A 144179-nucleotide genomic window follows, 5' to 3' on the forward strand; every position below is an offset into this window, starting at 1 on the left:
GTAATCTGCAAATTATTTTCTCAATGGTACGACACCCAAGAAATATATTTTACTTAAGTTTACTTAACAAAAAAAAGAGAAAAACAAACTGAAATGATTAATATATTACCAATAAATCTTCCAACATACATACGGGCATGTCAGTATTAAATCAAGATTTAAAAAAGGCTTTTCCTTTAATTAATTTTCAATCAAGTAAGAATGTCGTAAACATAACCAGTGAAATCAATCAGTCCTCTCCCCTGAAACATCTCCCGCTGCAGTTTAACGGGGCCGTAGGTTTATATTTGCCCAGATGCCATCAGATCACTCGGGCATGACAAGTGGTCGCTCCGTTGCTTGAAAGTCAATCTCCGTTAAACAAAGCAGCATCGTGCCCCTCGCGCCCGTCCGGGCCCGATTGGCTGGCTTCCCTCTCCATCATGAGGCTGCTGATTGGACGGCTCCTCTCCTCCGCCGGCTGCCACCTCCCCCTCCACGAGCGTGCCGCGCGAGACACCGAGCAGACGAGGAATCCGCGCGGTGTGGAGCGGACGGTGCTCGGCTGCTGGGACAAGTTGTAACGCCGGGACACGGAGAACAGCACCGGTAGGTGTTCAGAAATGCTAAAAATGTTGCGTTTATCCGGTGTGCGGTAAGCAGCATGCTTTCTAGGCACGCTCCAGGCGCTCTCCCGCCACTGAAAGGATGCTGTTTTTGGGAAGTGAAATTGAGTTAAAGGCTCGCTAAATCCATCATGTGCTGTTTTGTTTATGACGGCGCTATTTCACATTTGCTTTGGCAGTTAATGTGTCCTCACCTCTGCTGTGTGGCTGGTTTTGGCTGAACTCTCCGGTGGTAACGGGGTTTTAAACTTGCTTTTTACTTGAAAACATTTCAGTTGGTCTTTTCGCCAGCGGCTATAGCGGTGTTTGGAGTTTGTGTGAGGTAACACAGCTCATTAAACCTGGAATCATCCCTGGACCTAATCTGCGTTTGTTTAGTCATCATGTCATCATTTAAATACAAACTTGGTTCGATTGTGTCTGATTTATTGACATTTACGTGATGTGAGAGAAGAAGAGAGCAGAGGGAATACATCCAGATAAGTAGATGAGAGTATTGTGCATGTCATAATGCTGTGCACTTCATAGCCTAATATTAAGTACAATGATTTATCTGGCTGTTAATCCCTGTCACTTAACATGAACCAGTGAAATCCATCAGCCCTCTGTTTCATAGCATAAAGAGATGAGTGTCACCATGCTGTGCTCCATCACTCCATCACATATTGCTTCTCCAAGGAAGTGAAAGGGAGCGTAAAAAGGGAAAGCCAGGGATATAGCCTAACCCTCTGTGGCAAGCTGCTCAAAGGGATTTTACCTTGCAGTCGAGGGGTCATAACAACAATTCACGGCCAGTGTCTCCGCTCGCTGTGAGCAGTATGCCTAAGCCTGTAAAAAACCATTTGTAAAGATTTCTTTTGACAGTTGAAACATGAATGCCACAGATCTCCCTGCTCCAGCACTGATCCTCTTTTTGGAATTACACTGCTCCTTGAAGTGGTCACATCAATACCCCTTCACACTTTTTTTGTCGTGGAGAAGCAAGCTCTTTTGTGCCTTTCAACCCTACACCGCCGCCATGGGTCGTTAATACCGGCAGCCCTGCCAAATTCTCTCATTTAAGCCTGTGTGCTGGCGCGTGACCAGATACTGATATTGTGAGGGGCGAAAATAAATTTCATTTAATTTCAAAAATGTCCCACAGTCCCCCATTCATCTCCTGTGACATGAAATACAGTGGTTTAATCTCAATTAGGAAATGACATCAACACATGGATGAGTGCACATGACAGTGATGAACATTGGTTTGAGGTCTAGTTTGGGGAACTGAGGTTGATAGAAGAAATGTATTTCTAAAAAAGATTTTAATTGATCTCAGCGTGTCTTCATCTCACAATTTTCTCTTGGCAGACTGCGGCTGTAAAGCCTCTCTTTTGACACAGCCCAATCTTGATAGAAGTCATTTTCTGTCACTAAAGCTCCAACAGATTTAGGAGCTATTTACAGAACTATGGCTTAGAAAACAGCTAATAAGTTCCTAAAACAGCTGTAAGTCTTTTAAAAATGATTATGATAATGATTGTGGGTGAATCAGAACGCCTCAGAATGTGCTCTTTATGGCGCCTGTATGTTCCCAAAAATGAATGATTTCTTACCCTTTTTTGAGAACAATCGCACTAGTAAATCACTTAAACACTTCTTATCACAGCCCTAACATCTATAAATAGGCTGTTTACGACTGCTGTGTTGTGAACTACATCGTATTGACATCCTGTGCGAGGAAGCAAGCCCCCGGGCGTGCATCTAACAGGCCGGTTTTAACTCATTTAACCCCCATGTGGGGCTTTTATATGTGAAAGCATCCTGCCTGTCACAGTTATTGGGTGAATGTGACACACAATTGATCCTTTGAAATGTCCCACATTAAATAAATGGATGCTATTCTCACTTGTGGTGATGAATAGGAAGTATAAGATTTTTTTTGGCTGAAATGAATCTGGAAGAAGCCCTCAGGCATGACCAGATTCTCCTAATTACATCATATTTTTGTCCTGGAAGTGATTGGAACTCGATTTATGGTGCGCCAATGTGCTCCCAGAGGAGATAAAGTGAATGTGACAGTGATGAATGACATAGTAAAGAGCGCAATAGAAAAATGTATTACAAACCAGCTTATTAACTCGTTCCAAATTTCAATGCACTGACGCTTGTGCTGCTGCTTTTCTTGTCAACACAATTTAAAAGGAAAATCTGTCAGTTTGTGGGTTGCTGTTTGTTACTGTGTGCAGGGGCATTTTGGTGCCCGCGGGGAACATGCGTTGTTTTGTCAGAATCTCTTTGGGCTTTATTAAGACCTTTTAGTTTATGTTGAATTTAGCTTTTTTCCCCCAGTTACCACCATCACTTTAATTTTGCTCTGCCATTCATCATGAGGATTTAGTGTCTGTCACTCAAAGCCTTTTTGCATCAACATTCAACCGTCATACAGGGAGGAATCCATCAAAAGAAAGAGATACCAATTTCTCCGCTGAGTAAGGAGCATGGCTGCAATCATAGATGTATGATTGAGGATTAGTTGTCAGGCAGGCATCGTGTACCCACATGACCACCTGTGATTGACATCAGGTTTAGACACATTCTGCTGTTGTGAGAAATATCAGAAATCACAAAGTAAAGGAAATAACAATGCTTCCTGTAGGATGGCGACTTTCAAGGCTGAATTTTCCTTAAATACATGCAACTGTACAATATTTCAATACTCAATACTGAGAACATTGTTTCACCGCATTTCTATGCAGCCAGGAGGCTGCTGTGCTGCTTAAGTGACAGAGTGGCAGTAACACAATGCTAAATATACATAGAGGGAAATGTGTTCTCTACCGTGAGCCAAACATTTCAGCCAATATGTACATACTTCACACCTGTTTGGTTCGGTTAAAACTCGGGTCAGTTTTCCCAGTTAATATGTTTAATTTGGGGTTTGTTTATGGTGTGAAATCAAACAAACCAGAAAACAGAATATTATGATAGCAGATCGTGTGATTTTAGCATGATTTTAAAGCTAAACTACTAATAAATCCATCTGCCATAAGCGCAGCGAGCACCTAACTCACGGCCCCTGGAAGTGGCGAGGTCTGGGCAAGGGTGCTATAGAGCTCATGGCCGGAGCTCTTAAACCATCTTCCCCTCCGAGCCTTTCCAAGCTGACCTACAGCCGGTTGCGGGCTGCGCACCTTCCACAAAGGAAATGAGCCAGACGAGGGCCAGCCAGCTGTGCTTGTACCCGACTCAGTTTATTAAGTCCATTAAATAGTGTGTAACTGCGATCCCGCTTTAATTATCACTACCGTCTACCTGTTAGTCATTATTCAAAATATGCGGTCGATTTGCAGTCTAATAATGCTCATAATCTGTTCTTCGTGAGCTCTTTGTGACACCAAGAACATAAACATACATATCAGAAGCATTAAAGTGCTGCAGAAACTTCTGTCAGTTACCAGAATTTGATTTCCCCACATAAGTCCTGATGATGCAGGATGTTCATCCAAAAACTTTAATACATTTTTTCAACACTGATTCTACCTTTTGTTCAGTGTGTTTGGTATTCAGGCTTCACTCATGCAGTTTTTCTTCCACTTTTAATATGTTCACTTATCTTATTTTCAAAGAAGTACAACTTTCAAATGGCAAGAGCATCATTTTAATTATAACTTCCATAATTAAGAGTGTTTTAACAAGCTGTAGCAAGAGAAACTTTAAGATGGCAGCTGTGGATTTCACAGGCTGTAAAGACAACAGATGCATTTACTCAGCCAACCTTAATTCTGCGAGTTGGAAAAACAGCAAAAAAAATAATCTGTTGGCTGTTGTCCAGTTAATGAGCGCTCTGCATGCCAGTGTCTATTCATTTAAGCTTGGCCAAAGACAGGTCTCGATAGAGGGTTTAATTTTTGATTTTGTTCCATGGTTGGCACCTGGATTTGTGTAAAGCTCTAACGCAAACTAATCTCTTACATTTTATACCTCTCACTTCTTTGTGTTGGAAAAGAGCGATGGAGAACATTTATTTATTATCTTTATCCTAAAAGTATCTAACTGATCACCTCACAGTTTTCATATCATAGCAACATCTGTAATGAAACCAGCATCATAGTTCTGAAGCTTCAGTATGGATACATTTAATGAATCTGGGATTCAGAGTTGTGAAGAAGCTCATCCCGTCAGTCTGTAAAGCTGACGTTAATGTTAGCTTATGGAGCTTAAGTGCAGACTGAGCTGTTAAGAGTAGCATTAGGGGTCATCAGGCAGATATCAAAACATTGTCAGATGAGATTTACCAAGAAAATAAATAACGTTATCTGGCACTCAGGGTTTCCCCGTCTAAGAAGTCTTGCTGTCTGATCATCAAATGATATATTTTATTTTATGTATCTTCAGAAAACAACTAAATTATTGGCCGAGATACATGTGACATGTGTGTTTCAGAACCATGGACAGCTCTGTTTGGTGCTGTCCATGGCACTGAAACATACATGTGACATGTGTGTTTCAGAACCATGGACAGCTCTGTTTGGTGCTGTCCATGGCACTGAAACATACATGTGACATGTGTGTTTCAGAACCACGGACAGCACCAAACAGAGCAGTCCATGGCACTGAAACGGAGCCAAGGAGATCTATGTCTATCTGATATTTTACATGAAATCCTCAACGAAATTATTGATAATTTATTATTTTAGGGCTTCAACTATTATTTGAATGTGTCGATTTATCTGCAAAATTAATCGTTTGGTCTTTAAAATGTCAGAAAATCATGGAAACTGTCAGATTCTAAAAGTCCAAGGTGATGTCTTTAAATGTCTCTTTTGTTGATCCAAAACCCAAAGAGATTTATTATGATATAAAACAGAGAAAAGCAGGAAATCTCAGAGGCTGAAAATAGGAAAGTGAATAGAATAAAGTGATTATCAAATAGTTTCAGATTTCTGTTGATAGACTAATTGAATATTTGGGTAATAGTTACATCTGCACATAATGTCCCTCTCATCCTAGAAATGGAATTGTTGAACCTGTCCTCTTCCTGAGTCGGGCAAACAAAAAGACTTCAGGAGATCACTAAAGTATCGCATTATTGTTATTCACTTAGTCTTCTCTCTGAATAATTAAAACCAAATTGTTCAATTTATTCGCAACTAGGGGAAGCAAACCAAGGTAGGAGAGCGCTGCCCAGTTGCCCGTTTTCATGCAGAATTAATGGTTTCTGTGCAACACCTCATAATTTACAATGCATTAGATTTTATGACTGCCTGGCTACACTGTAATTACTGATAGGAGGAGGCTGTAACTTGCAAGGCTGTCATCTTTTATAAGGTCTTGAGTTTTGTGCCGCTGTGGCTGTAGGATTTCTGTCTGCTTCTTTTCTTTCTCCAAGGGTGTTCACTGGTTTCACATTGATGTGCTCTGACCTATTCTGTTCCTCCATTCTGGCTCCCTCTGTCTCAGTGCCGCTCTCTGTGGAGAAGGACTTTGGAGAGCTGCACAGAGAGCTATGTGCTTCATCTGTCGAGCTTAGCTAGTTGTCATCATGTCTGACTGCTGTCCAAACTTTATTGGATCATTTTGATAATCTTGTTGGCCGGAGATGAACCACGTGTGTCCCCAGCTCTGCGTATAACTTCGTAGTCACAGATGAAAGATTCCAATCCAACAACACCAAACTGGGATCATACTGATTTTTCCCACCAGTCCTTTCAACAAAATGGCACATAACAATAAATAGTCTGCTTGTTGTTGTCATTATATCTGGCAATCTGTGCTGGATTTAGTAATAGCATGAGAAACTATGTGTTGTCATCCATTTTTCAGTTTTTGTTTACAAAAATGACAAATAACAAGGAGTCATTTTGGTGTTATTATGCTCAGCCGGTCTAGTCTTGTTTACTGAAGACACAAAAACCAGCACAATGTGAGAACGCTGACCCAAACTGACACGTCGCTGGTGCATTTCAGGTTGATGAGGTGAGTTACTTCCTGCTGCAGCCAGGCCTGATAAAACAGCTAGGTGATTACATTGTTCGATAATGCTGTGTGTGTTGGGGGAATCTCTGTTAAGTGTTGAATTGCGTTTTATTCCCTTTGTGCACATCTCAATGGGAAATTTTTACGACTGTAGTCGTACCACAGAGGCGGTCAGAGGGAGGGAGAGCAGGGCTGTGCTAGCTTCAACCCGCTCCCCCGCATCCTGTTATCTCATACGCTACCAGCTGCGCTTGCATATTGGCTGCCGTTGCCTTCCCACTTCCACACGCGAGGCTCTGCTGCAAAGCTGAGCTTCCTCCGCCACCACACTTGGCATGGGATGAGTGCAGAGCGGAATCTCCTAGCCCTGTTTTTTTCTAATTGGGTTCTGATGACGGGACTTTGCTGGTTTGCCAAGCTGGTCGCTGTGATGTCTCCCAGTTCCCCCCTCGGTCAAGTAGATGATTGGATTTTCATCGGAGTGGTCAAAAAGCGGGGGGGATGTAAGGGTGAGGACCCTATCAGCCTCCGCCCTGTGTAACTCTGAAGGCTGTTTGGCCTCGGAGAACATTGAATTTATAATACGAGGAAGCCCAATTTGTGTTAGGGCATGCTTCCGCCTTATCTCTGCCACCGCATGGATACCTTGTCACTCTAATTTGGAGGTTGTGAATGGAAAGTTTATGTTGTGTATGTGTGCCTTTCCATTTTGAAGGCAGATGCTAGTGTGTAAAGTAAAAAAAACACCAAACATTATAATTGTTTTTAGTGTGATTCCCCCCTCCTCACTCTAATCCTCTTTATGGAAAGCCAACATGGTTCCATACGGATATTTACATGCAGCAGGGTGCGGGGGGGAATGGGAAGAGGAGTTAAAGTCATGCTGTTTTTACTTCTTCAGCTAAATTAATTAAATACAGAGCTCGCCCTTCAGTCGCCACAGAGGAAGATATTTACTTTTATTTTCAGAGGCTGTTTGTATAACAGTTTGTACTGCTTTCGGCGTAATTTGGGTAGGTGATATTAATATCTTGCTGAACGCACGGTTGATTTCAATCGGCATCTGCTCTCAACGAGCACACATTCCTCGGTGGACACGACTAACCCATTTGATTATTTGCGTGTTTGACTCCTAGTTCTAATTTTAGCGAATGCACTATAATATGTGCAGAAACATCCTACTGAACATCATTAATGTTGGAAACACTAGATGCAGCACCAATTACTCCATGTATGTTTGATACAGTTGATGCGTGTTTAAGCATCTTCATCCTTCGAGGCCTGTATGTAAATCTGACATTTGCCTCTCAAACTTCTTTCCACCAAATTCATTTTGAAGGAAGGCAGATTTAGTGTGGAGCAATCTTATCCCAGTGGTCTTGTTAACTGCCTGCCAAAAATATATTTACATGAGACTGACAGAGCTAGATAATAGAGTTTCAGTGCTGACCTTCTGGACCGAACAGATGGTTGCTATCAACAGTTGAGAGGTTAATCTTGATCTGCTTCGCTCTGGCTGATGAAAAGAAAGCTGCTGCAGGTTACTGTAAACACAGAATGTCGAGTAATACAGGTGCTTTTCTGTAACTCTCGATTTCACAAGTTCATATTCCACTTTAGATTCGTACAGGTGAAGCTTTTGATCTTTTTGAAACACTTTGTAGGAACATGTCATAGAAGTTTAGGTTTAGTCAATACCTTCAGGGATTCACTGCCACTGCTCGCACTAAAGATATTTTCTTCAGCTCTCATTATTGATGATAATACAACGGAGGAAAAGTTAGAATGGCTCAGAAAGCAAGCCCAAAAGTAATTGGGTATTATGTTCTTTCTATATAGGGCTCCACTTGCATTAATTAATCTTCCAATTATTTTTGTTTGCTCTATAATGTCAGAGAACAGTAAGGTTCAAATCACAGTTTGGTTTGGTTTGACTGAAAAAAAACAATATAATTTACTATCACATATTTAAACTGTGCTGCAGAAGTAAAAACCACACAACATTAATTGTACTTATTAAACACATTATCAAAGTGTTCCTACTGTTACATGATGGACTCTAGATACATATGGTGAGCTGTGTTGCTTGTGTCTGTTTACGTCACCTGTTCAGATTTTCTAACATATGCCTGTAGTGTCAGGAAGAGGCAAACGAGACTATTCAAGAGAGATTGTAAATGAGAGTTATGATAAGGGATTCGTCGGCCTCAGCGCTTAACAAACCTGGGTGTTTTACCAACTGGGAACCAGATCTAAAATGGAAATCCAAAATTTAGATTTAGATTTAATCATCCTTTTAGCCATAATAGAGTAAATTAGTATTGTAGTAGTAATGTCTTTTCATGCGTTTTTCATGCGTTTGTGGAAATGTCTCTATTGTACATGTGCACAGTTAAAGTAAATTGTATACATGTGTATTCTTTGCACTTACAGATCCCTACATACTCTCTAAGCATAGAATTCAGTGCAGTAAGTTCAGGATCTATAATGTCTGTTATGTGTTCAGAGTTTTCTCTCATTTATTCCTTTTCTTGCCCGGGAACAGCTGTGAGGAAGCCTCACAAGGTCATTTAACGCTAAGTTAAACTGCCTGCATGATAACAGGAGAAGACCTATATTCAGCACATATTCTCGCTGTCGTTCCATTTTATGTATTTTTTTCATTTTTATATCGCTAGTTCTCGGTCAGTGTTTGAAGAAAAGTGGAGATCATGCACTTGTTCAGCTGCTACCAATACAAAATGTAAACATTTGTGGATATTGTGACCGCTGTGGCCTTTATGAAGACAGGAAATATGAATATGAATATAAGTGAATATTTTCTGGTTTTCTTTGATATTCATTAAATATATTTGACTTTTTGTCAAGCCATAATCACCATTGGGCTTTGTGAAACTGTAACATAATTACTCTCTATTTTCTGACATTTTTTAGACCAAAGGATTGATTGAGAAATGATCGGCAGCCCTCGTTGTACATGACAAAGTCAAAACAAGTAGATGTGTGTTATTACCACGAGGACCACAAAGGCCCATGTGGTTGAAACACTGACAAATGAAAAACAATATTGGGAGTATATGTGTGCACTTTATTTTTCCTTTTTATTTATTGCACCAGACATAGTTTATTTGTTGTTTGCCTGTGCTCTCATAGTGGCACAGGGGTAAAAAATAAAAACAATTCTTCCCCTTGAGCACCCAAAAAGACACGAGGATAGAGGCAAAACACATTTGGGGTTTGCTTGGTATAATCTTTTCTTGGAGCGTGTTTATTCTCAGGCCTTCGGGGCACTTTTCTGTTATATTTGTAGAGGCAAGCAATGCACATTTGTCTTTCCTGAAACGCCTGTTGTGCATTGATTTGAATACTGTACGTTGCACTCCATTAGCCACTGAGTTTTGACTGCACGCGTGCTTTGTAACATGAATGCTATGATCTGAAAATGATAAAAGACTTGTGTGACGCTCCACTTCTAAAGCTCCTTTTATCTGCTTAGATTACTTCAGGAATGTCTGTCTTATCTGGTTGCCTTCACAGAAAAACTAATGTAACAGGCCCAGGCTAATGTTTGTTATGGTTAGATGCACATTGTGTCCTCCAATCTGTTCGCCCGTGTATTTTTAAAGATGAGGTTGATTGCATTCTCTGGATGATTTTTCATATTTAATCAGCTCCAGGCGCTATGAGTTTTACTTACACAAGAGTGGCCGTTAATATTCAATGTATACACATTAAAGACATGCATTCACTTTGTTTGGATTCACAGCTTTGCTTTTGTTTTGTGGATTTATAGAGTTTTTTTTTTGTTTTTTTACTAAGCTTTTGGTGATATTACCCCGAAATCTGTTTTGAGAGATTATTGTTCAGCCTTGTATAGCTGTTGCATTTCCATCCGCTGTAATGAATTTGAATGTATATCTAGTCAGTGATTCATCTTCAAATAACACTGATTTTATCCCATTTTGTGTTGAAGGTTCTCAGGAAAGTAGTGCAAGCTGGAATGATAATGAAGATCATAATTGCACCTGAACACAACAAAACAAGGATATTGAAATATTGTGGAACAGAAGCTGTCAGCTGGAATGAAAAATACTTTCAGTTAATTTGCCTGATTTATGCAGAAACACAAATAGAGGCATCTTCTTCATGTGGTGATTGGATGTTTGCCCGCTCAGAAGGTAGTCTTGATATTGGGAACATTTTTCATTCATTCATCCCTGTCACCATCCATCTTTGCCCGATGGGGAAAACAACGTTGGCTCAATCGTGGACACCTGGGGACTTTTCCGGCATGACTGTGGGGAAAATTTGTTGCAAAGTCATTTGAGTTATCAGCGATGCGTCCCAACCGGGGAATTGTTGCTGCGTCACCCCTGTTCCATCATGTCACAGAGAGCAAAACACAAAATTCACATTAACCTGATATTACGCCGGATAGCCTTTCACCATATGCTGCTGCCATGACAGTTCTCCTTTTCACATTGACATATAAACAGCCGTGTGTAATGAACCAGGGGATAATGGTCGCTGCAGTTTGTAGGATTGCAGCTCTGACTCCCCACTGCATTGAGATGTGTTTGATGTGCTGTGACGTCTAAAGATGCCACGATAGTCCTGCAGGTTCAAATCAGAGCACACAGCTTTTCCTGTGCATGCCAGAAAGAAGTCACTCTGTTCACTGATGATGAAAAGCTTGGCTGCTAATCTATCATCAAATGAAAATGTGTCGAGTGTCGAGGCATTATCTACAGCCACACAGAGAAACAGCACGGCGGGCTGTGAACTGTTGTGTAACTGGGCACGGGTTTACGGCTGCGTGCCCCGTGCCATGAACCCTGTACCGTGATGGGTTGACACGAATACACGCACCGTTAAATCACTACCATATTCACCATCTCAGTTTAGCGTGTTAGCACCTTGAAGTATACATTTTAAAAAAGCATGACAGAATCGATTTACAGCATGAAAATGTGGCACAGACAAAAACAAATAATCTATAAAGTTTCATGTGCATGCTCCACCTTTTGTCTCATCAGGTAAAACTGTGAGCATATGCCATTTATTAGATTGTTACTCCTTAATTTAGTGTTTCCATGATGACAGTGTGTAATGTCGGGCCCGCACCATGGTGGAAAGGTCCCATGATTTAGAGTTATTGCTCCCTTCCATCACAGCATCTGTGGAAGTAGGTCTGCCATTTCCTGTGCATTCATCACCATTAAGGAAGCAATCGGGGGTGCTGGAGATCAGCCTGGGCTATAGGATTCATGCAATATAGATGGCAGGTCCCGATTCACCCCTCCTCCCCAATCACCCCAAACCCCCTCCATCACTTTATCGAGCACTATGATCTATTGAGGGAGAAAGCAGAAGCCGTCTTCAAGTAAAAGCAATAACTCTGTGCCTGTGGAGAAGGAAATCAGGAGGCGGGTGTGTCTTAGCAAGCCAGACAGACCTCCTTCCCCAACTCACACGTGTGTATGGACATGCGTTTCTCCTCTCCCTCCTACCGCCCCCCACCTTCCTCATGTTGCTGTCGTCTCACTCAAGTTTATCATCAGCTGCTCCCCGTAGACGGCTTATTGCCTTTTCCACCCTCATCTGTCCGCATGGTTGAAAAGGCCTCCCAGTAAGAGATTAGCAATCCAATAACCCGTAGAGCATCCACCTCGGCAGCAGGTGCTCCCCGGAGTGAATGCTGATGAGAGCAGCCAGGACTCTATAATAACAGGCCGGGCAGTATTTGCTAACAGTGAGCAGCAGGGAAGCCTCGACCTGCTGCTGATCCTCACTTGTTGTTAACTTATAGCAAGTTTCAATGACATTCTGTTTACTGTTTCACACTATTCAGAGGAATTCTGCTCAACTGCTCTGCAGTTCTCTGAATTGTCTGGAATTGCTGTGTTGTCTTATTGAACTATATTCCTAGTCCTATTACTGAACCCAATTAAAGTCGCAAGTATTTTTAGCATGTCATGGGAAATGTGTCATCGGCTGAAATGCCATGTACAAATCCTTCCAATGTGAATGCACATTATGCTACCAGTGTAATATGCTAATGCTTGATCATTTCTGATTACCAAGCACTTCCATCATGATGATAATTAATTTGTGACAATTAGACAAATGAAATGTTTGACCCATGACATCCAGCCTGCAGTATAATGAAATGTGAACATGAGAAACCCTTTGGATGCTTCCTTGATGTGATCTAAAGCAGGCTCCTAAAGAGACGCTTTCTCAAATGATGGCCTCACATTCTCTCCATTGTTGGAAAAATAAATATAAATCTAAGAATAGAATTTTAAGGATTGGATTAATAATCTCCGGTTTAACGTTAATTCGAGGAACTGTTAGATTGTTATTGGCCTAGATCATCTGAGTTTGGTGTTTGACACTAAAACATTGACTAAACCCTCTTCACAGATCATTCCCTGTTGCAGCTGGTCAGACTGTCTGCCTTCTTTTTAGGCTTTATTTACTTGTGGCGTTCTTCAGGGGTCAATACTAGGCCCAATAATCTTCTCATCTACAAGATACTGTCATATATGCGACGACATGTAGAATGTTCCCAACTGTACATCAGACCAGATGAACCTTCAGCTCAGTCCTGAGGTGCTTTTACACTTTAAGATCCTCAGCTATGGATCTACCTGAACCTGAACCTGAACCCCGCCGGACGTGTGGAGTTTGTTTTTCCTGTTAATTAATGCAAACGCTTCATGATCCCTTTTTACTCTCACTTTTAGATTTTATTGACTTTTGTTTTATTATCTAAACTTTTACATTCTTTTATGCTCCACATTTGTTTTTGTTCATTGTGTGTTGTTTAGTCTTTCTTACCTCACTCTTTGGCTCAGTGGTTATCTGTCACCTGCGGTTTTATGGAGCTGTACAACACTTTTTACTGTGGTGTTTTGTTGCTCATTATAATAGCCCATGGGTATACGCTAAAACACTTGTGGAACTGTCTTTTAAAGCTCGGTAAAAAGCCAGGACTTACTTATGAACTGAGCAGTTAATCATGCATTACACAGAGAAAATAAGGACCCTCTTAAACCTTTATTTTACACATAAAGTCATCAATAAATGATGCAGATTTTTTACCGTCTTTCAAAAATCTACCAGTAGGAAATCTCTATGGAGTAAGTGACTAAATAAAAGTGTCAGTTAAATGATATATGTTACTAGTTATTATTATTATTCAGCTACTATGCAAACATTTCTTATAATATGTACACACTTGTGTGTCTATCTGCAGCTCCACAGCTTTTCTCTTTCTTTATTCTACATGCTTCTGATATCAATCCTCCAACAAAAGACTGCACAAACACAAACTCAGCACAAAACAAACTGGGGGAGGGGGGGTGTATTTTCTTTTTATGGGTAGCACAAAGGACTTAAACACTCTATAGCGTAGCTGCAAGTCATCTCCCTTGTCCATAAATCCCCTCTGGCTTCCTGCTGCAGGCTGTGTAGTGAATTTACGCGCTCTGCTTGTGTTATCTGTAGTTTGTGTTTTCTTCAATTTCACGGCGACTTGTGTTTCATGATCAAGAGTCAGTCAGAGTATGTTCCTCAAGACCGACTGGATGTGATGTGTGTGACTCACAGACCCGCTCAACTCTCAGCAGTCAGACTGTCAACTGTAATGCAGAAAAGGCCTCTTTTCAAACACTGATTGAAGGGGTCAATGGGGATTATTTTTAGGATGGAAATATAAAAATGAAAAAAGGATCGGCAGTCAATTTCAATTGAAGTAAGTTTCCTCCTTATCGTTTTCACAGCTTTCAACCCAGTCACCTGTCGTAGCTTCACATAAAATGGCAAGCTGAGAGTTTGTGTTTTCCCAGACGATGCAAGACTCATTCAAAGTATCTATTTTTGATATCTGTTTGCAGTCTAAATATCTGAGCGGTAGGGAGAAAGAGAAACAGACCTCGAGGCAGATAGCGAGAGATAAAAACACAGATGATGATAAAAGGGGTGTCTTTGCTATGCTGTTGGATGTTTGCCATCGTCTGGAAGATAAAGGTCACACAGACTGGTGAATGGGACGTACAGGTGCAATAAAGGATCTTCACTAATTGAGTGTACAGGAGCCCAGGACGGACAGGCCAGGTGCACAGATACTAGCCGGGGTTAGCTAAGGTCCACAACAAACGGAGAGAATCATCCCCTTCACTGTTTCCCTGTAATTGCGGTTAGCCTAATCTGTCCCCTGGCTTCCTGTCTGAAAAAGAATATGTGGAACGCTGAGCAGTCATCTGGCATGATTCTCAACAGAGATTGCTACGTCGTCTTGGCATTCAGCAGCCTGCAAGATGAGGAACAAATGAAAACTGAATTGCTAGGCTGGGATATTAATGAAGAAAAATGGATGGATTGGACTGTACAGAGACGGCAGTGTTACAGGTGTCAGGGGAGCAAAGATGGATGCCAGGTTTCAGACTTTGGCAACCAGAGGAGCCTCGTGTTCCAGCAAATGATAGGCCTATGCCATAATAAAATAGGCTGATGAAAAGTAGCGTGATATTAATTGTGACAGGCGTCTCCTCCTCCTTCATCTGCAGCTATTGAAAGCATGTCTTCCTAACAAGGAGAATGAATCCTAGAAGAGCTCGCATTTAATTTTTCTTGCATTTAAACATGAATAAATATCTGTTTAAAGCGAGAAAAATGAGAATCATTGTGTTTTATCCTTTTTTTGAGAGAAGACAGATTCCACAGCTGCTCTGTGAGAGTGATCGGCTCCTATTTAATCTTTTCATATCTAAATGAGCTATATTTGAATGTAGATTAACAGTTACGATGCAGTAAAATATTGTACTTTTCTTTATAAATGCCCTTGGATGTCATTACTTTCCCTATTGAGTTGGTTCTTTAGTTCATTATTAATGAGTGATTTCTCTGCTGATCTTCCTCCCTTTTTAAAATGTCTAAAGCCTAGGTCGTGTCCTGGGCATTAGAAGGGCGTGTAGACGTGTGGAACGGAAAAGTAAAAGTTATGGTGCAATTGTAATGCCATGAGTTGCTATTTAGGACCACTAACTCTCTAATCCACTGCTCTCCCGTTTCCAATGAAGTCACTTCTATTGAGAGATGCGAGACTTGAGACGTACCTCAAGGGTCTATTCTCGGCCCTTTACACTTCTGCATCTAAATTCTAATTCTTAATTGCACTGTGTATTTTCTGTTCATCATTACAGTTACTTTATCTTTCATGGCACTAATACTGAATTGAATTTAAATGTCATAGTTATGACATTTGACTCACATACAGGAGTTATTTTTCATTCTAATCAATATAAATAAATATTGTGAAGGCTGAAGTGCAACCACACTGATGTTTCCATAAACCCTGAGGCATTTTGTAAATGTCACTTAATACTGTAGATATAGACTTTATTGGAGGATGGGATTAGAGGCTTTCTGCTGTTTATTGCAACACATTACTGAGCTATATTCTACTAATATGCACATTTGTCTACATCACAAACTTGTTATCAACCACCCCAGCTTGTCATGCTTTGTATCAAGACCCCTGAACATGGATGAATGAATGCAGATGCTTCTCAGCAGCGAGGCATCCCCTCTGTGTGCTTCTGGATTATAGATTGGGCCTTTAATAATCAATGACAGTGTGGTTGTCGAAACAGATTAGTGGCATAATCTCCAGTCTATGCCTATAATACTCTTTACACTGTTACTCTCAGAAGCAATAAAAAGCCCCGGCTTAACGCAGCTGCAGCTAATGTCTGTCATCATATTGGTTTCCATCTGACAGCATTGTTGAGTTCATTTCTAACCCCTCTGCGTCGCAGCCGCTTGCTTAGAGGATTTCATTTGAGGTTATTTTTGTAGTGACATTTTCGAAGGAACTTGACATTTTGATCAAATTGATAAAAAAGATTATCTGACAGACGAGTTCCCAAATAAAGCTGACATCGGGCTCAAGCAAAGTAAATGTAATGCACCAAGTCTATACAAGTTTTGTGATGCAGGAGGTCACCGTGTGTTGTTATCACGCCAGAGCAATGCCCTCTCCATTTACATCTTCCCGTGCTTATTGATGTGTGAGACACTGGCACGCAAACGCCATTACTCTCCCTCTCCCTGGCTGATTTCCCAGCACTGTCGGCTAATAGAGGTGAGCCAACAACAGCCCCGATGGAAGACGAGCCACGCTCTGTGGGCAACAAGTGTAACACCGTAATTATGAGAAACGGACAGCAATCAAGCCTGGACATAAATCTTCCGCTTGCACACTGTGTGACATCACAGTTTAATTTCAGTAAATTGGTGGGAACGGCTCTTTTCTGTGAAAAGCTCTGTGTGAGAGGGATTGTAGCTGGATTTGAAGCTAGGATTTAGAGGCTGGGGTTCACAGAAAAAAATATTTTGGGCTTTTTTCTGGGGAAGGGATGACGAAGCCAGTTGGAAAAAGCTAGTTTGACTCAGCTGGGTGCTCAAAAGCATTTCAGGATTCAGAGATGAAGTTCATATTCTGCTGCGAGGAGAACAAAGTGAAAGTCAACATTTTTACAAAATGAAGCAGATCCATAATATCTCATTCCCTTTCCGTTAGTTTCCTTCTTTGGTTGCATGTGCTGACCTCTACCCATAGTCATGATTGTTGATCCCTGTGAGGCAGAGAGAATGAGTGTGTGACTGGTTATCCAGTGGTAGGTAGAGTCAAAATGGAAAGCTTTCTTTTCCAGAAAGCGCTTTTCATCACACGTCAGCATTCACCCCTTCACACACATTCATACAGAGTCAGAGGCCATACAAGGGGCCACATGCAGGAGAGCTAAACATTCACATCATTCATTTATATCTTGCCCAAGGACAAGAGGGAATAGTTGCTGGTGTTATTTATTAGTAATTATATTTTCCAAACCATTCACATTCTAGTTTTTCCTCCATCGAACACAATGAAGCTTGAACAGTGATATGTGTTAGACTTGGTGTTGGTGCATTAATGTTTGCCTGTTTAATGTATCGGTTATGAGCTTGTTGTAAGGCCATTGTTGCCGTGAGTAACACCACAAACCTCCGCACACTTCCCGTATAGTGTGCGCATTAGGGCTGCAACCAAGTATTATTTTAATATCCATTTAATCTGCCGGTCTATAAAATGTCAGAAAATAGTGAAAAATATCCATCCTTGTTTTGTCAGCCCAAAACCTAAAAATATTCAGTTTAATATGACAGAGAAAAGCAGGAAGTCTGCATATTTGAGAGGCTGAAAACAGCATTTTCTGACAATTTATGCATGGGAAATTATTTAAACAAATAATTCACGATCAAAATAGTTAGTGAATATTTTTTCTGTTGAATAATAGTCTAATATTTTTTTTTTACAGTTTTTGTGCATCTTTTGTCAGGATGAAATGACAGGTTTTATGAATAGCACCCCGACAACAGTGCAGCACAGTAGCAACCTTTAAAAACAGCTAACATGCTCCGTCAGGAGTAGGTTCTCTCTGACTAAACTCCCTGCTTTGACTGAGGTGGATTTATTTACTTTCAAGGCATTATCAAACTTAATGACATTTCAGTCAGTGTAAGGCTAAATGACAAAAGCTGTAGTGTGTAAGTACTCCATTAGTTTTTGAGGACTGAGCCTACAAGTTTCATTTGTTGCCTGTCTGAATGTTGTGTTTTTAGGTTAACTGACCACACAGGCCGGGACTCAGGGGGATAGCTTGTTTGTTGTTCTCTGTTGTATAAGAGCAGTGGAGCTGAAATCCTGTTGTGTCACAAGCTCTTTGCATAACAAACCCTCTCTACTGCAGTGGAAGCACAAGCTTGGAAATTATAGAATTGAACTAATCTTGGTTTTTGCTGCATGTATTATGAGATCCAATTGCTCATCAGTCCACCGAATAACTATTTCTGGACCTTCACTCACATGCACAATTAGAGTTCAAGATCTCATACATGCCCGGGCAAAGAATAGCACAATCATGCCGCACACGGGCGTCTGGAATTAAATCCATTTTTGGCATTTTAATGAAATTCAAGTGTCTCTCGTCCCAATTATAAATGACAAACTGTGAACACAAGAGTAGGAAATTATTAAAAGAACAGTTGTGTGGAAGTGGAAAATACAGAACGCCCTCTTTCCTCGCTCCCCTTTGAGAAGTGAATGTCAATGGAAGTTTGTTGGCAAAGGTTAACACGGCCATTAGAATTCAGCCCGCAGCACGTCTAATTTATTCTCAAAGTGGTGTCGTTCATTTATGGATCTGTTCCATATTTAGGGTGAAGGCGGTGGCAAGATTTCCATCGCAGAATGTCATTTAGAACAACGCCGTGACTAATACGAGACACTTAGCTCACAGTCTTTGTCTTTGACTCGCAGGTCAGGGATTTACACTGGCAGAGCGTCGCCTGCTGTCACCCCCAACCTGAAACTAAATCTATAACATTTGAATAAAACGCAGTGTGAAGACATTCAAGTCGAGTAAGTCAATTCAGATGTCTGGGCTTTAAAAACATATGGCCTTGACAACACACTAGGTCTTCATTGTCTGTCGTCATCCCCCCCCCCCCCGAGTAAACAACAACACTTGTCAGCCTGATGCTCTTCTCAGCTCAGGAAAATGCAAAGGCATTTTGTGGCGCCTACGTCTCCCACTGATTAATGGCTAGAGGTGGAGGACCCATGTTGTGGCTTTGATGAGGCAATTTGTACAGTTCTGCAAGAAAACAATGGCTGTTCGTTTTATTGCAATACCGTCTCCAGGGATACATTGGCTCGGCTGCTGCGTCGTACAGTGAGGAGTTGAAGTCATTAATAAATCCTGATGCTGGTGTGCCAGGGACGGGTGGCGTTACAGCTCCCTCTTTAACGGCGCGTGTGCTGTTTGTAGCTCCATTTAGATGCAGAGTTTGAAGACGGAATCTTATTGTATTCAGTTATGACTACAAAGCCGGGGACTGTTAACACTGTTGCTTTCGATGCTTCCCTCCGACTGTGAGGAGAGCCAGCAGACGATCATTTAGCCAGTATGTTTTCTACAAAACCATATAAGCCTGGGAGTTACCAGTCCAACAGTACAGGCTTACTGCGTGATGGTCATCAATAACAGAAGGTTTTCAATAAACTACTATTCTGTGGATTCCATCATTCGTTACGCTACATGAGCTGTCTGCCTGAGGACAATCAGTAACATATTTTACGGATTTTCTGCTGACAGACTACAGCTAACCAGCACACGCTGTGTACATGTGTGACGTCCTCTGTCATACGTACTGTGTACACACGTTACTGATGCACACTGTGCAACTGGCTTCTTAGGATGATCCACAAGAAGCAAAAAATCACTAGTATCTCCAGCTTCTCAAATGTGAATATCTGGTTTTGTTAGTCATCTACGATAGTAAAATGAGTTTCTGTGGGTTTTGAGCTGTTTGATGGACAAAACAAGAATTTTTAAGAAGTCACAACGGGCTCTGTGATTGGTACTTTTGGCTATTTTCTGATATAATAAAATGCCAAATTTAATAGACTAATCCAAAACAAAAATTGGTAGATGAAAACACTTTTCTGCTTGATAAACCAAATTTTCCTGATGATTGACTAATCGATTAATTCACTTCAGAAACTGGATCGTTTCATCCATCCATCACTATTAGTATCTTTTTGCTGAGTTGTTCGAGTGCATATCCTCAACAAATAACCTTGTGCTGTACTGGAAGCAGCTCATGTGTTACTGTGAAAAAACCACATAAAGTGTGACCCTCTGTGTTCTGTATGGAAATAACTGCTGTCCTTGTTTCTGCTCACTTTCATTCAGCTGTTTCCTTTAATCGGTCACCTGTCTGTATCCATTCAGCTCAGTTTTACATTTACTGTCATTACTGTCATCATCATTTAGTTGGTTAATGAGAGCAATGGGAGACTTGGCGTACCTCTTTGAACCAGACACATTTTTCTAAGCTGCTGCTTCACTGAGGCAGGCGAGTGAATTAACTCCAGCAGCATTAGCAGCTACTGTGGAGCCAGGAGTTCAGACTTGAGGTGTTGGTTTTCCCTTTCACACGTCTGTCAATTTGCAAATGTGCATCATCTGCACTCGCGTGCTTTTTTAGGATTGTGCCGGCGTAGAAATGCTCAAACCGGACCCGACCTGTGTAACGATTTAACTCGCGGCACTTTTTTACCCGTTGCCTCGTCTGCTTTGATGTGATGATCCAAGATGGTGCCAGTTTCAGTTTTCTCATGCCATGTCTCATCTCATCCCACCCCAAAAATAAAATTCATGCACAAAACACACAAACTTTCTAGTAAACGCGCATCTTCCCCCCTCACACCTCGACTGAAATTTGATCTCCTTCATTATGCCGGCAGTAAATTGTGAGCGGCCTGTCAAACACTAGCTGCTTCGTTAATCTGTTTAAAAACGAACATAATATTATTTTAATCACGTTGTCATACTACTTATTACTAATGGATTTAGTGCCGTCGGCGCAGGTCGCTGGTGTAGGCTTCATTTAGTTATAATGACAAATGCCGGTTTAGCCAGTTTGCATCAAATGAAACTGGTACATCGGACCGGACAGGCAGAAAACAGCAATCGACCCAGAACTAAATGTAATATAGGTGCCAGATTACCAGCATGTTCAGTATGATGAATGTTGATGAAGTAAATGTTGATAATGAGAAGTAATATTTCATTCTGGAGTGTTTCTCGCCTGCAGGTGTTTCCATTAAATCTGGTATTTTATTAGATATTTGCTTTCATATCACCAGAAGTGAAATAGTAATCCTGTTAATATCTTTGAAATATATTTATCGCTTTGAGTTTGTAAAGTCACTAAGGTGTCTCCACTGTGCATACAGCTGCTGCATCTGTGTTGTGTTATGCTGAGTTTGCATCGTGTGTTAGTTACTATCATTCATTGACAGATTCAGATGCTGATGTTTCCATGTTAACAAATGTAGCAGTGAGCAAAGCATTAAGGTTTGTGCCAGGTCCATCCTCACTGTGTTAGTGCAGGATATATGGGCAGCAGCACCACAGCTATACAGTGGAGGTGAGCAGCTCCACTTGATCAACTACGTGTGGGCTTTCATCTGTGGGCTGGAAGCCAAAAAATAAAGCCTTGAGAAAAGGTGTCACAGCTGCACAAAGGTTAATATGCTTATAGGCATTTTTAACATTATACATTTTGACAGGGAAAGCAAAAGTAGGGCGATCACGATCATATATTTAGGATTAATTGTCATACAAATACTTGCTGAAAATGATTGTGGTCAGCTCAAATAATCGCCTAAACACTTTGTAAATATTACAATGAACAATGGCTGAATTCCATTTAGCTGCTTCAGTTCAAGGTCCTGGTGTAATGCATGCTGGTTCACTGTCAAGGATGTCATTATACCAGAGATGTAGTAGTCGATACCAATACCAGTGAAATCCCCCGATTCTTGATACACATTTGGATACCGCGATAAAAAACTAAACAATAAATCCCATGTACTTCAACATACACTCCTTTATTACCGTTTGCATACTTTTGTTGCTCTGTAATATCTATTTTTTGTATCGATGTGAACGCATCTCTTTTAAACGGCTGTATTTATTCAAGTTTCTCGCCCAAAACTACATTTAACAAGATTAAGTTTGAACACATCACGATAATGTTATAATTGACCTAATATAATAATATAACATAACTGATTCTGCCACTGGTCCACTGATATGAGGACAGTCACATATTCAGATTTTGCAATCGACAAAGTATTGGTATTGGTATCATGACATCCCTATTCACTGTCACAGTATACTAGGAACCATGAATAGCTCATGTTATAAGCAACAACAGTGCCATGACAAATGTCTGCTCTAACAGACCTGAAGGCATGTTCACACATGTCCTCGTTTTCTTTTTTTCCTTTTCCAACCCAACATGAAAAATAGGCCACGTAATTGAGAGTGGAGAAAATGTCTGAAAGCCTGATGATCATGTGTGATGCGCAGCAGTGATGCGCAGCAGTGTGCTTTCACTCCGAGATGCTGTGCTCTCCTCGACTCATTTAGTTAGTATTCATAGTGAGACTGTTCCGAACAGAGGGTGGCTGCATGGCAGCATTAAAAATCCAAAAACAACAATGTACTGCTTTTTAGTCTGGAATCCTGCACAAAAGGTTGACAAAATGAAAATCTTTAAATGTTATTTCTCACAATATTGAAGTCAAACAGCAAAGAGAACGATGACTTTGGAGACAGAAGAGATAGCAACAGTGAGGGGTGAATACTGAGAGAGACCCTGTGAAGTATAATATTCTGTTTTGCACACCACTCATCCTCCACGCTCGCTCCATGCATAAATGAATACAGATAGCTGGGTGAAATCACAAATGATAACTGTAGCTTGGCAAAAGATGTTGCTGCTAATCAGTCCCCTCAGCAACTGTCCAAACCTGCATACAAAAGCACCTCAGACACACACACACACACACACACACACACACACACACACACACACACACACACACACACACACACACACACACACACACACACACACACACACACACACACCTAAACAACCACCCTGCCTGGTATTAACTTTCACAATTGGTTTTATCTATCCATTCAACACCCATATAATTCCAGTGGAAATATGTACTCTGCAGCTTATTACAGAACACAGAGATTGGGTGTTGTTTTGCATATTGACAGCTTTGGCTCGGTATTGTTCTCTCCAGGAATACATAATCATTAAATCACTTATTTTGAGAATTAACACACACACTTTACCGTTCTACGAGGATCCAGTCGGTGTATATTTGAGCCTCTCTCTCCGTCATTTCATCAAAATGAAAAATCTGTGACTCCAGTGACTCCTAAGAGAATACATTAGGAAGAATAATAAAGGCGACAGAGAGCACCCACTAGGATTTCCTAGTGTATTTTCTGCTTCATACATTCTAATGCTACCATCTAATGACACAGGTTTAGGAATGTATGTGTGCATAAAAAAAGCCTATATAAATAAATTACTTCATATATGCAGAAATAGAAAATAAATAGCCCTTTTCAAAGCCATGTTATTGCCTGACCAATCTCTAAATGAGCTTGGATGGTAAAAAAAAAAGAAGTAATTAAAAAACAGCACTCGATACAACAGTGTGTTTCTGCTCAGAGATGTATTCTATTAAAAACCTATTTCAGACTCGTGTTGGAAGTGTAGAAGAAAACTCAACTCGTCTGGCATCTTGTCGTTTCCGTCCTTAATTGGAAACCAAAAGTGCTGACACGCAGCAGACCTGAAACATGATCCATGAAGAAATACCTCATTTTCACTTTTGCCCGAGTCCGTCTCCTCTCTCGGTCCTGTCAGTGGTTGAGTCGAGCTCGGCTCACCGTTCACTGTGATGACAAACAAAAGAGCAACAAGCTGCTTTTCAAACTACACAGAGAAGGAACTCGAGGTGTTTCTGAATACCACCACTGAGATAATCTGCAGAGCATGAAAAGAGAGAACTGCAGTGCTTGCTTCCACTCAATAAGTAAAAATGATTTTTCTTTTTAAAAGTCACACTCGATGCACTTTGGAATCACAACAAATGTTCTAGACTTTAATATGGCGTGGCTGACAACTGCACACGGCAAGATAATGTGCAAACTTTTCCTTCTGAGTTGTTGCAGGAACAACATAAATATTGTAGTTATATGTGCAACGTTTACATTTCACACCTACTGTTAACAGCTCTAATGGCAGTTCTTAGTCGTGCTTGTTGGCTCCAGGAATGTTAATGTCAGTGTTTTGATTGGTCAGACTGAAATATGTCTCAATTTCTCTCATTGACACGTGTTACAGAAGTGTTAATTAAGTTTTAGTCACAATTAAGTCATGACATTTTAGTTATTACTAGTCAAAATGTTTTCTCTCAAATGCCATTTTTCAGTCTTCAGATTATATATACATAAGCTACATCTATTTGACGTATTTAATCTTATCATTATCTGAAGAAAAACACAGGTTGAATGATTATGACAGTCATGGAGTGCGCAGACGAACATATTACGTCATCCTTTTTGAACTCTGTGAAACAAAACTTAATGATGCCCTCTTCAGCCTCAGCTGCACTTTGTGTTTGGTGCTCAGTAAATGTTGAATGCTAACCTTTAAAATAAGATGGGGGCACGGTAACACAGTATCATTGATGCTTTTTAAGTTACTTTTTCATTTAAGAACATAGCAGAATAATGCAGAAGTGATGTAGCAGACGGCTAAGAAGTCAAATTCTTTGACTGACTGATCTGCATGTTGAAGATCTCAGTCATGAGATAAAAAATCTTGAAATAGAATTTGTAACCAGAGTAACATACGGCACCAAGTGTGATCCACATCTTCACTTAGTATCTGAAAAGTTTGCGCTCCAAATAATCCCAACGGTATCCAAAGTTTATGTTTTAGCAGTGGAAGTGTACAAAAATAAACTACACCCTAACAGAATACTTAATTAAACACTAAATTCAAATCTGAACCCAGTGGCATATATGATCATAGACATTTTGAAAGCCTTGCATGAATGCTCGCTGCCTGTTTTTATCAATGTTGTGAAACTCTTTTCACTTTAGTAGACACAGAGCACAACGGAGCTAATGAGTTGATGCTCAATGTTTCTGATCAGCACACAGACTCAACACAATATTATTCCACTCCAGCCCACTCACCTCAGGGTTTTTTATTTTGTAATCTTTTTATGTATTCGGGACTGCATTACATTTTCAAATGATGTTGTATCCCAAACAAGCACCTCCTCTTGAAATCCTGTGCTATAAATATGGAACAGTCCTTAAAAGTTGCTAGTTTTGAATAACAACAGAGTTTATTACCTCTGCATCATTCTGTCGCACAACTTTTTTCACTGTTTGCAGAAACTACTGAATTTACAGTGATTATGCACAAGCGACTAAAACAAATGTTTTCCCGTTTTGTTTTCGATGAGCTCTCTGTACTGTTTGTGATGAGATTCTGTCAGCGAGTCAGAGTTACAAGAACCGTGCTCGTACTACGATCACTACCTGTGTGTAATCATCTCAAAGCTCCAAAGCCAGGGCACCCATGCATAATACGGAGGAGTGTTTGCTTGAATGTTGAACATGTTATTCTGACACCATGGGTATTAATCTGTCGCTATAATAGCCTCCTCTCTTCATTCGTGTTGTCCTTCCTCTTTCCTGCTTTTCTCTCTGACAGTTCCATGTCCCAACTTAGGACAAATGACCACCGTGTTTATTCTGGTGTGTCTGGCCTCCACCCGTCCAGCTTTTGCTGCGGGGCCTCAATATCTGCGCGCTTGATCTGCCCTTTAGCTCTGTTTTGCAGAGGACAAATCTCTTCTGGGTCTGTTCTGAATTGTAGCACGTCTAGTGACGCACAAGCATCGTCTAGTGACGCACAAGCATCGTCTACAGCAGGGGTCAGGAACCTACGGCTCTTTCGATGACACCATTTGGCTCGCAGACAATTTTGAGCTCTGTTTCGCAAGGGCGGGGCTTCGCTCCCGACACACAAACACACGTGCGCACACACTTACAGTCAGAGACAGAGTGGAGGAAAGGAGAGGAGTGAACCCACGCGGACCTGGGACAGTATGGCTCACAAGGACATACATTTACAAATATTTGGCTTTTTTGGCTCTCCCAGCCAAAAAGGTTCCCGACCCCTGGTCTACAGTGACTACGATCAGCTCCTAGCTACGCCGTGTGGATTTATTGTTGCGTGAGCTTGAAGGTGTGTGTACATGTAGAGGTGTTGCCTCCAGATGCTGCCATCTGCAGATTACGTCTTTAACATTATCAGGTTTCGTATTAGCTTTGGAGTTAAATCGGAAATGTTGCCAAATAGGAGCTTCATCTTTTCGCTTCGATATCAAATCCTCTTGTTGGTAAACTTCCCTCTCATCCTGTGATCAGTGAAATTGGACTCCTGTTACTCTGCTGCTGCTGCTTTATGGAGCAGACACTTTCACTTTATAATTCTAGCGTCTCTCGTCCGACTGAGTACTGACAACACGCTTTTACAGTTTTTTATTTTAAGAATGTTGGCCCTAATACGCAAAAATGAACTAAACTGGTTTTACTTCTGTGAAAAAAAAGAAAACAACATTAGAGGTAGTGTTATCGGCGTATGTCCGAACATCGTGTGACACCCACTACTGACGCATGGTTCACTGTCTGTAAAACAGTTTGTGTTTTGAAAGGTGCTCTACAAAAACCCCTGCTTTGCCTTCCTTTATGAACGTAGATTAAAACACATCATAGATGATTTGTGACGATCAAACAGCTCAGAGTGACGGTAAAAAGGGGGGAGGAGACAGGATGACACATTTTGACTCATTCACACCCCTTATTAGCTGCTCTGTACGCATCAAATCAGTTTACAGACGGAGAGACATAAGGAGAAAGAAGGGAATCATTCACACTCGAGTGCACTCGTTCTTGTGTGCTCGTTTTGCGTAATGTTGGATATGTGTGTGTATTATTTGGCCTCCATCTGCACACCACCCCCCACTCCCGCTCCCTCATCAGCCATCAGTCTCATGAACACATGTATAGTTTTCATTGCAGCAACGCATCAACCACCTGGAGGGGGAAATGCCTGGGTGGCTTTCTGACATGCTGTTTGCAGCTGACAGGTTCAGGATAATCACTTCACAACTCCCATGAAATTTCTTAATAAGCTGTTCGCTGAATGTCAGACCGGCTTTACCTGAGCGAGGTGTGACTGTGAATTCACAGGGATTTCTTCTTTGCTCCTCTTCCTCCTTCCTCTTTTTCTCCTGCTCGCTTCGCTGACTGATTTGACAGCTGTTGTTCTTAATTTTCTCCCTGGCTGTTTCGCTAGGATCCATCTGGTGGTGCTGCTGAGAGTGAAGGGGCTGATGTGGGAGCAGTGCGCAGCGAGTCAGACTCTCACACACACACACACACACACACACACACACACACACACACACACACACACACACACACACACGTGCGCAAATCAAATACTTGCACACCTGGGCAAAAGTTCTGTTTCTCCATTAGTTTGAGAAAAGCTTACACATGCAGAACATTTTTGATACTTTCAGTGTACACACACACACACACACACACACACACACACACACACACACACACACACACACACACACACACACACACACACACACACACACACACAGCGAAAATACACACTCAAGTCAACGTGCTGAAACAAGAAGCATCTCATAATAATAAATAGAGATGTTGGTCCCGAGTCCCCCAGTAGCTACTGCACCTTCGGCACTGTACGAAAACAAGCACCGATACTTTGGTACCAAAGTCTCTATTATTGTGACATCCTTTATAATAAATAATAGCCACTGGCTTTCTTCTTCTGCATTCACTTACAACAAATAGAGGTTGTTGCGGAGTGCACACTGCTCTTTGATTTACCTGCAAGCTGCACGTTTTAAACATCCACAGTGGATGCAATGGGCTGAAAGCAGCTCAAAGTGGATTTGATGGCAGGTATTGACTGGTGTATGTGCCCTGCAATGTAGTCAATTATTGTGCGAGTTCAGAAGACACGGCTCTCTGTGCACATATTCAAACAAGTTCCTCTTCCTCTCTAGAGGTAGGCTACATATAGAAGAAAGGCAGGCCAATTACAGTGAGTGATTTTTCCATTTGGTCCCTTCGAACAATAAGATCTTTCTTTTCTAGCGTGCTTTTGTGAACGTTGTGCCGTGGGCAGTTTGGTTTTTGTCTGCTTCCAAGTACAGATTATTCCTGCTTAGAATAACTGTTTGTTTTTGGTGTGCTAAGTACTGGCAGAGCAGTCCTCCTTCCACGCTGCAACAGACTTCTTTATTTGTACAACCCCTTGTTTCCTCTGTAGGTTGCGATTCTTTCATCTCAGAGGGGTTAACGACAGCTATAATCCTATTGATCCAGAAAACTGATCCCTCCTAATCCTGTAACATGAAAGTTGGGCTTTGTGATGTGCAGCGCTGTACAGTAGAGTCGGTAGCAACTGCTTTAGAAATTCTTAGCCTGCCGTCAGTGTTTGTCTTAAAGCTTCTTCAGAGACTGTCCGAGACTGTACCTCAACTGAAAAGAGGCAGTTCTTTATGAATCTGTTGTTTGTTTCTTCTGCGGAGGATGGAGTGTCTTTTGGACACGCTGTTATTGTGGACTCTGCAAACAGAGAACAGTAGACGAAAGAGCATTTTCAGATGATCCTCGGGGAATGAGTCAGCCTGACTTTACTCGCTCTCCTTCTGCTTCCCACTCTTTCTCTCACTCTCACCTTGTTACTCTCTGTTTCTCTGGCGTTTTGCTCCTGGTATGCCCTTGCACTTCTTCCTCCTTTAAAAATAAAAAATAAAAGCTGCTTTCATCTCTTCTGTCTTCCTCCTCTATGTCTCTCTGTCTTTACCTCCTGTCTCTCCCCTGAGTACAGCCGTGTGTGTGACGGCAAAAGCATGTGGCACTGCCCCGCCACGACCAACACTCGTCCATGCCTGTTAATGACACTTGGAGGCATCAGGCGTTGCACGTCACCATGGTTTCCAGGCTGAGTGCAGGCTGAATCAGCGGTAAAAAGTTACACTTTGGCAGCGCTCCCAGTGGAAGGTACAGTGGAGGTGAGATCAGCGACTCTGCACGACACTGCGCTGGCAGCCTCTGCCTCCCACGCTCTGTCACTATCATCGATTTACACTGTACGCTGTGAGAGACGGAGAGGGAGACTGAGGATTGAGAAAAATTGGGAGATAAGCTTGGTTATACTTGCAGTGCAGTCAAAGTAGTCAAGAATGAAGGGGAGGAAAAACTGTCTTGAAGTGTCAATTCATAAAAGCACTGCTTTTTTAATTGTGGCTGCACATTGAGTTTGGTGACAACATGATTAGTTCAAAGTCCTTTATTAAGCAACCCTTGACGGTCTTTCCCTGCTAAAGCTGTTTATTTCTATTCAATTCATGGCTCTAATAATGTGTCGACCTTTTGAAGAAGACCTATAAAGAAGACGAATTCAAGTACAAGCCACATTAAGGCTAAATATGCAGAATTCTACCTTTTTTATGAAGCAGCAAGTATAACACCTGACTGTGGTCTCATACAGTAGGATCATCAGAGAGTGAGATGACGATGCCCAAAGGCAAAAAGAAAATGTTAAAAGTCCGATTTAAGATTTTATTACATCAGTAACCTCTATAAAGACTGTCGGATTGTTCTTGCGTTTCTCTGGAAATGTGTCTGAGTCATGTACGACTCTACAAAGTGCTTGAATCACTAAATTGGTAAACCTCACCTTGTGAGTATCCCACTTTGAATCAATAGACTCCATCTTCATCCCGTGGTTGCTTTCACTTTCACTCCCAGTGTTAGTCCAAAGGAGAAAAGGTGTCTTTTCACAGGCTGACGGTACTCTCTGTGCAAAGAGTCCTCGCAAGTGTTGATTCAGCTTCTGTAGACAAAAGATGTGCTCATACCCAGCACAAGTTTACTTATACAACAACAGGTCCGCACTCTTATCTATCGCCACACTGGGGAAGCTCATCTGTGTTTGTTAGTTGCTCACAACTTTAGTTATTTACACATATTTGAAACCATCGATTCCTCAGAACTCATAATGGCTTTGACGAAAGAAGAGCGATAACTTCGGAGGAGGAGTGAACAAATCCCTTTCATGTAGAGTGAGAGGTTCCTAAGGCAACCATCCCTTTTGTTATGCAAGGTGTAAGTCACTGTTCAGAGGATGCATTCAGACGCTAATAACGACGGCTAATTGTACGTTAATGGAGGGTTCTTTGTGCGCGTTGAACAAATTAAACATATTTGAGATCATGTCACCTGACAGACTGGATTTTACAAACCTGATGGTATCTTTGGACCTCTGCACATTACGTCTTTAAACTACAAGCTGCCCTTGAAACTTACTGGAGCACCAAACATGCATTTTATGTGAATCACGATTTGAATTTGACTGCTTTCTAACCTTCACTCAGGAATATCATTTATTTGAGTTATTTAAGATTGTTTCCAGTGAGATATATATAAAATAGTGTATATAGGGACTGTTGCATTTAAAATGTTCAATTCTGGTTCTGGTTAAAGACAATCAGGGGACATAGGAAGTGTAAAGCTAACATGCACACTTTAATATTTGTTATTTCTTATCGCAAGACATATCATCTTTGAAATATTGAACAGTTATTCCTCACAGGCCTCGTCACAGCTCTGCACTGACTAATATGTTCTGGTTTTCTAATATGACGACTGACACTTCTACAACTGTAATGTTTTCATCTGCAGCACAACTTTGAAGCTCCATGATGTGAAATTCGTCTTTTTTTTACTCTGGGAACATTTTCTTAAATGAAACTTTGCAACCTGCAAACAGAGAGGTACAGGCAGGTTGATGACACGAAGCATCACATCTCATGAACCTGTACGTCCTCCTACACAGGTGGCTTTTAACAAGTTCAAATGAGTCATTTATATCAAGGCTGTGCAGTAGAGAGAGGTGGGACACTGGTATGAGCAAACCTCAAGGAAAACAGTAAGAGGTTTAGTATCAGAATACAGAAATGTTCCTGAATGAGGCCCACTGGTGGTGCTGCACACGGCACTTTCTCTTTGTGAATGCTTTTCCAAACTGTAACGTAAAGCGTCTTTCTCTGTGAGCCGTGTCCGCGATGCACAGTGCACCACTTCCACCGACACTTAGAAACGTCTCATTCAGAACACATCGTCCTTGCTTGCAACATTAACCTCCGCCAGTTTACCCTGCGGCAACGAGGGATCCAATCAACTGCCACGCTTTGTCAACCTCCAATGTCTCGGTCTTTTGAGACTGTGACACAAAGAAATTAACGCCCTGCATATTCATCACTATTACTGGCTACAAGACTACGATTTTAATTGAATATGTAAAGCACAAGGGTTCGGCTCATTGCGTCGTTGAAGCATGGGCCAGTCACTGTTTCTCTTCACGGGAAGATAACAAATGCCGGGCTGGAGAGATGACACGCAAACCCCACAGCGGGAGCTACAAGTCCAACTTGTAAAGTGAAATATTGCTTTGAGATACGTGGAGTCATGATAAACATGGAGTCTAGCACATGGTGTAAATAATCAGGTTAAATCAAAAGGCTGAACTATGATTGAAACGCTTCCCTCTGGGCCTGAATTGATTGGCCATTTCAGCCAGTTTCATAAATAAACAGAGAAGAAGAGAAATGATGTGTAAACCTATTTGTTACTTTTAATGCGTGCACCTGATCAAGGCTGCAGGATCGCGCATGGCCCCTTGTTGTGCTTAGCACTCATACATGCGCTGCTGGGCCTTCAGTGGAGTGATTGCAACAATTAGCTGTTAACAGTGAGGAATGAGCCCTCAATTCTCATTAATGGCTGCGCTTTTACTGAAATAAAAAGCCAGCTCTGATTGAGCTTGGCGGATGCTAGACTTTGGGTGGCGACGGGGTCCTTCTGGGACTCCAGCCGCTTCCTTGAAGCACTCGGCATGATGAAAGAGCCCAGAGACACGGTCGTGTAGGATGAGGGAGCAGAGCGGACAGGCCCTGCCTTCAGAAGTCTGACAGCTCCCCAGCAGAGAGGACAGGGAGGATGATGGGAGAAAGAGAGGAGGAGGAGCAGAGGTGTCTGAGAGAGATCAAAGGTGCACTCATCAAGGGCTTGTCTCTCCTCTTCTTTGACAGGGGCAAAGAGGTGGGGAAGGGGGGGAGCTTCAATGAAAAGTCAATGACAATGAGTACTGCAGGCTGAGGCTGCAGAGCTATAACAACACCAAAGAGCAGAGAGTAATCCTTTTTACCTGTAGCTCTATCGCTCGATAGTCCTCTTAACAGTCTGCCGCAGCAGTCTCCATATCATTTATTTTCTTTGCACTCGCCCTGAAAGCTTTGTGCATTTGTAATGTTACAAGCTAATGTACGCTATACATACACTTAGCACTTGGATTCATTATTTGTTCATGTGTTCGTTATGGTAGTTCAGTTGAGATCCAGCATGTGCTTGCAAACCACAAATTAAATGAAAGATGAAAACGAGGTGCTGCATCTATTTGTCACAATATAAAGCAAGTTACTATTTCTGTTGAGCTTACAGAGTCCCTCAACCTTAACATTCCCAAGAATGGTATGATCTGTTTAACCCCGAGCAGTTTCAGAGTGTTTTATTCTCCTGTTTACTCACTGAGTCCTGCTCCTCTATAGAAACAGCACAATGAAGAAAACTATGGCGTCCATATGGCATTATAACTGTATAAGCTGCACAATGATTGTGCTGTTTCCATTGAGGTGCAGGACTTACAGTATATATTGCAGTGAAAAATGAGGCCACTGTTTTCAAAGTTCCCACAAGTGTAACCAATATTTAGGGAAACAAATGGGCTTCACATGATATACATATTGAACTGTGTACATCTGTACAACCTCTGCTCTGTTCAGAACCTGCAGTTCAGTGAACGTTTCACTGCATTGCTGTTGTTTGTCTCGGCCGAGTCGTTCATGGCTTCCCAGTTTCGCTGAGCAGAATTGATTTTATTTTTTAAATCTAGTAAATGCAACAAACAAAATCCATGTAGAATAAAGTTATTTTGATAAAATATCACTATTTTAAGCTTAGATTTGGTTATTTTTCCTAACGGAAGCGTTCTTGGCACACGATTCATTCAGTGACCGTAGGAAATTTGAAAATCCCAGGTTAACTTCTGTTTATACAGTTTCTGGCTATGATGGCTGATGTCATTTTGAAGATAAAAAAATAAAGAAAACATGACTTTCAAACCCAATCTGCAGATTTTGGGGTTCAGTGGATAAATTATACAAATAAAATGAGGGGATTTGTCCAATTACTGGTGTGTGAGACTGTTGGATGGCGATGCTTCAGGTGATGAATGTGTTTTTGCTGACACATGTGTTGGTGTTTATAAGACGCATCACATCAGAAATTCATTAGTTCTAATTTATCTGTTTGACTTTTCTGAAACTTGAGGGAGCGCTTCACTACTTTATTACCACGTAGTATTTTCATAATTAATACTCATCAGCCCAGGTTTGAAGGAGGGACATCATTTGTTTGCTCATTCATGTGTCGCATGCAATATGTCAGACTCCGCTGATCTCGCTTTGACAAAATCTGAGGAAAAGATGCATCTCACAGCTGCACCCAGCCTTCAAAAATTGCTTTGAACAGCCCCAGGTAGAATTATAACTCAAATCAAGGTGTCGTAGACGGGAACATATTAGTGAAAGGAAATGTACGCAGCCCAATAAACATAACGCACTTCCGTGCTGCAGATTGCCTGGAGAGTGTCTCGCTCATTAAACATGATCATGATGAACTGAAAGGTTATAGAGGCCATCATGGAGATATGACCTATTTCTCCCTCCTGAGTGCAGCTGCTCCCTCAGCACTGAGGCACGAGCAAATACAGCCGGGAAGTTCCTTTTCTTGATTTGCTATGCATCATCAGCTATGCAAAGAATAAAGAGAGATGTCTTTACTGGATATAAGATGTATAGGATGTGAGTTTTGTGAGCAGTGTGGATGGATGTAAATCTCTCTCGGGAATATAAGGAGAAGGAGAGAAGAATGTTCCTCCGAGCTTACATTCCCACTGGCCTCCAGCACAGGACTGTTTTTAACATCTTAACACGACTCACTAATTGACACTACTCGGACTAGACATCGAGAAAGAATGTATAGTGTCAGTCAGAAGTTTCTAAAACCCTCTACAGCAGAAAGGTCGAGCTCTTTCTCTGTAAGACAATCGTCCTGCAATAACAGCTGCGCTTTTCCCTTCCATGAGAGTTTTAGAGAGAACTACATCTTTGTGTTGAAGGACTTAATTGACAGGATCTCGGATTCTAATGGGACTCTTTATTAGGGCTCTAATAACGCTGTGTGAATCGAAAAGGTCAACCAATAAGCCCATGGTTATGTACGAAAACGGCCTCTTAGCATGCTGACGGCACATGCAAATCTGTTTAATTTGTTGCCTGTTGATTGCCTGCTTAAAGAGCTTCTCAGGTCCACTCAAACATATTGCACAGACCTGAAACCCATATCAATTCAAAAACTTACAATTACACGTATAACTCTATGTATTGATCCATGTTTGGTGTGTTAATTGCAAGAGAAGTTTTTTTTCCAGAGAAAATTCTGTCCTCTAGACAACAAACATCTATGAAGTACCCTGACACACTCCGCCTCCAAAATACAAGGCTACGTCACTTTCACCGCGCACACACCCGTCCTCTCGGTAGATAAAGAAATAAATCAACTGTCAGCAGTAGGACAAGATTGTGAGTCTGCTACTGGCAGTAGCAATAGCAGTAATACTACATGTACTACTTGTAAGCTAGTAGTATTGATCAGTGTTGTTCTGTTTGTGGCAAAGCAAACAGAGATGTTGTGCGTAGAGAAAAAGCAGGTGTTTGTGTAAAGCTGCAGTTCTTTGAAGCCGCAGAGCAGTTCTTTGGTTTGACAACAAAGACCAATGTGTTCAGGATATGTGTTGGAATTTAAATGTGAACAGAATCCAGAGAGCAGGAGAGTGAAATGTGACCTTGCATTTCGTGTCCCGCTGCGTGCGTGTGCGTGTGCGTGTGCGTGTGCGTGTGTGTGTTGATTTTAGGCTCAGGATGTCTGCAGTGCGTGAATCACCTGCAAAACGGTTGTAAAAAAGAAATCTAAAACGTCATTTCCGTGTCTGTCGCCGGAGACTTTGTCAAATAATGCTAACAGCTGACAGGAAGTCATCAGGACGCCTTCAAGCTGAAAGTTAATTATCTCATTGGGCCCGGCGGGTATCTCAGGATCTGACGGTATCTGTTTCAAGCTTTCAGACCACACAGAGACACGCTTTGATTGTGACATCCCCCCCCCCCCCCCCCCCCCCCCTCGGTTAGCAGCAATGATCAGCAATCAGGATTGTTGGACTTTCAAAAGGAAGTCGAGGCGGATGAATGCCAGTGTTGACGTGTCCGTTAGCCATTAGATCATTAATAGAGAGAAACTGTAATCCATGAAAATCCCAATGAAATTATTACTGTATTTTCTCTATTATGTGGGACTGATGTCTCCTAAAACATAATTACTCTTTTGTTACTTCATTTTCTTTTGAAGGGCAGCGGTTTATAGCTCTCAATCATGTCCACTGTAATCACCGTGTCTGCGTTAAGACGGACTGAAATTTGATTGGCAACTCGTTCTGAAAGGTCGGAGGAACCCTGCAGTACTGGCGGATTTGTGGATTCAGCTAAAGCCCTTTTCTCTCAAAGAAAAGTCTACTATAATGAGTTTGGCCCCGCCGACATGGGATTATGATACCCTGATGTCATTTATGTTTGAATTTAATAGTACAAGTATACATTACACATTCTTCTATCCTTTTGAAACAAGAAATTGAAACAGGCTTACATAATAATACTTAATTTATACGGCACCTTACAAAGTGCTTTACAATTAAAGCATTTAAAAAAACAAAGGGAAGAAGCCAGAAACTAAACACGTAATTAAACACGGACAGTGAAACAAACACATGTCATAAAACATCAATTAAAAGTGATTTAAAAGACCGATCAGAGTTGTCCGCCCTGCTCTCTTCAGGCACTTTGTTCCAGAGTCCGGGAGCCCCGACTGCAGACGCTCCATCACCGCTGTGTGTGTACCGCGACCTCGGAACGACCAAGAGCGCCACGTCTGAGGACCTCAGGCTGCGGGACGTAGGGAAATAAGAGGTCTGATAAATAACTTGGGATGAGGCCTCTCGGGGCTTTGCAAGTAATTAATAAATATAAAAGCAGCAGGTGTAAAGTCAGAGTTCAGTTTCTCAGCTGTACTTTGTTCTAATTAGCGAATGTTTGCTAACATGCTAAACTAAGGTGGTGATAAACATTACACCTGCTAAACATTTAGTTTAAATCACCTCACTTTAAAGGGACATCAACACAACAACATTCTGTTTATTCAACTCAACTTTATTTATATTGCACCTTTCATACAAAAGTGCTTCACAGAACAAAAACAACACATAATATAAGACTTGAAATGATCAAAACCTTTTTTTCCAGAAAAAAACATCAATAAAACAAAAGCAGCAGGGATAAAATATTGTAAAAAACAATGATTAAAGCTTGAAAAGTAAGGCAATAACTTTGATCCAAATGAAGTCTTAAACTTCCTGTTACACACATTGAGTTGCACATTATAGGGGCATAAAAAGAGAAGGCGTTTATGGGACACATTAGGAACATTTGCAAAGATAAGCAGAGTAGGAGGAGCCAGGCCATTTATAGCTTAATAAACAATAACATCCATTCTAAAATATCTCCATCACCAATATACAGCACGATACAGACACCAACGTTTACCGACTTGTTTTAGTAACAAGTTATATGTTCATGATGATCAAGTATCCAGATAAATAAGGTTTTAATGCTTAACTTCAATCTTGGACCAAACCATGACTTGAAATGGAACTTCGGCGACATTACCCTCCCTATCACCGCTTTAATGGCACGCACAAACAATAACAATTACACGCTAGAAATTATAACTCGGGGAGAAATTGTTTTTTGCAATCATCTTTATTGGGCTCTTATGGTAATTTCCGCAGTGAGCTCTCGCAGACAAACAACACAAGGAGTATATTCAGGCCGAGAAACAAGCTCATCACTCATCTTAGAAAGAGTTTCCACAGCACAGCTTTGGAGCCTTTTTTTGCTCCCAGGGAGAAAGATACAAAGTCTAACGACTGTTGGCAACTCGACTAAAGGTGCATTTGCTTTCCTTTTATTATTTCTCGTTGTTGAATAATTAAGACCAATTGTTATTTTCTGTAATGAGAGCAATAATTCATATAATGCCGATTAGTGCGACGACAGGGGAGGCGTAATGCTTCCAAATGGCACCTTCTTTCCCGGCGTCAGAAAGATGTTAATGGCGAGCAGCGGCCATGCTTCCACAATGAGATGAAATGTGTGAGTTAGCTTCTATAAGGCAGCACTGTGAGAGGGCCACGAAGACATGTGTGTGATGCACCAATAAGTGTTTCTCTGCATCTGTATAGTAAGCCAATTTGCAAGGTGATTGCTCATCAGCTGCCTCCTCCGAGTGGCTGCGTGTGGGCTCGTGAGTGTGTATTACACGCGTGTGTGGTTGTGTTTTTTTTGTTCTCCCTCTCCGAGAGACATTTTGGTGCGTGAGTGGCTTGTTAATGGAGGGCTGCGATTACTCCGGAGCTGAGCTGACAGCTCGGTGTAGCTAAGCTCCAAACAGGTAACTGACTTCACGCCACGGCCGAGACACGCCACTCAAGTCGGAGGACAGGAAGCCCTTGCCAATTACCCAGCTCGCACTGCTCTTTTGCTGTTAGCGGGAGCCGTGACGAGGCTCCATCCTGACCTTGACGCGGACCTTCCTGTGATTGACACACCATCACGGTCTATACTTTTATTTCTCTTTCTCTTTCCATCCGTGGTTTTTAGGCTTCTCGATTGATTAATCTCAGAAACTGCATCTTTGATTATTGATGAATCAACACAAAATCAATACAAATAATAATAAATTGTATTTATAAAGCGCCTCTCAAAGCTAAAAGCAATCTCAAGGCGCAACTGTCATGATTATCTTATCATCTTTTGAGGTTGTTTCCTCTTCACATTCCCCTTCCAATGTGAGGATTTGTTGCTTCTGCCTGCTTCATATCATTCTCAACTGAATATCTTCGGGTCGTACGAAGCAAGACATGAAGTTTCAGTGTCTTGTTTCAGTTTCTGTCATTTTTCAAGCCAAAATGGCAAATATTTTCTTCTCAAATATGACCATTTGTTCTATATGATCGTACGTAAAATATCTTTGAGGTGGCAGACTGTTGGTCGGACAAACGAGGAATTTGGATGTTGCTTTTTTGATGATGGTTTTGATGACCATTTTTATTGTTATTAGTGCTGGGCCATATGGAGAAAATCAAATATATATCGATATTGCGACGATGTTGTAGAGTTGACTATTGGTGCTTCAACAAAATATTTACACACTGAAAATATTGTTAAATAATCATCAGTAATGTGAATATAATGACTAAGTGGGTAAAGACAAATAACAGAAGACCTACAACAGGCTGGTACATTCAGAAGATGACATCACTTTGCTGTAATGCAGCCTTTAAAGCCAGGAAAAGGTCCATCTAGCATTACAGGGTATCAATATAATGTCGATGTATCGCACAGCCCTACATTTCAAAGAACAGAATTAATTAATGGTTTATTAATGAATTAAATGTGATAATAAAAACCTTAGTTGCTCCCTGTTCACTATGGAGTCTGGTGTCTGAACTCTAAGTGAAATGTGTCCGCTGTTTAGTGCTCTGAGTCATTTGCACTGAATGGAAGGAGTAGTGCACATGTTCTGCTAACAATGCCACAATGCGATGACGATGACTCGTGAGTCTGAAATCTCACAGACGAGTGTTCTCACCAGACAGCAAGACATCCTGCTCACAATGCTCTCCGAGTATAGACATGTAGTGCGGGCACGTTCATTGTGTAATTGAAACATTTTATTTTGAAAAATAATTAGTCTTGTTTTATCAATGCCACCCTGAAGGAAAATGAAAACCTGGGAATGTTTTGAGTTTGGTCACGTGTGTTTCGGCGCGGCAGCATCTGCCACGGAAGCTTATTAATCAAGTGCAAAACTCAATTTGATGTGAGAGAATTTCATTTGACCTTTTCTGGCCGTGAGTGGGTCTTGAATGATAAGTTCTCATAAAAGAGCATACATCGATAGATCCCTCCACCTTCTCTGTCTGTTTGTTGCCATAGTTAGATAGCGGCAGTGGCTGCAGCATACTAATGAGCCGGGGGCTGATTACACTTTAAAGTTCCCTCGTGGTTTGTGTCAAGATACATTTGAGTCGAGCCTTCATGCAGTTTGTATGAAGGAAGGCATATCTGCTACTAGAAAACGTACGACGCTTATCTATTTTTTAATTCTCTGACGGAATGGGTTCAACTTTCAACTGACTTACATTTATTTATTCATGTTAAAGAAATGCTTTTTACAGAATCACAATGACGTTTTAGCCTCAGTGAAACATGTTTATTTGAAAATTAAAATAGCGTTTTTTTTTAGGTTGACCACAGCCTTGAAGCCACACATACCTCCCGCATCATCTAATCTCTTTTCCTTTTCCAATATCCTTTCTTTCTTTCTTTCTCATATCAGTTTACCTGACCTGGCTCTGTCTTTTTTTCTTCCAGGGATGGTATGAGAGAGCCCATATTGGCTTGGACGAGAGCCAGCTGTGTCAGGTACGGTATGCTACACTGACCTCAGCTTCCTGTCCGTTTGTCAAAGCGCTGCTCAATCAAGGATGTAGCCAATTTCTGCTTTAAAAGGCCTTTCATAATAGGTAGACACAGAGGTCAGAGCTTTCTCTGCTGGAAAGAAGGAGATTGAGAACTGAAAACAGAAACGTCGAATAAAAGTTATTGTTGCCTCCGAGCTTCACTGCTTCAATCTCGCTGTTTAATGAAGCAGAGGCTGTGTCACACTTGCATGCATTTAAGTCTCCTGGGTTCATCAAAGGGAATTACTAAATTGAAGAGAAAATGCGGTGCAAGGTGCATCCCAGTGCTTCATGTCAGTTCCTTTCTCTCGTCTGTGCTGCCTTCACATTCCATTCAAGGAGAAGGAGGTTGTTGAAGGCTTTTCTTTTTTCATGTCTACAGTAGAAAATGTATGAATTGATAGACTTACTTGTAATTGAGTCAAGATGCATATAGATATAGAAATGACATGATACTACAGCTTTGAGACATTATGTCCTTGACCCCGTGTCCTAACTGAATGCGAGCTAGCGTTGCATTGTTTTCTATTGGAGTGTTCTAACGGTTTGTTTTGAGCTGAGCTTGTGTTGGAAGCCATGTTTGTATTTATTCCTGTCTCTCGCCTTAAAGTTTCCTACTGCTGTTGGCTGTATCTCATTAGATTTAAATATTACAATATAAAGCATGTGATTTCTTTTTTGAAAAAGTACAAACATAGGAAGCTAGGGAGTGACTCGCCCATTTTTGAAGAGGTTAAGTCTTCATTCTGATCTCGAGCGCACAGCTGATAGGTATGGGATTTGTTTATGACGTAATGGAAGTGCATATTTAACTCTCGCTGGCTGTAAGGACGCTGTTACTCTCTGCCGCAGAGTTCTCTTCCATCATTACGGTTGCTGTTGAATTATTGCTTGTTAATCTTGACCTAACGTTACATTTCATTTTCGTCACTGAAAGTCACGTTGTGTGACTCCCGTCATGCAGAGCAGTCAGTGCAGCGGCCCGGGCGAGAACGCAAGAGACGAAAAATCGCTGCAGTGCTGTCGAACTCGCAATCCAATATACATTTTATAAAATCAAATGTCTGTTGTTGTTTTTTTAGTTGGAATATGTACTTAGAATTTTGAATGTTCGTCGACGGCCCAAAATACTTTTTGTCCCGAGTATGGGCCAAGCTCCAAAAATCTGGATCCTACATTTCCCATAATGCAGCTCAATAGAATCTTTACCTGCCTGGTAGACGCCCCTTTCAAACCTTCGCCACCAGTTTGTGACGCAGGCTTTATGTTAAAAATGTTTAGTCTCCCAGCCCAAGTTAAAATGACTGAGTGATGTCATCAGGGTTCATTTCTCTTATTTTCTTAAAAAAGTTTCTCCAAAAAAAATATATTAATTTATTTATATATAAAAACACGTATAAATAAATATATATATATATTTTATATATATATATATATATATATATATAAACATTTATAAAAACATATATATATATATATATATATATATATATATATATATACATATCGTATCGTGACATCAAAATTCCCAAGCAACACTGGCCACAAACGCCACAACGTCTTCCCCCACAGGTGGGAGGGCGGTTTGCAGTTGGGAGATGCCTTTGGGCATTGAAACACAATCCGGATAATGTATCTTAAAATTAGACACTAAGAAGTGCTTCTGTGTCTTTCCTTCTCAGTGTCCCGCCACTGTCTGCACTAGCCCGCAGAGACACAAACAGTAAGCACACATATGTCAGCTGCTCCATGCAAGCTAAAGTTCAAATCCTCTTCCTATTCGTGGATCTTTAGTGCCACAGGCAGGGACTCAGAGTAAAGGTCATCTCTCACACTGAGTAAATGAAGGAAATTGCCGGCTTTAGCTTCCCGCCACCGTGCTGTTTTTAGCCTTTGCTGAGCATTAGTGACTGCTGCTTACTCCCACTCACCTAATCACCACTCAGCCCGCCAAATTAATACATGAATCATACTACAAATCTGCATATAATTAGCATTTTCGAGCCTTGATGAGTATTTCTATATGATGTTATTTTTAATTGCAGCGGCTCTACAGACGGACACATTGTGTATTTTGCTGTATTATGTTATTCAAAGCAGTAATCACAATGACATTCTAGTTTCTAAGCACATAAATAAGGAGCGCTTCAACATGATATTCAGTAGCAGTAATTGAAATAAAAGAGATTGTCAGTGAGGATGGGAGCCCATCTGGTTCCAGTTGATCATACTTATCTTTCTGCAGTGGTTTGTTCTCTCGCTACAAGGAAAGAAAACAAAATTGGGTTTTAAAGCTGCATCTAATCACACTCACTACAAAGGGGGGTGGCTGCTCCACACCAGTCTCACCGTGTAGCGTGAATGTAAAATCTGAATGCATGGATGATTCTTGCATAACGTCATGGTGAAATATTTAGTGAAAGCAGGGAATGTATTGATGGGCCTTGGGGAAGAACAGTGGGTATCTAAGAGGCAATTCAGCTTTCTTTGAACTGCTTCCCCTACTTCCCAAATCAGGACTCTGGGAGTTACTGTGAAGTCTCTGAGTATATACAAGGAGTTAAAAGCACCACTTTATCCACTCATTTATAAAACTAACTTTTTTGAAATTTTCAATCAACCCTTGAGATGATTTTGTGACAAGTCAGAAGATTTGATTTGTTTTTCTCTTATTTAGTTGGTGAAATAGAAAGACAGTTATTACACTGTAGCAGGTTTGACACAGATCCAGATGTGGAAACATAATGTATCTTCCTTTACGAGACTTCTTCTCACTGAGTAATACATGTGAATTAGTGTCTTAACAAGGGTCCCATGCATAAAGTGTTGATTTTAGATTATGGACTTATCTTTGCATCAGAATCTTTTCTTGTTTATATCTCTTCCAAACTCAAGATATTTCTTTTGATTTCATCATAATGCTGAATATCAAACTAGTATGAATTTCAGTAATAGATGGATTCATTGCTCAGCCAGTCCAAGTGTTAGTCCACCACCAGAGTGACGGGCTAATTGAGCAGCGCGGGCTGGAGATCCAGCTGCACGCCCTATTTTCATAGCTTCATCATAATTTATCGAAGACACCTCGGCGGGCACTTTATCAAGTCTCAAGACCAATTTCTCAATCTTTTTTCCCTATGAATACATTATGCCACCAACTCATACATCTTCCACTGGCTGTCCTTGCGGCGAGCGGGCAACCTCCCAATGAAGTGTGAAACGAAGCACACAGTTTGTCACGCACAGTTTCCCCCCACGCTGCGTTCAGCGTCGGTGGCAGGAGACCGCAGTGAGATATCGGCCCCGGCCAATGGCAGTGAGTTATTTGACCACACAGTGAGATATCAGTGTGCACAAAGCTTAATGCAGTGCTGAAGAATCCCCAGAGATAAGCATCTCTGTCTTGGCGTGGGGGTTGTAACTCATTAGTTGATTTCACTGATCAATCATGGTTGAATTATTGTGGGTCATTAGGAACATAAACCTCGAATGGTGGCCCTCAGGGGGAAATCCATTTTGGCGCAGTGGGAGGTAAATGACTTGATGAGTGGGAAAGGATGTGTGTGTGCCTCCCTGACTGTACGAACTGCACTTAATTGCTTTGATTGTCATTGAAAATAGAATTTATCCCCGAAGACAGAAGAGTTTATTGTATTTTCCCTATATAACGATGGCAGCTTCTGCGGTTACATTAAACGAGCTGTGCTTGAACTGCTGGCAGATTTACAGACCGCAACACACACACACACACACACACACACACACACACACAGATAGACCGCACAATTTCAAAGCAATGATAAAACTATTAAGCTTTTATCACATGGTTGACTCTCTGACTGACTGGCATTGTTTGGCATTATTCCATTTCAAAGGCTCTATTTGTGATTATGGCATGGGAACAACAGTAAGGCTTCTTCAACTGTCTTCAGATCAATGAAGTAAGTCTTTTATAAGCTTTCCAAACATCACAGCGAGAAAGTGCAATCTCAGAAGATTATACTTGTCAGATTAAATGATACCATGGTGGGGTTTCAATTGGCGAGCAGCAAGAGGCTCCCGATTCCAACAATAACATCTCACTGCTTTGAAAACAGAAACCAGAGGACTGTGGATGCACCTCACAGCTTTCCTTTGGCTGTCTGTGAGTTGATTTATAATGTGTGCCTGGGTTCAAACAAGTGCTCTGTTGGATGAAAGGGAGATTAATGTAAGGCCAGGTTATTTGTCTTCACTGACTCATGAATCACTGCAGCCTCCCCGCAGGTTCTCTCTCAGCTAATGTACAAGATGTCAAATCATATCTGCGGTCGACCCGGCGGAAGTTTGCGATGTGGTCAAGGAGTAAATGCAAATGAGGCTTTCATTTAACTTGTTGATGGGAGGAGCTAAACTGCCAGAGACCAGTGTAACCTCACTGTTCAGTGCATTAATTAATACATTTCCATCTATAGCCCAATGTCATTCAGGAAGTAAGTCACCTGGTGAGGAGCCATGGAAACATTGTACTCTGATTATATACAGTTGTGCCAAATTAAATTCTCTCGGTTGTTGTCAGGAAAAATAACTATAATGATACTGAAGCTATTTTTCAATTTTCAGAATAGAATAAAACATTTATTGGCATTGCTCGTACACACACTGAAGTTACCGAGTGATAGTGTTACCACCCCCCCCCCCCCCTTTTTCAACCATCAGGGATTCAAGCGCTTAGTCCACCACAATAGTCGCCATTTGGGAGGACCCATCATGCGCTTATTTTGTATTCCACGTAAAAATAAAGCCTAACTAGCATCCACTTTTCACCAGTGTGGTTGAGCTGCCTCTCTTTCCCCATGCCCTTTGGAATCATGGAGTAACATAGGGAGGGCTCAAGTCACAGTAGTGATAATGATGTCACCTTCCCCCTGGTTGTCTGCCTGTATGGCCTTTAGAATTTAAATAGACTTACACAGCCTACACGCCTACACAGATAATACACCAATCAAACTACAGTACATTGTCTGTGGGAATATATTCTTTATTTCTTTTGGTCTTTTGTCTGTTTTGGAGATGGAGGCAATGCTTATATATTTTTAGTTGAAAGCATGTTGAACAAGTGGTGGAAGAAGTACTCCAGTAAAGTAAAGTAAATGTAGTCGAGTAAAAAGTACAATATTGGTTTCCAAAATGTACAGGTATAAAGTAGCATAAAATGTGAATACTCAAAGTACAAGAACCTCAAAATAGTACTTAAGTACAGTACTGGAGTGAATGTACATTCCACCACAAGTTGCACGTGCACATGCAAACACGAGGCTGAAGAGCTAAAACCTCAGACTGTGGCTTTTGTCTCCTTTTCTTCATTTCTCCGTCTAAAGCAGGGGTCTCAGACTCGCGGCCCGCGGGCCAATTGCGGCCCGCTGGACGATATTTTGTGGCCCCCTACTTGACATCAAAGTTTAGTGTTAGTGTGGCCCGCGCGTTTTCTCCAGCGAGTCGTTGCCTTGGGCGTTTTATATTTGTTTTAATCACTTATAGGCTACCATAGCTCAGGCTTGTGACAGCAACGTTTTTTTTGTCACCCAGCCCGTCATGTCTTTCTCAAAACCTGCCGTGAAGAGAAAGGTTTGCGATGAGCACAGACAATTTCAGGAAAAGTGGGAGACGGAATATTTTTTTGTTGAGCACAGGGGCATCCCGACGTGTCTTATATGCACAGAGAAAGTTGTGGTGCACAAGGAATACAACATCAGACGTCATTACTCAACTAGACATGCTGAGGAGTATGTAAAATACCAGGGAGATGAGAGAGAGGACCGGGTCGCCAATCTTAAAACATGTCTACTGAGGCAACAAGATCTTTTCAAGAAAGCAAGCAAAGAGAGCGATGCGGCAGTCAAAGCTAGCTACGTGGTGAGTGAGATGATTGCTAAGGCGGGAAAGCCATTCAAAGATGGCGAGTTCATCAAAAAGTGCATGTTACAGGCTGCAAGTAGAGTCTGTCCGGATAAGAAGGCTCAGTTAAGCAACATCAGCCTTTCAGCCAACACAGTGGCAGAGCGCATTTCTGACATGTCGGGTAACATATACGATCAACTGCGTGAGAAAGCTAAACATTTCTGTGCATACTCAGTCGCTCTTGATGAGAGCACAGACATCACTGACACTGCGCAGCTCGCAATGTATGTCCGCGGTGTTGACGACAATTTTGACGTGATGGAGGAGTTGCTCACAGTGATTCCAATGCATGGCCAGACCACCGCTCAGGAAATATTCCGCCAGCTGTGTGATGCCATTATGGATGCCGGTTTGCCATGGAAGAGGTTTGCTGGAATAACAACCGACGGAGCGCCATCAATGACAGGGAGGAGAAATGGACTGGTGGCACTTGTTCAAAGAAAACTGAGAGATGAGGGTGTGGAGGAGGCCATTGCTCTGCACTGCATTATTCATCAGCAGGCCCTTTGCAGCAAATGCCTGAAGTTTGACAATGTGATGTCTGTTGTTGTGAAATGCATCAACCATATCAGATCCAGAGGCTTAAAGCACCGCCAGTTCCGCGCCTTTTTGGAGGAAATAGAGTCAGCATATGAGGATGTGCTCTACTTCACCGAGGTACGTTGGCTCAGCAGGGGAAACGTCTTGAAGAGGTTCTTTGAGTTGAGAGCAGAAGTGAAAGCCTTCATGGAGAAGGATGGGATGGCTGTTCCTGTGCTAAGTGATCCCAAATGGCTCATGGACTTAGCTTTTCTTGTTGACATCACACAGGAGCTGAATGTACTGAACAAGAAATTACAAGGCCAGGGGCAGCTGGTCAGTGCTGCCTATGACAACGTCAGAAGCATTCTCCACAAAACTTGTGTTATGGAAAGCCCAGCTCTCTCAGACAAACCTCTGCCATTTCCCAGCATGCAAGGCACTCATGGATGTGGGCACACCATTCAGTGGTGAGAAGTATGCTGATGCCATTGTAAAGCTACAGGAGGAATTTGATCGAAGGTTTGCAGACTTCAAGACACACAAAGCTAATTTTCAAATGTTTGCTGACCCCTTCTCCTTCGATGTGCAAGATGCCCCTCCTGTGCTTCAAATCGGAGCTCATTGACCTGCAGTGCAATTCTGAACTCAAAGCCAAGTTCAGGGAGGTGAGTGGAAAAGCAGACAAGCTTGGACAATTTTTGAGAGAATTGCCCCCCACCTTCCCTGAGCTTTCCAGGATGTTCAAGCGGACCATGTGCCTATTTGGGAGCACATATCTGTGTGAAAAGCTCTTCTCCCCCATGAACTTTAATAAGTCAAAGTACAGGTCCAAACTTACTGATGAACATCTTCAAGCCATACTGAGCGTCTCAATTGCTTCCTCCCTCAAGCCAAATGTGGCTCAGCTGTGTAAGAGGAAGCGCTGCCAGGTCTCTGGCAGCAAGGAGTAGGTTAGAGAAGCATATGTTCTGAAGAACCGTTCATGTTATTCTGTTATTATATTGTATATTGTTATATTATATTGTTATTATTAAAGATTGAGAAGATTGGATCAGTTGTACTTTTTTTTGGAATAATAGAAACCCTTTTTTTGTGGAATATTTGATGCGGCCCAGCCTCACCCAGAATCTACCTCCAGCAGCCCCCAGGTAAATTGAGTTTGAGACCCCTGGTCTAAAGAAACTATTTCCCGTGGGTTATAAAAATAACAATAACTGAAATATTCACTCATCTAAAGAGGAATTTTAATATTTTCTTTTCTGGCAGAATTTGCAGTAATTGCCTATATGCCAACATGGAGAGTGTCTTTTTTCTGCAAGCTGCTCTGTCCATTAAACTCCACTCATCTCACTTTGAGCAGATTAAACAAATCCAAAGTGGTCCTTCCAAATATCAATAAGACCAATCAATGTGGCTCTACTTAAACTTGCTGTGTGGAGGCGGTACCTCGGTTCACAGGTTGTATCGCTGCAACGTTTCACCTTGTAGCGCAAACACCTGCGCTGTGAAGTGGGCTGGATGAGCCTTCATTCCTGTTTGCGAGGTTCAAATCTGTGTAAGAAGCAGCAAATAGTGTTTACGCTGGCCTTTGAAAGTAGCACAATGCAGCACTGTATAGAGCAGAGTTTTCTGTTATGTGTAGTGGTAGTGCATAACCACTTGAGCAGAGAGCTCTGCCAGTCACAGCATCTCTTGACAAATGAAGGTTTCATTTAAAGTGAAGGTCGCAAGCTGCTTTTGTTTTGAAATCGCTGGAGTGAATCCCCCTCTCTGAAGTGTATTTCACTTTGCTGCTAATTTGAAGTTTTTGGCTGACACATCCTTGTGAGGAGTCCATAAGCAGTCAGTCACCAGCATGAGCCTTCTGCAGTTTTAACCACTTCAGCTTTGTTGGAACATCACAGATGTGCTCCAACCTGAACACCGTTTTACAGACTTCACACCAACAGAATAAAATAGAGGTTTTGTTTGTTTGTTTTCTCTCTAAATCTCTAAGTGCTTTTTAAATAGTCTAAAAAAAACCTCCCCACACACCTCTCCAACTACTTGTTTTAACTCAAAGGCTTTAGAAGGTATTAAAAAATACATTTAATGTCCTAAATTCAAATATTTTGTATTGTCTGCTGTGAGTTATAAAAGGTTTTTGTATCTGGTTGTTGTCTCCACTGTTTTACATCATACTTTTGCTAGATATGACCATGAAACCGGTATTAAACTATATCTGGTATTAAAAAACGAACCCTGCAGAAATATGCTTTGCAGTTTGGAATAAACGCATAGTATGTAAACTACTTAGTTTCAAGCATCACCCAACGATGTTGGTCCAATGGTCACTTGGACACTTTGGTCCACTACCTCAACACAGGCTTCCCATTGAATTGGTCATTGATTGTCGCGATCCCGAGAGCATCATTCCTAATGATTGTATCGATTGTTGAGGGAGAATCTACTCTACTGTTGGATTACTGTTAATATTAATGTTCCCCAGGGGGTAAACCCCGATGTTTGTGGTGACCTTTGTAATGATTGCAATAATATGATCTCCCAAAGGAATACATCCGTTTGATTTTAAATTCTTAATGACCCTGGGTGAAGGAAAGTCAGTACGGAAAGATCCACAGTCGTTTCTTTGTTACGTTCAACGTTGTTGTTTTGTGGGTTTAAATGAACCTTAAGGAGCCACTCACTTGACTTTTAAATGAGAGCCTTGCTCAACATACAAAGCCTGCCAATGATTTGTGCACATTGGAGGTTGATTTATGATGTCTGAGGTTGACCGTCGATGGCGAGCTATCAAGGTGAAAGTGCTTGAAAATGAAAATGTTCTTCCAAAGAGAGACATGCATGCGCACGTACCTTCAGCGAACAATGCATTATTCATTCTCTGCTCATCCTGCATGGTAGAGCTTCTTTGCCAACTTCGGTGTTGGCCGTTTACCTCGTTTCTCCTCTACATGCCCTGCTCTTTCCATTTCCTGGAGATGTTTCCACACACGGCACACTATCTCTTTGAACAGTGCTATTTGATGTTAGGAACCAACCAGGATGTGCCTTCGCCTTACCCAAATCCTTTAGTCTTTTGTGTATTCAATGAGCAATTGCATACTCGTAACCATGCATGACTTTGATAAAGCAAACCTCTGTAGATGAATAGACTCCACCTCCACACACTGACTGCACACTTCATAAGGGGGGGGGGGGGGGGGGTTATGCACTGCAATGCAATGCCTTTACTTCAATGTGGGGGCTTGGACATTGGCACAATAGGGTTTTGATGGCGCATAAAATTAGAAGCAGGTTCAAAAGGCAGAACTTTGGGTGGCCATTTATCATGTCCGCCTTTATCAAGTAGGTCATATTCCCCTGTGCTTTCTGAGAGAGGGGGGGGGGGGGGCTGGGGGGAGAGAGAGAAAGTAAAAAGGAAGCAAGAGAATAAGGCAGAGTGACAAAGTAAGCGAGAAAACGAGGAAATAGATAAAGAGAATGACAAGGGAAGGGTTGTGTGTGTGTGTGTGTGTGTGTGTGTGTGTGTGTGTGTGTGTGTGTGTGTGTGTGTGTGTGTTATCTGTGAGTTTCCGTTCCACAACTCTGTCTTAGTAAACATGTTGATATTCACTTTTCGGAACGTTTCTGTTTTGCTGCTTCGACTGAATTGGAAAAGACGACCTAAACTTTCAAAGTTCTGCCCAGAAGTATTTTTTCTGGGCGTAAGCACTCTGCCACACATGCTCACTCTACACTTCTATCCGTGGGAGTGAAGGCTTTGTAGCCTTCTCTGGTGGCTTGCAAGTGGGTTGCTGAGCATACTAAGTACTTTGTGTCGGTGGTATGTTATGTAAAAGTAATTCTAGGGCTAATTTCAGTTTAAAGGGGCACAGCTGTGGGCTGTGGTAAGCATGGACTTGCACGCTTTTAGTTGAAGTGACACTTGATCTTGAAGTCATTTAAATGCAAACTGGAAATAGACACAAGAAAGGCAGAAAAGCAAAAAAAAAGCTCAACTCAGACTGATCATAGATTACTATCCAAAAACATCATCAACTTACCCAATGAGTTTTATTAATAGGATAAGTACAGTGAAAATGAACATTCTCCCGCTTGTTATATTGATTTCAATCCTTGCCCGTGAATATACCACAGGTCCAGTTCCATAGTTGGGATAAACTAATATCAAGATTTATATGGGGGGGGTAAAAGACCTAGGATAGGATATACCACACTCCAATTGCCTAAAGAAAAAGGGAGACTGGCTCTCCCAAACCTAAAGGAATACTTTCATGCAGCACAACTACGTCCGCTCATTTACTGGTGCAACTCTGATTATATAGCTCGCTGGAAAGACATTGAAGTGCTTTCATCTGGGTCCACAATTCAACCACTCATAGGGCAAAGAAAAATACCTCCCCATATTAAAGAAAAGAGAGACTTAGACCCAATCACAACATTTACATTAGATATATGATATTCCATTATTAAACAATTGAAAGTGGGAAGGGAACTTGGAATATTAGACTGGATAGCTTATGACAAAGGATTCAAAGCAGGTAAGTCTGACTGTAGATTCAAACAATGGACAGAAAAAGGTTTAACAGCCGTACGCAGTTATCCATAAGGGAGAAATGAGAAACTTTCAAGACAAAAACTGTTTTGATCTAGAAAAACCAAGACTTATTCAGATATATGCAAATGAGGGATTACTATACAAAAAGGGTTAGAAAAAAAGAAGAAATACATCCTATTGTAAAGATTATTGTACGAGCTTATCATGATACTATTTCCAAAGTTGTGTCAACGCTGTACTCTTGTTTGATAGAAGCTAAAAAGGATTCAACACTTAATGTAAGAACTAAATGGGAAAAAGAACTGAGCGAAGAGATCTCAGATGAGATGTGGATATGTGGAAGATCCACCAGACCACTACACAGTCACACGGACATTATTGGTGATATCCTAATAATGGAGAAACTCACATACAGATTAAAAGTTATGGAAGACAAATTTCTCAAAGGCAGGGGGAAATGGTTAAGTTACATATCTAAAAAGGAGGCATAAAACACTAAGTATTATTGTATTATATTGTAGAATGTCCCCATTCAGGCACTGTTCAATTTAAAATGTAATGTTTGTATGTTTGTAATCGTTAAAACAATAAAAGAAAAAAAAACATCATCATCAGGATAAATTAATGATCACTTAGAGGATTGATCTATACACTGAGTGTAGGATCATTTTTAGCCACTTAATCAGATTTCAGTCTTTCTTTTTACTTACTATGATGTGATTTGCATGATCTGTAAATGTATTGATACTGGACAAATGTAGAGTAAACTTGGATGAGTGGACCAGTGTCAGTAAACAGTACTGGACCAGTGTATTTGCTGGATATGATTCTGATCATAGACTGTATATATACAGTAATATATAACCTAAGAAGTGGACATATTCACTATGAAGTCCCCCATTGGTGGACTACTTTTTTGAAGCCTCGAGTTTGGCCATCGCCATCTTGGTTTTTTGGAACCAGAAGTGACACAAGAGGGTGAAGCTAAGTACAGGTGAACAATAAATCCTGCTGTATTGAAGACGACTTGAAATTAACAATTGTGACCATAAACTCATTAGGAAAATGTATAAATAATAAAATATAAATATAAAATAATATATATATATATATATATATATATTAAATATATATTACTATATATATAGTGCAAGTGACTGTCATTTTCTCATAGACTTCTATACAATCTGACTTCTTTTTCCAACCAGTGGAGTCGCCCCCTGCTGGATGTTAGAAAGATACAGGTTTAACACGATTCTGCATAAATTTCACTTTTCCGTTGCCGCTTGATTCTGGACTCAGTCAGTCAACCAGGCAAGCTTGACTTAGACAGCTGTTGGGCTGGATAGTATAACTAGCACTTGATAGGTGTCTAATTTATTGCGAGAATTAAATTGTCTTGTCACCTTGATGGTTGCCCCCTGCACAATAGCTTAAGCTGTTCTAGCATGAGAGCACATAACATGTAATTCAAAAAACCATGGTGTCCTCTGCACTGTGTTTCTGCCAGACTGTGTTTCAGGAAGGCAGGCGTTTATTTTGTGTTTGTGAGCAGGCAGAGTTCAAGGACTCAACAAGGTCTCAGGTCCCCGGGGCCCCCCCCACAGAGGCAATGATGACTCCCCCCACACACCCACCTACCTACATTCTTCCTCTCCTCCATTTTGACACTGAGCAACGAGGCCTGCTCTGACCTTGCAGGGATTTGCAAATGTGCAACTAGCCAGCCCTCTCAGAGCTACAGGAGGAGAAACGCCTGCAGCCGACAGACTCACATGCACATCCAGCCATGCGCTAAAATACACACACACAAACACACACGCACACAAAAGGTACATCTGCAGAAGGACGCTGTTTCTAGGTCCCCGTCTCCCCACGGGAGCTCCCTATGATCACAAGGTCCAGCAGTCAACACAACCCCTAGACAGCTCTGCCATTCTCCCTCCTCTCTCCCTCTCCCTCCTCGCCCATCACACCTTCAGCATAATAAGTGTCTGCAGCAGTCACACCATGGCACTGTGTGACCCTCTCAGTCATCAGCAGCGTAACCCCCACCCCTCCTCCCCGGCAAGACCAATTTACAATCTGCCCGCCTCTACGCTGTGTCTGTGATGCTGCACCGCCGTCGCTCTGTTGTTTATTTATCACCCCTGGCTGTCCAATGAAGGGCATTATGAAAGAGATTACACAGTCAAACGGCATGGCTCACACCCCACTCTCATTACTCACTGCTTGTCCAGGAAGATGGCGGAGTGCAGGGAGTGAGAGATTTCAAAGTGCTGGACTGTTTGATCACTCTGTAAACTGAAAGTATATGCTCCTGCCGGGCGAAGAGGTTTGTCTTTCAAAGGGACACCTTAAAATGCGCAATGCTGTGGGGGCTCCTGTCGTGAAGGCGGCTGTAATTGAATTGGAAATGACAAAAGGGACTCTGGAGCCCCAGCTGCCAGGAAGGACTGAGAGTCCAGAGAGAAGTTAGAGGAGGAGGAAGGACGGTGATGCAGCAAAGGCTTAGTTTCTCACCTTGTCATGCTCATTCACCTCAGCATAATACAGTGAAGGCAAGGAGCACACAGAAGGCAGCACACCTTAAAGAGAGGCCTGAGTCATATTGTCATATTGATGATTCAAGCCACATTCTGTTTGCTGTCCGTTAACGTGTGCTTGTATTTCTACATATCAAGAAGAGACAGAGAGAGCTTGAGCTTGTTTCTACAATGTGAGAATTTTATGTAACTTTGGTCTTTTCAAACCTATTTCAAAACCCAGTGGCTGAGCCAAAAGTACACGGTGTTCAAGACTGGAAACAAGGCTGCTTCTGTGGAAAGTGGTTATTTTAGAAATACAAGGTTTCCATCCTGACAGGGTGCACAAAAAAGAACGGCCTCGTGCACATTGGCAGATTTGGGAGGCTTTTCAGTTTAGCAGCTTGGATGTGCACACACACACACACACACACACACACACACAAACAATGTGAAAGAAATTCAACACTCATGAGCAGTGCAAAATTGTTGCTGTTGGTAATTCAAGCTGGTGTGAGCTGAGATGTGCTTCCATGTTCTCCCTCATACATGACATATTTCAATAAAGGGTAGTTTGCAGCAATAGTTTTGAGCCACATCTAAAAGCAGCAGGTGACAACGAGCTCTGTCAAAACTTTTTCCCGTGTGTATAAGAGTTTGCATACAAACGCTATTATTTGTATTATTTCACTATTCTGTCATTCAGCTTTGATATGAATCCACCAGGAGGAAGTGTGATGTTGAACATGCAGAGATCAGAGAAGCCTTTCAGCATGTGTGTGGGTGTTTGTGTTGTGTGTTGGCAGCATGGCATGCAGCAGGTGGGTGTGTGCAGTACAGTAACAGTACAGAGCCAATTTAAGGATGTGTCCAGCACTAGGTTTCACTTTGTTCAATGCTGTAATGCAGGGTCACTCCCTCAACCCTGCCTCAGTGATGGAGCCTCTTTGTTTCCCTCTGCAGGTTTTCATGGGACCTTCCGCTGCCGGCAAGCTCAAGGAGAACTCTCGATGTTGAAGCATACAGAAGAGGTGTGTAGGATCCCATACCTCTCCTCTTTTGCTTTTTCCTTCTGACTCGCACACTATTGTTTCAGCTGCTTCAGTTCTAAAGAGTGGTACTGGCAGGGTTCAATCAAGAGATGTATCTCGCTCTCATTTTTCCTGGGTGTGATCGATGCATGTGTGACCTTCAGTGCGGAGGCGTTAGTCTGCTAACCCGCCGTACATCTCCATATAAAACAGTGCTTTTTCACATCATCCGTTGTTCAGAAGTTTGAATGTATAACTTACTTGAAATCGCTTTAATTCAGACTCCTCGATACTTTTTGAAGGATTTTGACTTTAATAGGAAGATGCAGGGCATAACTTATAAGTCTCATGTTATACTGTATGTGTTAGGAGTGTGCAGTCATATCATAGACTGTATATAAGATCACCCGTCGGGTTATAGACCGCAGTTTTCAGGGTTTTCAAGCCTTGAGATTGGCATTTCTGGACGTCACCATCTTGCTTTTTGGAAGCAGAAGTGACACGAGAAGGTGGAGCTTAGTACAACCCAACGGTGAATAGTGAATACACTGAAACGTTTAAAGTTTTAAGACAAAAACAGGGACAACACTGTGGTAGTGACCTGTCAATCACAAGGTTGCTTGGCTCATATGACCCCCTGCAACATTATTTTCAGGCTCATATTTATATGAGGCCAGACATACACAAAAATAAAACTATACATTAATTCACTCTCTGTATACATACAGTATCTATATTTGCCTACTCGCTCTCATCCTCCCTTTAATTGGATGAAACAAATGTAATGACACAGTATTTCATGAGAAAATAAATCCAAACAAGCGGCTGCTTCGTTCCAGGGTGACTCGATGCAACGCAGAAGCCGATAACGCTTATGAAATGTACAGGGCAGGCAGTGAATATAAATAGGTTCCCTGGTAAACTGTCTGTGGATGTGTGATGCATATCTGGGCAGCAGCTGTCTGGGAACGATGCTACCAGCATCATGGAAGGTTTGCAGAGTCCTGTGTGGGGGCGTGATGACAATCACAAGACACAAAGTAGTCTGGGAAAAAGCGGTCATAAAGAAAACCCATTCATTTGGCTGATCTTATGCTATAAATGTTTTCATAATGGGATTTGAAAGTACAATGTATCTTCTAAGAGTATAAATCAGCTTATTTTGGAGTTATAAACTCATTAAATTCTTGCACAGAAAAGCCATTAACTACTTAAGCATAATTAACACCCACTCAATTATTATTTCTCCTCTACGGAACACTAAAATCCTCCAACACATCTTTGAACTCAGACAACAGCCTAAAGCAGCGTAAACATGTGTTTTTAAATCTGTGTCAAGAACAAAACTGCCAAAAGGCTTTTGGTAAAGATATTTCTCCAACAAATAACTTGAATAAATTCAATCGTACTGCAATCTTCTGATGTCAGCGTAGCAGCCCATTTAAAATGTAATTAAAAATGTAATTTGGGATTCCTACAAGATATTCTGTAATAGTTACTGCTTTGTATCATCCCAACTGTAAGCTCTTCCATCTCACAAGGTTAGTGTGCATGAAACAAGCCTGGCTGAATAGAACAGACCTGTGTAATTTAACACTGACACACTTTGTCGTGTAACGTTTACTGTGTTACATGTAGGTTCATGAGAGAGGCACCGATGAGGATTTAAAAAGTCATTTATTTTTCTCACTGGGAAATTTCGCTGTCATATTTGATGTTGATGATTGCATGACTCTTCTTTCACCATTTGCTGTTGGTCGATTAACTCTCGCATATCGATCTTTTTATTAACGTGTATCCAGATAGGTGTTTTCATTTTCTCTCATAAGTCCTCTCTTCTGTGTGGGCGTGTACATAATCAGCATACTTTTCTACTTGTTATAGTAGGAAAAGCACAGGCGTAACAAATCATCAATTCAAAGTGTCCCAGTAAGCCGTGACAGTGAGGCCCGTGAGTGAAAAAAAAGGTCTATTGATTGACATCTCCCTCACCTGGTGAAGTGAGGCAACTCGCGCCTTTATCAATTTTATTTGCATATAAATAGGCCTCCTCCTGAGCAGAGGTCTAATCAGCCGGGATAACTGGAGACACCTATCTGGCTGTGCAGGGACCCTGAAGACATGCACTGTTTTCTCTGTTTCTACACACAAACAGACCTGAGCACAAGTGATCAGCCAAGTGAAAGTACCTGTATTGCTGGACAATACATATGTCGGGCCATTAAACCAGTAACATTATAGTCTCAGTTTGTAATCAGAAAAATATTGAATATTTTCGACCAAAGTGCAAGAAAACCAACATGTTATACTATGATAAAGATCCTATGAAAAAGCTTGAAAGACCACCTGAAATCACAAAAATGATTAACGTTTTTATTTTTAAAAGTTAAAAAATAAAAGGTCTTAAGAGAAATGTCAGGAATAGTGCTTTTCCTTTCCGCTGCTGGAGGTGCGTGTTTGTTTTTGTTAGCATGTATATTTACGTGTTGTTTAATGTGCTGAGCATCACATTTTTCAAAAGGAGCCATTTTTGAGTGCCTTTTAAAACTGTAATTTCATCCTTGTTTTCACATTAAACAGAATTATTACATTAAAGAAATTGGTTTCTAAGTATTTTGATATAAAACATCCACATGCAAAAACATTCCATGGAGAGACGACGGACAAAGACATCTTTATTTCTTAGAACCTTAAAATAAACAGATGAGCGTGTGAGAGTTCATTTATTATCTTCATATTTCTTGTGTATACCTGTAAAGAAATCTAAATTCTTCTCACCGACTTGTTCTAAATGAAGACATTTGCTCAGTGTTTGCAGTTAGAGGGATTAGTGTGTCCTCCATGACTCGTGAATCACTCGGCACTGTGGCAAAGATAATTAAGAGTCATTAAGACATTTTCCGCAAGATTCTTGTTCATTTTCTGTTTCATTTCACCCAAAGCATGGGGTCGGCATTGTCATTCATGTGCTGTAACAAGACACCGTAGGTCACGCTCGCTAGCTTTAAATATTCAATTAATTTATAAGTTAGGAGGAACAATGTTGAATCCATCAGCAGTGCAAATTGTTCGTAGCTCAAACAGAGCAGAAGGGTATTGGTGTTCAACAGCGGCCTGCTAATTGGTGAGACACTCTGTCACATACACTGATACATTGTTAGGAACAGTTGGACACACAACTAACTCATCCCACGCACACACACCTACACACTGACTCTTTGTTTAGCTAGCACTCACAACGCTGTACAAAAACCTTTTATATACGTGCATCCGTAGCAACACGCAGAAACATTTGTGCCTCTTATTTACACGTTTGCACAAATGACACGTGTCTGAGTGAGACGGTGAATCAGAAGACGAGTGCAGCTGCCACTCACTACATCTCAAAGGGAAGCATTATCTGCTGCTGGGTTTTGCTTTCCGTCTTTATGCGTGGTTAAACAGACAGCGGTGACATCCACACAGGGAATAAGGAGGCAACAGCAGATCACAAAACCCTTGAGGACTTCTTAGGTTTACAAAAGGGTTTTTCATTGGCTGAGGTCACAGACTTGAGTGTCTCCGCTCCCTCGGCTCCCAATCCCCTGTGACACCGCTAGAAATAAACCTTGAAGTTTCGTTGCTCTTCGCTTGTTCCACCGCTGTGATATTTCCGTCTTTTCCTCTCTCATTTCTTGTTTAGAAACAGGATGAAGTGGCAAATAAATGCAGAGCTTCAGCTAAAATGTACTGTAATCTTGTGTTTTCTTATGTGCATCAAAGTGGAAAATTATTATTTCTACATTTCATGTTTGTCTTAAAACTTGACAGCGAAGTAGACTGTTATTGACATTTCTGGTTTAAGCAATAACAGACGAATCCTTTGAAGAAGCACAAGAATACAAACACACACGGCTGAACACTAGAAAAACAAATATTCAACATATGCAAAATGTCACAAATCCTCTTTTCTCTCCTTCTAATCCTTTCTCTCGCTCACACACACACACACACACACACACATACGCATACACACGCGCACACACTAACACTTTGATGGCAGTGTGTGTGTGTTTGTCTCTGTCAACCCAATATGGCTTGCCGTACCTGTCAGCCTCTCACATATTCTCTTTGATGTCACCAATATGTCGACGTTAGTCCAAACTGCGACGCAGCTACACGTTCAAAGAGCAGTCAAACATCCTGTGCAACACCTCAGCAGCTAATGAGCCAAACACACTGCAGACTGTTGCGTAACATCACAGTTGGGAGGGGAGAGAATCTAACTCGTGGTTAAGTTTGCAATGATTTTGTAATTCTATTTTTTGTTTTGTTTTGTTTAAATAATCCAAAAAGGCCAAAATTGCATAAACTCTCCTATTTGATACATTTGAGTGTGTGAAGTGACAGTTATAGCCACTTATCTTTGAAGAGTTGGATTTATAAATGGAAAATAAATTATTTTGATTCCAAGTGAATGAAATAAATGTTATATTCATGACTAAATTAGCAACAATTGAAGTTACAGTGCATTCCAATGAATGCTTCCTAAAGTTACACGGCACTTCTGCTGTGGAGACACTCACACTGGATTGTAGCTTCATCATGGGAATAGTTAGTTTTTCTCTGTATTATCTGTTGCTGTCGGAACAGAAAAGGAGTCCGCCCTGCTCTGGAGCTGACCTGGACTCAACCGAGTTGAGTATTGCAATGGGATATAACAGTTTCCCAGGCTTCTTCAACGCTATAATACTTTTCTGGAGGAAACAATGCACCGCAGATACTGACGCACTACCGACTAAGAACGAAGGTGAAAGCCAACCCCAAGTTAACGGGGCAAATAAATACAGTTTTATACTTTATTAGGATCTACAAATGTAAGCGCTGTAGAGAAGTCTGGCTTGTTTTGGATGAAGCCCATCTCCCATTGGCCGCGGGAGGATTCTTACTTCCATACACAAAGCCGTCATGGATCAGCTTAGTTCACAGGACAAGGTCTGCTGGGTATTTTCAGCTAAAACTCTCGCTAGCCTTACTGCGTGAAAAATATCAGGAATAATTGGCCATTAGTGTATTTGGGGTAAAAGAGCATAATGAAAGACTTTTGAAACAACACTGCTGGTTGTCTGCACATGGGTGTACAGTTCTCCATATCCATATATGTGTTTGTGTGTATGTTAGAGGAAATGGCATTAGAGAGTGACGTGCACCGTTATTACTTCACAGCAGGTTACTAACAGGGCATTGGTCTCTCCTGCAGTGGGGCCTGCTAAATTGTGCTCATTATGGCGTCTCAGTTCAGATCCAGGCCTGGTTTGCTCGCCTTTGCATGTATCCTGGTTATCGTCGAGTGCGGCAGAGAAAGAATCAGCAGAACAAATCTCATTAAGGAGAAAAGACAAACTTGCAATAGGAGCTGAGATCAAAGTGTGAGAGGTAAATATTGACAAAGGAAGGCAGCGCGCCAAACTCTGCCGCACTGCTCATACTGTTGTTTGTGACGAGCGGTTTGTCTTTGTTTTATTACCTTTAGATTTAATTTACTGCATCAATGTTGCACATACTGTTCTATGTAATCTCATTTCAGATTGCAGTTTTTATTTGGGAGAGCAGTTGAAACCAGTCAAGCGTTTATTTCCTTTAATTAAAAAGAGTTGAGACTAATCATCATCATTTCTAGTAAGTAACCATTAAATTAAATAGTTTTTAGTTTTTTGTCCAAGCAATGGTCATGCTTGCTTTACATTTAATTCCCAAGGCCTTTTTGAGTGAATTAACCCTTCAATAAGCCCCGCCCTTCTTAGTTACTGTTGCTACGCCGTCACACTTTGTGTTCTAGCACAGTACATAAGAAGTTAACACAACATTAGCTGCTAACATTAGCTGCTAACATTAGTTGCTAACATTAGCTGCTAACATTAGCTGCTAACATTAGCTGTTCAGTGTAGTTCAGTAATGTCACTTTAGAGAATAACATAATAAGTAAAAATAAAGGTCAGTTGTAAAAAGAAACTACACTATTCTGGGGAAAAATTAAGAATGATTTTGATAGAGTGGATGTACTGTAGCTCACCTGTTTTATTTGCCACTACATCATTGCTGCTGTGGCAACAATAAAGCAGAGCTGACAGCTCTTACTAACTGGTCGATCAAACTGAAATCCAGCTCTGTATTTTCAATCTACTATCACCGGAGATGAGCAACATATACAGTACAGGTTTGTTTATAATGGATCCCAATTATGATACTGTTAATATGTTACATTTAGACAATATGTGTCTATATACTGTACGTTTGTAGAGGCCTTTTCCTTTAAATATGTCCATATCAGAAGAAGGAACTTGAGTGGGTGGATTCAGTAAATGGGGAATAGAACAGTTGTCCAAAAATCTCAACAAGTCTGGCTGGCCAGCCTGCACACTGCAGCACTCGGAGCCAAATGCACTCTCCATGTTGGTCCCAAACCCCCATGCATTTTGCCTCTGAAAAGACGCCAGATGTGTCTAAATTGGGAGTGCTGGCCTTACAGTGTGCCTGCCCCTTCATCGCTTGGAATACATAGCCAGCATATCAATATGGAACATTCAAAAACAGGACATTTGAGAGATAAGCATATATATTTTTCATCTCTTGCTCTCAGCTGTAACTCTATCATGTAATTAAATCTAATTGCACATTCAGAGCCGTACAGATTGATGGGTCTATCTAATTGGGCCCACATTAGAAACCATAATTTGTACTGTGGACGCAGGATAATGTGTTTTGCATCGACATTGTCACTCATTTTTAGGCAACAGCTTTGAACATAAACCCCCACTGTGGTCTCTTTCCTCACGTGTGGATTTGTAAATGTGTGTAAGAAGCTTTGTTGCTAATTAATTCAGATTAAGGGTTCTGTAAATAAGACTGACACAGTACATATGCAGCTCCTCCTTAAAACATATCATCAATGTTACGAGTGTTACATCATGCTAGTGCTTGAATTAAAAGAGGGAGAAATGTGTGTTTGGAAATAATTAATTGCCACGGTGATATCTTTCATGAATGAATCAGTGAATGAATGAATCACTGCATATCTGCGGACATGCTATCTTGACTGTCCACTGCGTCCACACATAAATAATACCCAGATGATGACGGTGATAGTAAGAACAAGCACAGCTATCCTGCACTTTGTCAACGTGTTGAGACTCCTCCGCCTGGAGTTTGTGATAAGCTGAACACTAAAGCACATATCCACACTGGACTTGTTATCTGCAGCACGAAGGTGATACCCTGTAAATACATTATTTGTGTTACCATTCAACAGGAACCAAAGGGGGAGTTGCTGAGGGACTGATTTATACTGTTGTTCTTGTGACTGTTAAAGAGTAAAAGCAGTAGTTAATTTGTTCAAGTTTAAAGGAGCTGTGTAGGGAGCCTTTAAAGTATTCACCCCCACAGGGGCTACACAGATCTATTTACACAGATCAAGCATCTCAGAAGTCCTCGCTGAGAGACATTTACACTACGTACACTGACCTCCTGCCAGGAGAAGTAAAACTAGAATAATGATGTGTTGTAGTTTTGTGACAGTTGTGGTTTGAGATATTACAGTAGTGCAATTTAAAATGCTGAAAATAGCCGACCTGCTCAAAATGACATACGGATTACTGTTTGTTTTTGACGTATCACCAATATGTTTCTAATCATAGACCACAGAGATGGAGGGACGGCTGGGTCAAACAAACACGGGACTTTCTTTGTTTTGTTTTGTTAACCACATGTTTGAAACTGCCACTTTAATCGGGGGACAAAATGTTTCCATAAAAGCATTCATAATGCAGTTAAGTTGTAGCAAACAGGGTTGGAAGGGTACCTTTAAGTATATAGGTAGATAATATTGGCATATTAATAATCTAGATTATATCTATTTTAATTAAGATCAATAAATTAAACAATTATTTCCATAATGAATTGTTTTGTCCAATGAATGTCAGAAAATAGTGAAAGGTTCCTTTATTAGTTATAATTTCAGTTTATGGTAAATGACAAAGAACAGCATCTTCAAATGTGAAACCAGAGAATGTTTAGCGTGTAAGCTTTAACAATAACCAAGGAATAACAAACCCATGATCAAAACAGTTCTGATGATCAGCTAATCAAATATTCTCATTCAGCTCTATTCTAAATAAATAAATAATAACGCATCATTTGCATGAAGCCACTTGTGAAAATGAATGAATGTTTTTTTTAAGAGCTGCACAACGAATAAAAGTTTGATTAATTTCTGCTGAAATTGTTGTTTATGGATCAAATCCGTCGCTGTAAATTTGAAAGGACACACACAAGGTCAGCCACACACTTGTATTTATGTATCCATAACGCACATTTCTGCCTGAAGGCAATCTCCTGCACGTCTTATCCTAAATTAAGAAAGTTGAAACGTTTTTACTCTCCGTCCCAAAAAGTTAGGACTGATTTCCTTCTCTGTAAAGTTTCACAAATACTAAACATTCTCAAAAGAAGACCACCTTGCCTTTCAATTAAAGCTACAGTAGCTCCCAGCTGCATCCAATTTTTACCCCATCAGGTCTGTTGAAGCCTGAATGCTAAGCAACTTCTGCCTGCCTTTGCTTGAGGAAAATATGGTCTGTGGCAATAAAACGTAGAGTTCAAAGATGAAAAACATTGTTCTGCTCCATTCATGGTTTCCACAGCGTCACCTCAGTGTTTACCGCTTGCACACAGAAGTACTTTTAGCTCTGCGGAGGTTCTTACCAATCTTTAGCACATTGATTACCCACTGCAGGTTCACACAATATCTAATTTGACCTGAATTTGGCTTCTGCTGAACGCGGCTGTGGAGAAAGAAAACTGATTTATTCGAGTTATTATGGTGCGTTTGATGACCAAGACAGAAGATAAGCCTGCTCCTGACCCGAGGCGAGTGATTAACAACAAACTGCCGCTTTGGTTAGTGGTAAATAAGTAAGATTGTGTGTAAAGATAAAGATTTGCCTATGTTTCTAGTGATTCCTTCCTCATTTCACACATAAACAGTGTACCAATGTTTAACTTATTGGCGTATGTTTATGAGACCTGCTTCGGCTCTTGTATTCTCTATTCCTTCGCTGTGTCTGTTTGTGGCTCCGTCGACCCAATTTCCGCACGGGGATCATTAAATTTTCATCTTATCTTAAATCTGTAAGCCAAGAAGGAGAGGCAAGAGAAAGCAAGACAACAGAACTGAGAAGTGGTGGCTGATATCCGAAGTGTTAATCACAGCCTACATCTCCTCCTGTTGTCCCGGCCTGCACCATCTCACACTGCAGGCAGGATTTAAGCCGCTCTCCAAACTTGAGCTCCTTACTTTGTTGAAGAGCGTCGGTAAATGAGGCCAACGTGATCGTTATGCAGATCTGTTGATGAATGTTTTGACCACTACATGGCTGGCGAGTATAAAATCTTTGAAAATGTACCTTTGTTTATCTTTACACTTCTATTTATTATCCGTTTGTGCAGGCAAAACTGATAAAACACTCCTAAATGTATAAAGTTTTCATTTCCACTAACTTGCATTAATACTTCACATTAATGGATCATTTGTACTTTTTGTAAAGTTTGTTACGTTTCTGTTTATGTCATGTCATAATGCTACTTCCAGCACATACAATATGCTAATGTATTCTCACTTTAACACCTACAAGAGGAGGAATTGATCACAGTAGCACTGTGAAGCGACAACACGCTGTGAGCTGGACCAAATGTACAAACGAAAAAAAGCTTGTGTGGCTGAAGCTGTAAAAACATTTTGGGCACACACACAGTTTACAAATGAATCCTCAACACACTGAAGTATAACTTTATCGCAGATCCAGAACAATAAATCAAGATTATAATCGAGCGTTTTTAGTCAGATTAATTGTTGTATTTATGGTTATTTTGAATTCAAAAGAATCTCAATCCTGACTTCTGCCCTGGATACGTGTGTGTGTGTGTGTGTGTGTGTGTGTGTCTCATACAGTGTGTATTCTAGCTGAGCGATCACACACTGGTAGATCTGCACCCACTCTGTTGAGAGCTGATCCCGTCCGTAAGAGAAGTTATTGGATTACATGTGCCGGGAGATATTAAGTGTCTGTTGCTCACTTTCTCATCGGCTTTATAAGCTTTGTGATTTCACTCTGGTTTATACTATAATACACACAAGTCTCTAAAGCTAGATCTTTCTTTACTCTTGATCTGAATAATCATCTGGTTGTAACGGACGCCGTAACGTCTTTCTCTGCGTGTCTTCTCCTCTCTGTCGCAGCGTTGCATAAGCGTAACCTTTCTGCCTGGCAGTGGGAAGATGGATCACTGTAAGTAGCGCTCTCAGATGTATCACCTGATACAGCTGATGAAAGGCCCATAAAGTCTTCGCAGGCACTAAAACAACAAGGGGACATGATACAAATGTGCATTGCAGCAACGTCAACTTTAAAGGGATAGCGAGTGCTTGAGTCCCAGCTGTAAAAGCTGACAGTCAACACAGTGCGTGCCGTATGAATCAGGAGAAGGATACAATAAAGTTCTTACAGCCTCGTTCAGCTGCTAAAGATTTCATTTAGCATTATGTTCCCTTATATGATAAATGTGTTTGTGCCTGTACTCTGTTCGGATAAGACGGCTCTGCAAGAATCGGATCATAAGAAGAGATTTGACCAAGATTACCAGGATACATATTCACGTAGTATAGATTTATTTATTCAGGAAATCTCATTGATATCAAGAGAGAAATAATTACATATCTACAACATCACAAGATGATTCTCACTGAGCAATCATCACGCACTAATTCAAAAATACGACTAGAACTCGGAGTGTGCGGACTTCCGCTGTTCCTATAAAAGAAAGATAATGTGTGTATCCGCCCCGTGATTCCAATCCACTCCAACATGTAATGGGTTCTTCTTTAGCCCAATCACTCTTTAGCCCAATCACTCTTTTTTATGAAAATCGGGAGAGCAGTTTTCTCGTAATCCTGCTGAAAAACAGACATAACCAACAAACCGAACTCAGACATAACCTCCTTGAGGAAGGTAAATATTATTAAAAACATCAAAGCTTGGTCACATCAGACGAAATAGGACTTTTTCAGCTAGTCCGTTAGCTTAGTCGCTAATGGGACTGTTCACACTTTTTATGTAAGAGACATATTTGTACCATTGAGTAGCGGCTCAGTGTATCTTGCGACTATATACAATGTAATGGTGCGACACAGCTAACTTCGCCCCACGTTGGAATCCATGAATGATTGAAATGAAATGAGTTTCTGGATTTTGCCATTGTAAATTCCAGCCTTCAAAGCCGCTTAGAGGAAGGAGCGTCTCTAACTTCAGTTTGTGTCGCAGTTCATTCCAGTAGTGAGGTGCATTGTACTGGACACCAATCCGTCCCAGTTGGTAATTAAGATGTTAAATATCTGAGCAACGTGGATCTTATGGCCTTATAAATGAAAACACGCTTTCGGGATGTCGTTCACAACTTTTTCTTCTAACTCCCAGTGGTGACTTCTAGCTGTCTTGAGTAATGAACATGGCACTGTGATGAACGGGGGGGGGGGGGGGGGTCCTGTGGTTTAAAGAAAGTGGCAGCAGCATATCTCCAGCGTAGTGGGTTGTGTAAAGTAGTTCCTCTGCTTCGGAAGGAGAAACACGTTCTGTTCTGGTGTAAGAATCCAATTAGAATCTTTAACATCATTCTTCAACCAACCAAACGCTCATCTGTATCCAACTTGATTCTTAAGTGCTCATCATCAGAACTTATTTTATATTTGTATTTCGGTCTCATTTGATTCTGAATATACTTTAAGCAGTTTCATTTCACTCTCACCAGAGCCGTCCTTTAGAAAGGAAATAAAACGAGTCACATTCTGCTCTCCTGTTGATTAAACTCCATGGAGCTTGAATATAGAGCACAGATTCCCTCTTCACAACCTTCATGATTCTCAGCGCGGGTTCATCTATTAATTCTTCACTTAATTAAATGACATGATTACAATGAGCACTGTATGAGCAATTAGCCTAATTAAATTGATAGAAAGATGATCTGTAAACTTACATTGACTACGTGTTTTAATTAGTCATTGAATAGAAGCTACAATGCAGGCCCGGTTATTGAATGGCAACAAATAAAGGCCTGTATTATAAGAGACACTTTATGGTTGGACTGCAGTGCTCAGATAAGACATAATTAAATTAGATAGAAGATAATTAGATCTTACATATTTCATGACGTTTCATGATTTAATTTGTATCATTTTATAGAATACGTCTGCACAATGTGTGTGCAGTAGTCCTGTTCAGCCCCGCTGGAGTCCTTACGGACGTAATCTCTCCAGTAAGACATTTTCATTGCCGTTTTCGTGGAAGTTCTTCTTCTTCTTCTTCTTCTTCTTCTTCTTCTTCTTCACCCTAGGATGTTTGCCACGATAGAAATGTCCTCAACACGCCCGGGAATGAGCGGCTCTATTCAAACATGGGCTCAATCGGACGTTACACAAACTCTGTACTAGAGAGCTGTCGGGGGTGAAGTCCTTTTATTGTCTGCTCCAATTGATTTGGACATTTGCGTTCTGTGTGTAAGTGGCTTAACTTTGAGTGGACGTGTGTTTCATTATGTGTGTTGAGCAAGTTTCAAGTCCCTGCTAGTTGGTTTTGAAGGCTGAAACCAATGGAAGGTAGAGAATGTAAAAAGCACAGCTCCACTTTCAGAAATTGGAAAAGGGTTGTCAGTAATATAAGTTTTAAGCCTGCAGGATCTATTGGGTGAATTGTGCAAAACCACACAGTGCTTTAATATCAGTGGAGCCACAAAATAAAGAGAAATCGACCTGTTTTCATGAACATGTTTACTTGTTGATTTCATGTCCGTGCTTTTACTTTATTCAAAAGGATTCACATTTTTGGAAAGTTTGTACATTTTGTCCCAGTACATTTTCAATCTCAGCTTTCTCAATTGGAAAATTGAAATCCTAGGCGACTATTTATTTAATCCCAAACTGAGTATAAAAATCAATCAGATAAAGTGCCTCATTGAGGCCGGACCTGCCAAGTTCAACATTGCCTCAGTGTGGCTGCTGTTACGCAACCATGAAGTTCTGATCCTGACAGCTCTCAGACATCCTCCTTCCAAGGGCAGGGACAGAACATGAGTGTGTGGCATTAGAGGCGCTCAGTGAATAACTATGTTCAGGTGGAGAGCTTTTAGGTTCTCCAACGCTGCACCCGATCCTCCCCCGCCTCCTGCGTCCTGACCCGAGCAGACAGAGCTATACTTAAGAATGAGTGGCAAGGTGGAATCACGTCCAATTCCAACTTAATTGAAACTTTTTCCCAAGTGCAAACTAAACTAGTCTTTTTCACAGTGTCCAGTGGGTGCACAATGTGTTGTCAGGGTGAAAGTTATACTCTTATTGTGATGTGGAGAAAACGTGCGAGTGTCTCTCTCTCTCTCTCTCTCTCTCTCTCTCTCTCTCTCTCTCTCTCTCTCTCTCTCTGGATGGATCAGGCTCGCTCATATGTTTGGTAACAGCAAAACAGGACCCTTTTTTGTGCTTTTAAATACACTAGAAAACGGAGTATTTCCTATACAATTCAATGTGAGTGCGACCTTTGGGCAATACTGACTGTTATTGTGCTTAAATCTGTCTTAAGTTGAAACATTAATGCAAACATTATTAGAAGCATCATCCTGGATTTGCCAACTTCCCTGTATTTTCATTAAAACATCCAAAAAATGATAATTTTGAGGTATAAGGCTAAAGGTGACACGAAACACAAACTGTTGGTGTTCCATTGAGTTCTATTATGATGCCTTCAAGCTCTATTTAGAAGAAAAATGCTATTGGGCAAAGTTATAACATTATCATGATGTTTTCAAATGTCATCTTGTAGATTCTAATAAATCCAGTTGTTTTCACAGCAATATAAAATATATATTAGAGAGGAATTATGACCTAGCACTAGCTCTAAGCTGCTTGTAATACATTATTAAAACTATTGATGCCAAGATCTTTTTTACAGCAAATATTTAAATAATGATACATCATTCATTTGGAATAGAATTGGGCGTAGAATCATGTTTGTATCTACAGTTTAAATCGTCCAGGAGCTTCCTCGTTGTTTTACAACATAAAGAATTTCAGAACTCGACAGTTTGATTCCTTTATTTGCTGTGAAAGAACATTTTCCTCGTAAAACTTCCAAACCGTTTGGAATTATCAAATTAAAAATATTGTCACGTATGAATTAATCGCACAAAAAAAAACGCCCCCGGTGTGTAAAGGCGCTAAGGTGTCAAATGTCTGATGTGCCGCACCTCAGGACTGCAGGTGGAGGTGTTCCTCGTGTTCCTGCAGAGAGACGGCCGGCGTGACGAATGAGTCTGAGTCACAGCAGATAAAGAAACTGAGAAGTGAATCACGGATTATCTCATTCTGAGATATCGCTTCCACTTATCTTTCCAACTGCGCAGATTTTAGCACATCATAATGATACCTAACGAAGTGCAATCTGTGCTTTCATTACAACTATTTCTTTCCCAACATCATTCCCTTATCCTTTGTTTTGAAACTCCATACTTACAGACACTTATGTACTTATCCCACACACACACACACACACACACACACACACACACACACACACACACACACACACACACACACACACGGGGGGGAGAGGGTTCATCTCAGCTCAGATCGATCCGTCCCAGAGGAAAGTCAGCCGGTCCAATGGCTAATCACACAGATGGATCTCCCGTCTGACAGCTGTCATAAACAGTGAGACTGCTACTGGATCACTTCCTCTCATCACTGACACACTCAACGTAACATCACACACACACACACACACACACACACACACACTTTTCTGTGAGGCACTGCTATAATAGTGTTATGTTCTTTCTCTCTGCTAAAGGGAGAATAGTGTAAACACTTTAGGGCTTCTAACTTTTTCTCATCCGGATATTAATTCATTTACTCCTTGTGGGGTTTGTAAAGAAAATGCTGAATTAAGATTAAACACGCCGGCAGTGTTTGTTTCATGTGATCAGATCATTAGTGCACACATGTCTTCCTCAGTGAATCCTCACACTGTTACTGTGACACACGGAGCTTTGATTATACACGCCCTGTCTCTACTGTTATTAGGACTATAATAAATAAGAAAGAGCTGCAGCACCATCATTCTCATTTTCAAAAAAATGCAGGTTATCTCATGTCAGGTCTCTTCAAACAAAAAGTCAGCGTGATATCTGCAGACAGCTGGCTAGCTAACTGAGCTGCCCCGCAGGTAGAGACGGCCTGAATGAGAATCTGCACACTGCTCCATCACTTCTGGAGCCTGATCATGTTGAACACTCAGACGTGTAACGCATTCACTTGAGAAAAGGTTTGCCCTGATTATTATCTCAGGATTCAGAGAAATGTTTTCTGTTTTTCTGATGTTATTATTATGACAGAAGTTTTTTAGGGAAAGAAATCTGCTCGGTTCTCAATTAACGACATGCCTCAAAATCCCGAGAGAACTCTCATTTGCTTTAGGGATGTAGGATGACGAGCTTTTATGAGCAGTGCAGCAGGAGGTCTCCATGGGGATCCAGTGTTTTCTCCTGACTGTCTCCACGTAGCCACCCTGAATGTATTTCAGATGCATCGTCTTATAACTGCCACAATGTGCAGCTGCTCAGAATGACTTTACAGCTGAACAACTACCTGAGGTGCCTGTATCCACACACTCACAATAATAGCATCTATATTACTTAGTCACCAGTATCTATGTCTGAAACCCAAACCAAAATAAAAGCTGGGTGAAGCTACAGGCTGTACAGGTTTGCTTCCATGAAATCGTGATCTCGAGTGAATAAGAGCTTCTCTCGGGATTTTGAGATATCCCGTTATTTCTCAGAGTTCTGAGGTAATAAACTTGTTAATCCAGAAAAACAGCACAATTATTTTTTTACCAGTTGCTTTACGCCTCGTTAGATCTCCAACATATCATCTTATAACATGTGTGATTGTATTCATTTATATTTGGAATTTTGCGACGGGTTAAGAATAGTTTTTCCATCAAAGGTGTGGGTCCAACAAAAACATCCCCGCTCCAGTAATTTGTGTGCAGTCTATCTCGTTAATCCTAATTAGAGAAATACTTTAAGGAGGTGTTAAGTCATCTAATGGGGGTTTTATTTACAAGGTCTGAAACTTGAAGCCTCAGCACTTGGCAAAATAATCGTTGAGTCACTGGTATTGATCAACAACCCCATTAAACCGTGCAGACCTGTTATGGTCATTCTGTGCTTTGGGACAGTAAGGATGGTTCAGGGTTGCCCCATTACTCTGCCCCACATCTTTCCTTCATATCAAACGCTTTTCTTTTTCCCCTTTCCTTGGGAACAATGGCTGCTCTATTAAAGCCTGTCCTGGAGGGGTAAATGTTGGAAACGCTCTCATTAAAGCGGCACCAGAGATCCAGACAGTGAGCTAAAGGTACAGTCAGTACCCACACCAGTTAACCTTGTCAAGTCCTCTGCGGGAGGATTTAAATATTCATAAGCCCGAAAGAATCGTCCTGCTGCTGCTGCTGCTGGAGGAGATGCAGATCATTTCCCTTCCTTAAAGATGCACATATGATATTAACTGTACATCTACGAGCCCTCTCTGTGATGCAGTCACCACGGTAACACAATGGAAGTGTTGCTATCACTCATACATATTGTAGAACACATAAATAAGCATACATGCCTCGTATGTGTGTCGCCCACGCTCGAGTGTTTCCCCTCCTCCCTCCATGGCTTGGCTCTTAAACACACAGTTATTCACACACACACACACACACACACACACACACACACACACACACACACACACACACACACACACACACAGCTTACTTACCCAATCCCTCTGATCTCTTCCCCAGGGCTGCTCTGACACAAACAAAAGCACAGTTTAAGGTTAATACTATTTCTCTGAATACACCTCCAGCCAATACTGATGTGTGTGCCAGAGGTTGGAAGAGTGTGTGTGTGTGTGTGTGTGTGTGTGTGTGTGTGTGTGTGTGTTTTAGACCAAATGGTGTCTGACAGGCTGATAGAACAATGAGAACTACAGTGTGTATTTCTGTCAGGGTTTAGGTCAGAACCCTGAAAGTATCCACTCTTTCCTCTGCCCTCTCTCTCTCTCTCTCTCTCTCTCTCTCTCTCTCTCTCTCTCTCTCTCTCTCTCTCTCTCTCTCTCTCTCTCACAGACACATGTATGGCACACAAACAGAAAAATTCTTCTTTTTACCGCGTTTCACCTCTGTAAAGCTGAAGCTTAGCGGGAGCGACAGGCAGAATCATTTATTAACCGAGGGCACTCTGAGCAGCACGGCCTCTGACCGGACCTCCTGCTGGCTGGAGATAGCCAGCTCACCTCGCAGACCCCGAGGCAGCTGTAGGCAGCCGGACCTGCGGGTTATCACGCCATCCACACACACACGAGGTCGGCTTAAGTGCCCGCTGTGATTTCTGCGGGATAGTGAAGCCTGTGCATGCGTGTCACTGTGTGTGCAGGGAGAGAGGAGCCTGTGTACATTAATATTTATCTGCCTTGACATCCACTGGCTGCCATTTGTCTGGATGATTTATGTTTTAGAAGTTTCATCTCTTCATGAATACCTCACCTTTATGTGAAGTTAGAATTTAAATGTAAAAACCTTGTATTTAATACCAGCAGTGTAGTCATTTGAAATTGGTTGCCATGGATTTGTGAATAGTACATTATCATGGATTTCCAAAAAGTATCAGGGACATGAATTCGATTAGAACAGCAGATAAAAGAGGCTTTTTATTTCAAATGAAGAGAAATCTAATTATCCACCTTTTTAACTGCAACGTATGCTTTTCAAATACTGGGAGACATTCAGATTCACAGACTCACATCAAATAAGTAAAAGTATTTAGAGATTACTTCAGAGACGTGGGGAGTAGAATACAGTCCAGTGTCACACAGACAGCAGAGTCATATTTACACTGCGCATTATACCAGAGAAGGGAAGATTGGGGTTCCTTACTGGAGCTGCTGCCCCCGCGACCCGATCCCGGATAAGCGGTAGACGATGGATGGATTATACCAGCTTCTGTGAGGGTCACACGTTGTATGAAGACCTACACCTCTAGTGCAGTACGAGGGCATTCATAGGGAATTCTAATGTATTCAAGAGGCTTCATAATTTCACTTATAAACACTCATGATGCTTTCTGATGCACTCAACAGTCATAAGAAATTATAGATGGGACTTATAGTGAACTAGAATCCCAAGCGGCGAGCGCAGACATCCATTGCGGTGCATTCATGTGCTCCCCGGAGGATCCCATCTCCAGAGTTAGGAAGTCGTTCTTTAAGTCGTAATGTGGAAACAACATGCGCGCTTCAAAGAACATTTGTTGTATTTTATTGCTCGTTGAAACAACACGTTGATATCTTCCTTTGCCCAAGTTTCATGACAGTCGGGTTGTTCTTCTGTAATCAGGTTTCTGTAAAACAGGAGTATTTGACAATTTGACAATATTTGACATCATCTGAAACGATGAATCAGTTATCACTATAGTTGCTGATTAAATGTTGTCGATTGACGAATCATTTAATCGTGTTTGTTGTAGTTCAACAGAGGAATCTCTTCTCTGCAGAAGTGACCTCGCTGATCATCAATTCCAGGGGAATCCAAGTTAAACATTCATGAATATAATATCAATATTTTAAGCATATCAACTTGATCATTCTGAATCAGCAGAAGCATGTCTGCTAAGAAGGTGTGAAACAAAGTGCAGCTGTTACTTCAATGTGTCGGATGGTGCGTTTCACTCACACCTCATTTTCAGCTTGTAGATGCAGGTTGCTCTCAGTAATAAGGCCGCCACTAAAAACATTCTGTGTTAGGAGACAAACGGAGCTGACCTCAGATCTGCACAATGACTGTTGCAGATATAGTTCAGTATAAATATATCTTTCAGTTCTTTTAATAGAGGAAATGTATATTTCGTATGGTCCCAACCTGAACCTATTTTTATGCAAAACTCCACCCGAATGAGTTAATGTCCAAATATAAAATTAACAATATTCATTATGTGCAGACGACAATGTAGACCTCAGCTCTGAAGTGTGTGTGTGTGTGTGTGTGTGTGTGTGTGTGTGCGCGCCCCCTCAGTAGGAGGAGTGTTATTCACCGGAAGGAGTGCTGAAGCTGCATGTCCTCAGCCTGTGCTGCCATCAGCAGTGGCAGGGGTGTGTGTGTGCAAGTGCATACATGCATCCGTGTGTGTGTGTGTGTGTGTGTGTGTGTGTGTGTGTGTGTGTGTGTGTGTATTGGAAGGGCTAGGGGACAGGGTAATTACCACTGAACCCTTCATCTGGCATCCACTCAGCTCTAAAGTTCAACAAAGTAACTAACAGCAGCTCTGTCAGCTCACAGTGAAGACACAGAGCAGGTGTGTGTGTGTGTGTGTGTGTGTAAGGGGGGGGGGGGCATCTCTGTGTGTGTGGGTCTAAAAAATGAAGCCCAGTACCTTTTACTTTTTTTAACACAGAGACAGTTGAGGACATCTGCACGCAAGCTCATGTTAGATAAGGAACCTGCCTGCATTGTCTGCATCGTGTGCGCCCCCTCGCGCATCACCCCCCAGCGCATCACCATTGCCTGGAGTCGCTGGTGTTATCTAGACAGGTGCAGTTTCCCTGCTTTATAATGGGATGTGTTCAGCCTGTTCCGTGCTGTAGCGTGTGCCGGCGCTGAGATGCTGTTCCTGATAACTCCTCTTCCCTGATAGCGGCTGCACAGTGGAGGAGCACTGCCTACTGGCCAGCAGCACCGCACATATGTTTGGACTCGTGCAAGTCGTCTGTCTCCATCAGCTGCCTCCAGCTGTTTTCCTGGGTAAATTAGTTCATGTAAATAACGTGTGTGTGTGTAGAAATGTGTCTGTGTTTGACTTGGGAGGTTTCCCACTGAGTAGGTTCCTTCTCAACACAAGGTGAGCATGAGGCCCGCTGTCACTGAGAACAGGGGGGGTGAGGGGCGTCACATGGTCTCCTGGGAGGTTTGTGCACATACAGTATTGTCTTTCACTACCCAGGGCTCCAGAGTTACTTATCCACTTTCTGTTCGCACCAGTATTAATCAATGACCTCGCATGCTGATGAGTTGTTGTCTTAATTTGTATAACCTAGTTTTGCATAGCTCGTACCACAGCCAGGGACACTGCGTTAGCCATTGTGGTTCAAAGTGGAACTTTTTCTTCTCTCCCAAGAGCGGCGGGCTTTGGAGCAAATCTTTGTAGTAACCAAACCATGGAATTACAACATCCGTATCACGTGATGCCAGAGGGTCCAAGCAGATTTAACCATTGACATTGACTCTTTAAAAAAATAAAAAATTGTAATAAATAGCTCTTATTTAAATCATTAGGTCCTGAGATGTGTAAAATACGTTAATAGCCAAATCCAGAGTTATTTTCCCTTATTATTGTATTGGTAGAAGTAAGTTAGGAAAGCTGTCAATAGATAAACTCATACTACTTAGGGGAGATGAGATTCAGTTTATCTTAGTTCAACAAATCCTTAAAACAACACTAAACTACAATTCCGGCTCATTTTTGTGAAATAATACCTCAAATCACTATTAATGATCCTCAAAGTAGAGAGGACAGTGTCCTTAATAGTGATCTAATTTCATCAACTAAGTGCTGAAATGACCCATTTGTGTTCAGAATGGAATAAACTTATCTCAATTTGTGTCCCATCCATCATGAGCTGAAGTGCCACTTTTTCGATTGGTGGTTGCCTCATTTGTGGAGTGAAACACTTCATGTGAATATTGTAATTTGCATGCATTTCACAGCGCTTAGTGTCTGGTAGATTGGGGCCTTTTAGTCCCCATAGAAACCGCTGCCATGTGGACAGAAGAGCATGATGGGAGAAAGGTGAACACTCAGAATAATAATGTTAGTGGTGCTTTGAATATTTCAAGCCGCCTGTCTGTCTTCCTATAAGTTATTCACGGTCACTCACTTCTTATTATCTTTTTTATAGTTTACTCTGTTTGTGTGTGTGTGTGGTTTAGATTTGGTGCTTTTGATGGAAGTCCTTGTCCTCGGGATATTATACTCGCTCAGTATTATGGAAGTCTGAGTCATTGCTTTGCTGATGGACACAACAAAAGGAAAATAAAATTAGAGAGAAACACTCTGAGACCCTCCTGAGCCGGTCAATAGCAGAGAATTTACAAGCTCATCAGAGACTCGCTGCTGCTTTTAGTGTTGAAGGTGCCTGTAGACACGTTCACAGGTTTAAGGTCAATGTTTGAGTGAAAGGGAGAGAAGAGGAAGAAGAGAAGAGGGAAGAGGGGAAGAGGTGGGAATGTGTTTAAATAAAAACAGTCGACTCAAGAGAAGGGTTTGAGAGGTCGGTGCTACATCATGTGTCTCCACTTCGTTTGTTTTTCAGTTTCACACAAAGGTTCTTCTGCTTGTGTTGAGACTCCGAGAGACACTTAATTACAGATGATCTGATACGAATGAATATAAGATATTTTCGAGGAAAGATCAACAAAGAATTTATCACCTTAAATCACAAGGATGGATTAAGATAAAGATCACACACACAGAGATTTGCCTTATTTACACAAATGGGATTCTGCTGTTGAGAGAAAGCAAGACTTTAGTTTTAGAAGGAACATTTATGTTGCTGCATATTGAGCTTTAAACTGCATTATCCTGTAAACAATATTTTATGTTGGGTCGAGTTGATTTGTGTTGCTAAAGTCCAATGGGGCTGACTGATATGCTTCACTGCATGTGGAAAACGACCCGCTTATGAACAGAAGCCCCAAGAGAAGATGTCAGTTTCAAATATTATTTTTCTTGCTTTGCTGTTTTCTCTCCATCTTGTTTTTGGTCTCATACCTTCTCAAAGCAGACGGGGTGTCTGTTTGAAGCCTTGTCACTCACTTATTGTGATGATGGAGATAAAGTTTTAGACTTTATTCCATTGCTGGACTGCCAGACTGCTTTGAATGTAGGGAGATGCCACATGTATTAATGTTCAGTTCAGTTCGTTGCAAGACACTGTAAAAATATAAACATCAAAAGTAAAAATGTTAATGTTAAAGCCAAAGCAGGGACAAACAAATAAGTATTACGTTGTGAACAAGTGGTTTTAAGTTTGCATTTGGACATGTTCGGACTTCTCTTCCTCTTCTCGTAATACTTTTAGATGATAATGATTGAGATCTCTCACACATACAGTTAGCTATTTCCGTCAATGAACTGACAAAGTGTGTGAATGGGACCACAGTTATACAGTGAAAGACAAGTGTAGATCTGAGTACTATCTCCATAAGTATGGTAGTTAATGTTGTTTTGAAACAGCCAGGGACTAAGTACTGATCCTTGTGGTACTCCACAGGTCACCCTGAACTGCTTGAAGTTACGTGGCTGATCGATCTGCATCTCTGCGTGATTGTCACCATTTTCTTGAGCAAGGCACTTATGACTGAACTGCTCCACTGCAGACGGCGCCTCACAGTGGAAAGCGGTGCTTGTATTGAGCAACCAAGCAGCTCTCAGGTGTGCTTGTACAAATGTGAAGCTGACTCTCACTGCTGAGAGTGCATGCTCAGCAAAACTGTACCCTGGATATTGTAAAAGTTTGAAAAAGTGAATACTGTCTTGCCTCAAGGCCTGCGCTCTCTAGACTACCGCTGATACAATTCATCAATACTATAAAACTGTGACTTCCACAGCCAGATGTATGAAGGTTATTACCTCTTTATCCTCCCACGTCAGCAGCACCTTAACGGAAACACCTTTTCTTGTAAGTCAAGCATTTGTCCTCACCAGCTGTTATCACATAATGTTTAATTTTAGGCGCAGAGTACGCCTCAGTGGCATCACCATGATTCCAGTGTCTTCTGGGAGCACCATCGTCCTCACTTCCCCCGATGCAGCTCCGAGCTTGAATATTGTATAACGGCAATGTCACCCAGTCGGACAGTGAAATGTATTACCTGCATGAATCAAGTTGTCACTTCCAATTTATGAGGGAGCTTAGCAGTCAGAGCACATGTCCGGCCGGTGTGAAGCTGTTCGCAACAGCTACGCCCAGTGCTTATTCTCATTGAGGTCAGTGACACAACCCCAATGCACCTGTGCTCGTCTTTCTTCAGAAAACTGTTTAATTATGAAATGCAGCTGTGTTTCTGCACCAAACCTTGTCCTACTTACTCATTCTTTAGCACATAAATCTCAGCTTGTTTGAACCTGTGTGAAGCACCCGATGGGTGGGAGTCACAGCCCAGGACAGATGAAGTACTGTCTGATAACCTTTACATTGACTTTAAACCAGTTTAAACTTTCAGCAATCATTGAAATGCCCTTTTGAGGCAAGCATCAATTCTCTGGGCGAATTAGAACAAATGCTTTTTTTGTTTCCTGCAATCATTTCTTGGCTGCAGACTGATGTGCCCCTGCACAGTTTGGGCTCAAGTCAGCACTGAAGTGGGGATGGACCATCAGGCGTCTGTACAGCATCCAAATCTGTTGGCCGCTATTGATATCCCATTTCCTCTGTCACTCCTAAGCTGCTTTGCATTCAGAGGCTTTACACTAAGCACTAAGAGTGTCCAGCCTGTGGCCTGTAATAGTGACTATACTGTGCTGCTCCACAACAATCATCGACTTCTTTATTATCCAGGAAACAAAAGCAGAGCTAGAACCACACTGGGAGCCTACCAGCTCCGACATTTTAATTGTCTTTCTCTCATATTGGGTGGGATGCGAACCAATTTGGCCATTGCTGGTAAATTCCTTGCGCATTAATTCCTCTTTTGACTGTTTAGAAGCCGACATAATGGGTTTTAGAGTTGGCAGAAGATTGGATGGAAAGAGGATCAAACATCGAACAGAAGACAGGTTTCTTTTTTTGGTTGGCTGACAATTATAAACCTCCTGTTGAGCTTATCACATATTGAGCAGCAGGAGCTTGAGATAAGGTGTTGAGTTATGGGCTGTGGACAGCGCACGTCAGCCTCCGCAGGAAGAGTTCGCTCAAGCGTTTGTGTTTGATATGTTTAAATTTCCAGCTTGTATACTTAAATCGATAAAGAAAAGAGCTGTTCAAATCCCCAACTGTAGTTGAAATTCTGAGAAACACAACTGCATATCTTCACATCCGCATGCCTCCAGTATCACTGCATCCATATGCAGCTCTCATTGGCCTCGAGTCTGCTTTGTTTCAGTGTTTGAGGGGGAAATGTTTGAGTCTCTGCCTCCAGGGAAGCTGCTGTTTGTTCAGTAATCATAAAGCATACGCACTCCCAGACAGTGTCACATACCCTAGAGTCAAAGCGGCAAATGTTTTTGATAAATTTAATACATTTCCTCCCTCAGACATGAAAAGCAATTATTTTCATTTCTTCAGTTGTTTTTATTTAATGATATATACAGGTAACGCCTCGCTTTCAAATACTGTTACCACGTCAATATGCTGCAATGTAAAGCATCTCCACACAAAACGTTTTGACAGCTTTTCTTAAATCAGCAGTCATGAAAACCGCGAGTGATGGAGGCGGCTTCCTGTTTTCCAATCATTAAGTCTGTAATATTGAAACTGCGAATATGATTTATTTACCTTCAGATGTGTCAGCCCTCCAAGCTCATGTTCCTCCAATGCAACAAAGACAGCAGACATTACAGTCCTATTAAACCACACTTTTGTTTTTCTCTAACACTCCATCATTGACTCACATACACACAGTCACCCCCCCCCCCCCCCCCCCCCCCCCCAAGCAAGGTCACTCCACGCTGCACTGATGACTGCAATCAATTATCTGGTGCAGCAGTTAACGAGACTGAAGCTCCCACATCTCTGTAGCCTTGAAGCTAATGCTCCAGCTCATAGAGGTCACTGGATTGTAAAGACAACAGAGCTCATGATTCTAAAGTGTGTGTGACCCAACAAGCAGAAATGCTGTGTAACAGTGAATATGTGATGGATGTATTTAATGTATGATAGCAAGGTGTCGCTATAAACTCCAGCTCTTGAAGCAAACATGATTAACTAATTAATGAACAGTACTATGGCTGCCACCAATAATAGTCTGTAGTCCAATTGTACACATGAAAGATCATGTGGAGTACTACTCAGCAAGTCAAAACAGAGACAATAACCCTGATGACATCACTATGACATCATCAGGGTTACCTCAGCTCGGACTTGGAGACGAAACATCTTTAACAGAAAGCCTGCAGTACAACTGAGGGTGTGGAATTTGAAAGACGTTGCATTGTGGGAATTGTAGGATCTAACTATTTTTAGCATAACATATGGACGAAAGGTGAGAATATCTTGGCATCCGTAGGGATGGGTATTGATAGAGTGCTGCAGGAATGTATCCTAAAACCATGAAATGAGCGTCAGCATTTTTGCATTCCATTCTCCCATCTCGATGTCATTGGGTTTTTGGTTTGATGCCTGAAATAAGGTTTGTGGTTGACACAAGCTGACGAGGTTTTCATGTTTTCTTCTGAGGCAAAATCCGTCAGTGCGACACGGTCCTGCTCGCACACACTGATAAAAATGACGGAAGGAGAACGAGGTTTGATGGAGATGAACAGTTTTAATGGTCACAGCCTTAGCCTTTCCAGGCCAAACAAAACCGTTGACGCACACGCACCCTCCTCCAGGACCTACAAGAGACCAGAACAGGGTTTCCACCGCGCTTATATTATGTGACTGATTACCTGACTCTGTCCAGATCCCATCTCTCCACCAGCAGCCGGCGCTGTAACCACACCCCACTGCCACAGTCGGTAAATACTCGTGAATTTTTAATGCTTTTGTGTCTTAAAAATGAGGTTGCTAACATGTGGCTGAATAAGACTACAGAGGTTTCGGCATCACTCACTAAACCGCCTTTAGCTTCGTGTTGGTTTCGTTTGTTTATTGCCTAACATTAGCTTTATACTTCTGGCGATGGCATGTACGCTTCAAGAATCCTAAAATTGGTGTTTATTTGTGAAAATGATCTTGCTTTACATAACGTGTAAGTATCATAAACGTTTGTTTTCCACAGAGCTTATTTTCTGCAATAATCCAAAATCCACTGTAAAAATCCCATTGGCTTTTTGTTGAGGGAACCAGTGCGATGCTAACTTCAGAGTTAGCCTACAAAAACACGTCATCCTGCAGCACTCTGTTGCTGCTTCTGTTCACGACCCTGTTCCCAGTTGGTAAATATCCTGATTCATTAAGTTCAAATGCTAATTAATCTCGTATCAAACCTAGTTTATGACTAAAGCAATGAGAAAAACCTTTTGGGTAGTGCTAGCTAACTGGCGATTTGTCACTTTCTATTAAAAAGACAAACATCACTCGTGTTGCTAACGAATGTTAATTCTTACGTTTGTTTTTTGTAGTTGAACACCAACAGAGAGACGACTCTTCTCTAGAGAATCATTGTCCTCATTTTCAGGTTGTAGCTTCACGTGATACCTGCAGTGAAACTTTGTCTTCTCAGACAATAAAAAGTACAGATATTAATTTGATTCTTTTAACTTTGGCTTCTTGCTAGAGTTTCAGTAGATTACAATATGTGTGTTGCAAATATATGGAAGTGCGACAGTAAGCTGCCGGAGTATCTTTTTAACTGATTCATCATTTTGTCAATAACACGTCAGAAGTAATGAAAAATAGGCAGCACAAAGCCCAAGGTGATGTCGTCAAATTGCCTTTTTTTGTCTGATCAACAGTCCAATCTCCAAACATATTCAGTTTGCAGTGCTATACAACAGAAACACAGAAAATCATCACACTTATGGTGAATGTCGGGCGTTTTGGGCATTGATTCTGAATCATTTATTAAAACTTGTGGATGTTTGATGGATTTTCTGTCCATCAGCAATATGAAGATGCAGAAAACGCACTGCTTCTCAGTGGCTTCCAGTGACCTTTCATGAAGTGTATAAATGTTTTATCACTATACAAAAGTATTATAAGCGCAGCCTTCTCCTCCACACAAAGGTGGTGATCATAATGTGGAGCCTGGGATCAGCGTGAGGCGTAATGGAGCAGCGACGGCAGCAGAGCTCTGTATGAGGTTGCTAAATTGACTTCCCAGGGGGGGCTTACATTCAAAACACTTTAGCACTTAATTCTGGCGTACAGCCGACTGACTGCATTTCTCTCCCCCACCATTTCCTACTGGTCTCCCTCACTCTGCCTTTCTCCCCCTATAGCCTGCCACGGTACTGTCAAGACAGCCAGTTCAGATTAGCAGATTATTAGCAATAAACCTGTGAATGAGTATTAATCACGACTGTAATTATTATGCTTTAATGTTTTTTTACACACTTCGACGCCCTATTTTACTGCAATGGGGTATTTTGTAGTTATTATTGCATTAGCTCGATTTACTGCCGTTTTATCAGCAGAGCAGTCATTATTATGACCTCCAGCAGGAGTAATAGTGCTGCTTAACTCCTGCTCTGTGTGACATCAACGGAGACACTACAGGGTACAAATGTTTAACTCAAAGATATCGCCCTGAAACTTGACTACTTGTATAAAGACGATTATATTTTGACTCACACGTTTTTTAAATGTTACGTTTAAATGTGCAAATGAGGCGTTATCTGATTAAATATGTGCTTATTTGCAGACATTTATTCTGGAAAACGGCCTTTAAAGATCTGTGTTGTTGCATGTCAGGGTGTCAATGTCTACATTGAGTTTTGCCGAGTGATAAAGCAGTTGGTTATGCAGAGTATCTACATTCACTGGTCCTGAATGAATTAACTGGATTGTTTTAACTACAGGTTACATCACAGATACACATTGATTTTGTTTTTTATTTTAATGTGAAATGTAAAAACACCCACGAGGTTGCTCTGCTGCGTCGCATTATGTCAATGAAGTCCTTGTTTTAAATATTTTAAAACAGATTGTACTCTTTTTGCACAGTTCTATGTAGTTTTCAGCTGTCAGAGGGCCGCGCAGAGAAAAAGAAATGGACTTGGCAGCTTCAGCTGATTGTAATGGACGAGCTCATGCCACAGCAGAGGTGTCGCGCTGCGTCCGGGCCTCGTGTATTTCAGTCATCAGAGTCGTAAACTCATCATCAAACACCATCAAATGGTAAACCTGCTCTTTACAGAAGTGGATCCGCGACCACGGGACTTTACGATGGTCCATATGTGATACGTGGCCGTGAAACGTGTGATCTCATAAGGGACCTTTAACACATGTATGTATTCATGCATCAGTTGGTATCATGTATGCACTTGAGTGGGTCCTTCAAACAGCAGACCATGTGTCCTATTCCATATATTTGGACATGTCTCCATTAAAAAGAGTGATCCCTGTAATAGGACCGTCTCTGTATTACACCCCATCTTGTTTCTACTTGGTTGTCTTTATAACATGCGGTCCAGCTGCAGTCACTATAAGGTGCATTATAGTTATTTTTCTGTGAGGTCTTTGTGACACCAGATAACATAAAAACACATAATAAAAAGCATGAAAGTGCAGCGTGACCTGCTGTCGGTCCCCAGATTGAATTTCCCGAGAGGCTCCGTGTTGTGTTGATGATGCAGGATGGCATCACAAAGAACTGTCCAAGGAATGATTTATGTATCGTGCTGGGTACCTTCCAATAACCCAGTACTAAGAAACTTCTCCAGACAAACAATTCCTGCTTTCAATCCCTTTTGTACCCAGATCTAGAATTCTTTTTTTTGCGGTATAATGCAACGTGTGACTTTTAACTTTACAGTTCTTGACCTCCAGTTTGAAAATGGGAATAATGCAATGTGGCCCAATGAGCCACTCTGTAACACATGCTCATCATTCATGGCAACAAATGTGTACTTGAACCTCTCTCCAGGCTGCTGACTCAGGACGCTGTGTGGTCTGTAATGGCCATGCTTGATTAGTTTCTGCTAACCACAAATTAACACTTCATTACTTGATACTGCAAGAGCTGTGTCACCACAATTTAAAACTATGATCCCATGCCCTGATGTTCTCAGTAACATATTCATCAGATGAGTCCTACTGAGTGCTAATGTAATTTAAAGTGACACGACAGCATGAAACGATACGGTCAAACTTTCCAATTTGCTCTGAGGGGAAGTTAGGTCTCAAGGTTTCGTGAGGTGCATCGCCCAGTGAGGATGTAGGTTATTCTGGGCTCCAGAAAAATGAGCGTGCAGTCGGTCCGTAGGGTTATGAAACCAATGAGCCTCCTCAGGAAACTGCAGAGGTGAAAACAAGCTGATCTGCAAACAGGAAGATGGGGGTGAGGGGGTGAGGGGGTGAGGGGGTGCGGGTGAGCGGGGTCAAGGAAAGGGGATGAATATGATGATCGAGTGATTGCTCCAGAGAGAGGGAGGGGGATGAGAGGACGTGGAGATTGACTGATGGCACTAGAAGTTGAGGGGAGGGAAGGGTAAAAGTAAAGATGGTTCAACATGGTATGAAGACAGAACCAGGGAGAGTGGGAAACTTGAAATGCGACAAAAACAATAAGAAAAGCCATATGGATAGAGAGTGAGACAAAGAAAGAAGGGGAGTGGGAGGCAGTGAGACATAAAAATGGATCAAGCACCCACTGAAGTAGAGAAGGAGGGAGTGATGGAGAGGGAGGAGGTGTGGAAAAGCAGCCATGATGAGATGGATTCTACTGGACCATGAGATTGATGACTCTGCTTTAGAAAGAGAATGAGAGGGGAGAGATAGTGAAGACGGGGGGAGGAATAAGAGAAAAGCCCTGATGAAAAGAACCATGGCGCCCTGCAAGATACGACAAAGTCTGGAGTCTGATAAAAGAATAAGCCGGTTTTATCTCAGCCTTTCCATCTTTAAGCAGAGCGCAAGCAGCGTCTCCGCACATTTCAGTATCTCTAATAGGATCTTTTTTGTTCATCATCAGTTATGCATTGCAAAAAAAAAAGAAAAAGAAGCATTCCCCCAGTATAAGAGCACATGAAAAGAGATTATGTCTGAAGCAAATAAAAGTCTTGAAAAGAAGGATTAGATTTAGTTTGGCTTTGAGACACCAGACATCCTGTCAACTGATCATGCATAACCGCCTTTGGATGCAAACATTTAAATCCATATTCAGAGCTTAAATTCATCCCCTCATGGTCTGTCGGTGTGTCCAATTAGAGCAGTGATTCTGAAAGTTGCTCCACACACAGCAGTGCCTGTCCAGCTAACAAAAGAGGAAGCTCATTACGCAGTAAAATATGTAAAATCCACATGCCAGGTTCAGTCTGACATTGAGGTATGGAGAGGATGAGTGAGAAGGGAGATGGTGCGAGTGAGACCAAGGGAGAGAGAGAGAGAGAAGTGGATATTAATCTTTTCCCATGAGAATGTTTCACTTTCACCTTCTCTGCCTTGATCCTTCTCCCTCTCTGTCTCCCTCCTCCTCCCCCTCTCAGACTGGCTCTGATTTGCCAGCCTGTGTCTGGACCACAGGGGATAAGAGGAAGATAAACAGCGTTTGCAAACAGAAAGTGGTCGAAGCTGAGGCAGAGCAGGCCCAATGAATGAGAGAGTTTCCTGGCATATTCACTTTGTTCTGCACAGAGCTCTTATCAGAGGCAGTGATAGAATGTTAGGGTAACTGAACTGGCTGTGGCAGTGGACTGATATTATGGGCTGTAATGAATAGGGAATACAAAATATTGTTAGATATGTCACAAGCCTCACTGCTAGCGATGACTATTCATGAAAATGAGATATGTTAGAAGTTACACCTTTAGTCAACATGCTTGCGGTGTTATTACGTAGTTATGATTTATGTCCTTCTGACTGTCTGTTTTCTGATCTTTTTTTAGACGCTGTCACGGAGCGATAAAAGCATTCATGCAAGCTGCGATGGGACACAGTAAGGCTGTGGACGTGATAAGAAATCTCTGCAGTGCTCCTTTTCAATCACAGCCCCAACACTAGGCAGTAGAGAAGTCCATTATCTACGATTAATGACAGCCGTGTTGCGGAGGCAGCCTCAAGCTGCACCGCCAGATCTGAGACAACCCATGGAGGCATGGCCTCAACGTTTCCAACGCTGCTGCCACTAACTCCAGCCGAGTGAACAGCAATGCCTTCTAAGGTCTCCTGCTTATACTTGCTGACAGTGGTTTGCTGGGCCAGCGCTCTGTGGTACCTGAGTGTGTCCCGCCCCTCCACTTCCTACCAGCTGGCTATCCCTTTACGCAAAGCATCCAAGGAGAACAAGAACGGCACCTTCAGCAACATCCGCACGCGCTCACTCAACCCGCACGACTTCGACTACCTCATTAACGAGGCCAAGAAGTGCGAAGCGGAGCCGCCCTTCCTCGTCATCCTGATCAGCACCACCCACAAGGAATTCGACGCCCGTCAGGCCATCAGAGAAACATGGGGTGATGAGAGCTCGTTCCCCGATATGCGCGTGGTCACGCTCTTCTTATTGGGCCGCAGCACTGATGTTGTCCTCAACCAGATGGTGGAGCAGGAGAGTCAGATCTTTCATGACGTTGTAGTGGAGGATTTTATCGACTCTTACCACAACCTGACGCTGAAGACGCTGATGGGCATGCGCTGGGTTGCCACTTTTTGTTCTAAGGCTCAATATGTCCTTAAGACAGACAGCGACATCTTTGTCAACATGGAGAACCTCATCTTCAACCTCCTGAAGCCCACCACCAAGCCCAGGAGGAGGTACTTCACCGGCTACGTCATCAACGGTGGCCCGATCAGGGACATGCGCAGCAAGTGGTACATGCCCAGGGATCTGTACCCTGACAGCAAGTACCCACCCTTCTGCTCCGGCACCGGCTACGTCTTCTCCGCGGACGTGGCCGAGCTCATATACAAGACCTCTTTACACACCAGGCTGCTGCACCTGGAGGACGTGTACGTGGGCGTGTGCCTCCGAAAACTGGGCATCCACCCCTTCCAGAACAGTGGCTTCAACCACTGGAAGATGGCCTACAGCCTTTGTCGCTACCGCCGGGTGGTCACCGTCCACCAGATCTCCCCCGAGGAGATGCACCGCATCTGGAACGACATGACCAGCAAGAAACACCTGAAATGTTAGCAGGACTGTGGGAGGAATTGAATGTTCCTTTATCACCTGTGTCTCCATCATTGGCATTGGTAAACACTACAGCACGTAGCACTGTGCTCAAGGAAGAGGATCGATGGATTGTCCAGGATTTTGTCCGGGCACTGATTGCTTTGCCAGGAGTCTCGATAGTTTAAAGCCAGAGCAAACTCCTCTGACAAAACAGGCACAAAGTTGTTCTAAATGTTCAGATGGTTGGTTGTCATTGCCAGCAGCACTATGATTTGTTTAGGAAACTACAAGACAGGAAGCTTAGCGGCCTGCGTTGAACTACTCATGTATACAAGATAGATACAGATTACATAAATGCCAACTCACTTCTTTGAACGCAGACATTCGCCTGTTGGGTTGATCACAAACTTTAATATGAATGTTCTCATGTATTTTAAGTTGTTGTACATTCTGAACAACGTGTTAATGGATATACTGTCTGGCACTGCGGCAGCTGTCGTCATTGTGAGGACCGTGGTGAGTTTACAGTGTAACGACTCTTTTAAATCGGCTGAACCCTGTGGATCATGTTGCTCTTACTCTAGGAAAGCAGTGCAATCTGAAGTATTAATGACGGGACCTGTTTGCCTCTGTAATATTCCTTTCAGAATCCGACATATTTTCTTACAGAAGATCCACACATCTTTGTATCGTGCAATGAAAAGATATCGGCTGCTTGCATTCCCATGTGAATGTCACTTCTGTTAATGTGTAATGTGCAGTTATGTGTCCCAGGCAGTGCTGTGAGGAGGCTGCAGACTATTCTATTTTCTATTACTTGAACATGAACATGAAGGAGAACAGATGTACTGTAAGAGCAGTGAGAACAAATCAGTGCTTTCTTCTTTTCAATTACTTGAGATCAAATAAAGCGCTTTTATAAGACCTGCTACTGTATTTGTTACAGTGGTATATTCTGCTGGATTTACAACACATAATGTGTAGATGAATACCCCAGCATGCATGTAAGGAAAGTAGATTACGCTCTGAGGTGCTTCGGTACGACTGTTGGAAACCATGAGCCGTCTCATTAGGACTGCTGTTCATTGCAGCAGCTGTGCTCGGTGTGAAGCAGGACCCGGCTCTCAACACGTCACTGACGGAGAGCTGAGTGCTCTGGAAACACCACGGCCGTGTTCTCCTCCATGCAGGTGTGTGTAAGTGGAGCACAGACTGTGTGAAAAGTGAGATTCAATCAAATGTAGCATCTGTGTAATTGGCAGCTGAATGTCTGTTTTTAAGCATAATGTCTTAACAAGGAATTATCCAGGTGAGTGGATTTTTATATTCAAATATAGTGCATAAACTTTTCTTTTCAAAGTGCCTTTTCAATTGTTTTGCTTGTGTGCATGTGATGCCACAAACTGCAAATCAAAGAGAACATATTTTCCTGTAAAGAGTTTGACTCTAGAAAGCTGTTTGATCCTTTTCCTGAAGAATAATGTCTCTGTGCCTTTAATCCCACTTTAACACCTGGACGCACCAGCAGGATTTATGCAACGTATCCTTACAGTTGGTACGATATCTTATGAAAAGTTATTCTATATTTTTCGTGCGTTCTACTACAGATGTCAATTTCCACTTGTTGTATGCATACAGTCTTTTCAAAATAAACTTCCGTCTTCACAGGAAACAACTTTAACAACTGAAGTAGCAAAGTTACGTGACAAATAAATCTCACACGGGACACGAACAGCGTTCTCCCGGGTGAACATCCGGTGTCTTTGGAGCCTCGATCCACCCCGACCTCCTCTCCATTCTAACTTTGTGGCTCTTTATACTTCCTGGTTCACAATTACGTGGACTACATACAAATGGATTGCGTGGGATATAGGAATGACACTGGAATACTTATCGTAGGGTTCGCTACAAACAGTTCATGACAACTAGTTTAGAAGCCAATCACAGTCCAGTATGAAATTTATACAAGTGTGATGTGGAAACTTGAAACCTCCAGGTCACACTCACTGAGAATTGACTTTACAGTGACGTAGGAGACATCTTGTTTCCTAATCCAGCTTTTTATTTTGCAGTTTTATCATTAGTCAATGAGAGAAAATGCTTTCATAATAACGTAATAACATAATAATACGTGTTTTCCTTCTAGTCGCCACCGTCATCAAAGCAAATGCAGGATATGTGTGGTGAGCAGTAGTGGGCCGTCAGGGCCAGCAAGGCCTTCTCTGCTGGCCTAAACATCATCAGAATATACATTTAATTTTTAGATATTTTTTCCACAAATATGTATTAAATTATTCCCCATAGTCTCTTCTCTTCATTTCATAGCTTTCCTCTTGGTTGCGCTGCTTCCAGCCTCAGATGGAGATTTGGAGGTCTGACCTTTATGTTAGAGCTTTTATCCAATCATATTTCAGCCATCATGTGTTGCCAGGGTCCAAGAAATCTGCCCTGAGGCCTTCAGAATCAACAGTGCGGGCGCCTGTCGCTTAAAGTGAACGGAGACAAAACTGTGGCGTTAACCAATCAGATTTCGGGGCCAGCTAGCAGGCGTACGATAACGTCAGCATGTGCACGTCTTTTGATTGGATACATACTATTGAGGGGCAGAGCTATGCAGAGCTAGCAACCTTTGAACAAGCTAATTTGTGTAGATTTCTACAAGCTCGCTTTTTTCAACCCACAATGGCTGAAGGAGGAGAAGAGGTCGATTTGGTCGTAAGATATAATTACAACGTCATTTTCAAGAAAAACTTTTCAGGAAAAGATAGACATCGACGCCAACCCCGATCACAGCTGGGAAAAGGGTTTGTCCGCCACTTTCAAATCCCTAACTACGAGCGGTACCCCCGGCTCACAGCCTCCGAGAGGCACTGCACAGTTGTACTGCTGGGAATGCTATTTACAACTAAATGTTTCGTAAATATTAATATAACTCTGTTGTTAGGGTGATGCAACGCCCTGGTTATACTGCGTTTCTGTCTAAATGTATAGTTTATAGAAGCCATGGCGTCATAATGATGGTATTAAGAGGTGGAATAATTCAGGTAGGACTGTGTAGGACATCACTGAAGGCCTAGGTGTGAAATTCACGGCGCGTCACTGGTGGTGAGTGTAATAATGCTTATGTTCACGATGACGTACACTGACCTTGTATCCCCACTGGTGAACCTGTTGCTGAAAGTTATTAATAGACATTCTCCTCTGCAATCATTTAAAAGGACTTTCCATACAAGGCACGTGCACGTTGATGAAATCCCCCAAATAATACCTGTTGTTTTCTTACTCGAGTAATTTTTCATTTTTGATGCTTATAAAATGAAATATTGATCTGTGAGTTTGTTTTTGTTGTTCATCTTGAAAATATGCTTTTTATCTTAAACATAGAATTGTAAACGTGTGTGTGTGTGTGTGTGTGTGTGTGTGTGTGTGTGTGTGTGTGTGTGTGTGTGTGTGTGTGTGTGTGTGCTCTTTGTTCCAGGCCTAATCATGATTTGAGGGAGCAGCAACACTCCAGCGGGATTTGGTGGCGGAGAAATTAAAAATGTATTCTCTTTACTTGCAAAGATAAACATAAAAATGTGTGAAGCACTTGTGGCTCTCTCCTCAAATACTTTCACTGGGAAATCTAGTGGGAGCTTGTAGGCAGAAAACATCATTGTTGTTATGATTGCCTCATAAAAAAACTATTCCCGGGTGACATCTTTATGTCAAATACTTCTTTTGATCAGATTCGAGAACAGTTTTGGAAACTAGAATATAATTGAAACCGATTTATTCCAGTTTATCAGTTTAGGGTGTATTTGTTCTTTAGGTGTAATGTGTAGGGAAGAAAAAAGAACCCCAACAGCCATCGCATGTTATCAGTTAATGACTAACTTCCTAAAGAAAGTACAAACATAGCCTGCCCAGTTGTGTGCATGCATGTAAAATAATTGTTATTCACGGCTCCTTATCCTCAGTGCTGTGTTTTGCATTCCTCTGATCACTCCCTATGGCATATGCAATTTGATACAATATGCTGAGTAATAGAAAGTCTGCTCTGTAATTGGCCAAACAAGCCAGTGGTAGAGCATTTAAAAGGCTAAAGCTTGGGGAAAATGAAAAGCGAGTGATTATTCCGGGGCTTGTGGTAAATGAACCTCGTAACGAGCAAGGCGGAGTGTGAGACAATTGGGAACACTCAGATTTCAAAACAAAGCATTGGAAGGCAGGCCTGTGGAGCCCTGAGTAGAAATACAACACCATTACGACACAGAGTAGACCTTGGTTTGGCGTCGTAGTCTAGTTAGATGAAGCTATGGCTGGAGGCAAATTTCTTAATGCTGCATAATCCGCTGCAGAGAGCATCTGATAAAAAAAAAGCAGCATCGTCGTATATATATTCATATTCCTGTGCATATTCTTTTGCCCTAAATATGTTATTTTCTGACTTTCCGCTAGCATGACCTCCTCTTGACCTGTGCTTTGAGGCACAGAGGACGCGAGTTTACGAGAACATAGACGGGGAAAAAATTGGCGTGTGCAATCTGCCATCTGTGCAAGCGCAGTTATACCAAGGTGAGAGAAAGCGGCTCATTGACAGCAGCTGGGGAGCCCAACAATCCTCTTCCTCCAGGAAAAGGGATGCTGGGACGCAACACAATGCTGCAGATTCCCTGAAATTAAAATAACCACTTCAGTTTCGAGTAGTTTTTGATTTCTAGCAATTGTTCTTAATATTTTTGTACTTTTTTTGTTTTTTTTTCCACAGGATCTAACTTTGCAAACATTTGATATAAACGACGCAAAACAAATTCATTATGAGATAAACAAATTGAGGACTCAGCGAACAAAAGCAGGTTGGCTGCCTCTGAGACTGAACATTCAAATCTGCTGTGAAATGACTTCTCTGTTAAACAAATCAATAGCAGTGGGGCAGAATAATACCAGACTTGTGCTTCCCTCTGCGTTCACCTTTGCATCGCTGCATAAATGACGTACTTGTCACTTGGTGTTTTATTGGCAATCACATTCTGCATGGCTCACATCTTACGATCATTCGCAGTGTGAAAGTTAACCCCTTCTGCAGAACGACTCCGATACGTAAGACAAAACCGTAATACGGATATCTGCCAGGAGAAACTGTCCTTGTCGATGACAGCGTTTCAGCAGCATGAATTATTTTCTGTCATCCATAACACAGAGATGGGATTTAAATAGGACGCATACATCAGGACATGAGGCAGGGGCACCACACGCACATGACAGAGATGAGTTGACAGCCAGGCTGAATTTGAATTGCGTCAGCAATAAATTAACTCTTAATGCTCTAGGACGAAAGCTGATCTCTTGGAACTGATGGAAGCACCTTCCCAAAGCAGCAGGCTCATATTTATGACCAGCTGCACGCTTAGGAGAAATACTTGCATATTTGCATGAGAGTAGAGTCTCATAAATACCCGATGGGCTTGTGAATATGAAGATCATTGGATTCAGAGAGCAGGTAAAAAAGCTATGTACCCATAACAAGTGTAGGCTACTCGATGTCAATAAAATGGAAGGAGCCTATGTATGTCTGTCATTCGAGTTTATCCACAATTGTTCATCATATTGAAGTTGTTTGCATGAGCGGTTCTTGAGAAAGGCTATCGGCCAAACTGGCACTGCATGGTTTTTATAATTTAGCATACCTGAGGAAGAATTCTTAAATCTTGTGCAGAGTCCCTGAGTTAGTCTGTTTGAAGTATATGAGAGTCTGCTTCCATCCAGGCAAACTGCAGTGCTCACTAACTCTTTTCAAAGGCTACAGAGGCATCTCAGCAGTTTACAGCATCATATAGTGCAGTGGTTCCCAACCATTAAAGCCATTACCTTTTAAGACATTCCCATCAAAGCATAAGAACCCCTTCATCAGTTATGCTCCAAATGTGTTGATTACAGTTGATATCAAAGTGAATTTTAAGTAACACTACATAAAAGTTGTTTTTCATACACTTTAATTGTCTATGTTTAGGTCTGTTACTACCACTGTTTATCCAATACTTTTAGATAACTGGTTTAGCTGTTTGTCTATTACTTTTAGCAAACTATTTAACTGTTTATCCATGAGTTTTGGCTTTAACTATTTTAGCTGTAGGCCTATCTATTAATTTAAGGTAGCCTAAGCATTTTAACTTATCTGCTAGCTTGCAAACTAGCTTTAATGCAATCTCTTTAGCAAAACACAACTTTAAGGTGTTGATGGGAGGTTCAGCGTTTCATAGCTGGCAGTTTAATGGTTAGGCCTATTGTGACAATACATTTAATGAACAACAACTTTTAATCCTGATTGGATGCTTAGGCTACCTTCCTTCTTAACACAGTGGATGTGTGGATTTATTTGTATTATTTATTTGTATTGTTGGTTGTACTTGTCCACAATCTTTCCACGTAGGCTACCCCCTAACAACTACAGAAATACTTCCTGGGATGCAAGTCGCCCTGGCTGGGAATTAATGTATCTCACTGTGCCTTGTAACATTGTCTTAATAAATTATGACTTTTAACAGACTGGTGTACAACTACAGCTCGTGTGCTCATTAAGTTGAGGCGAACAAACTCAGTTATTGAGCATAAAACAGGCTTGTGATTCAAAATCAACAAGATTTTGCACTTAAATATATGGGTGATTCTTCAACTATCGTAATTTTTGTGTCCCTGGCAGAAATAAGGAAAACTAAAACAAATTTTTGTTTTTGTGACACTCACTTAACACCAAATACACAAAAATTAAACCATAGACCAGTCATTATTTTTATTACATAAAAAGTGGCCTTTTATGTGTTGTTCTTGCTGTATATCACTTGTCCCTGGGCCGGATTTTGGATATTCAAACCTGCTAAGTTTAGAATTTAAGATTGACCTAAAATTAATTGTATGTGCAAATGATACATAAATTGCCATTTTAATGAAATGTATCATGTGTTGTAAGCTATATTAGTATTTCATGTCTTTTTTTTATAAAAAGAACACCTGTCCCTTGAGGTCCCTGTCATTTCCATCACTCCATGCAAAATGTGAATTTGGTGAGTTTTTTATAAAGTTTTTAAACTTGGTGATCACAGCCATAGTCATTTGACAGGAGAGCACATGGCTGCAGCACAAAGATAGCTCCATGAAGGGAAGTGATATAAGATAAAATCAAGGTCAATATTTGGTAAATCGAAAATATGTTTATTGGCTGTCATTTCCAACTAGCTCATATATCCTTTAAATTTAGAAATAATAAGAAAAACAACATTTGGTATTGTGTATTTTGTGTTTATTTAATGCTAGCTCTATAGAAGACGTTATCATGCTAACACATCATGAGATGTTTTTTAAAATGTGACAAAATGTCATTTCCACAAAAGTCATTTCCATCACTTTTATTATTGTGATGGAAATGACATATTGTAACGGAAATGACAATTTGAGTGTTATGGCTCATATCAGTGAAAAATAATGTATATTAAATTTAACAATTAGACAAAAGACTTAATTGTTTCATACTGTATGGCAACACAGTAAAAAGAAAAATGCCAATGCTGGTGTTGACACCTTCTCTTGTTCTTTAAGATGGCACGCAACACCACATCAGAGAGATCAAAAACTTACAGAGAAAGGATTAAATCAGACCAGGTTAAATCCAGGAGTCCCGCAGGAAAGACAGAGAAATATACCTGAAAAAAAAGCAACGAGGTGCTGTTAGATCTGTGTCAGAATTGTCCAAGAGAGAGCAAAGAAAAACTAGGAGACAATGGCGAACATGTCAACGAAACAGTCGCAGGAAGTTGAAAAGAGTAGCTGTAGTAGAGAGATTTATGGCTGGAACAACCCCACCACAGTCACCAGAAGACATTCTTGTTGACCCAGAACATGTCTCACTTCACAACTCGAGCTCCTCTTAGCCACCTGAAACACCTCAGTTGCCGGCACCTGAAAACCACACACAGAGAAGAAGAGGAAGAAAAAAGGTTGCGAAGAAAAAAGGTTGCGAAGACAAGGGCGAAGGTCTACAGAGATATTCATGCAACAAATGCAAAGCTGGAAGATGCCTTAAAGAAGGTTGAGAAGTAGAAGAAAAGATGTCACCGACTTAAGAAGGAAATGGTGATGGTCGATTCACCGAAGCTCAAAACCAAACAGATGAGAAAAGGAACAAAATATTTAAGAAGAAATCTGCTGTTTCACAACACAATTATTTCCCAAATAAAAAAGAAATATCAAAATATGCACGCTGCTAAAGATCGACAATTGATCGCCAAAGTTGTGGCTGGTAGGCTTTTGAAAAAATACCGCATGGTCAGTTTTGCTAAAAAGGAGTTTGGGTTCTCACCTAAGCTGTGGAGGGAAAACGTGACGAGGGCCACCAAACTTCGATACACCGGGCACTGGACACCGGGAAGCCTTATTGACATTTTCCTGGATTCATCCATACTTTCTATTTCTTTTTTTTCCAACACAACATAATTTCTGTCAAATGTTGTATTTGTACTATGTTGTTTATCCTGTACACACGACATCTATTGCACGTCTGTCCATTCTGGGAGAGGGATCCCTCCTCAGTTGCTCTCTCTGAGGTTTCTTCCATGTTCCCCCTTTAATTTTGGGGTTTCTTTTAGGAAGTTTTTCCTTGTGCGATGTGAGGGTCTAAGGACAGAGGATGTCGTAACCTGTACAGTCTGTAAAGCACACTGAGACAAATGTATAATTTGTGATATTGAGCTATACAAATAAATTTGATTTGATTTGATTTGATACATCCGTAAGATGCAATCTAACAAAATCAGCAAAGAAGTGGAAGAAAAAATAACAACATTTATTGAGCGTGATGACAACAGTAGGATAACAACAGGAAAGAAGGAGACAATTACAAAGAATAAGAAAACAATGCAAAAGCACTTTCTGGTTGAGAGTCCATGGGACTCTACATACACTGCTGAATGATTTTTCAGACCTACTTAAAGGGCCTACGAAATGATATTTCGTCAGTGTTATTGGGCTTGGTATATGATAGGTTGCATATCTATTGTGAAATGTGTCATATATATATTTTTAATATTGATGTATTCGTAATAAATTACGATCATAACAGCATAAAAATGACTTCCGCTAACAACAATCAATCGCTGCGCCGAGTGCATCCACTTCGGCAATGTTCGGGCGATGATGTCACAAGTGAGATTCAAAAACAATTTAAAACTGAACGCAGAAGCTGTGCCTACAATACTGCCGAGACCCCAGCCAGCACAAGCCAGCACGCCGATTCTAACACGTCTGCCGGTGCAGAGTCCCCCACCAAAGAGACAAAATGCATTCGCCAAAAGGGAGAGAGTAAAGGTAAGCCGTGCTACTTGTTTAATTTATTTATTGTTACAAGCATAAAGCCATAATCGGTCTAGGCCTACTGTATGTAACGAATTGATATACAAATGTAAACTGTAATGTAAATGTTTCCTAAATTTCCCTCGGGATGAATAAAGTATCTATCTATCTACACCAGGCCCTAGCCAATATCTGTGTGTTATTGTTTGTAGTATTAATAACTTTAGCTAATTACACTTCATTAGCTTAATTAAGTATAGATTCAATGTTTATAACAGGCTTCCCCATTTTGTTCTGTAGTTTGAGTAAAAGCGTGAGTCTATTTAACTTTTAACTATCACCCTATTTAACTTTTAACTATCACCCTATTATTACAGAGGTATTGAAACATTTGGTGAATGAAGCCACTGACAGAACTGAGGATACCTGTATGATCAGCGATCATCTATTGGACATCCACACTGGGGAGGAAGCTGTGTGTACACCAGTAAGTATACAGACTGTACGTCATCTGTACGTTACAGTTGTAATACCAGTAGACCTGCACATGACGTGTTAAACATACAATCACCACATGCATGTACATAATTCATATATTTGTTGATATCATTGCTCTCAATCAATTCAACCACATCTTTTATTATGAATGTTATTAGATATTTTCCTTATGCAGACATGTATAAACATGCAATACAATTTCAAGCTGGTTTGAAAGATTTATTATTAAAGTTGTGTTTTGTACATTTCAGACATGAAGTCCATGCAGACGCGACCACGTGCCAGGTCAGCTGGACTGCAAGTTCCAATCCAAGTTGGTTGTTCCAAAGGTCAGCATCATAATATATATATATATATATATATATATATATATATATACATACATACATATTATATATAATGCTTGATTATAAAACATATTTTTTGTAGAGTATGTTACTGAACTCTTGACTGAGACTCAATGCTTTGTGCCAAGACAATGTTGATGAGGAACCTTTCGAAGTCCCAGCTCCACTCAGCAGTCGGTGGAAGAACCAAACAAGAGGGATGCTGTTGTGCTGTATAGAAGCAGATTCAATCACTGAACTGACATTGTGTTTTGTTATTGACTCTAATAAAGTGCTGATACTTGAACGACGTGTAGTTGTCAGATGGAAACGTAGCACAGATCTTCTGAATGGCACATGATGGCATTCTGTGGTTCTTACAAGTATTCCCCAACAAAATCTCACCAGCTGGCGGTATGCCACATAGCGATACATTCTGTAACATACAAGATTATACATGTCAATGGTAATCACTTCAACCTTATTTGCTTATTTATCTATGTATTCTGTGACTGTGTCAGAGTGACCATTCGACTTCCCAAAAATACATCAAAGTTTCTGAGCTCTACACATTGTGAACACAAGTAACTTCCTCATTACGTGACTGATCACCTGCTTGTTGTCTGTCCCTCTTCGAATACCTTTGGTAGGCTGTCTGCAACACCCAAACATCCAGACACTTTGATTTGAATCCTGGGTGATCTGTTATGTAGGTTATGTTTGCACCATGTCCCACATATTCATTGAATTCCTCCATGACATCCTTTTCTTGGCAGCAGCTCTTCAATTGCTTCCATAATTGTACAGTTTTCACATGTACACCTAAATGTACAAAAGAAGAGTAGTAAGGACATGTACACAATATGCAATATCCAGAAAAAAGGCCAATATTAACGTCATCTTAATGTCATACTATTTATATGCCTGTGTTTGACAACAGGCTCGTAAGCACTATAGGTGAGACGGTCAGTATACAGACTATACTTTATAAACCAGCGCTGTCCTCCGATCTGTTTGTTAGCTAATAGCTAATGCTTTATATACAGCCTCGTAATATATGACGTTTGACATCAGACACAACGATAGAACCTCAATCGCAGAAACTTCGAGAAAGAATCAAGCTTTACAGACGTCGATGTGTCCAAGTAGAGAAATAATTGAATATTTAGGGATCGGGCAATTTGCGGACAACTAGTCGGGTTCATAACAATTCAAGGAAACCAAGCTATCAACTCGCTAGCAAGCTATCGATAGCTTTATAGATCTATTTACGATCGAGGATAATTTTACGTTTTATTATGATGTATTTACTATATATTGAGAAGTTCTATGAAATATAGTCAACTGTATATACCTGTCTGTGTTCTGTTGCTGCACAGGATCTCCGCCAAATCCAGGATCACCATCACCATCATCCGCATGTTTGCTCCCGTCTGTGTCTCCATCTTGAATACTGTGTCTCACCCGCATGATCTAAATCCACAACACCGGCATCCTCTTTAATATACTCCTCTTCTTGAAGGTGCAACGAGTCTATTGACGACTCACTGTAACTCGATTCTGACGAAATATCCGAGCCAGAGTCCGACATCGCCACTTCTGCCGCTTCTGCCGCTTCTGCCGTGCTGTCTGTGTATTCAACTGGTGGACTATTTTATACTTGTGACGTCAGAACACGGCGTCGGGTGTTTCCGGTAGCGGCAATGTAAACATCGGTGGTCGACAAACTAAATCATGATTTATTAAATACTGCAATCATTGTGTCATTAATAACACATCATTTTACACCACAAATAGCATTTACTATCATCAGTAGAAATTCATGTTTATCATTTTGTAGGCCCTTTAAGAAAAAGATGGGAAAACACATCTATAACACCAGACATCAGTATTCAGCTCTCAGAACCCTGAAGCAGAATTTAGGAGAGGATGCTATTATCTTGCAAATTGATTTTGCGGAGAATTATATGTAAATATGGGAATGAGATCCAAGCAGTCCATTTTGGTGATTCCCACCAACAAGCCACTCTCCATACAGGTGTGGCTAACACCAAAAATGGGGTAGTGTCGGTCTGTTCTATTAGCTCCTCAATGCGCCATGACCCATCAGCTATCTGGGCTCATCTCAACAGTGTTCCCTTACCTCAAAGAGCTGAACCCAACAGCCACAACGTTGCATGTAATCAGTGATGGGACCACCACACAATACAGATCCAAGAAAAACTTCTTCTTGAGCAAAATCCCCTTTCAAATGGGATTTCAGAGGATCACATGGAACTTTCTGGAGGCAGGACATGGAAAAGGCCCGGCTGATGGAATTGGTGCAGCAGTTAAATGGAAGGTTGACTCACTAGTAGTAAACAGCACTGATCTTCCAAATGGAAAAGTGCTGTATGAGCAGCTTTCAAAACAGCCATCTACTGTGAAGCTGATGTATGTCACTGAGAAGGAGGAAATGTACAGTTTTCTTCCTGATGGCCTGCAGACTATCCGAGGAACAGTAAACGTTTTTCACCACACCCACAGGCTTTGTTATGCAAACATGAGTGCAAAACACTTTCATTTTGTTTTCATCTGTACCGTGTGTAATTTCACTGCATTATGCTCCTAGATTGTCTCTACAAGACCAGGAGAGATCTCTTGGCGAATTCTGAGCTGCTTTTGCTCAGAGCCCCATGTTTGCAGATGTTTTGGTCTCCAAACGGTATACATGGAGGAAACAGATGAAACTGAAACTCTTTCAAAAACCACATCCACAAGCACACCTACCACCAAAGTTCAGTCCGTTGCAGACCTTCATGAGGGACTAATTGGAAAGTGGTGTGTGGTCAGATATGATGGGGAGCCTTACCCAGGCATTATACAGCATGTTGGCTCTGACAACTGTGCTTTGGTAAAAACAATGAGTCGTGTTAGCAAAAACAGGTTTTTCTGGCCAATGAGAGATGATGTGCTCTGGTATCTGACGGAAGATGTTTTCAGACTGGTCCCAGAGCCTCAGCCAGTTACAAAGTGGCATGTGATGTTGGATCCTGCAGTTTGGGCAGAAATACGCTCTGTTCTTGACCATGATGAATAGAGGCAGACTTGGTACATACTGCATGCAAGTTTCACAGATAAATACTGTGAGAATTAATTTTAGCTCAAATTTAATTAAAACCAGCCTTAGAGGACAAGAATGTTTTAAGGCCCTGTCACACATGTCCATATGGCGGAAACGAATGTCAGCGCATACGAAATACACGGCATTACGCTGGTGTGCGTCGATATAAATTAGGGGTATGTTGGACATAAGTAGTATTTGTGAGGAACACGGCGTTTTTGCGCTGGGGTACTGTGTTGAACGCTGAAGCCGTAAACATGTGTCGAGCATGTTAAAGACATGGTACGGCAAAGAAACGGGAATCGTAAATCGATATACGTGACGTGAACCCTACAGCCAACTAATTGATACCGGGTGGACAACCTATTTGTTAGCTAGGCATAAATTATGTCTGACGTCTCTGTCATATCTGCAACATATTTAGTATGAAAGGGCCATATGTCTGGCGTGTTCAGTGTTTCGTCTGCGGCCTTCTTACGATCACGTGACCCATGTCTATAAATATGTTGCCGATCCCGTCACAGAAACAACATTACCCAAGCAGTCAACATGCGACCCAAGAGGACTGTGAAAACAGGAAAGGTGGCCGAGAAAGCACCCAGGGGCCGAGGTAGAGGAAAGGCCAAGAGGGGCAAGAGGACCAAGCCACCATCTCCACCGGCCGCTGCATCATCACCATCAACGTCTCCATCTTCGTCTCCTTCCTGTGAGTCTTCTGTCGCCTCCAACTCCTCTGTGCAGCCCCAGGAGGCGACAAAGAGGAAGAGGGCCAAGAAGTCGAACTTCTCCTTGTCCGTTGACCATGAGGAGATGATGCTGGAGTTTCTCAGGGAGAATCCCATCATCTGGGACTGCAAGAGGAGTGACTACAGGAGGGTGGACAAGAAGGGCAAGCTGTGGGAAGACCAGGCTGCACTCATGGGCAGAACCGATAAGATAATATTGTTGTGTTGACGTTTATCATTAACATATAAATTAGACCAGTGGTCTTCAAACTTTATTATTTACATTCACTCCTCTGCGCTGCATCGCAAAGGGCAGAACTCCGCACACACACACACCTACAGTCAGACACAGCAGAGGAAAGTAGAGGAGAGAACGTAAATAATCCGGTTCTGAATAGGGGCCCTGTAACACAGAGCCTAGACCAACCTGATAATAATCAGAAAGTACTGTTGTTATGCTACGGTCCATGCAGGGGCAGGGGACTTTATTTTGATGGGCACACCATGCGATCGGCCACATGCGGGGACAGACTAGGATCATACCATTATGTGAAAGAAGGAAGGGGGGCAGACGCGCCAAAGACGGCGGGTGTAGTGGTACAGGCCAGGTACACACAGAGCGATGGAGGAGTCGCATTTAAATGCAAGCGAATCGGAAGGAAGTGATGAACTGATCGAAAACCAAAAAAGAAGCAATCATGGTATTACTTGTGTTGTGCACTATTATTTGAACCTAACTAATAGTATTGAAGGCTTCAACACCCCACCCCCAGCAGTAAACCTAGGGAAAACACTGAAGTACATTACAAATCATTCATAACCTTGCGTATAGTTAAATGCTATAGGCCTAATTGTTTCACAGTCCCACGGCACACCACTGCATTACACTAATATCAATCATTTGTATTCCCATTAGATTTCCATCTTTTGGGCTGGTTCAAATCTCTGAGGGATACAAACACCCGTCTCCCTAAGAAAAAGAGTGGGGATGGGGCAGCTGAGCTGACAGAGAGGGAGCGGTGGATCAAGGACAAGTTTGTCTTCCTGACATCTGTTGTCCGACACAGGCGTGAGCCCTGCAAAAGTGTAAGTACTGCCCTAAGAATGACATATATCTGGATCAGGATGCCGAAGAGGCCCTTCTATCATCCCTCGAAAAGCGCGTCGCTGACTCTGGTGCAGCCCTCAGAGACCTGCAGGTCAGACAGGAGCACCAGCAGCCGCTCACCCAGCATACCGCCTTCGCAAACTATGTGCGTGACAGCCTGGTGACCATGTCCAAGCAGAGGTACAAAACGGTGAAACTGGCCATGAACCGCATCCTGTGATGGAAGCAGACAGCGACGCCGATGAGCCCGAGCCTGGGAGGACCCGTCGTGCCAGATGTGCGGTTCAGCACATTCATCCACCTCGTATGCATCACACACCTCTTCGCATTCACCATGTGATGCCTACCAGCCACCTCCATGCATGTGGAGACACCAGCCCCAACCAGCGTCAGCATGGACCTCCCAGACACCGGAGTATGCTCTGCAGCATATGCAGCAGCAGCAGCATATGCAGCAGCAGCAGCACTTCAATCAGCCGTCTCAACCTGTGCAATATCAGCGGTGCATGCCTCCTCCACCTCCTCTTCAGCCTACGTACCCCAGCAGCAGTTTGCCAAACCTGTCGGCAATATCAGGCGTAACGCACATTTCCCTGGGTTTGGAAGGTGGGAATGTGCTTCAGGACCTGTGTACAGGTGACCTGAACACACCACCACCCAACAACAGGGAGGATGAGTGATTGTGTACAGGTGTTGCCAGGGATTCCATTATTGTATATATGCCATTATAACATGTTCATTGTAATAAAAGTTGTTGAATGGCTGTAATCCTTTCTTTTCATTATTTAAAAGTGCCAATGTATCACCAATACCTATTCCAATCTCTTCTACATTGATATGTTCGTCATAACATATACATACATTAAATGTAGCTTATAGTTCAGACTTCAATGTGGTGTCCTTTACAGTTAATCCAAATTGCATAAGTGTCTCTTTCCTGTTAATATATAGACATATAATGACATTGTCCAAACAATAATAATAACCGTAATAACACGGGGTTAGATAGATATATTCATATTTTATTCATACATAATACTGTCATACAAATGTGTGTGGTCAACATGTCAAAATGTTCATATCCTAGATCATCCTGTATTGCCACGGAACTGCCTGGTGAGTTCACCCAGTGTTTGATGAGCTCCCTCTGTGTCTTTCCGTCCATGGAGGCGGTGTTGGGTGGTCCAGACACGGTCTGTGTGTCCTCTAGGTTCTGGCCTAGTCTCCATGTACCTGGGACATAATTGTGGTTAGTGTTCTCTGCACTGTCAAGCTACTGGTTCTGGAGCCGTGGGTGCCGCATCCTCATCATGTTGTGCAGGATGACGCATGTGGTGACGATGAGCTTCACAGTACTCAGCAGGACCTGGAAGTGGTTTGACAGGATGCCGAATGCATTCTCCACTACTCTCCTGGCACGGGAAAGCCTGTAGTTAAAGATCCTTTCCTACTTTGTCAAACCCTGCTGCCCGTACGGCTTCATCATGTAGTGGCGTAGGGCGAAGGCATCGTCACCGATCCAGAAGTAGGGCACATCCTGGGTGCCGTTGGGCATAGGATCCGGGTCAGGGAAACTTATGATACCATTCTCGGCGCCTTCCTTCAGCTCACAGTGGTTGTAGATCTGAGGTCTGACGCTGACCCCATACCTGCAAATACAGGATAACAAAAGTGTTACCTCAAACAGTAGATAACTATAGGCTCACACCACATATTCATCAATCATAAATTGTGTGATTCATATTGCAATACCCACCACCGACATCTGCCCAGATGAACTTGAAGTCCGCATCTACAAGCGCCATCAGAACGGAGTAAAATCCTTTGTAGTTGTAGTACATGGACCCACTGTTTGGAGGACACTGGCACGCAATGTGCTTCCCATCAAGTGCCCCTAAGATTTGGGGGAAGTTCCTCTTGGTGCGGAACTCGTCGGAAATGGCGCGCCATCCATCAGGAGTGGTGGGGCAGCTCATCACCTCCTCCAGGTATTCATCAATGATTGCCTGGCACACCTCTTGGACGATGAGTGACTGGGTGTTGTGAGGGACCCTCCAGCCAAACTTCATCGATGCATACCTGCTCCTAGAGGCAAGGTGACGGAGAGTCAGGGCAAGCTTCAGGCCAGGCTCAATCGGCGCCCTGTACCAGGTATGCTGCTTGGTTATCCTGGGACCCACTCTGGCTAGCAGCTCGTCGAACATCTCGGGGGGCATCCGCATAAAGTTGGTGAAGGAGGCGTGGTCCTCGTTCTGGAGCTCCAGCAGGAGCCGGTCGTATATGCCATACTGCCGTCGCCTACTGATCCATGCTCTGATCCAGATTCTCCTCCGTTGCTCTCTTCTCCTCCTTCTCCTGCTGGCGCGGAGCTGGAAAAGCGCCAATTCGTTTACATCATGCTGATGCTGGAGAACGGCTAGGATGTACCCCTGACGCAGCCTCTCCACATCTTCCATGCTCTCTGATGCTGGGTTGATGTATTCAGCAAGACGTGCTGTGAAGAAGTGAGGATGAGCTACTCACGGGGACCCTATTTATACTCCAACCCCAATACGCTCCAGAAATGCTAGCTGTACTGTACAGCACGTTTAATAGGTCACTCAGTCGTCACGAATGGGTTATCCACTCGTTATCAATAAATCGGCTGTTGGGTTCACGTATATCAACGTATATGTATATATATATGACTGCCGTACCTCTGACGTCATCACGTATGTCTTACGTAACTTTCCGTAAACTATGACCCACACGATAGGTACGTCAGAATATTTTGAACATGCTCAAAATATGTTTACGGCTTCAGCGTTCAACACAGTACCCCAGCGTAAAAACACTGTGTTCCTCACAAATACTGCTTATGTCCAACATACCCCTAATTTACATTGACGCACACCAGCGTAATGCCGTGTATTTCGTATGCGCCTGCATTAATTTCCGCCATACGGACCTGTGTGGTAGAACCATTACGTTATATATTAGTCGAATACGTTTTGTGCATGTATGGGATATGTTATGTATGCGTATCAATCTGTTAGACATACGACTGTGCACGTTCCGGATCCAATCCGATTCGATCAAAAGTTGGACATATATGGACTCTGACAAATTGTGGGCTGTTTGTCGTATACGTTTCCGCCATACGGACATGTGTGACAGGGCCTTTAGTTTGTTTCATTTTGAACATAAACATTTGAAACTTAGTTTAAAAAAAAGGAGTTTAAATTTGATTTTGTTCTGAAGTTCAATTCACTTAGTTAAACCTTCATAAATGTTTCAATTTGTTAGCTTTGAAACGGATGAAATTTCAAGCTGTATAAATCTATGGTTTCATTATTAAAGTTAAGTTAAAGTTATTAAGTTACTAAAGTTAGAATCTCAAAGAATTTTAAAATAAAAAAAACTCTTATTTATAATCTTACAAGGGTGTATAATCTTATTACAATCTTATACACCCATACATAAGCCACATAACTCTCCTAAAAATACATAAAGTAGTAATTGCAATTCTTTCATATTTATCCAAAACTCTAGAAATACAGAATTTGGCCACTTTGCATTCCACTTCCTGTAAATGTGATAGGAGAATACTAAATCCTGAAGCTATGTCGTAAAATGTCCCGTAAAACCACAACTACTCATTTTTACTAAGTGTTTGGATTAGATGAATACTTGTGTTTCCCAAACCTTTTCTGCAGGTGCCCCCTTTTTAGTAGATAAAATATTTTCAAGACCCCCCCCCCTGCATGCACCTACATAAACACATTACCAGACACAACATTTTCTTGCAAACTCTAATAGAATTTATCTTATCTAATATTTTCTGTGATTAATATAAAGAGCTCCGGTCACCTTTGAGGAAGCATTACAAGTGACACTGCAGCATCTTCTAAATATTTACTATGTAACCCGCATTAGTTGTTGATCAAATGTTCTCAATATTGCCTCTGCACCTGAATTAAATTAACAAATCTTAATGGGAATAAACAAAAACCTGAATGTTTTCTCTGCAAAAATTACACTTCTAATATTACACTCCTTGCTACTTCCAAACTTCTCTTTCTTCCTCACTGCTCTGTGTAAAAGCCTCTCGGTCTTTCGCACTGGGTCATTTACTTTGATTAAGTTCCTACAACCCAATGCACTAAGACTTTTTAAATAGATTTATCGGGTTTGGTCACATTTACATCTCATTCATCACAGAATTTAGTAACTTTAGTCCATGCATTTGGTCTAAGATCCTGTTGCAGTGTGCTAGTAGACGAGACATGGACATTTTCAGTCATTAACAACCACTCCGGCGAGGACCCATGGTTAGTTCCTCGCCTCATTTGGGATGTAATTAATCTCTAATAAAACCACATCCATCTCACTCCTCACCTAACCCACATCTCACATGCAATTTTGCGCTTCAGAACACAAACCACTGGGAATATGCCTGAAGAGACGGTGGGGAAAAGGAGGAGCTGACTGCTCTCCAGGAGGGATAGTTTAAAGACAGAATGACAGAGTGGAGATGGAAGGCTGAAAATTATTCATAATCTCACTCATTGTGACACGTAAAGGTGTTCCACAAGAATAACGTTGGGCTATTTTTCTCTTTAACTGCAAACCTGTCTGCTTTTCGTCTCTCTCTCTCTTTTTGTCTTTCACTTCCTGGCTCTATCTTCCTGTCTCCCACTGCCTTTCCCCTCTCTTTCTGTCTATGATAATCTAAGCCAGGTTTAAGCCTCCATCTACTCTATCTGCCTCTCTCTCTCACAGTTTGATTCCCTTCTTACGGCGAGGCCCAGGAAAATCCTCAGCAGATGCTTGAGAGACTGTTTGGCTGGCTGCATGCTGTTGACAGACAACACAGCTTTAAATATGAAAACAAGGCTTTTTCAAGCAGGCTTTACAGAGAATCCATGAATTTATAGACAGAGTCGTGCGGGGGGCTCACAGACGTTTTATATGCACTTGTTTGACATTTTCCTCCGAACTTGTCAACACAAAATGTTTTGTCAAAACAGCATGGAAGAAAAGGCAACAGTTTGTGCCTGTGACAGTGAGAGCTTTTATCCTGAGACGTTACACACACTGCACGTGAATACGCATGGGGAAATAAATTCCTATTGATCTGGATTTTACAGCAGCCATTTTACATTTACTAATTGCCTGTAGCGCACAGTATTTATTACTAGTTGTTAAATTTCACAAGGTGGAAAGAACAACAAAGTAAAGTCACTGCATATTCAATTATCGTCTACATAAAATGCCACTTTCTTGACCAAAGTTACCGTAGGCTCCGACAAGACAACACAAATTCAGAGATAATCAAGCAGAATACCACCTTAAATCCCAATTACATTTAAGGCCACTTGGTTCCCGTGTAATCTGCTCTATATGTTATATATTATGTTGTATATTCAAAATAGTATGCAAGTAAAAGTACAGAAGTATTATCAGCAAAGTGTACTTCAAGTATCAAAAGTACTAATTTTGCAGAATGGCTCCTTCCACAGTGTTTAGAAAATGTTCTATTGTTCTGTTTGTATCACCAACAAATACATGTAGGAGCATTTTAATTGTTGTAGTTCATCAGTGTGGAGCTACTTTTAGATACTTATATCATGTTAGTATATTGTACGTTTTATGTAAAAAGCATTTAGTATCTATAAATGTAGTGGAGTAAAAACCGGTCCGGTCTCACAGTTCAGTGCAAAGATGGACCTCATGGACGCTGCTACCCAGAAGCCTTATCACCCCTAAGCCTCCTACCAGCCATCCAAAACAGATAAATGAACTCAACCGAACCCATCGCATTGGATGTTTTTTTCCCTTGCAAGGCACCGAGGGAACAACCTCCTCGAATAGCGTATCCAACCCTGGCTGTCCTCTGCACCTATTGCCAGGCAACCAGCCTTCATCGCCTCCAGGAGGGACATCTGGTCATGTGGCCTGTGATCTAATTGGGTTCAGAAAAGAGAGTATGCAGGGAGGAATTGCATCATCACATGGGGCTGGTGGAAGGCAACATTGATGACACACAGACTCCTGCCAGGCCTCGACTGCCTTTTCTCTTCGAGCGGAACCAGTCGAATATTTCACTTCATCACAAAAATATGATGCAAGAAAGGTGTTCTGTATTGTACGAGCCGACAGTTGCTATGTGACAAAGGATCATTGGAGATGCAGCCACATGGGGATGTTGGCGCCCCTCTGACCTGCCACTGTAACAGTTGCCCTCTGATGTACCACCTGCGTCTCCTCACTTCATGCATGAATATGTGATGAGCCCCTTCAGCTTCAAGCTCCATTATCATCAAGAAGCGGATTATTGCAGTTGTATGTAGCTGTATGGTACAACAAGGCCTTACGGTACCACATCCTGCAGTCTGGCCTCCTTCACCATGTCAGAGTCTGTTTGGAATGAAACTCTGTACAGCTGCTTCATTCCGATATGGTTTTGTGTAAGGACTCGATCAATAGTAGCAAAACTCACACTGTTGATATTTCTAAGAGCTCCCTGATCTGCAATTACTGCTGCCTGGATTTCACGCAGTCTGATCACATTGATGCCACGACTATAAATACAATGGCTCCTGCCCTGCACTAAAGATCATTCCTCTGCCGCCAGCGTGTGGGTTCTATAAAGTAAATTCAAAAGACATGTCCACATTGACGTTATGAGAGTCACATAATTGATGAAACGACTGCATTACTGTGGACAACAGTAACATTGTGATTTACCTACCCTAGTTCTGAAAAGGTCTGACAATAGATTGGACTCAGAATGGGAAGGACCTTTCGTCCAGCGTCTCTAAGGGACACGCCATGATCAATCGTCAATACTTTTATTTGAACTTGAGCTCTATTTTCTCCTTTCGCTGCGTCTCCTCCACCACACTCTGCCACAGCCTCTTAATATCTGTACGTGCCTTTGGCCTCTTTGATCCATGCTTGCAAATAGCAACAAATAGACTAAATATGTCTGATGTTTGTGTTTCTTGCCGTCTGAAACTTTTTAGCGATAAATACATTTGGTGAGAAGAAAACTAAAGCCCAACATGTACTGCGACTGAATCTCCACGTGAATTATTTTCTTTCCTTTTCTCGACATGATGTTATGCCTGACCTCCTGTAATCATCTCATCTCCTGTCGATTTCTCCCTCCACCATCTCTGGAGTGATAAGCTTGCTCTGTTTGCGGTCCTCCCCATCTATCACACAAATCCAGGCTGAACGAGGGTATACAGCTCAAAAATGACTGACACTGTGAAGCCTAAATAGATGAAAAATCCGGCGCGGTGTCAAGGCTAGCTTTGCTGAAAAATTCAATCAAACCTCAAGTGTCCGGGAGATTAATAGCGGCCATTATTCATACTCGACTCCAGGTGCTCTGCGTGTGTTGTTTATGCGAGTGTATGAATGTGTGGGTGACAGAGGGAAGAGAAGGAATAGATTATATTACCTCTACAGTGACTGAAGTTTTTAGCGATAATCAAACACCAAAATCGATTCAACAAAGTGATGTTACTCAGGAAGGAGGGGGGAGAAACTCAATTACCCAGCAGGCGGAGGTCAGATGGGTAGGGGGGAAATACAAGGTCAAGCATTACATTATATCAGAAGCTTCTTCCTCACTCCTATCGGTTCCAATTTACTTAATACAGGAGCCCTGTTCTTCCCTGCGCTCTGGAAGATAATCGACAATGAAATTAAGTGGCGGTGGGGGATTGTGGACGGCTCAGGGCTGATGGGAGATAATCGCAGGACACAAAATAACCGCTGCCAAGAGAATCGCCCCGGGCTTCTTTATGGTCATAATAAGCGTAACCTTGTCTGCCACTGTGAGGCAAGTCAAATACATGGGCACTAACATTTTGTTTGGGTACGTGGGAACACATACATCAAAGTTAACACACACTCTTGCAAACACATAAGCTAACATCCTTCTCTCTCTCACACAAGACGGAAGCTTACATATGAATTATGTCACTGTCAGCTCAAACTACCCCCCCCCCCCCGCCCCCAGAGCAATATTGACTCCAACACACACACACACACACACACACACACACACACACACACACACACACACACACACACACACACACACACTTGGAAGGAGTGTACACCTAGCCAATCATGACAAATCACCCCTTCCTCTGCTGTCCCACCTTAGGGGGTTGTAACAACAGTGTCAGCTCAGATGAGGAAGGAGGCGACTCACCGTCATGGAGTCATTGAACACGGCGGCTGCTTTTACTTTCATGTTATCGGGCTGCTTTATTTCATTACGCTCTTCGAGGCTTTGTCACAAAGATTGCAGCCGAACAAAGTTTCTCAGATCATGACTAGAACATTGCCAGTTTTAATCTTTTTCTTTTCTTCTTTTTTTTTCAGGCTTGTTGGAAGTCATTTCGGGTGAGGCAGCCGAACAGCTGGCAAGCTGATGTAGTTTAATCTCACCATTTGTGCGACATGGAGTTTCAGTGTTTTGTCATGTATAGTTTTTTTTTCTTGCATGTTAATAGAGAAATGAGGATAACAGCCAACAGTCACTTTCAGCATTCCCAGTAAGTTTGCATTGAGCTGGCTGACAAAACACTGTAACAGACCAGTGTGTATCGGTACTAATTACTTATGCAAATAAGCACAGCGCAGTAATTACACCCTGCCAACAGTACACACACACATGGGAAGTCTTTGCAAAGTAAACCAGTCATCAAAACTATAACTGTTATAGAGGAAAGAAAGTACACAGTTCACACAGCTCTATTTAATGATAAACAAATGAAAGGAATTGTGTCTTAGTTAGTTCTCCTAAAACCACCTGACTTATAATAATAATAATAATAATAATAATAATAATAATAATAATAATAATAATAATAATAATAATAATAATAATAATCATCATCATAATCATAATAATAATAAAATAATAATATTACAAACTCACAGAGAGAAAATCTTTATCTTTACTGTCAAATACGGAGGAACTCAGCCGTGGGTCACCAGGTGATTACAGCTGCACCAATCAATGTTTTTATATGAATAACTGATCAAATGGCTGTGTAATGTGACCAATGCCCGGATAATTAGATTTTTTTTATAAATAATAAATCTATAAATCAATGTGAAAATAAATTAATAAATGTGGAGATAAATTACTATTTAAAAAAACATATAATATTTGTTTGTTTTCCTATTTCCCATAAATCTATTTCTACCAGTTATGTATTTTCACTGTTGGGCCCAACAGCAGGCAGCTGAGGATTTGTACAGTTTGAGGAAAAATATATCCTTGGTTTTACCAATGGCGGCATTGTTGTTGATAAATTGTTATTGATTATAAGAAAAATATGATTAGAAATACATGTATCATTTGTTCATGTTTATATGTATTACATTGAACTTTGAGTCTGAACTTTCTCCATTCTCTATTGTTCCAGAAAGATTCAACCATCTGCCCCGGCCTCCCTTGCCTACGCTGGGGAGCAAATTGACCGTTAGTCAAAACACACTATGTTCTGTGGCTGCATTGCATTCTGGTCCACTGAGACCAAAGTCGGATAAGAAATTGGAATCTTTGCCTCTGCTGTTATGGATATCTCCCTGTCGGACTGTTGATCGTCTCTTGATCTCTCACTGGGGCTGATGTTTCCTGTGTCAGATTTAGAATTAGGTTTTTTTATGCTTTTGGGTTTTGCCCAGTAAATGTTGTCCAGTTATGATTGAAGAATATCCTCCAACAATCAGAACTAATGGGGAATGTGAAACGAATATTCCTATAATATATGTTCTTAAAACAAGAGCCGTTCTCTCACAGAACTGGATCTTATGGGCCTCAGGTCGAAAAGGATCTGACATAAGGTCGGTAAAATACTTTTTATTAATCACGATTACATCACAACCTTCTAAAACACGTATTTGTGATTGATTCAGTAAGGTCTGCGAACATGAGGGTGCATTTGTTTTGAACATTAACCATATTTTATTTAATTGTCGATTACTTAGTTTGAGCGTAAAATCGTTAGACAAATAAAAGTTGCAATTTTACTAGTGAAATGCTGCCACCATGACGAAATAATAATCTTTTACTTTTTGTTATAGTGACATGACTTTATCTTGTTTCACAAAACTGTCGAGTTTTGAATCACGAAAACAACCTTCCTGATATAAAGTTACAGGATATAAGTGTTGCTGTAACAATTGAAGTGTATTCAAATTGAATAATTCAGTAGGTTACAAAACTGAGAAAGATATGTCATACCATGAAAATGTCTTATTTTAAGTGAAAAGGATCCCCGGAAAAACTGAGCACATATATTTTTGTCACGGTGGCAACAACACACGATGTAGATGTATGTTATATGTCTATAATAAGGAAACAAAAGTATGCCTGTGTCAGGGGTAGAATATTATTGAGTGGGTACTCCAGAAATAATGAGAACCACCCTGTTCTGTCTAAATTCATGAACGGAGGTGGTAAACAGCAGCTCTGCAGGAGAGCACTGCTGCTTCTGCGGAGAAGGTATTTTTGGCAAATTGCATGTTTCACTCTCAAAGTCACAGTAGCATGATGTCTTGGTTTAGTTATTCTTTTAAGTCGGTCTTTCACAGCTCACTTAGTGGCATGTCAGAGCCGTGCAACAAGACTCAATGAGCTGCGTGAGCATCAGCCGAGCTCACAGGTTGTTCAGCCGAGAATGCTGCAAGGTCAATCATTGCGTCTTTTTTTTGGAAAAGCTATTTGCTAATCCGGCTAATGGGCCTGTTCAGAGACTGTATCTGATTGAGAATTTGCTCTCAGACAGCATACTATTGAGACAGCAGCACATTAATGTTATCTTGGGTTCTTTCAAGGGGATTGAACAAGAGGATTTCTCAGTAAATCTAGCTGAAGTGAGAAATATCGGCTGGATCGGAGGGGCAACAAATTACATGAGGTTACAGGAAGGTGGAGGATCTGGTTCCCAGGAGTAGCAGCTGCATCAACAATGAACACCAAGCCATGATATATTTGAATATGGCTTTTTATTCATCCCAGTGGGGACACTTTCCCATCATTGGGGTCAGCAGAGCGAAGATTCCAAAGAGCTCGTAACATGGCACCTCTGGTTTAAAGTGTATCACACAGGAGATTAATCGGAGACCTCGTACACGTGAAACATGCTCTTCTTCTGAGCAGCATCCAAGGTCAAAGAGCTGCAGTGCACACAGATGTAGCTCCGCATGTGCATCACATTTGATCATTTCCATTGAGTCTGCTTGTTATACACAAACAGCTGTGAGTGATTTAGGCAGGCTGTGCACAATTACCACTTGATGTCACGTGTGCAATAAGGGAAGGACCTAAAAGCAGGACACAGACTTGGAGCAATAGGTGGGAGGTTTATTGAAGGAGTTTCCAGGAAAAGGGGACGGAGGACGGAGAATATCCGGCTCGTGGAGGCAGAGGGTGAAGTGGGTAGCAGATAGCAGGCAGGCAGGGTGGACAGGAAGCACACAAAACACACAAAAACACACAAGCAAAAGTACTTGAATACACAATTCAAGCAGCCAGAGACGCAAACTACCACTGTAGCTGAGTAGACGATCTAGCGACGAGTGGCTGAAGACTGGGGTTGATATACTGCTGGGTTGATAGTTATTGGATGGCAGGAGTGAGGCTTGGAGCAGGTGAGTTGACTGAACACGCCCACAACACAGACACATACACAGAGAGAGAAACAAGCAGGCGACACAGGGGAAAGGGGAAACACTAGAAACACAAGGAATGACACTTGAATGCTTCAGTAATAGACAGGCTCACCCGAGGCCAGCCGCGGTGTTCGGAGGGTAACAAAACTCCCGGGTTATAATTAGCAATTTATGTAACATACACCTTGAACTCTTTGTTATTATGCTAATATATATACATTCTTTATGTTATTGTCTTTTATTTATTTCTGACACAATTAAAGTAATTGGAGGTCAAGAATTTCACAACATGTAAACTTGCAACCAGTATTTGACCAAAAAACTTTGATAAAAGGTAATGATTAATTTAGGCTGTCATCAAACATCAGCACAAATGGCGCAGCCTTAAGCAGGTCTTTAAAGTATGGAGCGAAATAGAATCGTATCGCGCCACTCGGAGGTCAGCAGTAGATGATGAAGCAGCTTTATCGCTTGTGTATCACAGAATAGTTATGCGTCTGCGTAATAGTTAGACCTGCTGTCTGCATCCCATAGGGACTTTGTCGAGCACTTAGCTTGTGGAACCGGACAGCGTTGATCCCCATCGAGGACATATCGGCACAGAGATACACCTCAGGGTTATTTCCAGAGTCGGGCCTCAGTCATGTTTCAAACTCCTTGTCCTACAAACATTTGTCCAAAAACTTGCATTTTCTCATTAACTAGGTAGTAAAGTCCGGGGGTAAAGGGACCTCGGCGCAACGTTGACAAGCAGTAAGTCTGGGGGTTAGCTAGCGCGCTAACGGTTGTCTTTTTCTGATGACGTTAACTCAGGATTCCATAAATACACTACACAGAATCCCGCTACTCACCTACACAATTATTACATTTACGCAAACATTGGCATACAACCTCTTTTGAACAAATGTACATATTGAAAACTATAACATTTGAAATGTATTAATTCGAGTCAAACTAAAATATTACTTGATTCAGAGACAAATTTGACTTTGACTTTTTTGAAAACAGAAGGTCCAGCAGAATACAAAGATGGTAGACATGGAATTCAATTCGAGGGAAGTCTAAACTACGACTAATGTTATATCTTAGTTCCCTGGAAGAACAAGTACGGTGTGAACTGAAGGACAGCCAGGCAAAGTAAATCTGAGGGGAGAGTCCACCTGGAAATCCAAGTCGATCAGCTCCGAGAGCAGAAGGAGGACAACAAGTGGAGCCATGAGAAAGATCTGAATGAAGAGGGAGATATGTGACCTGAAAGCCCAGCTGGATGAAGCTCAGGGTAAACATGTTAAGGATGCAGAGTATCTGAAATCTCAGCTGGGAAAGATCTTGAGCAGCAGACCTCCATTAAAAAAGGACCACATGTCGACTTGGAGCTGATGAAAGGAGAGAAAGAGGACCTTCAAAATGTAGTGGAGGCAAAGAAGTTGGAGCTCCGTGTTGAAAGGCAGTTACTTGCAGTGGCTCAAACCAACTTGGAGTTGAAGAGCTATCTGGTAATTGAGATGGCTCAAGTTTAGAAGCTTCAGGACCAAATTGAGCAAAATGGAGGAAGCTCTCCGAAAACAGAAGGAGGACAAAAATACCAGAAAGCCCAGCGAGAGGATCACGGAGCGGAGACCAGGAAGATCACAGCAGCCCTGACAAAGACACAAGATCTGCTGAAGATCACTTCCATTTTCAGCAGGAGAAAACCACCATCCAGGAGGAAACAGAGAGATACAGACACTTCTGTCTGGCTCAACTGGAAGAACAGGAGAGACAAAAAAATAGTAAGCTCATGTCTGCCCTGAAGGATGCGAAAGAGGGGCTGAGGATTTGGACATCTGCAAGTGGCAGGAGGACAAGTCTTCCCTCACAGGCACAGCTGGAATAATCCTGGGGCACCTTGCCCAGCTCGAGATGGAGGACAAGTGACAGTGTCCTATGGCAGCAAGAGAAAACTTCCCGGCTGGAGGGGGGAGGGTGAGGGGGGGGAACGCCTCCTATGGGGCTCAGCTTGACGAGCAAAACAGGGGAATAACATCCTCGTGGTTGCTCTGAGGCTGAGCAGCAGTTGGACAGTCATTGCAACGAGTGGAAGCAAGAAAGGTCAACCCTCCTTCCAGTCACAGAAAGCCTCAAGCAGACTCAACAAGAAAAGCAGCAGGAGATGGAGAAGGCTCCACTGAAGAGCTCTATGAGGTACGAGCTGAACGAGCTCGAGAGCTAGAGCACCAAAAATAAGATGAAGTGGTAGAAAAACCTTCTAATTATGAATTATTATAAAATTAAGATTGAGTTTCTAAGCATTCACGCTCACAGTTAACAGTAACAGTTAACATACAACCATGCATACATTAAAAAACAGAACACAAACACTGACTGAAAACTGATGACATCTACTCTAACCTACATTGTCCCTTCAAAGACTAATGTTTCAAACGTTTTCCCACTTTTTCAAGACAAGCTGGCAGGCATCAAAGTCCTATAAAGCACATGGCTTGGCTCAAAGGACGAGGCGCGGTGGTCGTGCGGTGAGCAGAAGGGTGCTGTCTTTTGAAGATATACAGCGAATCACACAATTCATCAACAACTTTGCAGATGTCTTTACGATGCCATGCCCTGGATGGATCACAGGATTTAGGAGGACGGACATGTGAGTGCTACCAACCACTAAGACCAGTCCTCTGTGTGGCGGAAATACAAGACCCAGATACAGGAGAATGGTGGGTGTTTTCTTACATCTAAATTGTTGTCTTTGTCTTTAGTTATTGTGCTGCTGGCAACAGCACATTTAGGAAGCTGTGCAAGGAGCTGAATCCCGGCGTTGTTATTCGGAGACCAATGAAAGACTTGTGTTGATTCTGTCAGAAATATAACACTGCCATGTACCGCAGCTCCAATCTTCCAGGTTGTGTGATGTCACCTAAACTCAGGAAGCAGGAAGAAAATCTCCGCACCGTGGGGATGGAGCGTTCGGCTTACCAGGCGGTTGTCTCCAGCTGCAAGCAAGCAGCTAGGTGCGGTTTCACAGACAGAGCTTAGATTAAGCCAGGAATAGGCCTTAATGTGGAGTAGTTCATCTAAAACATTTAAGTAGCTTGCATAAAAGTGGCTTAAGTTTGGTTTAGTTAGTCGCAGACTATAGAGTCTTGGAGTAAGGTAAGAAAGACTAAACGAGAACACCTGGGTTAAGCCTCATTAGGTTAAGTATGAGCACATGCTGTTGGTGTAATGATGCTCATAAAAACCCGGAATGGATTCAAAAACACTAATTCTGATGTGAATCTAGAGACAGAAGTATGGCAGGGCGGCTGTGGCTCAGGAGGTAGAGTGGTCGTCCACTGGTCAGAAGGTATGTAGTTCGATCCCCAGCAGTCAGTCGAAGTGTCCTTGGGCAAGATACTGAACCCCAAATTGCTCCCGATGGCCTGGCGGTGTGTTTGTGAATGGCTTTCACTACTGACGAGCTGATGTGCACCTAGTATGGCAGCCTCTGACTCTGTAAAGCACTTTGAGTGATTGGAAAGATTGGAAAAGCACTATATATAAGCAGAACATTTACCACTATATAAAAGCAGTCCAGATGCAAAAAGAATATGTTCCAAAAGCTTTACTGAATATTAAAAAACGCTACTAAAGCAAATTGTGTCCAACCATCCAATTATAGAAAGTAAAAACCATACTACTGCAATTTGCAGTGAATTCAATGCCAATGAAAATGTCACAACAAGAACAGTACAGCAACTTCAGGTAGAATTATATCTGCCTTTATAGAATCTGTGGAAGAACCTTGAACTGGCTTTAAAAAGCTTGAATGCAGAGGCCAGAAGAGAGCCATTTAAGACTGGTGGAGGACCACCAAACACAAACAACACCTGATGAATTCAGTGACTTGCTGTCTGGAATTATAGAGCAGCAGCGACTTCTGGATGGTATACCAGACGATGACCATGTAGAAAGTTCAGATGAAGACCTGAGCACAAATGGTAAATACACCACAGAAAGTAAATTAGTTACGTTGTCAGGTAATTATAGTCCCCTGTCAGTCTATCTATACTACTTCCTGCTTTCTTTTTGTGCGGACGCTTTTCTGCTAGCTCTTGCCCCTACTTACCTCTGCTTGCATCCGCCACTGATGTCTCTGATGTCATGCTGGAAAACAGATTCCTACCGATACAAGCCGAGCCTGGATCGCCGCTGGAGGACCCAGCTCGCCTGTCAGTCCCGCGCCGTTCGGGCAGAACGAGACGCAGAGGACCGCAGAAGCTGACTGAGGACGATCAACGGATCACTAAACAAACAGCGGATCGAGGATGTGCGGCGAACAGAGGACCACAGATCACTGAGCCAGTAACGCTAATTATCAGCATTAACATTAACGGTATTAACATTAACGGTAAGAAAGATACCAAAACATACTGCTTCCCTGATGAAATTATCTGTGACATAACAAAAAAACTTCCAGAAATGCTGTCTGTCCACAAATATGTGAACAAGGTTATTATTCATGCGGGGAATAATGATATCTCAAGGGGAGAAACAGAAACACTAAAACGTGACTTTACTGAACTGCTAAAAGTTGTAGGCTCTAAAGACATTGAAACATATATCAGTGGTCCTATCCCACCAGCCAGGTCAGGAGTGAATTGTTTTAGCAGAATTTTGGCGCTCAGCAGGTGGCTATCATTTACCTGTCCCCTGCACAAAGTGAACTTTATTGACAACTTCAATCTGTTCTGGCAGCATAGAGGCCTTTTTGGAAGAAATGGATTTTCTCTAAACAGATCTGGAGAAAAACTGTTCACTTCCAATATAGATCACACCATTAGCCACCCAACTTTGGCTAAATGCAAGGAGACACCATCCCCCACACCACCAGATAACCACCATGATGACGTCCAAACAACTGGAGCGAGTGACTTTGCTGCAGTACCATCCACAACAAACCTGCACACCAAGAACCCCAGTCCCTCAACTCCACCGCCAGACATGGATGAAGTTGAAATTTTGTGGAGTAGCATTGAGACACCTTCCCCCTCCCCTCCCCCTCTTCCTCATCTTCCTCTCCTTTCCTCCCTTTTAGAGACAGGATGAACAAATTGGTGAAAGGTGGTCTTAAAATGACACCTCAAATAACCCCCCGCTCAAAACCATCATACCCCACCATCATCCCCCATTCTTCTCCCCCTCCCAGACGTCCCCTGCACCTCCCCCTCAGCTTATGCTAAAAGCCTGCTCATTGACACTCTAGGGCATCACCCCCCCCCCCCCCCCCCAAACTGGTCATGCCGTTCCTGTCTTGACTACTATCAGACTAAATAATCAGCGCTCAGCACGCACTGCGTCTGGTTATCTTAGATATATCAGTGCACATCCAGGACCGGCTTTGACTCCTGTCACAGACTCCCTGCAGCTGAAAGCAGCTCTTCTGAATGTCAGATCACTGGCTACCAAATCTTTTTTGATTAATGATATGATAGTTCAAAAGAACTTGCACTGTATGTTTCTAGTTGAGTACTGGTTAAACAACATTACTGGTGTGGCAACACTGTCCTCCAAACTATAAGTACTATCAGGCAGTCAGACAAAATGGGAGAGGTGGAGGGATTGCCGCTATCTTATCAGCGTCGCTTGTATGTAATGACATTGACCTGGGTGAATTTACATAATTTGAATATCTTGCTATTGAGCTTAAAGCAGAATTATCTTTGCTCATCATCACATTGTACAGGCCACCAACATATTCAGCACTATTTCTACAGGAATTCTCAGAGCTGATTTCACTCAGCATCACTAGATGTGAAAGAATAATCCTGCATGGAGACCTAAATAAGAAGAATGATCCCAAGACTATTGAACTTGAAAAGTTACTAGACAGCTATGATCTAAAACAAAATATCAGTGAACCCACTCATCAGCATGGTAACACGCTAGACTTAGTGATAATGACAAGGCTGGACATCGATAAGGTCTCAGTAATCAAATTACCAATATCTGACCATCACTGTGTTTTCTGATGCTAATCTAATCTTAACAAAGACCAAAAGAGAGACAGTGGTCAAAAAAAGAATGCTAGATGACACAGCAGAGGAAACATTCTCTAACATCATGAGATCATGTGAGCCATGCTCAGACTGCTCCTTAAATCTCATGGTTGAAAATCTAAACAACACCTTGTCATCTACCCTGGATATTGTTGCTCCATTAAAGGTAAAAAAAGAAATCCACTGACAGAATCTCCCCATGGTTAAACAACAGCAATGTTACTCAGACTAAGAGGACTTGTAGAGCAGCTGAACGAAGGTGGAGGAAAACTAAGCTCCGTTAACTATGATATCTACAAAGAATCCATGACTGCCTATGGTAAAGCAATGCAGCTGGCAAGAAAGGATGACTTCTAAGATTATCACAGAGAACGCTGGAAATTCTAGAATACTATTCTCGACTATTAACCAACTACTGAACACCGCCCCCACCCCTCCGCAGTCCTCTGATTCAAAGTGTGAAGAACTCGCATTGTTCCTCAATAATAAAATAACTTCAATCAGAGCCAGCATCACTTATGATGCAGACACAGAGAACATCTGCAAACATTGTGATGTAACCATGGGAACATTCACCTGCATCACATTAACTGAGCTTCATAAAACTGTGATGGAATATAACTCCTCCACCTCTTGTGTTGACCCGATACCTACAGCATTCTTTAAGCGGATATTCAACAGCATTTCAAGTCACGTCCTAAATATTATAAACACATCTCTTCTAACGGGCATCTTCCCAGACGTCTTCAAAACAGCCATTATAAAACCCTTGCTAAAGAAACCTAACCCCAGACAGTAATACGCTGACCAACTATAGGCCAATATCTAACCTTCCATTCATCAGCAAAATACTAGAAAAAATTGTCTCGGTCCAAATAAACTCCTTTCTTAAAGAAAACAACACCCTGGAGGAATTTCAATCAGGCTTCAGAGCATGCCACAGTACCGAAACTGCTCTGACTAAAATAATTAGTGACCTCAGACTAAACTCTGACTACAAACAAGGTCTCAATTCTTATCCTGCTAGACCTGAGCGCAGAATTTGACACGATCGACCATGACATCCTAATTAATCGTCTAGAAAAACTGGTTGGTCTTTCAGACTGTGTATTAAACTGGTTCAGAACATATATCAAAGGGAGAAAGTATTTTGTCAGGCTTGGAGATCATGTGTCAGAGAAGCATGATGCCCACTTTGGAGTTCCACAAGGGAGCTGCCTCGGTCCATTACTGTTCTCCCTATACATGCTACCACTAGGAGACATCATTAGAGAATGTGTGCTTCCATAGCTACGCGGATGACACACAACTGTACATCTCTGTTGAACCAAATGATACTATAGCTATGAACTCCATCACCACCTGTCTGTCAGCAATAAATAAATGGATGAGCAATAATTTCTTAAAATTAAATGAGAACAAAACTGAAATCCTACTAGTAGGTCCTGTAACAAAAAGAGAGATGAAGCTGAATAACATGGGGAAACTTACTCCTTTGATTAAACCTGAAGTTACAAGTCTTGGCGTTATCATAGACTCAGATCTAAGCTTTAAATCCCACATAAACAAGGTGACAAAAGCATCATTCTTCCACCTTAGAAATATAGCTAAAATCCGACAATTTCTAAATCAAAAGGATGCTGAAAAACTAATCCATGCTTTTATCTCAAGCCGACTCGATTACTGTAATGCACTCTTTACCGGCCTTCCAAAAAAAACAACGAAGAGACTTCAGCTCATCCAAAACGCTGCATGCGAGGCTGCTGACCAGAACCAAGAGGAGAGACCACATCAGTCCAGTGTTAGCCGCTCTCCACTGGCTTCTAGTAACTTTTAGAATTGATTTTAAGGTCCTCCTTCTTGTATACAAAGCCCTAAATGGAACTGCACCAAGTTACACTGCCAACTCTCTAATAAACTATGTGCCCCCAAGAACATTACGATCATCCACTACTGGTTTATTAAATGTTCCCAGAAACATCCAAAAGAAAATTGGGGATGGAGCCTTTTGCAATTATGCACCAAAGCTATGGAACACTTTATCTGCAGACATTAGGGAGCAAGCTCGCTCAATATCTTCAAAAGTAAACTGAAGACATATCTCTTTACTTTAGCCATTTAATGGTGATATTTTATATCTCTTTACTTTAGCCTTTTAATGGTGATATTTTATATCTCTTTGCTTTAGCCTTTTAATGGTGATATTTTATATCTCTTTGCTTTAGCCTTTTAATGGTGATATTTTATATCTTTACTTTAGCCTTTTAATGGTGATATTTTATATCTCTTTACTTTAGCCTTTTAATGGTGATATTTTATATCTCTTTACTTTAGCCTTTTAATGGTGATATTTTATATCTCTTTACTTTAGCCTTTTAATGGTGATATTTCATAACTTTTTATCTTAGCCTTTTAATGGTGAATTATTACTGGTTTAACATCGAATGTGTAAAGGTATCTTAGATAAATTTCAGAGTGTGTATTTTTGAAAAACTTGAGATCAAATGGACTGTTTTACCACAAGAAAAAGAGGAAGTTTCTCTGATAAATGTGTTTACATGTTCTTTACACAATTAGTGGAAAAGTGAAAGATTAAAGAATATATTGGAGAAAAACTGTCTTTAACTGATAGGTTTCATAAAACTTAACAAACAGGGGTTTGTTTGTGAAGCGGGCTTTAACCAAGATTTTGCCAAAAGAATCTGGACTCACGGAGATTAAAAGGTCAACAAAGAGGTAGACACTGTAAACGTAAATACAAAGACTACCAGGAATGGGTAGCAAAGGGAGTAAACCAGTTGAAGGGCCAATGTTATTTTATATTATTTTAATTCTATTTTAGACTATTATTCTGGCTATTTCTGCTATTTTTATAATGGTACTTCAGACTCATTTACATCTACACTGTGATTATTGTACTGTAAATGCTCTTATTCTGTCTAATCTTGTACTAATTGTTATGTTTCTTCTGTAAAGCACTTTGGGCTGCAATTCTTGTATGAAAGGTGCTATGCAAATAAATCTTAGTATTATTATCTTTTTCCACAGCTTTCATGTTGCTGATCTGTGAAGCACAGTGGCACGCTGTACATACATTTACATAGGTATTTGGTATTATACGAGTATGACTGTGGATCATATGGTTATATTTGTGTTTCTAATGGTGTTATTTTCCCAGAGGAAAGGAATCTGAACATGTTAGAAGAGCCAGGGCACAGTGAGTGTGTGCCATCCACATCTGCTGTAGCATCCCTGAGAGAAGATGGTGCCACTACCTTTCAACAAAGATGACCATGCATGAACATTTAGCCAGAGAATTTCATGAGCAAAAAATGAAATGCCTAAAAGAAGAGCATGACATGAAAATGAGAATTCTAAAGGTTGAATTAGATATGAAAATGGAACAGAGAGTTATGATGAAAAAAATATACAAATGTAAATACCATTCATCGTGATATAATTTGATATATAGTTTTTTTTTTGTCATTTACATTTTCCGGAGTGTTCGTATTTTACTCACCACAAACTACATTTGCAACCAACATTATCAAAGGTAAGATATCCCATTATGAATAGATTCCATCTGTACATGCATCTCACCTGGCTGAAGTGCTGCAACGCGAAAGCGATTCTGTGTGCCAGTCCTCTTTGGTAATTTCCTGTCTTAACCATGGGCACATCTGCTTGATCCTGATCTTCCATTGGAGTTGTGCAGCACAGCTGTAGCAATGATCATATTGCAGCATCTGCTTAGTTTGAAACAAAGTGTATTGCGCAAATACTGGAATCGACTTTTCTATATGCCAAAGATCCGCTCGACCATCCCTCATGTGGAGATATGAGCTCTGTTGTACCTTTGTTGCTCCTCTGTCATGGGATTTAACTAGGGAGTGAACAAAAAGTTACTCTGGCCATACCCACTGTCACCAAGTAATAGTCCACTATTACTTGGTGACTGTTAAGATGGGGTTTAAAATATGAAATTAATTTGTTTATTCTGTTTATTATTAGAGAGAAGACAGAGTTTAACATTTACCTGATTTTTTTATTATTAAAGAAAGCTAGGACCAAAAGGTTGAAATATTAAGTTTATTAGGTTTAGTATTATTTTGGACCGTGTCAGAATGGTAAACGGTCACGAATTGCGGTGTTTTGACTTGGGCTATTAATTATTATTCATGTGCGCTTCCGGTTCATCCGTTCAAAAGGTGGATAATTTTGGCCACGTACTTCCTTTGTTCCGTAGACTCATCGCATGGGATCAATGTAGAGAAGGCCGCAGAGACGCCGTTGGTATGTTACAGCTGGTTAAATGTATTTGTTTGTTTGGTGGATATGCTTGATAACTACGCATTGACGTGTATAATTTGATGTGACGGCGCTGCGCCTTTGTTTGTGTCCACTGCGTTTAAACACGCGGTGTTCGAATGTTTATAATGTTTATCCATTTATTATAAGGATTTGTGGTTTGATTTATTAAAGATAAAATGTAACATAAAATGTAACAGATAGAAACAATAATTATAAAAATGCTGAAGGAAATATTTCCAGCACAAACATTTGTTCAGTTAGGCAGTGTTTATCATATGTCATATGTCTAATATAACCTTTTTTTCAGTTTGAAGGCTTTCAACCTATTGGAAATCAAATGAATTGATGAATAAATTCAAAATATGAGTTGAGTTGTCCAGGCGTCCTCTGTATTCTTCTGAGCCTTTTCAAGTTTGGGCAGACATTAAATAAAAATCCACAGTAACTTGACAGTGACAGTGGAAACTGAACACACAAACACGAGTTATTAAACATCCTAGAATCGTGAGTTGCATCTTTCCAACGGGCAACAATGTTTGTAAACTCTAAATTAGGATTTCATACACCCTGGACATTGATGGAAAACCAGTTATTACGGTTCCTGTACTCCTCAGCATCAGGAGTTGATGGAAACTTGATGGGCACATGACATCCATCTATGCAGCCAATCACTCCTGGGACGTGGCCATATTCATAGAATTGCACTTTATGGTTGGCTTGGGCAGCAGCATCAGGGAACTTTATATAAATACTCCTCAATTCACAAATGGCCTTGCAGACTTTGTGAACTATTCTACAAACAGTTGCTTCATTGACGCCACACAAATCACCAGTTTCCCGATGAAAAGTTCCAGTTGCCAAAAACCTTAAAGTGAGAAAAACTTGGTGCGAAGTGGGTAAAGGCCTTCCTCTTTGAGACAAGGTGGAAAGGCTCAAGCAGAGATATTATTTGCAATGCATTTTCTTTGTACATTCTAAAGCGGTCTCTAAAAGTTATTTCATCATATTAATTTAATGGATTACTCCTATCAACAAGTATTCGTCCGGCTGGCCTCTGCTGTGCATGTTCATCTTCATTTAGGTATTCCAAGTAGTCCATGCTGCCTCACAAACAGTTGGATTTAAGCAGAGGTTAAACCTACCTTCTTGAAGGATTAATTTACGATTCAATTTAGTCCTAGAGTAGCTCTAATCCTCCCTCTTGCAACCAGTTTAGTTTAATCCAAAACAAGCTGAATACAGGACTATTTTAAAATGAGTCTGTGCAGGTCGCTTAGAGTTAGAACAGTTTAAACGGCATTTTAGTCTGAGATTAGGTTTAAGCCTTGACTGTGAAACCGCCCCCTAGTGTGCTGGGCGGCGTATTAGGACCCAAACTTTTCAGAATTTTCTTAACCCATTTTAATTGAAGCATAGTTTGGTTTTTCCTGTACTGGTTATATACATCACCAACACAAAAGAAACCTACAGTCACAAAATACTGCAAAAACAATTAAAAATGTTGCCTAGTGTTAGTCAGTCAACCATCCAGAGAATGACAAGGCGGCCATTCTTATTCCTGCTGTTGTTTGGATCACTCATTAGGCCTTAAATGATCAGATTCTTCATCACTAATTCATTTACGTGTTGGTCTGGTGTTGCAGGTTCACTACCACAGTGACCCTCTCCAGCCTGACCCCATTTACTTTCTGCTTCCAGAGAAATGTAGAGTGTTTGCTGTTTGCGGTGAAGGCATTCCTCAGCAGGTCAACTACCTCATTGTTGACTGATTGCTGGCCACATCAAATTTGCAACTGATTGGTGTTTGTGCCGGTTCAAGCAACGGTTCCACTGCACACCAGTGTCCTGCCTGGAGGACATCAGCCAGGCTTTCCGGTCCACTACAGAGACCGGAGTCAACATCCCCCGGCTGGTTTCCAACAAGTCGGGGAAACCTTTGTCCAAACAGACAACTGGCACCACTTCCTTGCCCCCAGCTTCAGACCTCTGCCAGGTATCAAAAAGCAGCATTATCTCCGCTTCACCAGTGCCGAGCCTGGAGTGGTTTACGCCGAGGTGTTTGAAAAATAAGAAGAGTCCTCATGCTGCTACGTCCAGGTGGTGTTACTGACGAGGAAGCACGTCCCACTGAGCTGTGACCCCCTGGGCTTGCTGGAAAACACCAGCAATATCTTTTTCAGAAGATCAGAGTTCTGCACTGAAGAAACCAGAAACATCACTTGCTGCAAATCCCCAACACCTCATCCGTAGTGAGTGAGTGATTCATTTATTATTATGTCATATTCTATACATACTGTAGTGATGCGTTAATATCATTTTCTAATTGCTTTAATGTACCTGCTATTAGCACATTTTGTAACTTTAAGTACCTAATAAGACCTTTTCATAAGGGCTATTCAGGTGTTCGTACTGGGATTTACCTAACAAAATAATTATACGCTGATTTACAGACGTCTCTTTCCCAATGTGAGTCAATGGGAAAAAGTATTTGAGTGAAAGTTGTAATTCTACGGTTTGGCCACCACGGAAATTTGCTTCAATGCCAGGCGCACTTCCTGGGAGTTTGGCACATACCTATGCCCTTGTACACATGGGCATGGGCGTGCATGTGGGTGTGCACATGGCCATTATGTACATGGACATAGGTGTGTGCACATAACATTTGCACAATTTGAATTTAATTAATTCAAATTGTATATTAATGAGCATGCACAAACATGTGCAAACATGTCAAGATTCATTTGTTTTATGGGTCATGATTCACTTGAATAAATGTTCAGTTAAAACAAAACTGATATCGTTAGCAGGCTAAGAATCTCAGTATATAAACAAAATGTGTGTGAGGGTCAATATGACTGAAAACAAATGATGTTTGTCAATTTAAAATAATAATTTTGCAAGTAAAGAAAGTCGCAGTTTGTCAGGAAGCTGATCAGGTAAGGTACATAAAATCACATTTGTGTGTGGAACATAGCCAAGTGATTTAGCTAACACTAGCTAGCAAGCAAAGTTAGCTGTGTCGGTGAAGTACATTGTATGAGACGACAGATGTAGTCCACTGAGCAGTTTCAAAACAAAATGTTACGACAAACTGTGACCTCCTTGACTTGAAAAATTATCTTTTAAATTTAACAAACATATGTTTAATTTATGGCTCAATTCCAACGAGATCTTGAAATGATTTGTCTCTCGTCGCTAACTACCGTAAATATTTTTTGCGAAATAAGATCCCATGGGGGACACCGGGAGGCGAGGGTTCACCTCTTTATATGACTAATTATTCTGCACAAGGACAGCAAAGGCACGCCCCATCCTACAATGCCTCTGATAGGCTTACCCTGATGCCATTCCTAAACCTAACCAACCAACGAAGACAACGAGTACTAACCAATGAGAGGCAGAATAGGGCGAGTAATTCCTTTGACATAGTAGGAAAAAATATATATTGCTGTCATTCTGCAGAATAATCAGCCACATATGCTTCTGTTTGTTGCTGGTAAAGTGTGTATTTCCGGATCAATGGGCCTTGAGAACAATGGGCATTTATTTTTGCGATAACAGGCAATTCGGACAAATGGACTTTTGGTCAAAGGGGACATTTTGTGGGCTATTAGGTTAAGGAATAATGGGCCTTTGTAAAACAGTGGGCAGTCCCCACAGTAAGGTCAAATGTAATGTACTATATTCAGTACCAGAAGCTCATTATGAGTTCCCTTTAGAAATATTATAGTGATACAACAGCAGATATTATCCCAAAAAGTATGGTAAGGTCATATTCAAATTACTGACATAAATATACAACTGATACAAATCTTTTCGTACGGTTTCACACATCGTTATTCCATGTGACCCCAGAGGGGCTCGGTAGCTAGCCTTTGGAGACCTCAGTGAATCAGAACTTGTATTGCATAATTAATGAAGTCACATTCAAGGAAGGAACAGAAAAATGATTCTATGAGAAACTAGTTTATTGTATTTCAATACAGTTAGTATGAGATATGAATGCTGGAGACATAACTGAGGTTATTTAAAGACATTTTAAAAAGCTCCTTGTTTTTGCTGACGTTCAGCTGTTTGTTATTCGCCCGATGATGGTAGTGTCATCAGCAAACTTCACAAGTTCTCTCCATGTTGGGGATTGGGTGTGTGTACAGCATGAACAGGAGGGTGCTGGGCACTTGTTATTTTCAAGGCTTGTGAAGGCTGAGTGGAGGGCAGTGGAGACGGCATCCTCTGTGGATCCGTTGGCTCTGTATACAAACGGTGAGGGTCCAGGCTGGCTCGGATGTTATGTTTGATGCGTTGGAAAACTAGTTTCTCAAAGCACTTTATCAGAATGGGGGTGAGTGCCACAGGGTGATATCGTTTAGAATCGAACACCCAGATGTTTCGGGTACAGGGACAATTGTGACTGTTTTGAAGCAGGTGGGAACACTCCTGTGACATTGATATGTTGGCACTTGTTCTCGCTATCGGGCACACAGCCGCTCACATTCACTGACAGAAGGTTTCTTATCACATCTGACTTCATGCCTCCATGCTGACGCTTTGACACATTCACTTGTTTTCTTTTAAATCATCGCCTTATGTTAATCCTAAATATGAAAGAGGCAAAGATACAGAAAGATAAACTACAGAAATAAATAAATAAACCCACCACTTTGGAATTGCCTGACTATGCACTATAGACTAATCTTTACACAGATATCTCTTACTGTTAGAAAACATCTTAAATCAGCATTGGCAGATTAATTTACCTTTTTATAAAACTAACTAAATAAATGTGAACCACAACTCTCTCTGGAGAGACATCACTCTCTTCCAGTGGTTGGTCGATACGGGTCATTTCCAGACCGACCCAACTAGTAAAAGCAAGAAAGTGTCTCTAAAAACTATTAAAATTAAGTTACTGTATACTGACGTTTTCGCAAAGGACCTTCCGGTTTGATGGGCTTTTTTTCTCTTCCTTGCTCAGGAGGTCTTTCAACATTTTCTTCACATCATTTTCATAACGAAGGCTGCCCATGTCTGAACAATGATTTATGGCCTCAGTTATTTCTCTGCAGGTCGACTGCTTCTTCTTATGTCATTTTATGGACTGCTTTGCAGTTATTATATTCTTGAGCTCCCTGTAAAGCTCTTTATTTTCTTATATTAACTTTCTTATGTCAATGCCTGTTAAAGTGCCTTTTCTTTTCTTTAATCCTCCATATTATAAATGTTAGCTTCAAATTAGCAAAACAGCGGGATATTTTTATCACTGTATCCTGACCACGCACGCTGCTTGGCAATAGCATGGGTTAATAAACTTCCCAGCTTGGAGGCCACTCCAGTGCGGTTAGTTTACTTTTCAAAAAGGTTTCAGTGGAAGTGAGACTATTTTGGCGATCAAACAGCACTAATTTACAGTACGTTAGCATTTTTCTGGACTTTGTCCATGCTTCGTAAAAAAACAAAACAATGTCGGACTCCGTAGTTTCCTCTGGTCCTCTGCCAAATCTTTTGAATGATGACATTTAGATCATCTTCGTTTTAAGATGATCTAAATGGGAGGCAGACACCCTCTCCACATTTAAGAGTAGGCTAAAGACTTTCCTTTTTGATAAAGCTTATAGTTAGGGCTGGCTCAGGTTTGCCTAGTTATGCTGCTATAGGCTTAGACTGCCGGGGGACACCTCCCTGCTCTCCTCCTTCTCTTCCTCTCTCTTCCCCTCCCTCTCTTCTTCTCCCTCTCTATCTGTATGCATTTATGTAAATGTATGTTACTAACTCATCATCCGGGGTATCATCCCTGGAGTTTCTGTGTCTCTCATGTGGCAGGTTGCCACTGATAAACTTTACGTCAGGGACAGGAATTGTGGCTGCGCCTGCTGCCCTGGTGCTGCTGGACACCGAGAAGCCTTTTTGACATTTTCCTGGATTCATCCATACTTTCTCTTTTTCAACACAACATAATTTCTGTCAAATGTTGTATTTGTACTATGTTGTTTATTCTGTACACACGACATCTATTGCACATCTGTTCGTCCTGGGAGAGGGATCCCTCCTCAGTTGCTCTCCCTGAGGTTTCTTCCATTTTTCACCCTTTAATTATGGGGTTTCTTTTAAGAAGTTTTTCCTTGTGCGATGTGAGGGTCTAAGGACAGAGGGTGTCGTAACCTGTACAGTCTGTAAAGCACACTGAGACAAATGTATAATTTGTGATATTGGGCTATATAAATAAATTTGATTTGATTTGAATAGGCATAGAGACGCACATAGCTAAGACCAGGCGTAGTTAAGACTATGCTTACGTTTGCTTGGCGCAACCAACATGAAGTCTATCCTACAGGCTGGTTTTAACAAAGACTTAATTAGCAGTCAGGCTAATCTTACCAAAGACCAGTTGGGTCAACCCAGTCCAGGACTTCAAACTAACTGATAGACACACAACCCTGATTGGTGTGTTATTTCACATCCAGAAGGCATGGAGCAACGTAAGAATTAATTTGTAGGCGTGTTTCTGGACGTAAGTTTAAAAGATGAGTTAATATCGAAAGAAAAAATTAGCTCAGAGTTAGCTCAGAATGCACAATTAGCCAACATCTAGTGATTTGATCAGAGCTCTGGATTTTAATAAGGTGGTGGGTAGTTTTGCACAAATGCCCGTTTCCTTGAACTCCTCGAAAGTTTGTCAATTTGAGGGGAGAAAAAGCCTTGAAAGTTTCCAGGTCTCGTGACTTACCAAAGACATAATTAGCATAGACAGGCTTGTTAAGTCATCCATATTTCTGATGCAGAGCCTGCAGAAAATCAATAAAAGTTCATACCATGACCTTGACCAGTGTCTCAAAATTGCTGTGTTGGGTCCTTTTAATTTGATGTTTAAGAAGTTGTGGGAACCCTGAAGACAGCTCATACTGTTACTGTGTGTTAATGGTTTGTCAGGCTCTATGATCAATTCCTTGATGTCAGGCAATTAGTTTACCTGCAGCTAATAAATAATACTGAGTGCAGATTGCTACAGGGATGATGTATTTTTGTAAAATACATAATCTCTAAAAAGGGACATCGTGGGTGAAATTGAGGCGGGCCCGAATGACGCAGACAGCAAGCGGTTAGCGCCCTGAGACGGCACCCACACGTGACTCAAAGCGGCCATGCTCCCCGTGCAGTTATCATGAAGGGGGAAATTAGCTATAGAGAGCAAATCCATTTTTTGTACCAGGCTGTAAAGTTGGCAATTTTAAAACGGGGTCTATGGAGATTGGTCCCTTGTGGAGCCGGCCTCAAGAAGCCTCAGAGGAACTGTCGTTTTTGGCACTCATGCATGGGCTTCAAAGTTCTAACCGGAAGTTTGCCATTTGGTTTTTACGGCCATGCTGCACACACATCTATTCTTTGTTGATCAAAAGCATCTATATTCTATGTCCAGTCTCTGGTATTTTGTACTTTTAATGCTGAATCCTTCAAACTTTATTAATGAATAACAAACGTATTACAGGATCCTCTTCTAATTCAGCCCCTTGCCGTCCCTGTGGTCACACTCGCTATGTTTTTGGTGCTGTAATAATGGTTATGATAATGAAAAGCTTTAATAGTAATGACCATCATCAGTAATAATGAAATTAGGCTCTTGTTATATTGTAGATCCTTTTCACTTCCCCTTGGGTTAATGATACATCTTCAAGTATGGATTTATTTTATGAAGGCTGTTATTTCAGTTTCATGGGACCATGTTTGAGCCAGAGAGAGGAAACATTAAAGCTTTTAATATTTACCCTGCCACAGCTTCTTGTGTTAAAGCTGGAATAATCCAACTTAAATCCAGAAATAAATTACATAACCTAATATCTAGAAAACAAATCTGGGAACAAACTAATTCTATTTGCGCATGCAGCTACGTTTCTGCCAGTAGTTGCCATCACCTCACTGGTCGTTTTGTGTCCTTAAAAAGGTCAAGCATGAATTTTCAAACTGAATGATATTCGGAGTTAAGAGGACACTTCAAGAGGTCTGCTAAGTGAAGACTCAAACAGCAGGAATATAACCTCCAGCTGCTACCTTGGATCAAGCATGGAACTTCCTCTTCATGCTCTCTCTAGCCTGAAGTCTCATTTTAAATGTATTCTCTTCTCTACCACATTTAAATTCTCACTCAATACACTACAGCCCTAAGGCCAGCTATTGACACGATGAAAAACAAGGGTCTCCTCCATCTTATTTACTGCAAGCTAACCCATTTGCTGGTCTTCCTCTCAGTGAGATGTAATGGCTTCTTGACTGTCAGCGCTTTTAATGCTTTAACTGGCACGCAGCAGGTGAGGCCAGGGCAGAAAGACAAGCAAAACAAATTATCCTTATGGGAAATTAAGGGGAGAAGTAATTATGAGAGGCATGCATAATAATCCACGTGAATGTACCTGCAACAAATAGTGCCGAGTTTACTTCATGACATCTGACCATCGATATCATTTTTTGAAGGGTTAGGGTTAGTTTTTAAATGAGAAATTACCATGCGACTCTGAAGAAAATCTTATTTACAATTAACACCGAGTAACATTTGGAATGTCAGACGAGAAGCAATATAATATTCTCTGTGTTTGCCCATGTCGGTCTTGTTTATGTGGACAGAGCTCGTGCAAAACACACAGAGGAGCTTGCTTAACACTCTCACCCAACAGAAGCACATCCCTCAGCCTCCGGCGCCTCTTTTCATCAATCAGAATTGCATTGACACTACATGGCACAAAGTCAAACAGTGTCCTCTCGCTGAATGAATTGGCATGGGATGCTACGAGATTACATCGCATCTAAGGAATGCTAATTTACCGGTAGTCTGGGTCTGGAGATGTCATGATTAAAGACTCAATTTCCCAGAGGTCAGTGTGGTGTGATCACATATTACCACTAACTGATGGAGTGTCTCTGACATCTGCACTCCGACGGTACGGCTGTCACAAGCGGCAGCATCAACACCTGTTAACATGGAATAGAGAATCAAGCGGCTGCATCGGATTAAATATTCCTGTCAGAGTCAAGAATTCATTCAGTCACGGAATTCTTAAGTAGCTGTGTTATGTTATCAAACTGCTTATTCATGGTTTGGTTTATGTAAGTGAAAAAGTCTAGGGAGGGGCCTACAGCAGCTCTCAGCTAGAAACTGCTAAGCCCTGAAATGCTGCCATCCAGTATTATCTTCAACGAGCAGGAAGCCCTGCCATGCATTATCCCAACATGTCTCTCAGTGGAAGGCTTTTCAGACGAGCAGGTTTTAATGGGGTTGTGCTTTGCTATGCTGGTACTGAGTAATACTGACAGTGCTTTTCTGTTTTATTACACGCATATCATGTTGTCATTTGAGCAACTGACAGACAGCTAGAAAAATATATTCCGTGTTTACAACTAAATGGTCATACCAGTGATTCTTTAGCCTATTAAATACAATAAATACAAATTGCATATACTTTACAGGGTTTTCCAAAGCACACCATGTTTTTCCTACGGTTCCTTCCAGGCGGCATGTGATTTGTATTCATTTCTGCTGGGTGCTAAGACTGAAACTCGCTTGAGATATGTAATCCATCACAGTGACCGTTTGCTTGCCCTTGATTTTTCGTCAATGCTATCATCATGTGGTAATGCTGTTGAAAGCGGGAGACATTTTTCTCTCATTTAGTGGAGCATCCTCTGAGCCCCAATACTAAATGGCGGTAAAGGTCATATCTCAATAAATCAATCATGAACATAATACTGTTAAACAATAAAGATGGATGTATATGAATATAAAAGAAATGTATGATTTTCCTTAACCTCCAGTTTATAAAAATAAACTCCAGTTTCAAACCTTTCATGTAGCTCACCTGAAAACAGTGAGCTGCAGCCTTTTAAGCTAGCTGTCTATCTCCGACTACTATGAGCCATAAAACTGAATGTTAATCATCCGTATACTGCTCATTGTATAGTCATTGTATAGACTCTTTACTCTTTACAGTCACATTTTAGCCAGCAAGCTAATGCTAACAACGTAGTTACCCAGATAGAGTTAGACATAGTGTGTAGTCTGAAACTAAGCCATAGCCTTTATGAATAATGTATTTAAATGTATAGTAAAATAATTGAGGTGTACATTTATGTTAATGTGTGGAGCTGATGGGAAAAATTAAAAAGCATTTCTAATTTTTTACTCACCGATTGGAGGTTAAGAGACATTAAGAATAAAGCTTTACTTTTCTTTTCGCGTTCTATTTGAATACCTTAACTATTAGTATTAATAACTTTATTCAGATATATTTTTACTTGTCCTATAACAGTTTACTGCTTTTTGTTGGCTTCAGATCTCCATAGATTTCAAGGACCATCTGCTATTCAGATTTGTGTCCTTGAACGCACCACTAGTTAGCCCTACAGCCACACACATGATTTCACTTATTTAGCTGATTAGTCTTCTCAGGACTGTGGTCGTGGGCAGACTGGTTGAGTGTTTGCGACTCTCCTATTGCACTTGTTAAGGCGGGAAATTGGTTCATAGATTCCTCATGTAATCACCAGCATAGCTCCACCCACCTCCGACCTGAGCAGAGGGTTAATTAGCTTGCACCTGTGTGGTGTTTAAAATTGCACTAAAACAGCAAAAAGATTATCAGAATAATATGTATAGTAAAGGAAGTGATATGATATTATAATAATGATATTTGACTACAGACCGGTAAGGTGTAAACATTATATCTAACTTTTATTATAATATATATTATTATGGATTGAATAACTCCAGAACAATTAAATGTTTCAAAAATATTTAATAAAACAAAGAAATACACAGATCTTGTTGGACTAGCCAGTAGACGCCAGCAGTGCCCGGGTGCTTCTTAAGACTTTAAACTAGAGCTAACTGACACATGCTTGGTTAATGAGGCCATTCCTCATTTTCACACAAATACTATACATGGCTCAGTCGAGCCTAGAGACTCTGATGGTTGATCTAATTCCACATAAAGCATAAGAAATAGGAGCACCCATACAGCATTAAAGTAACTATCAGATGACAGTGAAAATAAACACATATTGAGCTGGTAAAAGGAATAAATCTGATGGCACAATACATTTAATTATCTAGAAGCACATAGTCTACTGTACATAAGACATGACATGTGTAATTGTTTCTGTTGAATAAAATATTAAAACGAATAATTTGACATTTGGGGAAATGCATATATTTACTTTCTTGCTGACAGTTAGATGGGAAAATGGATACCAATCTCATGTCTCTATGACAATCCCTCGCAGTACAGTAAATGATAACCATCTGTGGAGGTATAAATGTGTTGTGTTTGGACATGAATAATATAAATAATATTTAGGCTGAATCCAGTATGGTCATAAAACCAGCTTATAGGCACATTGCCACTAACCACAGGACTGGTTTGGTGCAGTAGACTGGCGAGTTCTGAATATGGCTGCATTAGGTGCATGTTTAGAAACGATTGCCAACAATAGAGAGACGATGAGTAATTGCCTTAAAATACCCCAAAATAGAGTATGTGATTCACAAAACTCCTGTCTTCATAACAGGACTCAAAAATAAATATTTCTCCTTTCTTTACATACTTTGGCATACTTCCAGTCAGGCAATAACTCTGGTCCTTACATTCGTTTCTCTTGGCTGCTTTTCTAATTGCTACTGTTTCCCTAAGCAGTTAGCTGATTGGTGCTCCCGTGGTAACCAGCTTGTAGTAGGCTCCCTTCAAGGCCATGAGCTGGTCGTGCGATCCTTTCTCGATCACATAGCCCCTGGACATGACGGCGATAATGTCAGAGTTCTGAATGGTGGACAGGCGATGGGCGATAACGATGCAGGTCCGGCCCTCTCTGGCTTTGTCCAAAGCCTCTTGCACGGTCTGTCACAGCAGCAGAAACATGAAGCAGTGTTCAGACTTCCACACAGGCAGGAGCCATCATTAGTTTCCCCACACAGCAGAACCTCACAATTATAGCAATTTCACAATCATGCGTTGATTACTATCATTAGAATGTTCCAGTGTATCGGTGCGCTGCAGAGGCCTTTTTGCTCCCGAGCGTGGTTCAACCATTTGAGCTGGAAAAGCAACGGTATAGCCCCACAGACATCTTAAAGAGCCTCTACTGGAGGGCTGCTATGATCTGTGAGCTGCTGGTGATAATAATAGGGAGGATGAATGATAATGATGTTAATGATAATAATAATTAACTGCCTGCCCTCCTTGCTCTCTGTGCCCAAAGAATATCAAGCAGCTGCACTGCACTGTGATATGTGTGTGGATTCAACGCACAATGATGCTGCTGTTCAGAGTTTAATGATGCGTACCTTCTCGCTCTCCGTGTCCAGAGCAGAGGTGGCCTCGTCCAGGAGCAGGATCTTGGGGTCACGTATGATCGCCCTGGCGATGGCGATGCGCTGCTTCTGACCGCGAGACAACTGAGAACCCTGGGCACCGACGTTGGTCCCGTATTTCTGAGGCAGAATGGAATATTATGGAGTCATATCCCCATTTGGACATTCACATTTTATTTTTCCTTCTCTAATACTTTTTCTATGCAAGGTCATAAACGAATCGACAAGACAATAATGACTTTTACCTGGAATCTGATGATCTGTGGATGTCCTATTTTTTATTCTTTATGTGGGAATTAAATGAAACCAAAGTGTCTGAGCTCAACTGAGCCATATGTAGTAATTGTGTGAATATGAGGAATGACCTCATTCAGAACTCTCTCACTTCCCCAGGCCCTTCATTAATGGATCTTAACATAACTTACACTCAGACTTTCCTGGAACTGTATGCAAAGAAACGTCCTAAGGCCAAAAGTAGCTCCTAACAGGCCAAGTAAAGACACTCCTAAAAATACGATACGTGTCAGACCCTTGCAGACAAATCTAACGGATCGGTATCAACAATAATTGTTCATGCTGTGTTTATGTAAAAAAAATGACCGTGAGATTTCACTTCAGCGCCTCTCCACATTACTCGCCAGCGCAGAATTGTGATGAATGTTTATCTAGAGTGACTGTTCACTTAGGTCACATTGCAAAAAAATCCCACCTGTATCTGATTTAGGAACACATATGAAAGTAGTCAAAATCTGATTCCATGTGATAGATGTGCGGGGGACACTTTTGCCTGCAGTGTGAGTGTAGCCTAAGACTTGCTAATCAGTCAGCTGTGCTAAGAATGAGCCTTGTTGAATTAGCATTTGGGGAAAATACAATGAGAACAAGCTTCTGGTCAATTGCTCTGATTGCAGTAGAGTTAGTAAGAATGCACTCGACAGAAGTAAAGTTTTTCTTATCCGCTTTGTAAAAAATTCTTAAGAGGAAACTATTAGCTGGAACATGTAGTAGCACAGACTGCACACCTGTCTCTCATTAACGTGTGTGTGTGTGTGTGTGTGTGTGTGTGTGTACCAGCCTCCCTCACACTGCCATGTGCCACATCATCTGTTCGTGATCTCTGCCTGCTTCCCTTTTACTTTTGTCTGTCTGACTGTTGCCAAGATGTTTTCTGAACACAGACCAAACTAAACCTCATTTTAACCTCCCCTGCTCTGCTTTTAAGTCCTCACCACAAACATCCCAAACAAAAAGCCCACAGTACCTCTGGAAGCGCCACGACAAAGTCGTGAAGCTGGGCTTTCTTAGAGGCAGAGATGACCTCATTCAGGCTGATTTCCCGCGAGTTGTCACCGTACTTGATGTTCTCTTCGATGCTGCAGTCAAACAAGATGGGCTCCTGGGACACGATGCCAATCTTGGAACGCAGGAAGGGCACGCTGACACAAGTCGAGTCATGGCCATCAATCAGCTGCAGGAAGTAATTGATTTTACCATTAGAAGAAAGCAATATAAGACTGGAAATACAATCTACTTAATGAGCCATCATAACACCATCTCTACTGTGATTTCTCGCCGAACTATGCAGAGGTGATGTTGTCATTTTTTAAACCTTAAACAGAGAATCAGGCCTACACGTTTCCAAACCACTTCCAACTCAATTAAGCCATTTAAATGTTGGCAGGGATCCTGTACTGGCACAAAGGCAAATCTCCATCCAGGGTTGAGTGCCCTTTTTTAAAATTTATATTTAAATTTAGCACAGTCAGCAAAAATGTCTGACTGTGAATGAATTGAAGTGATATGAGTCAGAAATACTTCACTTCACTGAATGTCCAGCAATCACTCTTTGACTTTGAAAGACGTCAGATTTTACTGCACAATGCCACTCAAAGTACAACTGAGCCTCATGAGTAAGTCGAAAGCAGACTATACATATGACTTATGAATCTCACAAGGACATTTTGATAAAGGTCAGCATCTGCTGACAATATGTCAGACCACACATTTGTACTACTTGATATGAAATGTATTCACCAGGTTCTTCCTGTGCAACATTTCTGTAAAGCATATATACATATAACCATTTCACTGTATAGGACGTGTCCACATCTTGGAAACGAGAGAAAACGCAACACTGACAAGCTAATATGGCTAATGTGCTAGCAAACAGTTTCCTATTTACACATCCAGCAGATAAGTAGCAATGTTAGCATTCATTCGAGACGTAAACTGAACCTTGTGTAAAATCTGTGGCGTGCCCCTTAAGTTTAGAAATGTACTCAAGTCCAATATTTTATACTATTAAGTCATTATTGCTATTGTTGCTGATATTGTGTAGGTTTTCTTGTGTAGCCTAAATGGACTATTATTGGATTGGATTATTTCTTACTAATGTAAAGTGTAAGTAGTATTCTACTGTTGTATCTGGACGCTCATTTTAATTACTATTGGGTTGTTATCTTTGAAAAGTAACTAGTAATAATATGCTGTTGAATAAATGTTAAAAGTACAACATTTCCCTCTAAATATTGTGAAGGAGCCTCAACATTTACAGAATATACTAAGAAACTATTCGTAATGCATTGAATGTACATGTGCAGTATTTCGCTGTGTCCTCACCACTCTGCCGTGGTCAGGATCATAAAACCTCTCCAGCAGCTGCACGCTGGTGCTCTTCCCGCAGCCGCTGCTGCCCACAAAAGCCAGCGTCTGGCCGGGCTTCACTGACACATTCAGCCCGTTCAGGACCTGCATGTCTGGCCTGGTGGGGTAAGTGAACTTACAGTCGATGAACTCAATGTTCCCTTGGAAGTTATCCTGAAAACACAGCGGAGGGAGAGAGAGAGAGAGAGAACAGAACAAGAAGGAACACAGGTTAGTGTAAGTTTCTTTGTGTGTTAGGGTGCCACCTCCTGTTCGGTTCTTTTTATTTTTCACATCTTTGTAAAGGATCTTTTAGGAAATTCTTTAATCTTTTAGATGTACAATATGTTAAAAAGATTTACAATCCATCCTTCTCCTCCCTTCAGCTAAACATGTCTTTCATGACTGATGTAAAATTAATATGCAAAGCAATAAAGGAATAATAAATTAGACTTTTCATCATAGAAAGAGCAGGCAAAGCTCATTTTCATATATACTCCGCATGCAATGTGTCAGAATGGCGCATAACATATGCCCTCATACCCATTTATCTCCCTTATCGCTGTAGACGCTGATCTGAGGCACACGGTCGAGCAGCTGGAAGAAGCGTGCTGCTGAAATCTTGGCCTTGGCGTAGTCTGGTGTGTAAGAGGAGGCTTTGCCGAGGGCTGTGCCACTGGTGACGATGGCCGAGATGACTCTGACAAAGAAACCAACATGATGTAACTTATCCATCAATATCTTTATACATCCACTGGCTTACCACATGATTGGGTCCTTTCTCCGTCTCCCGCAACAATGGATGTTTTCATTCCTGTCCTGTCAGCAGGATTACGGATAAACTACTGGCCCTATTTTCATGAACTTGGTGAAAGGGTGTAGCATGGGCCAAGGAAGAAGCTATACAATGGAGTGGATCCAAAACACTGGGCAGATACACAAATAATGTTTCACATTGCGAAATTGCATTTGAGCTGTATTCATGTCAGAATAATGACAAATGAGTTCCCATTCTGGTTCCTCATATGTTAGTGAAATCAAACCCAGTTTTTGATACTATTTATGTTTTGTATTTTTTAGCAATAGCTGTAAACTGATTTTGATTCTGTAATTAACTCTTTACAGGAGTTTTCATTTCTAGTGGCAGGGTCCGCCATGTTTAAAAATACGAAATAAGACCTGGACTTGTTTGTGTACGTAAACAGCAGTAAGGATAGTGAAGCACACATAATGGCACCATAGACTTTTCCTCTCACCTGAACACCAAGCTGAAATGCAGCCCCTCCTGTTTCACCAAGTAACCTCCAAACCTGTAAGAGGCGGAGTTGGTCAAGAAAACGACGCACTGAGCGAAACCATAGCAGGCTCCGTACACTTTCGCCTTCTTCAGCGCTGCTTGGTATGGAGTGTGTAGCTGGGCCTCGTACATTTCCACAAAGGTCCTCTCTTTGCCCAGGCCTGCGATGGTGCGGATGTTGTTCAGTGCCTCGCCTGAAATCTGCAAATAAGTGACTCTGGTTGAAATTCCAGTATCAGATTAAATGAGAAGCTAAAAACAGGGCAGAAAAGGCAGATCGCTGAATGGAAGTAGTTCCTAATTTGTATGCGTTTTAATTGTGACGAGGAGAATACGATATGTATAAAGCATTTACTCTGTTCTTATCTATATCCTATTTTATGCTGCTGCAGTAAGCCAATTTCCCCCCTCGGGATCATTAAACTTTCATCTAATCCACTTTATTAGTATGGGTATGGTTTATTGCATTGGAATCATTGAGATAGTGTAAGGGAAGTTCACAGTGAATATAATTTTCGTTTTTAATTGTGAATTCTCTGGCTCTCACTGTATTTTCCTGAGGTTTTATCCACTGTGTGTTGTGTGTACCATGACAGCGTTTTAAGCCTGGGTGGCCCCAGTAGATATTGAGCCTGGCAGTGCTAGCTCCCTCCATGCCTAACCTGCCAAATTACAGGAGCACCTCATAAAATGCTTTTGTACCAAGAGCTGAGTGGTGTGGGGATGTAGAGCTTTTCCTCACTGAAACCTAGAGCCTAAAATAGACACTGTTGTTAAGGTGTCTCTTATCTGCTGTCAGTAGATAAGTCAGGTGATGTCACTCCACCTGAAAGTTTAGCAGGATTATTGAGATGATGCCTTTTGACGTGTCACTCAATATCTGAATACTGGATGCTGATAAAGTCACCAAAGGCGGGGTAAAGATACATTTTGGTGAAGCAGTACAGTCTGTCTGACCTGTCCGGCAGTCTCCATCGCCTGCTTGTCCTGCTTCGCAAACCCTGTTAGCATCTTAGCCTGGAAGCCACCTGACAGGGCGATGAAGGGCAGGAAGCACAGGATGAGCAGCGTGAGCTTCCAGCTGAAGTAGAAGGACATGAGGATGGCCACGCCGATATTGGTCAGAGAGTTGACGATCATGCCGATCTGAGTGCCTGTGGCCTTAGAAGAAAAGTGGAAAATAAGGATCATGTTACTGCAATGTGCTGAATGCCGAACAGAATTTAAGGATACCAAGCAAACTTAATTGGTTACATCCCATTTTCTAATCCTATTCGCTGAATATGGGAGTGAATTACTTTTCCATATCACTATCTTTTTATAGTAACTGTAGCTGTAACTCACTCCTTGAACTTGTGAGGCATCCGTCGCCAGACGTGTGGTCAGAGCTCCGGGGCTGTTCCTGTGATCATCAAACCAACCGACCTCTTGGCCAAGCATAGCGTGGAAGCCGAGCCGCCGTAACCTGCGGGTCAGCAGCTCACCAGATTTGGAGAATGCATAACCCTGGAGACACAAACACAGGAAGTATTTTTTAATACTAACGACTAAAATGTAATACTAATCTGTCACCCCTCTACCCCAGGGGTGTCAGAACTCATGGATAAAGCGTAACGCAGCGCTTCTTCTTCTTCAGGTGGTAGGAAAATCTTTTTCATCAAAAGAAGGTATTCATTTGACACAATAAAAGAGATCTTTTGTGACTTTTACAATAAAAGAGATCTTTTGTGACTTTTCCCCAATCTTGAACACGAGCAGGGGGTGCAGGCAGTAGGAGCACTAAAGCAATCAGTGTTTCTGAAGCAGACTGCAACTCTACCTGCAGCATCTGGGTGAAGAAAGAGACCACGCCGACCATGACAAAGAACACGCAGATACCATTGATCTCATTCCTTTGAGCCTCAGGATCGGTCACAGAGAATGTCTAAATACACACACATACAGAGACATATGTACAAAAACATGTTAATATGGGCCAACATGCACTTTCATAGGACTGTACTCATGGCACAGGACACCAAGCTTCTTAGACTATATAAAATCACAATGATGGTTTAAAGCATATAATGTGAATATTCTGTATAATCTTTATATGTTTTACTCGGATAGCAGGAAAGTTTAATGGAATCACTGACAACGCACGTTTAAATGAATCCACACAAATCTTTGGTGAACCTCACTAATTCTCACCATTGACCATTAGCAAACCCTTTTGACAGCGTTGACCTTTAAGGGAATGGTGAGCCAGAGCGTCCAACATGGAGGAATCTATTGTAGCTTATTAGCTGTGTTGCACCATCCACTTTTATTTAACCCCATCTGCTGGAGAAACTAACATGAACGTTTTTCCAATTCTGTTGCATGGATGAACTTCGTGTGCTACTTCCTGTCTTTTCATATTCTACACATCGTTGCTTGATTTGTGTATTTCAAGAATTCTGATTACAACTTGAACCTCACCGCCAGGATTTGACTAAACAGTAGAGAGTAGATGGGGTTCACCCCTCCATTTATGGCAGCACCAATGGATCCAAAAAGCATATAGGGCCACTCGGGTATGTTGTACTTCAGGATCCTGGCGACTGGGGCAGGCTCCACCTGTTCCTCCTCTTCCTCCTCTGGGATGGCATTCTGAGCATTCACACAGACAAATACACATCAGCAGGAAGTCAAAGATATTAACTGTGAGGATTGAGATAGCAAAAACCAATACCAGGAACATTTCAAACAATTGGTTGTTCACTCAAATGGTATGTAATTATTTTTGACCTCCTTCAACCACCCACATGTAAAATTGGATGCAAACACTCCCACGCGCACATACAAACACACCTTGGATTTGTCTTCCTGTGACACAGTGTAGGCTCCGGGGCCAAGCTCTCCAACAATGGAAACAGAGGAAGCTGGCATCAGATTGGACAGCTGTGATCGGGAACGCTGGCGGATAGAGGCTCTGCAAAAACCAAACACTTACCAAGTCTATTTATATCCATCACTTCTATGCACATGAATATTCAAAGGACATAGCAATATATTGCTGCTGTTGTTCTGCTTGCACTCATTACTTGATTATTGTAATGGTGGTAAGCCTCCTCTGCTGTTGCACCACTTGTAAGAGGCTCTGGATGATAGTGCCAGTAAATGTAAACTGGTAATTAAGTAAATGAAGGTGCCAGTTTCTGCCGTGACACACCTCCATTTCAACCAAAAATTACTACTGTAATAATCCTATTTAGATGCACAGTCAGGACCATGGAAATGGATATTGCAGTGTACTCAAGTAAGCAAATAAGCCAATGATGAAGGGCAGGGGGGTGATTGGGAATGTGTAATACCTCAAACTGGCACGGTAGCTGCCTGCTCTGGATATATTTAGCTTCTCTGGCTCTTCTTCTTTTTCAGCCACTAATGCAAGAGATCCAACAAAGGGGTCACAATCAGTAGATCCATAGTTTTGTATGCATTTATCTACAGTATATGTGGATAAATATCTTTCTGAGACCTCACAAGTTGGACCTACTTTGCCGAGCCTTCGCATTAAGAGCCTTGTCTCCTTGGCTCTGCAGGGTGACGAGAGTGAAGTAGACTCCCTTCCTCTCCAGCAGCTCGCTGTGTTTGCCCCACTCCACTGCTTGGCCGTGCTCAAAGCCAACAATCACGTCAGCGTTCTTTATGGTGGACAGCCGGTGAGCGATTGAGATGGTGGTGCGACCCAAACGTACCTGTGGCAAAATCAAACGCATCATTACTGCTGGGAACTAAGACAAATTCTCTTGATAGTTTTACACAAGGTGTGAACTTAGATTTGACCACTTACTTACAATGATTAATACTTTTAACTGGCCAGTGTGAGTCCGGCAATGTTACAGCAGTGCTGAATCAGTGGAGCACTCTTAAGTTGGGTTATTGGACCATTAGAATATTTTTGGAAGATACTCTAAGTAGTATAGTTTTCATGTTATGTCTCTTATTGTCTAATGTTGAAAAATGTCTTCTCAAAAATAAAGAAGAAAAAAAGAAACTGAAATGACTATAAGATGTTGCCTTCACTCTGGGATTTGTATTGTCTTTCCACCAGGCTACACAATGAAACCACAAATGAGATAAAATAAACTATTTCAGCACGAGTCAGACTTACTTTATC

At 41.5% G+C, this 144179-nt stretch overlaps 2 protein-coding genes across 3 annotated transcripts in view; one reads left to right on the forward strand and one right to left on the reverse strand.

The window, feature by feature from the left end:
• The first annotated feature begins 470 nt into the window (after nucleotides 1-470).
• On the forward strand, nucleotides 471-87562 carry LOC115021828 (beta-1,3-galactosyltransferase 1). 2 transcript variants are annotated; one of them, XM_029452540.1, is made up of 4 exons: nucleotides 515-588; nucleotides 39859-39909; nucleotides 54459-54526; nucleotides 85412-87562. In XM_029452540.1, exon 4 carries the CDS (start codon nucleotides 85675-85677, stop codon nucleotides 86653-86655), a length of 981 nt encoding a protein of 326 aa, XP_029308400.1. In that variant the 5' UTR covers nucleotides 515-588; nucleotides 39859-39909; nucleotides 54459-54526; nucleotides 85412-85674; the 3' UTR covers nucleotides 86656-87562. The 2 variants fall into 2 exon arrangements, with proteins under 2 accessions (XP_029308409.1, XP_029308400.1); XM_029452549.1 differs by lacking the exon at nucleotides 39859-39909 and having other exon boundaries at nucleotides 471-588.
• Nucleotides 87563-134809: 47247 nt separating this feature from the next.
• The window catches only part of abcb11b (ATP-binding cassette, sub-family B (MDR/TAP), member 11b), a 16057-nt gene continuing 6687 nt past the window's right edge, over nucleotides 134810-144179 (reverse strand). The window contains exons 16-29 of the mRNA XM_029450628.1: nucleotides 144174-144179; nucleotides 143556-143757; nucleotides 143371-143440; nucleotides 142868-142988; nucleotides 142496-142666; nucleotides 141855-141959; nucleotides 141380-141541; nucleotides 140993-141196; nucleotides 139995-140236; nucleotides 139282-139438; nucleotides 138715-138912; nucleotides 137357-137563; nucleotides 136069-136215; nucleotides 134810-135622 (exon numbers count right to left, since the gene is read on the reverse strand). The exon at nucleotides 144174-144179 is cut by the window's right edge and continues 165 nt beyond it. Coding sequence (XP_029306488.1) covers nucleotides 135422-135622; nucleotides 136069-136215; nucleotides 137357-137563; nucleotides 138715-138912; nucleotides 139282-139438; nucleotides 139995-140236; nucleotides 140993-141196; nucleotides 141380-141541; nucleotides 141855-141959; nucleotides 142496-142666; nucleotides 142868-142988; nucleotides 143371-143440; nucleotides 143556-143757; nucleotides 144174-144179 — 2193 coding nt within the window. The 3' untranslated portion in view covers nucleotides 134810-135421. The remainder of the gene's footprint in view (nucleotides 135623-136068; nucleotides 136216-137356; nucleotides 137564-138714; nucleotides 138913-139281; nucleotides 139439-139994; nucleotides 140237-140992; nucleotides 141197-141379; nucleotides 141542-141854; nucleotides 141960-142495; nucleotides 142667-142867; nucleotides 142989-143370; nucleotides 143441-143555; nucleotides 143758-144173) is intronic.

The sequence above is a fragment of the Cottoperca gobio genome, chromosome 2 (genome assembly GCF_900634415.1).
Source record: "Cottoperca gobio chromosome 2, fCotGob3.1, whole genome shotgun sequence".
Taxonomy (NCBI): Eukaryota; Metazoa; Chordata; class Actinopteri; order Perciformes; family Bovichtidae; genus Cottoperca; species Cottoperca gobio.

Bases quoted from the DNA above. Each gene is read 5' to 3' on its own strand.
- LOC115021828 (XM_029452549.1), top strand. From the start codon at position 85,675: ATGCCTTCTAAGGTCTCCTGCTTATACTTGCTGACAGTGGTTTGCTGG.